Genomic DNA, 144,179 nt, shown 5'->3' with positions numbered 1-144,179 from the left:
AATGAGAAATAGAGGGAATTCTAAAGGGAGACAGCAGAGAGAAATGGGGGAGGAATAGAGAGACAGAGGAAGAAAAGAGAAAGCCGTCAAACATCTACAGCCCCCCCCCGCCCCAGTCTGTTTGTTCTGTTTGTCCTGTCTGTCCTGCTTAAACATGCCATTCACTAACACAGAGAAATAAATGTTTGTGTCCTGTTAGACATGCATGACCTGGCAGTACGCTACATGATGTCTGATTGCTGTAGCTGTGTTTGCCTCATGTCAGTGCCACAGGGAAGCTGGTCGGTGGTCAGTTGTCTGAAGCCCACCGAAGGTATGACTTCTGCGGAGGTGCTTAACATGCAGCAGATTCACCCAACCTGAAGGACATCTGTTGTTCTTGGGGGGGGGCAGTGCATTATGGGTAGGGGAATCTGATTGGTGATTCTGCTGGAGAGTGGCTCTGGGCTTTCTACGGGGCGGAGGGTGTGTAGGAGGCCTGTGGATTGAATGTGAAATGGTGCTGTCCAGTCCAGCTGTGCCTGTCTGCAGGCAGGAGAGAGCTCCCAGAATTCCTGGCTACGGTCTCCAAAAGTCCCTCTACGCTCACTTGCAATAGTCACGAAATGATTTTGCCAGGGACTCCTGTGAGTTAATCTTGTATGTGATCACGTTTGAACTGTCTCAAGGCCGCTGTGTTCTTCCCTGCGCGGTTAGGCATTCCTCGTTCATGAGGACGTACTTGCGGAATTAAAATGCAGTTCTCGTGCAGCACATTTGATTGTTCTCAGCTGTAAGTATGGGGCCCAGGTAACAGTGTCTGCATGTAGATCTGGCCAACTGCACATACAGTTCAAGAACAGTCTCGCCTGTAATTAAGACATGAAGTGTCATTACTGCGACTGCCCTTTAGGTAAAACTCCAGGAACACAATTTAGTGGTGTCAGAACAATGTGGTTTAGGTGTTAGTTTGGCTTTTTTACAAGGGCACTTATCCAGTGGTACATTTCTGAAGACCTTTTTTCTGTCAAATCTGGTCTTTTCTAATTTTTTTTCTAAAAAGTCCATAGAGGTTGATATTTGTATTAAATATGCATGTTTTTGTGAACAGCTGTACAACCTGTGAAATGGACCCCAGTAAAATACCAGATCAAGTCAAAACAAATTGATCTCAGCTTCTGCCACTGCTGCTCAGAGACATTATTATGACAGAAAATCTTTGACAGTGAAGCCATTTTCTTGAGTGACAGGGCTTAATGACGCTGGGAGTTCGTATCTCTTAATGATTTGCTGAGAGGCAGTCAGTGTGTGGAGCACAGACGTGAAACTCGGAACAGAACAGTGGTGTTACAGGTTGTCCTGCTCTGTCCTTCCACTTAACCCTGCCCAGCTCCTCCCCCTTTCCTCCCCAGCTAGCCCCGCCCTGTCTCTCTCCCACCGTCCAATCCTGTGGCCACTCTCTGGCCCGGAGAGTGATGCGATGAGTTGCCAGTTGGAGTGAAGACTCTCTTTGGCTTGTGGGGAGGGGTAAAGCCACAAAAAGTAGCTTCCGTCCCAAATTTTCCACACAAATTCAAGTTTGAATTTATTGTAATGTCATTGTAAGGGATGGGCAGAGTAGAGATCGTTGATAATGGGAGAGGGAGGTGGAGCTGCTATACCATTGTGATGTCAGTCAGTGACTTGTAACCCAGTACAACACTTTTTTGGCATCAGTAAAACTCCATTTGGTTTGGATTAGGTAGTCACTGGGAACACACAGTAGCTGCATGCATTTTAATGGGGTTCACCAAGCCTCACTCTTCTCTAACCAGTGGTAATGGCAGCTGTTTGTCTCTGACTGTTAGCATCCGAAGCAAACAGTCTTGTGTCTTTGCTGTCTAAGTAAGGCTGCTTGAAATGGGAACTTGCTCTGAGCTGCCTCATTCTGAGAAGCACCAGAGGGAAACCGCGAGTGCTGAAACACGTCACATCGCTGCGTAGACGTCTCTCATGCATAAGGTCTGTCAGGAAGGCACGCTCCATTTACACCCAGATATAAGGAGCACCCCACTATATTAAATCAAAAGGTTGAATACTAGTAGGGTATCCACCGTGAAGGTAGTCCTGTTGTACTGAGGAGCTTTGTTTACCTGTGGTGTGCAGCAGGTGGGCAGGGGCTTATGGGAAATGCAGAGTTTGCAGAAATCGTTTGCTCTGTGTGCTGAAAGCAAGAAGCCGAGAATGTGCACTCCTGGACAACTCGGGGTTGTTCTTTAATCCCTGGTCACCTGAACTGACGTCATCAACTGCTTGCTAATGAGTCAGGCCCGTTGGTCCCCAGATCTGTGCATAATCACTCTGACTTTGGCATTTTCATCACCAAAGGCATGAGGTTGCCCTTTCCCTCCGATAACATCCTGCGTCTCTTTTCCTGCCTGTTTTTGAAATGTCAATGTGATTCTGCCAGGCCTGTTTCTACCAGGTCTATGTGCATGTGTGTGTGTATGTGTGTGTTTGTGTGTGTATGCGTGTGGGTGGGTGGGGGAATGTATGAGTGTGCTTACCTGTTGAATTTTACAGACAGCCCTAGGTGTCTGTGTGTGTGTGTGTGTGTGTGTGTCTGTGTGTTGGGGTGTGGATCTTTCAGACAGCAGCTAAAACAGTGATACTTTGGGAAAAGGACATTCGACTCTTACTGCTACCCACATAGAACTAGGAATGCCTGTTCCCCTCCTTATAAAGAGAGGCCATTGGATGATTCTATAGACCCCAGCCCTCTGTGTGTACATTACCAGATTATAAAGCTGGATATGTAATGAGGCAGTTCAGACTGCCGATGGCTTGTCAGGGGTTCTCCACACGAAACAGCACACTTAAATACTGAGAGGAGAATGAATGACAAATGAAACTGAAGTCCCACGGAGAGGATGGCGCTCTAGTTTCTGTGGTTTCCTGTCTGTCTGCGTGTGTCTGTCTGATACTCACTCGCTTCCTCATTCTCGCACCTGTCTTTGGAGCCGTTGCCGTGACGGCAGAAGTAACAGGACCTCCAGCATCAGAAAGCAGCCTCACACTCACCCACCTTAACCAGTGAATCTCTATGGAGACCCAGTATTCAGACCTCATAGTCCCGAAGGTTATTATAGCTTTTTTATAGCTTTATATATATATATATATATAAAACGCTTGATCTCAGCTGCATTATGTTGATAAGAAATGGGTAAAATTCTTTCGGAGTCTGGATTTAAGGGTATAACAGCAGTGTCTCACCAGAGGAATTTCAGTCTGCTGCTTTCTGGCTACAGTCCCAGTTCCCTGAGCGCTATACCATACTGCTGCCCACTCACGAACCTCATGAACTTGTCTGGACAAAAGACTGCTCTCCACAGCAAAACCGTGCGATTGGTTCAGATCGGTGCACCACTCATGATAAATAACTCCTCCCGTTCTTGGGTTTCATGTAGCCTAACTCTCCTGTCACTAACCTCCATGTGTCCGTCCCCTGACGGTGAAGTGACCTCCGCAGAGGGGAATGGAGACCCGGCTGACCTCATGCCCTGGATACCCGAGTGACTTCTTACTCTCCACCTCTAATCCCCCCCTCTTTTTCTCTCAGTCAGAGCTCAATCTGGAGCCTGATAGCATCTTTCAGCTCGAGCACTGCTGAGGGGGAAAGGGGATTTGAAGGAGCATCTCTCTGATACTTGTCTTTTTCAGATCTTTTCCAGTCCTCTCTTCCCCCCTCCCGAACTGGATGGCTCTCTCTCTCTTTCTCTCTCGTCTGGGCCCCTGGAATCCTCTTGAAGTTGAGGCCGGCCCTCATGCAGCCAGACGCATGACTGTGACTGTTGGGACTGAGTGCTGAGGGGGGATTGTTTTGTACGTCGTACACGGATGCGTTTGCACAGACTGGGAAACAAAGGGCTTCTTTCTAAAGTGCCGCTCTGTGACCCTGGTTCACCCTGGCGTGACCTGTAACGACAGCACACCAGGTGTTGGCACCTGCATCCAGCATCAGCCTGCTGACCCGCGACCCGGGTTTGCTGCAGAGCCGTCCCTGATAAACGCAGGGAGCTGTGGTCCTGCAGAAATCACAGAGAGAGATCTGTCACTGTTAGGTCCATGCACCAGCAGCAGCAGTAGAAACAGCTGAGAGGATTTCAGGTAGGGATTTGTCATGGTTGGCGCTGCAGGAAAGTTAAAAAGCCCTCACTGGATTAGCCTGTGCAGCGTATCTGCTGGAGGAGCAGCCAGGGGATGAGCAGCGGGTGAAGTGAAGGACACAGGTGGGGTGTGTGGGGTCACTGGGGGGCAGTGTGCGCGTGTGTGTGTGTGTGTGTGTGTGTGTGTGTGTGTGTCGGGGGGGGGGGGGGGGGGGGGGGGGGGGGGGTTGTGGAGACGGAGTGCGTGGGTCATCGCTGGCTGCACAGACCCCACGGGTGGCTGTGACTCAGTGTGGGTATTTTATTAATTTCATAACTTTTGGGAAGGCATTTTTCCAGCGGTTTCTTGGAGCTTTTTAGGGAAGATTGGTGGGGGGGCTGCCGTGTGTTATTCTTACCTGCACAGGGATGGGGGGGAAGGGTTTGGCAATGAGAGTGAGGAGCATGATGGGGGAGGTGTGGGAGGGGAAGGAACACACACACTCACACTCATTCCCTTATTCACCAACACACACACACACGTACACCTCAAACTACACACACACAGATGTGCACTGCCATACACACACACATTCCCTTCCCACACAAACACTCACACACATATTCATATGCCAACACACCCTGAGCTACCTCATGGGTACCATTCTTTTCAGAGGAATCTATGGCAACAGAGACACAAGCAGAGAAATCCAGTCTCCCCTCTGGATAAAATATCAGATATTCAAAATCCAGAACAGGTCCAACGGTTAGGGTTCCAGCAGTGGAGTTCCAGAATGTTTCAGCAAACATTCTGCAAGCATGGGAATCACAAATAAATAAAAAAAACACTGTTCCCATAAAATGGAACAGTCTGTGGCCACATGGTCTGACTTCAGTACTCCTTTCCCACCGTACAGCTGTAACCAGGCTGGCTCATTATACCCCTCTCTCACCGTACAGCTGTAACCAGGCTGGCTCATTATACCCCTCTCTCACTGTAGAGCTGGAACCAGGCTGGCTCATTATACCCCTTTCCCTCTGTAGAGCTGTAACCAGGCTGGCTCATTATACCCCTCTTTCACTGTAGAGCTGGAACCAGGCTGGCTCATTATACCCTTTTCCCACTGTAGACCTAGAAGATGATTGTAGAACTCTCTCAGCTCATTTATCCTGAATCCAGAGCAGAGTGAGACAAGCAGGAGCATACCTTGGGTTAGTGCAACTGTCCATCCTGCTGTTGGACATTTAATAGGCAGATTCATGAAGCCAGTGCCATTAACCATAAGTAAAATTCCCTGCAGCTTTTGTCTGTAAACCATCATCAGACACAACATTTGAGACTGTGATCATTTGCTGTGATTTTATGTGAAACTAGTCAAAAAGATACCTGCATCATCACTGTCCTCCTTTGGTGTTCTTGTGCTTGTATGTTGTGGATGCTGGGTTCAGCCACTCCTTGCTCAGACATCCTCTGATTCCTGCTCCGTTGCTCTGAATCACAGATTCTGGCCTGTCTGGTTTCCCCCCTCCCCCTCCCCACTCCTGTTCTTATTTATTTACGGCCAATCCATCCTCAGGTGTTTCAGGGCAGCAGTGTAGCACAGTGGTAAGGAGTGGGTCTTGCAACCACAAGGTTGCTGGTGCGATTCCCTGCCGGGGCACTGTTGCTGTACCCTTTGGACAAGGTACTTAACCGACAGTTGCCTCAGAAAATATCCAGCTGTATTAATGGATAACATGTAAGAATTGCGACCCATGTAAGTCGCTCTCAATAAGAATGTCTGTTAAATGGCAAGAATATAGAATAGAAGTTTAATTGTGTTGGGGTTGACAGCGCCACCTCCTGTCAGTGAAGTGACAACTCCAGTGGTGGGGGCTGTGTGTTTGTCCACGTCCCATTACTCTGTGATTGGCTGCAGGGTGTTTTGCTCTCCAGTAGCTCTGGAGACCCTGTGCCAGACCAATATGGCTGTGATTTAGTGGCTGGAGTCCTGGACTCTGTACCTGAGTGTGTTGGCTGGAGCCTCCCGGTCACTCCCTTATGTATGGTAGTTTGTCACGATCTCTGCTGCGGAAACTCACCTGCATAACATCAAGACACAGAGCACTTGGTGTCCAGTTGTACACAAACTGCCTTGCTGAGGAGAAGGATGTCTGATAATTGTAATACACCAATATGCAGAGGCGGACACCCTGGCTTCAGAAAGTAAAAGTCCTGCCACGTATTTGTTGTAGCCGTTCACTAAACAAGGTGATTTCACTAATTAGCTCCTCTACCTGGCTGAAATGTTGTGCTAATTAAATTCAGCTGGTGTAATGAATGGTTAGAACAAATTTGTGTCAGGACTTTTACTTTCTGAAGCCGGGGTGTCCACCTCTGCCAATATGTTTGTATTCATATTAATATTATTAAATTAACATAATCCCTATTCCTCTGTTCTCACAGTGCACTATTAAAACTCCCAACCAGTAAAAGACTAAATGTATTTTTACGGAATTGGCTTTGCTTGGTTGTGTGTGTTGCACCAAAACTCTGAATATTCCCTTTAAGCCCTTCTATAAGTGTTAGTTACATTGTATTAAGGGTTTATTACACACTTATAAAGTGCTAGTGACCACAGAGACAGGCTGAACTGGGTGAAATACATGGAGAACTTGTAATGGATTCCTTTTCCCCGTGGAGGCGAGCACCACCAACCATCACAACCCACTCACTCATGCAGTATTTAAAGGAGTTCTTAATAACTCACTTTTAATTATCACTCTATGAATTATTAAGAGATGTTTTTTTTCCACTTTTTTAAGGCTGGTCTGTGTTTACCCAGCCATAACTGCTGGTTGGCATCGAGGAACAGGCCTGTGGGGTTTATTTTTTTGGCCGTGACAGTGGTTCTTACTTCATTAGAGCAGAGCTACCCCCTGCTGTGGCCAAAGGAGGCTCTCTTCAGTAGGTTTGAATTGGGTAAGCCAGGAATGGCGATGGCCACGCTGGGCCAGCAATCGCAAGCCTCTGTATTTCCGCCAGGTCTTCCAGGACATTCCTGTGAAATCTTGTTTCTCTGTGGAGTCCGCCAGGGTGATACGGCAAAGCTGGTGTCTCTCTCTGGTGTCCGCTGGGACAGAGCCGCTCCGTGGGCCTGGCCTCCTTCATTAGCAGAATTAGCATTAGCTCTGAGTGGCTGCATCTCTGGGGAATGCGCTCATCTTCAGCTGGCTTTAATGACGCCGCACATAATAAGCAGTGGACTGTGGAGTGAATAGTCCAGCAGGGTGAAATTAAAGTGCTCGAGGATTGCACTTAGATATTTAAATGTAATTGAAAAGTGGCAGATCGGGAATGAGTTTTGGAAGTGCATTTTCCTCACTGTTGTTCATTGAATGTCGAGGCTAGAGGCTGAATAGGTGATATTTTTTACTGAAAACTTGAGCCAGTTGCTTTGCAGTTATGAGTGAAACAGTGGACCACAGTCTCCTCCAGTACCTCCCAGTGACTCCAGCAGATAGGATACTGGGGAGGATGTTGTCCATCTTGCTGTGGGCGGGGCCATGACACATGACCTCTGACCTTGGTGTCCCAAGTAGCTGGTGAACCCTGGTCACACTCTGTACTTGGCTAGTTTTTTTTTTTTTTTCAAATCCACCTTGATTAGTTGAACAAGAAGTCAGCAAGCCTGCTGGAAAAGCTGAGGTGAGGTAGCCAATTGGCAGTATTGTTTGCCCTTATTTGACTGGTGTCAAAGAGAGAGGGCAAGACATAGGAAGACAGAGGGAAGGAGGGAGAGAAAGAGAGAGAGACAGAGAAAGGGATCATCACTTCAGCCAGCACTGACATGTAGCACACTGCATGGTGATGTTAGGCAGCTGTAGGCTCCGTAGTGCCTCCCGCTCTGACACTGAGGAGAAGGTGAGAGGCCGACCCAGCAACTCGGGCTGATAAGACAGACAGAGTGAGAGTTTGATTCCGACTCTGGCCTCTGCTCTTGGAGCACAATGCCACAAGGAAGCTGGGTCTTCATCCTGACAGACCTGCTTCCCTTGTGTGTGTGTGTGTGTGTGTGTGTGTGTGTGTGTGTGTGAGAGTGTGTGAGAGTGTGTGTGTGTTTGCTGCATATCCCACAGTCTGAGGTTGTTTGTCTTTTGTCAGGCTTTATTGAAGGTTGTATAATAACGACACTAAAAGAAAGAAAGAAATATATATTTTTCTAAATCTCTCTCTTTTCCCATGTTCTGCCATTAGCAAGGCCAGCAGTGGTAGGCAGCTCTTCTTTTAATGCAGATTAATGTTAATGCTGAACAGCAGGGGTCAATTTCTGCCTCCGTGAGCTGGATCTGTAATGACGCTCATATCTCTCTCTGTTTCTCTGCAGGCGTCTGCTGCTGTACAGAACAGCAGGAAGAGCACAGAGGTAAGATTCTCTTTCTCTTTCTCTTTCTCTGTACGAAGCTCTGAGAGTGTGTGTGTGTCTTTGTGCATGTGTGTGTGTGTCTTTGTGAATGTGTGTGTGTGTGTCTTTGTGCATGTGTGTGTGTGTGTCTTTGTGCATGTGTGTGTGTGTGTCTTTGTGCATGTGTGTGTGTGTGTCTTTGTGCATGTGTGTGTGTGTGTCTTTGTGAATGTGTGTGTGTGTGTCTTTGTGCGTGTGTGTGTGTGTCTTTGTGCATGTGTGTGTGTGTGTCTTTGTGCATGTGTGTGTGTGTGTCTTTGTGCATGTGTGTGTGTGTGTCTTTGTGCATGTACATTTGTGTGTGCAGTGTGCGCACATGTGCAGATGGTTGTGTGTAGATCTGTATGTGTGCTTATGTGTGTATGTTTGTGTATATATATATGGTTGTGTGAGGGCACGCGTGTGTGTGGGTGTGTGTGGTTGTGTGTGTGTGGTTGTGTGTGTGTGTGCGTCTGTGATTGTGTGTGTGTGTGTGTGTGCGTCTGTGTTTGTGTGTGTGTGTGTGTGTGTATGGTTGTGTGTGTGTGCGCGTCTGTGATTGTGTGTGTGTGTGCGCGTCTGTGATTGTGTGTGTGTGTGTGCGTGTGTGTGTGTGTGTGTGTGTGCGTGTGTGTGTGTGTGTGTGCGTCTGTGATTGTGTGTGTGTGTGCGCATCTGTGTTTGTGTGTGTGTATGTGTGTGTGCGTGTCTGTGTGTGTATGTGTGTGTGCGCGTCTGTGTTTGTGTGTGTGTATGTGTGTGTGCGCGTCTGTGTTTGTGTGTGTGTGTGTGCGCGTCTGTGTTTGTGTGTGTGTTTGTGTGCGCGTCTGTGTTTGTGTGTGTGTTTGTGTGCGTGTGTGCATGCATGTGTATGTGTGTGTGTGTGTGTGTGCGCGTCTGTGTTTGTGTGTGTGTGTGTGTGCGTCTGTGATTGTGTGTGTGTGTGTGCGTGTGTTTGTGGGGCAGGGTAGTGTTTCAGGAGGCAGCTTGCTCTGCACTTAACCTGAAAGGAATCCCTTACTTCCTGGTTTCAGTTGCTGCCCTAACAGCACACCTCTGTCCATTTCCGCCGCAAGGAGACAGAGAAGGACACATGGAAGCACTGCTTACTGAGAACTGAATAGTAAGAATGAATGAACACAGATAAGGAGTCCAACAAGATTAAAATGCAAAAAAAAAAATGTAGGTCCCAACAATCAGTCGGTTAGTAAATTGCTGTAAAATTGCTGTAAAATTGATTATATTTTCATCTCCTTTTTCACCCAGTTGTTTGCAAAAGTTAAAACAGTCGCTGAACAGCAGAAAACGGTAGATCACAGGTTTGATGTTTGGAGAAAATGGAGAAAATAAATCTGGGATGGTGATAGTCATATTTTGTCATATTTTGGTGAATCCAACTGTCCGCATGTCTGAGACAGCAATATAAATATAAAAGCTCTTTAATAGTGTGCTTTTGTTAGGCTTAGGTGCTGTGCATTGGCTCTGGTTAGCTGTAGCAGCGTGGTGCCGTGTCTGAAGTGCCTGTGTTCTCAGATGAGAATCGTTGAGTCGAATGATGGTGTATATTGTAAACGTGTCCTGTTGTGCAGTTGTGTGGTTAAAATAATAGTTTATTTGTAGACCTGAGTGGATATCTCCCTGTATTCACTGTCGCTCCTGCATCGACTCCCATCGACTCCCAGCACAGCCTGTGGGATGGGTGTGGCTTGATCTTCTCTGTCTTGTAGAGCAGACTGAGAGAGAGTGTAGAAGGCGGTGTGTAATGAGCAGGTTTCAGAAAGGGGCTGTGTGGCTTGATTGGGTTCCAGCTCTGGACCACCCACTGGCTGTGTGCGGGAAGCGGTAGGTCATCCCGAGGTCACGCCAGCGGAGCGGCAGCGTGTGGTTCACAGGTGCGTTCGGTGACCTCGGCCCGCTGTGTTGCAGCGTCGTCAACGCACCGTTGCCAAGGAGGCCAGCTCTCTGGTCTGCCTGCGGTCGGCCCTGGGTTTTGCACAGTGTATATTGAACATCTGTTTGCGCTGTTGTCTCGTTGGTCATCTTTCTTAGTCGGCTGTGCTGTTTCTGGGTGGTCTTCTGTCATAACCACCATCCCCATCGCAGTACTCTCACCATCCTCTAGAGGCCACCCTCCTGGTCCAGCAACCCGACTGGTGCAGCCTTTTGCCTGGGTCCTGTTACTGTGGCGATGCCTCCTCCTGCCCATTCAAGACTGTGCTAGCCTGCTGGTACGCCCTCTTGCCCACTGGGAATCCTGTTGCTTTGATACCACACCCTCTCACCCACTTGTCTTGGGCTCCATCCCTCTGTTTGTGACTCCCTCTCGCTACCCCTTGGGCCCTACTGCCCTGATGTCACACCCTTGCCCCTTCTCCGGGCGGGGTCACCCCACAGAGGAGCCTGGCCACCAGACGTTGGAACGTGACCCTGATTTACACAGTTACTGTCAGTCATCACCTCCAGTGCCGGCAGGCCCAGATCTGTGAGTGATGTGCACATTAAAAGGCAATAAAATAAAGGGAGGAAGGAAAACGCAATGGCAGTGGCAGTTAATTACATTTACAGCGAGAACCACTGCTATAGCCCTGCTGCAGAGTCCGGGATAAAATGCCCTTTTTAATTTCATCCATCTTAAGATTGGAAATGTACACAAATGTGCTGTTCATTTCCCTTCTCATCGTACGATTATTTATTTATTTACTTTTTTGTTCAGTTCCATTTCACCAAAAACAAGATTTATCTCTTTTAAGAGATGAAAATAATAAATGAGATTTGTCAGTGTTACAGAGATTGTAATAAGATTCACAAGATTCATCTCTCCTATGAAGATTACAGCACGAAGACAAACGCAGTGTATAGCAGGAGCCGTGAAAATGAGTCTTAATTCGGGAGGGTGCGGGGCGGCCTTCCAGCCCTCCCCCGCCTCTGACCCAGCGAGGAGGGGCGGAGGAGGGCTGGGATTCTGGACGATTGTGGAGAAGAGGATGGATTTTGGTAAGACGAGCTGGATATTATGACCCACGTGATGTGGGGCTGTGAAGGTGAATTCCTGTGGTTGGCTGTTACATCCTCTCCTGGGGCCTTTTACCTGAGCTGTGGTGGGGGGAAGAGAGAGAGAGGTCATCTTTCTTCTTTAATCTCCAGTCCCATCAAAAGAGAAAGCAGAGTAGATGTACCAAATGGCTAGATGTGTCAATCGGCTCTCTAAAGGCATCGCTGCACGTCCAAACAAGCACTTTCCCCAGGTTAATTTTCATGTATTCCCACACAGTTTTTTTGTTTTTTTTTGTGTTGTCAAGCTTCACTCAGATGCTGGTTCATGGGATGCCATTTGAGCTATTAACCCCAGCTGAACCCTGAAAATGCCTCACATGGTGTCCATATGCCCCAGTGTTATTCAAGGGGTCCTCAGCTTGGTTTTTCCCCTGACACATGTGCAGGTTTTTTGCATTTCCTTACAGGATTAGGCTGTCCCTGGATACTGCCTGATTAAAAAGCAGTCAAAGGCCCCCAACTGATGGAGTCATCATGGTCATTGATGTCATTGATCTTGGCCATCGTGGGAAGCGAGGGAAGGTGCAGCTGACACATGTGGGGGGGATATGGAGGATTGGAACTCCCTGTTGTAACAGGTGTGAGAGAAAGAAAAAGAGGGGGGAGAGATGGAGGGGGGTGAGTGAAAGAGAGAGACATGGGGGAGTGAGAGAGAGAAGATGGAGGGGAAGTGAGTGAAAGAGAGAGAGAGAGGCAGGGAGAGATGGAGGGGGAGCGAGTGAAAGGGAGGTACAGGCTCTTGTCATGCTTTGGGATGCTGTTCTCGGGACGTGCAAAAGTATGCCAGCACTTTTGAATCCGACGTGAGCTGAAAGAGCTTTGTGGTTAAACGCGCGAAGCCCGCACGGTGTCTCAGCTGTCCCGGCAGATCCAGGGAGATTTAAGAGCATATCCTGGTAACTCTCCAAATTCATTTCCGCCTCCAGTGTTTTTTTTTTTTTCCTCTCTTCCTTGTACAAAATGTTCCTCTGTGTCAGAAGTTTAAAAATATCCTTCCTGAGGATACGTTTGTTGAATTAATCTCCCCCATAGCAGCTTTGGATTTGATTAACAGGCTGCATTTAATGGCTGTTATGTACTGCACTGGATCTCCCGCACACTGTCCCAGTGCTCAGGACCAGGAGGCTCTGAAAATCCCACTAACACTGTCACAAAGCTGCGTGATTCCACCAGCGTGTCACCTGCACAGCACCAGCTGTGTGTGTGTGTGTGTGTGTGTGTGTGAGAGTGTGATTGTAGGTATGTGTGGGGGCGGAGTGGCCAGTCTCTCCTTGTCATTTTGTCTGGGTATGGACCGTGTAATTGTTTCCTGAGGGGTTTGGAGTGTGAGTGTGTGGGAGTGGAGTCCAGTCCTTTCCCCCTCCCCAGGGGCTGCCGTGCTGGTCTGGGAAGCGGGCGGGGGGTTTGGGAACAGAACACAGGGTGTAGTTTGGGTTGAGAGGAGGGGAGTAGAAGGAGACAGGAGCCATAGATGTTGAGGGAGGTGTCTATAGAGTTAACGGTGGGGGGGGGGGATCAGGGTGGAATGCTGGGATTGTATGCATGCCCCCGGGGGGGGCTATAATACTGCGATTGTGATGTCAAAATTCAGACCAGTATGGGAACAACAAAAAATTCCGCCCGGTTGCTGTGAGACAGTTACCCTGACGTTGGGCAGAGAGATTACTTTCCTCCGCTATTTTAATTTAAAGTCAACAGCATGACGCCTCTGCTGTGCTTCAACATGGTGAAAATGCCATCTCCAGGAAGACCTGTTAGAAGCTGTGACTGCCCGCCCACATCTCCCTTGCCTCATGGATGCGTCTGACATTCTCTCAGCTAGCTGCAATTCGCTCTGGGGGTTTGATTTTGGTCTTTTTTCCCTTTTTAAAGAAAGAAGATAGTGTTTACTTTCAAGATGTGTCACTTGGGATGTGTTGTTGTTTGACTGCGGGAGCTCCTTTTGCAGTGGTGGGTGGCCATGAGAGTCTCGGTGGGAAAGCATTTACAGAGAGGGGTCTTAGTTGATTTCCAGTAAAATGGTAAATATGTGGGGAACATGACAGCAAAAGGTAGATTCCAGATCAAAGGCTGTGAGTCTGTGAGATATGGGCAGCAGTACTGTACGCCAGTGGTTTGGTGTCCAGCAGTCAGCCTTGCCTGTTAAATAGGCATGGAGGTTGCAGTGATAGGTGGCATTCATGACACAATCGGCCATTCCAAACTGGGGAAGAAAGAACTGGGCATTCCAGATTTTAAGACCAGACTTCAAACCAAAGCAGAAGAAACCCCTGTAAGACTGAATGTGAAAAACTTAAAAAAAAAAAAAAAAATTCAATGAAGCAATGAGGCGAATGACATAACCCCAGGAAATATGAGAAAACAGGTGTTACATATAAAATACAGGAGTCAGATTAACCAGCAGCTTCCTCTCTGTTTGCAAGTTCACAAAGTTTGGATCAAAACATTGTTGGATCATTGTCCTCGCCGTCCTGGCTAAATTACCTCTGAGAGCCATGTGTAGGCTTCACACTTTTACCGGAGTGATTTTTTTGTTGTTTGTTTAGTTTTTTTTTTCTCCTACAGCAGCAGGCATTAGCAGTTGAAGTCTTTAAAATTCAACACCCACTCAAATGCAGTCATTAGCAATCTATCACCGTTCCGGAGTTTAGAAACCATAAATTATTGAAAAGGCCATCATCTCTGCTGTCCGCAGAGTGGTGTGTGGTTTTAAGTTATGGACGCACACGGACACTTTGAGTGGAATGTTCAGGGGGCGGGGGGTGGGGGTGTTTGGGGATCTGTCTGTTGATTGTACGGTGCTAAAGCCTATCAGAAACAGAGGATAGAATCCAACAGCCAGGGGGACATAGCCCGAGTCTACCAGCCAAATCAATTCCCTCTTAATTACTGTTAATTCAATGCCAAGTACCCTTTAGACTTTTAATTTAAGGCAGCTCCACACACACACACACCCACACCCACACACACACACACACACACACACACACGCACACACACACACACACACACACACACACACAGTTGTGGTGTCCACTCAGTGCCGCAGTACTGTACGCAGAGTGCGAGCGGCGTTATAGTATCTCTGTTACAGATTAATGATGCTGTAGAGTTATGGATTCTGTCCATCAGTGTGATAAATCTCTCTGCCAGGACAGGTATGCAGAGCTGTGTGTAAACCGGGTAATTAGCGAATGCCAGTGCTGCAGAAGTGGCACATTGTAATGGCTCCTGTATACAGGGCAGAAATGAAAGGAGCCCCTTTGAGATGACGAGCCTCGCTTTCTCCGCTCTGTGCCTGCAGTCTTGGCCCTCTCTCAGCCGTTTTTTCTTTTTACCTCCTGTCCCTTTAAAGTGCAGTTCTGACTTTCCTTGGCACGCGGTCCTGTATAAAAATGTCGCTTGTTTGTTGTTTTATGTTTCGTAAGCCCTGTAATTAAACGCTTTTTAAGTGTGCAGGAGCGCGACGTCACCGCATCTACCTCAGCCAGCGCGCCAAGTGACAGTTCCCCAAAGACGGGGCGAAAAGCAGCAGCCGGCTTTCAAATCTGTTTACCTCCTCCACAGCCAGGCGGGCTAAAATTAGCTTCACGATCCATTGATATTAACCAAAGCGCTTTCCAAATATTTGCAGAAGCAATCGCAGTGGAAAAGTTTCAGGAGTTTTTTTTTTTCCTTTCACAGAGCATGTGCGAGCCGTGCCTCGCCGTCATGTTGCTAACGGTGTGTTTGAAGCTTGAGAGAGTGAACTTGTGCAGGAGGAGTCGGGTACGAGGCTCGTCCGGTTCGAGGCTCTGCTCGTCCCTGTCCTCAGTCGAAGCTCATGGCTGCCTGGTGCCTTTCTGAAGCCTCCAGGTTTGATATGTACACAAAGCCTTGCACGCACATACACTCACATACACCAACACACACATACACGCACGTGCATACACATACACACACACAAACACACATAAAACACACCAGACAAACACACAAACGTAACACAGATACACACTACTAAAAATATCCTTTAACTTGAAGTAAAGGAGAGACATTCTGAGGCCTTGAATTGGGGAAAAAAATATATCTTCTTACCTTTCTTTTAATCTTTACGATTCGTGCTGGTTAAGGCGCATGGTCTGTAATCCAAAAGCTGCCGGTTTGGTTGATATAAATAGGCAGTGCGTAAAAGGGGTTAGCTGCTCTCGATAAGAGTGTGTTAAGTAATGCACTGTTGAGTGTACAGTTAGTCACAGTATTGAGCCAAAATGGAGGGACTCGTCCCAGCACTTTCACCTCAGCCATTAACACTGACCTCATTGCACCGTCTTTAACAGCAGTCTCTGTGTCTCTCATCTGTCTCTCTGTGCCACCCCCAGCTTTGATCATGCCTTTTTGAGTGTGTACACATATGTGTCTGGAATTTGCCAAGATAACTTTACCCTGTTCTAATTTTTGGAAATATTTGAACAGCAAAGGTGTAATACCAAATCAGACCTCCAGGATCCTTGGGTTTATCACCCAATCGGCTCTCGGGCTTTCTGGGATCATCGCTCGATAGTGGCACGTGACTGATGGGGTTCAGTGCCTCATTAAACCTCAGGGCCGGCAGGGTTAGTAACCTCTCAGGACATCTGAGTCACCCCCAGAACTGAGAACAGTGCTCAACATGTTCCCGCCACTACTCCACACTGTGTCTCTGAGTCGACGGCTTCCCAGGGTGACATCTGCCTCTCTGCTGGCTGCTGTATATTTCCGGTGTAGCTCCGAGATCACTTGTATATAGCAGTGTTCTGTGTGTTTGGGGTTGAATGATGGTAAGCAGTGCATTGTGGGAAAGCATGTTCTCTGGCCTTTTGGTAATGAAAGAATGTCAGCCAGCCAGTCAGCAGGCAGTGCTGCTTTTGTTTCCATTCCGGTAGCCAAGCGGTTTGACTTTAATCGCGTCTGCTGCTGTGGGTGTGAAACCAACAAGCAGAGAAAGGGAGAAGGCAGCCCGAGGGCCCCCTTTCAGCCTCCGCACTCCCCCCCCCCCGACACACACATGCACACACACATCCATACACACACGCACATAGCAGGGGGCAGCACGCCTTTGATCTGATCAAAAGGTACAGCGTGCGCGTTTGATGCCCCTCCAAAACCCTGTACCTGGATTTTGAATTTGGACTTTGGAGAGGTATCTATCTGTTCCGTGCTTCAGAGGAGACGCTTTGAAAAAAAAGAGAAACAACGATAAAACTGAGGAACAAAATTCTGGTGGAGAGTAAGGGTTTTTGTGAGCTGTCCATGTGTGTGCCATGGAGGCGGTGTTCTGACGCAGCTGGGGGTCGCAGCAGTCGGCATGCACTGTCGGCTGCAGAGACGCTGTCACTCCTCTGCTCTGCTCTGCACCCCAGGCAGCACCCCCCCAACCCCCCACCCATGGCTTTTTGAGGTTAGCATCTTTTAAGATTCATAAACGCAGCGGGTGGCATCAGGAACTTGGAGCACTCATCCCATCCAAGCAACCCCCCCATCCCCTCCTCTACCCTATGAATATTAAATTGCGTTTCCAGGCTGACAGAGTTGAGGGTTTTTGTCAAAACGAGTTAAAAGTGTGTTTGCGCTGCGCTTTATCTTCCTGTAACAGTCGCAGCCTGGCGCCCACCAGCAAAGTGCCCGCGGCAAACCGGCACGCGTCAGAACCTCAAAGAGCCGAATCAAAGCGGCCCGCATTTGAAACGCCACTTTCCTTTCTTTGTCTCCAATTTTCAGACAGGAGAATAACTCCAAAAAGGGTTTTTTTAGGACTGCTGTGATTGGTTTGCCAGTGTCACATGTCTTCCAGTAGGTGTGGTCATAGCTATAGCTGTGATCTGATGTCATTGTTCAGCTGCTTCAAACCGTTGTTTGCAGGATATGAATTTGTTTTTTTTCTAAGGATTCTCAATAAAGGTAACATCTCCTCACACATACACACGCACACACACACACACACACACACACACACACACACACACACACACACCCTTGAGAGGGTTAGTGCTGTCCCCATCCCAGTGCATTAAGCCACATTAGCACCTAGCCGCCTTTAAAGCTCCTATTCCGTTTACGTCATTGTGAAGCGTGAACAGAGGAAAAGGGTCCCTCCTGCTATATCCCACAGGGTCAGGTTCCAATCCCACCACAACTCTAAACCCATGATTACTTATGGGCTGCTGGGAGGTGTTATTGGTACCAGTAGGGGGTAGTCTTATTTAAAAAAAACAAAAACAATGCTATAGTGCACTGACGGGGAGTATGCTCCGAGAGGTGATTGAAACACTTGAATGAAACAGAAGTCCTTACTTGCTGTGATCATCACAGACATGGTAATTATGGCGAAGGGGACGGCTATTATCGCTGTGTGTCGCGGCCAAGTTCTCTGGCGGTCTGGCCATGTGATCGTTCCCTTACATTTGATTGGCCCATCCTGGCCCTCCCTGTTTCCCCAGGACATAATTGCAAAATATGCTCTCATTTGACCTGCCTTCATTTCTTAATGAAGAATTAATGAAGGCCGTGTGGGAGGAGAGGTCGACCCCACTCTGCCCTATTAAAGACTACAGTAACAACAGGAGGAGCCACTAAATGGTGTCAGAGGTGAGCAGAAGGCCTAATCTGAGCTGACGGGGACTGTCCCTGGAGACCCCCCTGCACCCCAAAGACAGTGAAGAGCCAGAGGGCCATCACTTGAAGTCTCCTGGATGCTCTCTTTGGCACATCTCAGGTCTGGTTTTTTTTGTTGTTTCTTTTTTTTTGGAGCCAGTTCAAATGTCTACATGAAAACAAAGAAGCAGAAGTTGTCAAACCTTATACAGCCGCTAACCTTATGTAACAGAGCGAGATATCAGCATGGGTTGTGCTGCAGAAGGGATCATTTCTCCAGTGCTTTTTTTAATGTTCAAGGTTCAGTTACCTACTGTGTGTGTAGAATTGAGCAATAGGTCTGTAGCTCTGCAGACGGCAATGACACCCCCCCCGCTCCCTCACCCCACCCCCTGTCCCGCACCCAGGACAACGGAGACGAGACAGACCATATTCACTTTTCTAGCTGTTCCTTGTAAGTCGTTCTGCATAAAAGGGTATGCCAGATTAATAAATAATACTGCTAAATAATAGAAAGGCAGCCCACCCAATCAATACGCAGCTCTCTGGCTGAGGGTTACAGTAAAATTGGCCTCTCGGGGCTGAGGGCTGTTATCCAATCAGAGAGCAGGGGTCGTCCTTGCTCGGCTGTAGCTGTTCTCTGCCTCTGTTTCCTAAGACTGCCCAAGGGGGTGGAGCCTCATCGACCGTGTCATCAGATCTGCATTACAGGCCTGTTTCAGCAGCACAGAAAAGTAATGACTAAAATAAAATAGACCATAGAAATTATTTAATTTAAGGCCATTCTGCATTTTAATTTTATGTATGTAATGATTTTAATGAATGTATTGTGTATGTATAATGAATGTGATGTAGAATGTTTTTAGAATATATTCTGCAGTATTTGGATGCTGTTCCATGTGAGGCAAGGATGAAGGTGCCAGGATTCATACATTGCAACATGTGCTTTATCTTTTGTCATTGACTGCATGTACTAAATATTTCATTAGAGTGTGTATGTGTGTGCATGCAGGTTCGTGTGTATGTGTGTGTGTGTGCACGTGTGTGTGTAGGTGTTTAAATCCATGCTCTGTTAATAAGGTGGTGTTGAATTAGCTGCCCGTCTCTGGGAGGGCCATCTCTGGAGGGCCCCTCTGAGGAGCAGACAGCATTTCCATTCATTTGCTAATGGAACCTCCCTGATGCTGTTGTGACAGTGAGTCAATTTTCGGAGACCCCCCCCCAGGTGGCCACGTAGTCAACAGCAGCCAGACGGCTCTTTTTATCGACGTCCTGAGCCTGAGAGCCCCCCCCCCAGCCCCCTCTGCCTTTATTGGATGCCTCTAATTGCATAGTGCTGAAAGATTGTTGGGCCGTAATGTAATTATCTCTGTCCCAGCAGCTCGGTGGGGAAGGGCGCTTATTAAACTGCTCTGTCCCCTTCCCCGGCACCCAGGGGTGCGCCGCGAGCTCCGTGCTCCGTGCTCCAATGGTACGTGAGCGGGAGAGACTCAGTGCACCTCCTTGGTGTGCCTCCTCAGTGCACCTCCTTTTCAGTGCCTCCAGGAGAGATCACTCACCCCACCTCACGTTAAGCCATTTCCACAACACTGAATGTGACATTCTGTCAGTGCGGGCTTGGAAAATGGAACAAGGCAGACACTGGCTTAGTCTAGTGTTTTGCCATCCTCTATTGATGTTAAGACCTGGTGGGCTGCTCGTCTATCACATCTAAGCCCTTGCGCATACCTCTGTGCCCTCTCCTAGTTGCCTCCGATGGAGGAGGGGGGGGGGTTAGGGTCATGTTCAAGGGAAGTGAACCTGCATCCTTTCAGTTTTGGGCCCTGAATGAATCCGTGTCTTTGTTCCCTGCGTTTCTGTGTGCTGCTGGCCACCTCATTCAGAACGTAATGGCACGTCTGTCATTGTAAACGGAAATTTCTTTCTTTTTTCCCTTTCTTTATCTCTCCATCTTTATCTCTCTCTCTTTCTATAGGTTGCCTTTCTCCGCTGTCTCCCTGCAGCTCCCTGTCACCTGTGTCCCTTTGTTTCTCTGTCTCTCTCTCTCTGTCTCTCTCTCTCTCTCTCTCTCTCTCTTTCCTGTGCCCCCCTCTCTCGTACTGTGCCTTTCTTTTTCCATCACCCTGCCTGTCTGCCTGTCCCTTCTCTTTCTCCCTCTCTCCCCTGTCCCTTCTCTTTCTTCCTCTCTCTTTACCCTTCCCTCCATATTAATCTCTTCCTCTTTCCTCCTCCTCCTCCTCCTCCTCCTCCCTCCTCCCTCCTCCCTCTGCCTCCCTCCGTCGCCTCATGCTGCGGGTGGTGTGTTCTGCTCATTACTGCCCCTTCACAGAACAGATGCAGTGGAAAGATGGACAGATGGACTGAGTGTGTGTGTGTAGCCGTGTGAGTGAGTGTGTGTTACTGTGTGCCTCAGTATGTGAGTTAGTGCACGGGCAGAACCAAAGGTTAGCTGTGGGCCACCGCAGTCGTCCTGCATGTTTTCACTGGAGGATGGTGGCCATGATCCTCATGGTACCCTGATAGCAGTCCAGGATCTACAGAACATGAAGCCATTAGCCTTTAGTGCTGTTCAGCCACCCAGTTACTGCAGCCGCTCTGTGTTTTTGATTATTTTGAATATTCAGCAGACCAGATGTAGTGTGAAGATTATTAGTGATGGTAGCTAATTACTGAGGTAATTACGCATACATTCCATTTTTGTTTTCAGGTCCTCTTCTCATTATGGCTGCACTTAAGTGATAAAATATGTCTTGTGTGGTTCACACTTCCATGGTAATGTGCAGACAGAAGTGATTACATTTTTTTTTCCTCTGGTAACAGCGGTGAAAGTTCCCAAACAATTAGCGGCCATTATGAAGCTTCGGCTGACAGGCTTATCCTGTTTTCTGTGCAGTCTTCAAAGCGCCACAAGTCCTTCTAATATTGGAAACAGCCGCTAAAAATAGGCCTTGTCTATGAATTTTTTACAAACTTCTCTTCGGTTCGCAGGGCGGGTATGGCAACAGCGTCACCCTGGATGTGAGCCATGTATGGACATCCGTTGTACTGAGCTGGAGTAAATAACCTCACAGTGCCGGAGGAAGTGATTTCACAATGCTAATGACATCACAGTGCATAGAAATGGAGTAAATGACATCATTGTGCACAGCCACTGATTGGTGATAGGTACATGTATTGGAATACTGAAAATTAGCTTAGATTTAGTGCTTCAACATTAAAAACACTGCTCAGTTCAGTTTTCCCACTGTTGTCGAAAATCCTTAAAAATGTTTCAAATCATTGAGAAATCCTGTAATGAGAGCAAATATCCCACTGTCGTTGAAAAAAAAATGTAGAAAATCTCTTAACTTGCTTAATGTCATTCGCTGTCAAATCTGCCAGTGGCAGTGTGCAGATAACGCTGAGAAATTGGCTAGCTACATGTAATGTGCTGCCTTCTACATTAAGAAGAGCCCCAAAAGTCACTGGTGATTAGCATTCCCGGCCTAGAGCAGCTGCGAGCGTGCATCCGAGCAGACTCAACATATTTAGAAAGAAATTTGCCTCAAACACTATTTACCCCCTGCATCTTCACCTCTTCAGAGTAGCCCTGAAAATCATCACCAAAAAGCCTTCGGAATGAACCTGGTGTCTAACCATTCAGAGGTTTCTGTGCGTGTTCCTCTGTCCTTCTGTCCAGAACACTTGGAATGTAGACAGCGCTTGACATAGACACTGAGTAATTGAGGACAAGTACTCCCACTGTGTAATTGAATCAGTGCGCTCCCCTGCTGTGTTCTGGAGTCAATGGAAGCTCCAAGACCATGCTTGTTGTGGTTGTTTTCTTTGCTATTTGCAGGCTTTGTCTGCAGGGTGGCAGTGTAACAAAGTGGTAAGAAGCAGGGCTCGTAACACTAAGGTTGCTGGTTTGATTTCCCGCTGGGGCACTGCTGTTGTACTCTTGGGCAAGGTACTTAACCCAGAATTGCCTCTGTAAATATCCATATGTATAAATGGACAACATGTAAAATCTAAAATATGCAAGTTGCTCTGAATAAGAGCATCTGCTAAATGACAATAAAGTAAAGTAATTTTTGTTGTTGTAGTTGTTATGGCTATTGCTGCTGTTGTTGTGGTGGTTAACGATGTTGTAGTTGTGTTGAAGGCTTATGTAGCTGTTCTGGGTGCTTTGGTTGTTGTAGTGATTATGGGTGCTGTTGTAGTTTTAGTGGTTTAGGCTGTTGCAGCTATTGCTTGTATTGTAGTCATTATTGATGTTGTTGTTGAAGTTGTAGTGGTTAAGACTTATCATAGTTGTGTCTGTAATTAGTGGTGGTGTAATTATTGCTGTTGTCGCTGGTGGTGGTGTTGGTGTTGCTGTTTCAGTTACAGTGTTTATAGTTGTTGTTGTAGTTGTTTTAGTAGTTAAGGTTTTTGTACTTGTTGTGGATATTGCTGCTGTTGTTGTGTTTATGGATGTGGTTGTAGTTGTGACTAACTGCTGGTGTTGTGGTTATTGCTGCTGTTGTAGTTTCTGATTGCTGTTGCTTGTGTGTGTGTGTGTCTGTCTGTCAGTCTGTCTATCTCTGTGTCTGTGATGTGCGTGTGTGTCTGTGTCTGTGTGTTGGTTATTGCTGTTTGTGGCAGCTTTGTTATTGTTACTGTTGCTGTTGGCCCTCGGTTCACTTAATCTGAAGCAGACAGGGGAACTCTCAGGAGACTCAGGTTTTCTCTCCCTCCTGCTGTTCATCCACTTTGAGGAGCGCTTCGGTCAGAATCTCAAATGAAGATCCTCCACATCTGATGTCAGACTCTGTCCCGAGTGAGGCAATTAATTCACTGTATCTTTAGAGGGCACAAAGTAAGTGACAGTAGCAAATCTAAAGGAATTACAGCGTCTCTCTTTCTCACCCTCTCTCAGCCATCTCATGACAGTATTGAAAGTGAAAGAGAGGAAGGTTAGATGGACTGACTGCTGTGTGAATTGATGCTTTGTTTGGCCCCCATGATCCATGGATAATGGTACATTCCAGTGGGGGGCGGGGTTTAAAGAGGGGGGGGTGTGGTCCATGGAGAGTTCATAAAAGAGGCGCGGGGTGAGCAGGTCAGGAGTGATAAATGTGTTTGGGGTTCAGGGTTCATGAGTGTCACCAGGGCTTTTTTTGTTCTGTCTTTTTGTGGTTGCTTTTTTTTCCTCCACCATTTGTTCTTCACTCCACTGGGCCTCATCCCCTCCCCTCCCCTCCCCTCCCCTCCTTTTCTGCTCAGAAGATTGCCCCCGTGGGCAGGAACAATAGCTGGGCTGTTTGCCCTTTATGTGCCATGCTGTATTAGGGGAGATTCACAGCTCTATCACAGCACAGGCTCGCCTGGGTGGCACAGGCATTCCCGTACATCGCCTCACTCTCATGGCACCTTGCTCAAGGGTGCGACAGTGGTACCTCATCTGGCTATTGAACTGGCGACCAATGGGCTACAAGCCCTGCACTGTACCTATGCACCGCACTGCTGCCATACCTCGGCCAAAGCCATGTCTATCCCCTGGCACAGCCTCACAAAGTCAGCTGGAATCGGGGAGGTGGCATAGTAGTAAAGAGCAGGGCTTGGAACCTAAAGGTTGCTGGTTCAATTCCCTGCTAGGACAACGCTGTTGTACCCTTGGGCAAGGGACTTAACCCGCAGTTGCCTGAATAAATATCAAGCTGTATAAATGGATACAGTTGTAACCTGTAAGTCACTTTTGATAAGAGTGTCTGCCATCTAAATGGCAATAATGTAATGTAATGGAGGATTGGGCCGTGCCCAGACAGCAGCAATGATTGGCCATCCAGACATAGGGGGACTGGTTTAAAGAAAGCTTCGGCACAGTATGAGGCTTTATGGATCTCACGGTGGCCTACACGTCTTTCCATCGGTCTGAGCAGAGCCCTTGATCTCTGTCTCCTCTCTGTGGGTGTGTCCTTGTGTTTTGGTCGGAGGGCTGTGGCCTAATTTAGGCTGGTCTGCCTTGCGCCTCTCTCCAGACCAGCCAGGGATTCTGATTGCTGTTCTCGGTTTGCTTTCGGTTCGTTGTTTTCTTCCTACTGCTGTTCAGTAACAACAGACAAGAGCTCCCACTTCTCATTAGAGTAGTAAAGACTGCCTTCTAGCCCGAAAACCAGAGGAGGGGGGAAAAAAAAAAACAAAACCCAATGCCTGAGTGAGACGGCGCGCAGCAGAGAGACCACAGACGAACAGAGCGGCAGCAGCGTAAGGGAAGCGTCTGCAGAGGGGTGTACGTTGCTTCGGAGGCGCTCGACGCGGCGTTCCTGCGCACAGCCTGGCACACATCCGTACTTCAGAGGGCCTGCGGAGGTGAGGTGCGGGAGAGGTGTGCAGCAGACGGCGCTGAGGTTTGCGCTGCCGGTCCCTGTGCAAGCTGTCACGCTCTCGCACGCGTCACACCAAAGTGCCGCCAACAAAGCGAAACGCTCTGTATTCCCGGAATTGGGTATTATCCGGCAGAATACAAACTTTTCTGCAAGATAGTTCTAGAACAAAACTTTCATAAGGTTCATAAGAGGCTACATTAAATAAGGCGGTTATTTTAGGAGCACAATAAATGGGTAAAAGCAAAAAAAAAAAAACTGTTAGATTATTAGAGTTAATATTTATATGATGTCATGAAATAAAAAATAAAGTAAATTTAAATCCCCTATGTAAATATTTTTAATTGGTGACATGTTTTTATTGCACATTCATAGAAAAAAACGTTCACAATACAGAGTATTGGACCTTATTGCAGCCAACATTAGTTTAATGGTTCACTGGTTTTGGCTGCTGTAAGATTATATTCCAAAATGTTGAATTAAGAGAAAAGATACCAGTAGGTGAATAACTCCAGATTACTGCCTTTTGTTAGTTTAGCATTCTATCCTGAACACAGGAAAACCTATGGCTTCATTTTTATGCTTACTTGTGGTTTCACCCCTGTGCTTGTGTCTGGAGTCATGTCTGTGCTTGTTTCTAATTGAAATTTAGTGGCATTGCTTTGTTGGTCTGGAACTGCGTGGTGTTGGATTAGTTCTCCTGTTGCTCAGTTCTGTTCAGCCCAGTAGCTCCACTGTGAACGTCCTGGGTGATTTATTATTATGGGGAATGGGAGGGGTGTGATTGAGCTGTGTATCTGATCACTGCTTATCTCTCCCGTTCACCATTGTTGTTTTTCCTGCGGTGTGTGTGAGGTACAGTGCCTCTAGAACCCCCCAAATTCCTTATCTACCTGAAAGGGTAGAGCGCTATGCAGTGCTGAGAGCTCCCATTAAACAGGGTCTGAAAATTCACAGGCAATTGGGACATGAATTATGAGGCAGATAAACTGAAGAAATTCATTTTGTGTGTGTGTGTGTGTGTGTGTGTGTGTCTGTGTGTCTGTGTGTCTGTGTGTGTGTCTGTGAGTATTAAGAGATAGGATAGTTTTCACATTACTGGGCAGTATGATTGTGGGGAGTTGCTCAGAATGAACTGGATGGTTCAGTTACTGTGCTGGTGTTATTCTTTTATGAAAATTGCATTGCGGAGTCTCCCAGGTTACACCTTGTAGTCATGGGAACAGGGGACCAAAAGGAGGGGTCTGTAAAACAGCACACCTTTTCACAGTGAAGAGTGACTTTACTATGCAGAGGAATTTGTTCACCCTTTGTCCCTCATGGGATACAGTTGCAGCTGCAGTACAATCTTAAAAACAAATGAGTGAATTTCCCATAAGGTGCAACTGAAACATTAAAACACATAGCAGCTAAAGAGTAAAGACAACGGTGAGTGGAAGTAGATGTGTGGTATGAAGTATTGGAATAATATGATGTGGTTAGATAATGTGGATGTGCTGCAGTGAGAGCAGGATATGTGTGTCACATGCTGTTCTGCTGCTATGCACAAACACAGGGACACACACAAGGTTCACCTAACTGTTTTTACCGGAGTCCTCAAAGTAAGTGATGCGTTATTTTGTACGATCGCACAATTTGCTTAGTGGGCACTCTTATCCAGAGTGTATCACGTATCCGATTCTGCACTCGTTTCTCAGATGGAATGCATCCCTCACTCCTGGGGGGCGAAAGGCTTCAGCTCAGACTTGACCCCGTGTACTTCTCTCTCAGTCACTACCCTCCAGCAAATAAGCCCACAGTAAGTCTGTCTGATAGGAGCTGGTGGTGGGTGTGAGAGAGATGGATTTGAGACTCTGGATTGGACAGGTTACTCTGGAAAGGTGTGTGGATTGGACAGGGGTAAGACAGGTATGGCTTTATTCCGTTAATCACGTTAAACCGCGGCGGCAGCCCTGACTGACTCTAGTGCGGCCTTATTAATGTGGACACATTCAAGTGCTCCCGCACCCCCTGTTAATGACAGGGGTTAGTATGAAAGGAGTCACCAGTCCGCAAAAGGTGTAGATTAGATATCTGAAGATAGAAAGAGATTTAAACTGGACAGGTGAAGTGGAGAGAGGGGTGGATGGGACAGAGCAGAGGTGTGTAACCTGTAGGTCAGCTGACATTGGAGTCCAGGTGTGGACACTGTGAGCAGGGGGGTCGCTGACCTGACCTGGCTGACACTGAAGGGATGCATAGCGCTGCAGGTGTGGGGGGGGGGCGTTCAGTACGATACGATATGGGGAGTGATCCCCAATCGTATCGCTCCATCAGTGAGGCCAGCTGTTTTATTTTTGTTTGTTTCAATTTTTTTTTTAAACCCCTACTCGCAGCCTCCCTGGTGCGCCCCCATGTCTTTCCCCCCACCCTCTCTTGTTCTATCTTATTGCCTATAACAGTGTGTTAAAATTCCCCCACCCCCCCCATCACGGTCCCCATGGGAACGGCTGAGACTTGGCCACTGCTGCTTTTCCCATCTGCCCACTGTCGGCTCCCCCCGGCCCCAGCCTCGGCCCCCCGTTGGCCCCCCGTCAGCCTCCCGTCAGCCCCAGCAGCAGCCCGCGCGGGGCCCGCGGCTCCCAGCCAGGAAAAACAAATATTGACTGTGATGTGATACTGCAGACAGCCACCTGTCCTTTGACCTTTCCCCCCTCTCTCCTTCTCTCTTTCCCCACGGTCCTCTCCTCATTCAGGAGCCCTGAGGCGGGAGGCCAACCGAGCCAGAGAACGTTTCCCACAGCAACCAGCAGCAAGGTTTGTCCTTATGGTTTGTTTTGTGGAGTGAAGGGAAAGGGGTGTGTGTGTGTGTGTGTGTGTGCGTTGATTCCTGGCCTCTCCTCCTTGGTTTGGACCGTTCTGTCCTGAGTGTACATCCTGTCCCTCTGGCCCAGGGAAAGCCCCACATCACCACAGTGCATTAATACTGTAAATCAGCTGAGGGAAAAGCCCAGCACTCCAGCGCAGTGCTTAGAGCACTAGACCTTGACGGTTGTGGATTTAAATCCCAGGTGTGGTGCTGACAGTAAGTACCTCTGGCCTCTGATGATAGTAGGGAAAGGTTTGCATGTGCTCCAAGCCTTGATTAGGAAGGAAAAGGTTTGTGTTCAGGTTTTCCTGGGTCAGTGGTGTCTGACCTGTGTGTCTCCTCTCGCAGCTCCTCAGGCTTTTTGTCCTCCAGAGGCCTCCGTCAGGGTGCCTCATCCTCGGTGTGAGTGTGCAGGCCAGAGGCTGTGGGGTTTGTGTGCGTGCTGTGTCAGGGAAGGTCAGCAACACCCATTGGAAAACCCAACAGAAATGTTAAATCGGGGTCCTTTGGCATCGCATGACTTCTGTCAGAAACACATGTCGGTATACCAGTACTGCTTGCACAGAGACGCTGATAGATTTTGACTCGTCCCTGAACTCAAGTGTAAATCAGACAGCAAGCGTGAAGGAAGCGGCTGTGTTTACGGTCATTTCCTGCTGACCTTCCTTAACAGGAAGTCAGCGGATTGCTGCTCAAGGTGGTGTCTCAGTTATCTCGGCCGAGTATTTCTGTCTGAGGGTGAACTGTCTCCTTTTGTAACTGGAGCACTCCTGTTTTTTTAAAGCAGCGATATGAATTATTACAAAGGTTATCATGAGATATGAAGAGGGAAGTTTGCCATTCCACAAAGGGGAAGCCATCCCGGTCACTGAGAAGTACTGAACGTCTCCTTCCTGCTTCCCTTTAAGACCCTCCCAGAAACTCTGTCTGAGTAAACGTGTCTTCCAATTTCTGCTTCGTCCCTTCTAAAGGACACAGAGGGTTTGATAGCCCATAGCCCCACACACTGACATCTGATATCATTGTAGATATTATTGTGCCATAGAAAACATCATTATTAATCTGATCTATTCATAATGGGAGAATAACATTCATGATGACCAGAGTGAATCAGATATATCATTGCAAACACGGGTCTGTTTGCTCCCAGTTGGCCTGTACTGCGTGTGGTCCCGATGCACCAGCATGTTGGGCTCCTCATGGGTACAGTGCACCACACTACCTTGCTTTACATCCCAGGTCACACCCACGTTCAACCTCAGTGGTTACATGACACTTTGTCCTCCTATCTCTATCTAGGGCAGCCGTGTAGCATAGTGGTAAGGAGCAGGGATTGTAACCGACGGGGTGCAGGTTCAGTTCCCTGCTAGGGCACTGCTCTTGTACCCTTGGGCAAGGTATTTAACCCAGAATTGCCTCAGTAAATATCCAGCTGAATAAATGGATAACATGTAAAAATTGTAAGTCGCATCTGCTAAATTACGATAATGTGACGTAATGATCGGGGAGTGAAGCTTCACGTACCCCAGAATGGGTGGAGCATTAAAATGTTCTAACGATGGCTTGCTGATTTTGGCCAATCATAGTGTTTTGCCATGGAGAGTCTTCTGATTGGTGCACATGTCAGTGGTTGACAGCACGCCCTAGCTTCACCCATTATAGGGTTGATGAAGCTTCTCTTTCATCACTGCAGTGGAGTGCATTGAGTGCTTTGGGGCATTCTCTCCTTTGATTGGACACCTCTCTGTACACTAGATGGGTGACACCTCCACTCCCACAGTGCCAGTCACCAATCAAAGGAGAGCATTCCGATCTGCTTCTGACTGGCTCGATGTTCTGTTCATACCATGACCACAGCACATTCTGCTATGTACCATACAGGCAGTAATTAGTGTTTTAAGGTATGTCTGTCAGGTCAGGCTTCTAAAGCCTGGTCAGTTGGTCTGTGGAGCCCTTCTAGCGGGGTCCTTCGGTAGTAGGCCAAGGTACTCCATTAGCATTGGCGAATGACGTGAGTTTGAACCGAGGCCAGGGTCGGTCGCCAGCTCTCCCTGGGATATCCAGGTGGTGGGCTGTGTGCCCAGTTACCTGTGACTGGAGTGGTCCTGTGTGGTCCCGGAGCTCAGCACACATATTCAGAATGAATGCTAAGGGGAGAGCTTTGCCCTTGTTAACCTGGACCTTTGTGCTCAGGGGTCCGTGCTAATTATGAACCCTTCCTGAGAGAAGAGTTCTAGAGTTCTAGAGATGGAACAGATATTCAGCTACTCTACCTGTGCTTCACACCGAAACCTCTGTCCCTTCCAGTGTTGAAGCTGTAAGTGATGGGATTGCTTAGTAATTAGAATTTTTGAAGGGGCATGGTCTAAAGCAGAATATCTGTAAGCAGTACATACAACACTGGAGCACGGCTGTTTCCAGTGGAAACCTCATAGGTCAGGAAGTAAGAAAGACTAAAGGAACGCAGGAGTTGAATACCCGGTCATAGTGTACTGTGTCTGTGGCATTGTTGTGGGCTGTGTAGCAGACAAACGGATGCTCTCTCCTGCCTACATCCTTCCTCAGATGCATTCTGCCAAGGCGGCGGTATCTAGGCAACTGTCTTGAAAGGAAGCGTATTTGGAATGCACTTAGAAGTCAGGTAAGTGTTATCAGTCAGTGCAGGTGCATCATTTTGCTCAGGACAGAGCTGAGCGGAGCTACCTTGCTCCTGAGTTCACTGCATATGCCACTAGCCAGTGTGCCTAGCTCTTGTCGGGTAGAAGTTGGGTTATCTAGCTACCTAACCTAATACAAAAACAGCCAGTCAATTTACTTGCATGTGTACCTAAATTCTATTATTAATCAGTCACCTTCTGTCATATTCAATGAGGAACTGCAAACTTTCTGCCTATCCTAAGAAGGTTGCTTTGGTACCCTTTGAATTCTATTGGATTGAGGGAGCATGGAAATAAGTATTCCACCTGACCTTCTTTGTGGGACTTAAAATGGAGGAAGCCTGAAACGCCGCCTCAGAAGAAGCCATCCTTTCTGTTTAGGACGGGGTCACAGGTGACTTTACAGCTCTGTGTAACGTGTGTGTGCGTGTGTGTGTGTTGCTGTCTGCCTCTGTTCATCTCTTTTAGAGGGGCGTTGTTATTTCTCTGATGGGTAGAGGAAGTCATGCTGAATGAACTGAGAGCCCCAGTGCCAGAAAGCATAAGGGGGGGGTCAATGACTAGTCAGAGCAAGATGGAGCCAAAGAAATTGAATGGGGTAGGGAAATAAAAGGAGTTTGTGTTGCCAGCTAATGCATCCAAGAATGAGACAATAGAGGAAGGAGAGCACAGAGGAGAAATGAATGGCAGGAGTTTTATGCAGAGAACGTTTGTGGGATTGGTTGGACAGCTGTGACAGGATGTGATGGTTGCAGCCGGTGATGAGCAGGAGTGTGTGGGGGGGGGGGGGGGGGGGGGGCAGAGAATTAGGACAATGTGGGCTGAGGTAACAGGGAAGCTGGAGTAAGAGGAAGATGGAGCCTCACTAAAATTGGGTGTGCCACCGTGGATCCTGGCCTGGTCAGGGAGAGACACACTGAAGGCCTGTCAACAGCTAGACTATAGTCTTCTCCTACCTAATGGCTGAAGCCTAGAATGGCCAGTGGACTCGGCAAATGAGGGACCTAGGGCCTGGCTCTCTGTGGTCGCTGAAGATCCCATGACACTTACTGCAGTTACTGAAATGCAGAGCCTTTTGCATGGTAGTTTTGTGCCCTGATTGTTCCAGAGTTCAGGTAGGAGGGGAGTAATGACCCTTGACAGGGATTAGCTCCACCCACAGCTCCTCTCCCCTCCTCCGCCAACACTGTGGTCACTTCTCCTGTAGTGCAGTGTCCTGCAAGCGTGCGTGTGATGGGTGTCCCACCCAGTCAGAACACAAGCAGCCCTCACATGTCTGCCCTCTGGCCACTGAAGTGCCACATCCCTTTATCTTTGGGAAGGCTGGATGGAGCACCATTAGCAGGCCAGAACAGGAGCACCACTCCGCTGTGATGCTGCGGTGTTCACTGGAATTTGGGTGTTAGGAATTCAGTCCTCCGGCGCATTGGTTTGGGCTTGGCTTTGAAGGAGAAACACAGCAAGGTTTCTTGTGTGCTGTACTGTATATGCATTGTTGTTATATGTGGTCTTAGTCTGTTTTCAGATTGCGCTATTACTTTGTAGGTAAAACACCTGAACAGTGTTTGGAAAAGCATTTTTTATTATACCCGCTTGTGAAAATGCAGCCTGCGTTTTGTGAAATCATTCGTCCGCTCGCTTGAGAGTGAGTGAATGAAAGTACTGACGGGTTCATTTTCTGTCTGTCTGTCAGAAATAATGGGTTTTCATTTTGAAGATTTCTGAGCCTGTCAGAAAGCCTCCGAAGAGAGGCTCATGTCCTGAGGCAGACCACATTCCTCTCCAGTGTTAAGCAGTAAAAAACAAGACATGCAGAAGCCTGCTTTGATTTCCTCATGTTCAGGCACCGGCTGTGCGGTGTGGGGCATGTCTGTGATCATTCCTTTTTCTGGCTGTGTTTCCTAATGTTATCGGGGTGTTCCTACAATCCCTTAATGCTGAGAGGAATCTCGGTAAGACCAGAGCAATTCTGAGCAAACTCCTGCAACAGAAGAGTCATATTACCTCCGCTGTAAGGTAACACTCCTCTTCCTGCTCCTGTAACAGCACCGTCCTGTTCCCTCCTCAGTCCTCCCAGGGTGTCGTGGTGCCACCAGGTATTTATGTGTGTGTGTGTGTGTGTTACTGGATGAGCATGAGTTGAAACCGTGACAGGCTGTGTGCATGTGTGTGCGTGTGTGTGCATGTTTGTGTGCTAGAAGGTGAGGAGGCTGGCAGTGAACTCTAAGCCCACAGTGCAGCCTGTGCTGTTTGCCTGTGTTGGAGGAAGCGCATGTTAATAACAGCCCTGTCTGCTCTGGGGCACAGCCCTGCCAGCCCCGCAGACACACGCATTACAGTGGGCAGGCCGCAGACTCCCCGCAGACCCCCCCTGCCCCCCGGGTACCGGAGGGGGTGTGGCCTCTGCAGAGGGGGCGGAGAGGAGGATGATGCTGGCTCTGTCTGTTGTGTCATCACCCCTCCTCCTCCTCAGATGGCCAAACATCTGTCTGCCGCTGTAAGAGCATTAACTGTGTGCGGTGTGTGTGCATGTGCGTGTGCGTGAGTTTGCGTGTGTATGCATGAGCCTGTGTGTGTGTGTGTGAGAGCATGCATATACACCATTTTAATCTGCCAGACTTCACAGCACCCCCCTGAGATCTGCCACTGCTGAAGGGAGGGGGGAGGGGGTTAGGGGTGGATGAAGCTCAAAGGAGCATTGCCTGTATCTCTTTCACACTGACACAGTTGGGATGTGCAAGGCTGCACAGGGTGGCATTGCTGGACTGATCCTCCCTGCTCTCTGGCATTGAGCAGACTTTCTCATGTAGAGTGACTTACGTAAAATACGTAAGAAAAACGTTTTTTGCATGTTATCCATTTATATAGCTGGATAGTTACTCAGGCAATTCTGGGTTAAGTACCTTGGCCCAACATACAGCAGCAGCTGCCCAGCAGTGAATTGAACTGGCAACCTTTTGGCTACAAGCCACCAGTTTGCGGTGGGTGTTACAGAGCTCTGTGTGCTCACTGTGCCGCTGGGAGGGAAGAGGACCACAGAGATGGTACAAACTCAGTCACTAAGGGTGAGATAATGTCAACTGCTCCCAGATTACAGTGAAGGATGTACCATGCACTTTCACACTGACTCTCATGCCCACTAGCACACGCACTCAGACACGCACACACACACACACACACACACACACACTTACAAAATCTATATAGAAAGGTTTGTCTAAGAGCACACACAGCTCCAAACCCAACACAATGTTGGCTACCCTTCTACGGCATTGCTCTGCTGAGGCTGGGGCTCCTCTTGCAGTAAAATTCACTGGAGCAAACAGGAGAGGTTCCCTTTGGTCTTAGTGACCAGGGCTGTCAGTGTCCTGCTCCATCAATCCAGAATACGCTGGGACCCTCTGCCTGCCCTCTCTCTGGCTCTGACTAAGCAATCCCAGAAGGCCAAGCAGCCAGGCTGTCCCAGACAGACTCATTTACCAGTCAAGGCCTGATGCCAAGCCTGGACCCTGGACTGAATGCCATGAACAGGTTGCCAGGATTCACCTGTATATACCCCTCACTGCACCAGGAGCCAGGCAGAGAGTTTCCTGCACTGCCATTTTGGCTCTGTCTCAGGGATGTCGCCTGGGCACTGATGGGTTTGAACTGAATTGCGTGCCACGTACTGTAATGAAAATTACATCTGATTTCTCTGCTCGGTTCACCCAAACTCCGACTCCCTTGCTTGCACTGAGACAGCTCGTAGTGACGACTGAAGGTTCTCCTGCCCCTGTTAGTCCAGCCAATCACGTCACTTCAAAACGCAGTGTCAGAGCGTACAGTTCTTGTTCCTGTGCACTGTCCTTCACAGCCTGGCCCTGTTTTGCGTGACGGAGCAGAGAGACTGTTAGCTGAATGTTTTCACCCGGCTGTCTGTAGGTGTCCTTCCTCTTCCCCTGTCCGTCCTGCTGCTGTAGGAGAAGTGTGCCAGATGTGTGTTGGACACCTCTGAGATGTATCGACGAAGGTAGTGCATGTGGCGTTGTGTAAATAATTTGGGCCCCCCCACCCCCACCCCTCACGAGGCAAGCGGTGCCAATCTCTGTGCCACCACCGTCTCCCTCAGTTTGGGGTGTTTTTTGGAGTGCCATGCTCCCCTTGCCAGCGCGGGCGCGAGACGGATCGCTTTTCTAATGAGGCGCCGTTTTTAATCCTCAAATATTTATCTTTGGATGATGATGGAGGACTATCTCTCCCTCAGCTCTTTCGCTCTGGTGAAGATAAAGTCCCCAGCAGTTAAAAAGAGGCTTTTTCCTCCCCACTTCAGAGACCCGCTCCCGGTCACGCTCGCTATCACCCAATTAATTTTACAAAGGCCTGAGAAACGTCGCCCGGCAAGGACTCTGTCCTGCAAGGCCGACCCTGTGACACCGACACTCTCCGAACATAACAGCAGTCACCATCGCCCTCACACTGCCATTTAATCTAAGGTTTTTGTGGGTTATCGAGTTTTTCCAGGATGGCTCCGAACTATGGCTTGTTTGAGTCGTGTTCAACTGGTTGTGTGAGGGCATGGCCTCAAAGTGAGGGGCTCTTTTGGTGAGAGGGTGGGGAGGGAGTGTGGTTGAGAGATCACAGCCGTCGGGCCGAGGAAGATGAGAGAGAGCCAGAGGAACGCTGGAGGAATCTGAAGAAGCCTTTGTTGTTTGTTTGCGTGTTTGATGTTGTTCTGTGCTGTTTTCTTTTGAAACGGGAAGTAGGGAAAATAAAGTAATGATAAAAGCAGAGAACTGCATATCAGCAAAGCTAATAATCATATTTTCGCGTGGAGAGAGGGAGGGATGGGGGCTGGTAACACAGGCTCTGTGTGAATGATAAGTTCATCCTCGCTAAATCCATTGAAGTCTCGCTATGACAGAAAAAGAAACTCTCTGAAGTTCGTTTAGTTTGAGGAAACCTGGTTTGAACCTCATTTTGGCTGCTGGCTTTTGCGGCCACGCCTCCCTCCCGCAGGTGGTGGAGAATGGCCTTTTTGGGGTGACAGAGACATTTAAATCAGGGCTGAGCTTTTCCTGTGCCGTGATGTACTTAAAAGGTTCAAACTCCATTTTATAATGTAGGTGAAGTTTGTTCAAATACAGAAACAACTTTTACTGCATATGCTAAAAGACCTGAATGTACTTTAGCTAGTACAAAGTCTAATTTTATTTAAATAGATGTTTATAGAAGGGCTGCAACACGTGTGATCTAAAATCCAGCTGCCACTTTGCAGCCTACCTCAGCTTATATCACAGTCCTGACCCAGAGTTCGAGACCCACTGGTTTATAGATTACAGACACAAGTGTACGGCAAAGTCAGGACCCCTTAAATTTGCTTGTGCTCCACTGGGCAGTAGGCAGAACCAGGACCAGAAAGTTGCTGGGTTGATTCCCAGGCGGGCCACTGCTGGTGCTCTTCCCTTGAACGAGGCTCGAAGCCTGAATACCTTGTGGAAATCCAGCTGCATAAATGAATGGGAATGTGCTGAATGAAACGTGTCCTGAGGTCCCCCTCACCAAGGTCAGCTGTTGAGCAGGTTAATAACGGTGATCATGGCCAAACCGATGAAGACGTCTTGATGGCCAGTATTCTTTGAGTGTGTCACGTGGTGGGGGTTGGGAGGGTGGAGTGGTGTGGTGTGGTTTGGTGGTCAGCATTTAGCTAATCAGGTTGGTGACCTCATGGTCAGCAGCGGTGTTGGACTCTTTTGTCTTTGCAGGAGCGCAGACCTTAATCTCCTGCAGCTGTCAGGTGCATGGAATGCTAAAAGCATTCATTGTTACCCATTTTCTCTTTAAATTTGGTGTGGGACGGGGGTTGTGAGGAGGTTTGTGTGGAGTGCAAACCTCCAACAAAGCCACAAATCAAGAGCGCAGTCCCCACATTCAGTTATTAAACCCTCCAGCCCATAATAAGCGAATGTTTTCCCCCGGCACAGGACCTTTCAGGGTGATAGCAAGGCACTTAATGTTGGCAATTCCTGTTGTGACTCAGGAACAGGTCCACATCTCTCCTGTCTGTCTGGCTGTCTGAAGTCAGGAGCCACCTGGCCTAGACCAGTGTATATCTGACCATCTCACCCCACCTGCTGGCGAGCATGTGGTACTGCACAGAGTTCATCCCATTCTACGAGCCCAGAATTTGAGTCAAACAGCAAAGAGAAAACACACAATCCCCTTTTACAGAACATCTTTTAGCTGGATGTATATGGATTTCAAATATGTAAAAACCCATTGTAAACATAAATAGTTGTAGATGTAGCATTCAGCTTGTTTGCATTTTTCTATAAGAATAGCATTGAAAATTCATGGTCATGCCCTTGATATTGAGAGTGAACATTTTCTTAACATATCATCTTTACTCTTTCTTTTACAGGCTCGTTTGAGATCAGAAGTCAAGGTAAGACATTTGTGTCTGTGGCTCTGTAATGTATGATCTGAAGGACCTATTGTGTTATCAACTTGGTATGAGCCATTAGTATTTCCATTTGAAATTTCAAATTGTACAGTGACGTGTGTTGGTAGTAGAGAGTGGTAATTAAGGACACACACACACACACGCAGGCAAACCCATACAAGTAAGTATCACAGCTCAAGATAAATGTGAATATTTCTCTACTACAGTAAGCCACAGCATGTTAAATACAAGAAACTGACAGCTGCCAGGACTGTGGTTGTACCAGATTTCTCTCTAGTTTAGTCTTGGAAAGAAATCAGATTGTTGGTTAAAGTCAACTGAAAATGAATCCATGTATGCTGTGTGGGTTTCCTCTGGGAACACTGCATTGCAGAGTTCAGCGAATGTAATGGAAATTGGGGTGTGAGACCTACAAGTTGAAGTTGGAGCTGACAGACTTTAGCCACTCACAAATAAGATTCTTAACTGGCAAAATGTATACATTAGATATAAGATAAGCTTACAGCCTTTGTTTTCATCAAGTTAAAAAATGTTCTGCTCAGTTTCTTTTAAAAACAAATACATGTAAGTCTCGTAGGAGATCCGGGAATGCTGAAAGAATCCCCCAGTCAGAACTCCTATGTTGAAGAGAACTGTTCCTGCAGTTCCCAGTTGTGCAGAACACATCGATGTCGTCTGGGCTCACCTTCCCTTGACTCTGTCAGACGGGAGGTGGTCCAGACCGACGGCTGTCTATTAATAACCCGCGTCTTACTCGAGGTCAGAGGATCAGCTGTTCTGGAGCGGTGACGCACCGTTCAGTCCGCGGCGCGGTGTTCAGTGTTCCTGTGCAGCTCACGTTACAGCGCGGAGGTGTTTTTGGGGCGGTCATCAGCTGCCCTGCGTGGGGTGCAGGAACGGGGGCGCAGGATTTTGTGATGAAGCAGCTCGTCTGTGTGCTGAAGTCCTCAGGCTGTCAGGAGTCTGCATCTCCGTTGATATTAAATTGCAATAATCTTTGGCTCCCAGTGTAAATTATCTGAGTAAATGAATGCTGCCTCTTTCCTCCTCAAGCGCTGTATGAACCTGGAGCTCTTTCTGGGTAAAGGATGACTCACCCGAAAAGCGACCTGCTTTCTCTCACACACACAGGGGACTTACTGGCACTCACACACTTTCAGGGAAGACAATGATGCTAGTGGCCTGTTATTCTGAGCAGAATTGCAAGGTTCTGTTTGTGTGTGTGCGTGTGTGAGTGTGTGTTTGTGTGTGCGTGTGCATGCGCGTGCACGTGTCTGTATGTGTGTGTGTGTGTGTGTGTGTGTGTGTGTGCGCGCATGTGCGTCCGTCAGCTCACCCACCTGTAGAGAGGTATTACCTTCAGTGCCAGGCGTAGGAGGTGCAGGCTTCTCCCACTGCGGGTGTTTATAACCTGGCTGTGTGGAGGAAAGCCTGTTAGCTCCTGTGCCTGTGCTCCTCCTAAAGAGCGCCATACTGGGGTCAATAGGGGTCAGAGACTTCCCCAACAGAAACAAGCAGCTGTGTGTGTGTGGGTGTGGTGTGTGTGTCTGTGAGTGTGCATGTCCCTTTTTAAGTTGGTGAGAGGAAGGAATCACTCCTACACCCAAATTTCAGAATCTCTCACCGGATTCATAGGTTTAACTTGTAAACCAAAGTGAAGCTCGTGTATTTTTAAACAGTTACTATGTTTGGAAAAGATGTGAAATATTGAATTGTTAATCACATCACACACCAAAAAAAAACCTCACATATATCCACTTTTTCCAGTAGTCACACCTGTAAGATTATCCCTCTGGAGGTCTGGGAGGGTGGTGGAGGCTATTTTGGGAGCTCTGGGGGAAAAAGTAGGAAGACACACAGATAGGAGGTGTGGCCATTGCTTGATTGCTGCATTGATGGCCAGCGGAGAGGGAGGGAGGGGGAGAGACAGAGGTGTTGATCCTCGCAGAGCCAGGTTTGTGTCTCAGTGATTTTCTCATCGCAGTGTTTGTGCAGGTGGTGAGACTGAAAGTCAGGCCATTCATGGGTCAGGTGACTGACAGGGTGGTCTGCAGTACCTTAACCTAACCCCCCCCCCCCCCCCCCCATTTTCCCCCTCTCTCCCCTCCGCTCCCCAGGTGGGTGACCTTCTCCCTCCCCAAGTAATGACCAGGCCGAGAGGCGCTTGGCGGACAGTATTCAGAGAGTACTGGTGCTGAAGACACTGTGACCCTCCCAGTGCCATTGAACAGGGAGGAAGAGCCAGAGCGTGGGAGTGAGAGAGAGACAGGAAGGACGGGTGCTCAGCGGAGACAGAGGGAGAGCAGCAAGCCCCGCCTTTGAGGGAGGGACCGCAAGGGAGGAGGGAAGGGGGCAGAGCACCAGACGTTTCCCGGGCGATGGGGGCCATGGTCACCTAATTCTAATGGCTGTCCGGAAGCACAGCTCAGTGCTAGTGTCTGCCATTCAACCTGCCTCTTCCTCCTCCTCCTCCTCCTCCTCCTCCTCTTCCTCCTCTTTCTCCTCCTCCTCCTCCTCCCCCGTCTCCGCTCGCCACCTCACCCTCGGCCCCGCCCCCGCCCCGCCCTCCCTCGCTCCGCCATGGCGGGCGTGAGGAAGCTGGGGTGGAGCGTGCGGCACCTGGAGCTCCACCGGCTGGTCCTTGCGCTCATCGCCTTCTGCCTGCTCTCCATGGCCCTGCTGGCCTACTACGTCAGCGGTGGCCCCAAAATCAAGGAGGCGCCCCCGCTGCCCTACGGCGAGTGCGGGGCGCCATCCGCTGCGGGGCCTCAGAGGGCCCTCCTCTTCCCGGCCGTGGGGCCCGGCCGCCGCGTCACCAAGCCCGTGGACAACTTGCGCACGGACCCCGTGGTGCTGGTGTTTGTGGAGAGCCTCTACTCCCAGCTGGGCCAGGAGATCGTGGCCATCCTGGAGTCCAGCCGCTTCAGATACCGCACCGAGATCGCCCCCGGCAGGGGCGACATGCCCACCCTGGCCGGGCGGGACCGCGGCCGCTACGCCCTCGTCATCTATGAGAACATCCTCAAGTATGTCAATCTGGACGCCTGGAACCGTGACCTGCTGGACAAGTACTGCCTGGAGTACGGCGTGGGCGTGGTGGGCTTCTTCAAGGCCAACGAGAACTCGCTGCTGAGCGCTCAGCTCAAGGGCTTCCCCCTCTTGCTGCACTCAAACCTGGCGCTGCGGGATTACCGGATCAACCCGGCGGCGCCGCTCCTGTACATCACCCGCCCGAACCTCCCGGACCCGGGCCCCCTGCCTGGCGACGACTGGACCGTCTTCCAGTCCAACCACAGCACCTACGAGCCCGTGCTGCTGGCCAGCACCCAGTCCTCCGAGTCGCCGTCCCACGCCGGCCAGCAGGGGGCGGTGCATGCCACCGTGGTGCAGGACCTGGGCTTGCTGGACGGCATCCAGAGGGTGCTCTTCGGCAACAACCTCTCCTTCTGGCTGCACAAGCTCGTCTTTGTGGACTCCATCGCCTACCTGACGGCCAAGAAGCTCTGCCTGCCACTGGAGCGCCACCTGCTGGTGGACGTGGATGACATCTTTGTGGGCAAGGAGGGTACCCGCATGAAGGTGTCTGACGTGGAGGTGAGTACTCCCCACCCCTGGAGCAAAGGGCCCCCAACAGGTAGGGTAGTGCTTCTCCCTCCCTCTTACACTAGGTCAAAGGAGAGAGCAGAGTCTTAAAGTCTGACACTAATGTCTGGTCGTTTCCTCAGTCAGGCTAAAGAATTTCTAAAGAAAGATAGATTTACAGCTGAAATGATTGAACATAATGTAGTATTTTTGTGTTCTATTCTATTTATTTTTTTAAGGATCGGTTTATCAAGTGAATTGTTGTCAATGCAGGAATCCATATAACTAGATGGTAGCTTTCACAGCTGACGTCTTAAATATTGTACAGCTCCTGGTATACTGCAGTGGATATTCATGACCAATCTCTTGCTCTCATTTGCTGCTTTACTGCTCATCGGTTGGTTACACTTGTATCTCCTTTTTCCTCACAGCGGGCTGAAACCGTTTGTTGAAATCACGTTAACGAGTTTTGAAAAGCAACATTTCAGCGTCTGTGAACCGAAAAGCCCTACTGTAGAGGACTGTCTCTGTATTCGTCTAATCTGCTGTTATTTCTGTAGAATTCGTGTGCCTTCGTTGAGGGAAAGTGAGGCAGCTTTGTAAGGAATCGGTTTAGTTTGGAAGATCAGTGGCTGCCAGAAGGAAGGTCTGCTCTTTAGTGCACACAGTAAACCCTCTCCTTCTGTCCTCCTAGCATTTCAAGTGGAGGTCTATTTGCATCATTATCAGTGATATCAGATTGGGCACAAACCCCCCAAAATGTATGAGTCCACTTAACCAGTTTGGAAGATCTAAAAGATGAAAAGATAACAAAATATGGAGATCAATAATTCAAGTGGAATTTGCTTTTTTTTTTTTTTTAATGGAAAATGTCACAAAGTGCTGAATTTAATGCAAAGTGCATATTCCAGAGAGAATAGAAAAAGAAAACCCAGGGTCAGTTGGGGAAAAATTGGAAAGTTATTCCCCTTTCTATCCTTTTGCTCACTAATGCAGGGATTCTTAGCTCACAAAAGGGGAATTGGTCCATCTGGCAACCTTGAGGGCTGCATATATGCGTAGGGTGTTGGATCATGACAAGTTTGGGTGAAAAAAAAAAACCCCTTGGTCAAAAAAATTTGAGCCATCATCTCTAGGTTACAGCTTGTGTGAGAAAAGAAGGTATGGTCAAACGGGTCATTAACGACCCTCAACCCAACATGATTTCCCATGATGCCTTTCTCAGAGGTGCCTCAAGCTGTCTTGTTAGCTGAGCATGTTTTGGCTGTAATGGCTTCATCTTCGGCTGCAGATGTTAATTAGTATATTAAAACTGGCTCACGGTTTCTTAATTAAATCAAAGTTTGAAATGACTACATTAGTCACTTCACCTTCCTGAAAGTGCAACAGCTTCACGCTCCGCTGGGCAGAAACTCTAACCAGCGATCGCTGATGCAGTCAAAGCACATCCCTGCTGATCATCTCCTGCCAGATGCATTTAGGAGAAGTAGGAACATTTAACATAAATAATTGGAGAATTAATAGGCTTTTTGTGTTATAAGGGCACCTTTTGAAAGGAGGTCAGCTCACAGTGCACTGAGGTTAACATGATTCCCCGAGGGATGGTCCTGGTTGAGTCACTCTCTCTTGGGGGGGGAGATGGGGTTTACTTGAGTCAGTCAGGAGTGAGTTTGACCAGTTTTGTTTTATTTAATTTAGTGCTTCTGGTGCCAGCTATATGAGATTCATGTAAGACGTCCTCCATGGATGTCAATTTTACTATTATTGTTGTTGTTGCTGTGTACTTGATTCAAGACTGAAGATCGATACAGACATGAAGGGATAATACAGGTCATGTTTTTTGTCCCTGTTCCCTTTTCCCATATCTCTTAGAGAGGAAATTTGTACATAAATTTGTACATCTGCTCTGAAATATAATTGCTGTCATTGTGTGTGAAACCTCTGAACAAGACAGTGAACAAGACGGTGAAATAATGTTGTTGTAGAACCACTGGGTGTGCACTGGCGGTAGTGTGATGTAGTGGTGTGAGAGCAGAACTGTGGGGTTGCAGGGTTGATTCCCTGTTGGCGCACAGCCATTGAGACATTAACAAGTGCAACCTACCTGAGTGTATGCTACATATCCATCTCTATGAACGGATGAACAGTAGAATTAAGTTATGTAAGTCCCACAGGATAACGGCATCAGGTAAGCAGATACGTTTGATCATAATAAGAACAATAATAACAATTATAGTAATGATTTTGTGGTGTTCTGGAGTACAGGACCGCTTTGTTGTTGTGCATTACATTATTATCATTTAGCAGACCCTCTAATCCAGAGCAACTTACGCAGGTTACAGCTTTACATGTTATCCATTTATACATGTATTTATATTTACTGAGGCAAATCTGGGTTAAGTACCTTGCCCAAAGGTACAGCAGCAGTGCCTGAACAGGGAATTGAACCAACCACCTTCTGATTATGACCTCTGCTCCTTACCATTATGCCACACTGCTGCCCCAAAAATGTACCATCAAAAACACGGACGGGGTGCAGAATCTGCGTGTTTCTGCAGCTGTGTGCTAAAACTGTCCCGGCACAGGCCCAGCACGATCAGAGCTGGCGTTAGTGTTTCTTTCCTACTTCTGGCCACTTTCATTCCTCACATCTGCACATCAGCAGTTATTTGCAGTTTAGCAGTGTTGCAGGCATATATCAAACCCCAGAATATTGAGTTTCTTCCTCAAGGCTGAAGTAAGGAGTACTTTTGAAAGAGAAAACCTATGGAATCTGAGACCTTGAAAGACTGTGCTAGTCATTACCCACAGGCACCAGGCAGACCATAAATACTGAATGCTACAAGTTCCTGTGTACATCTTCAGCAGTTACACTGGTCTGGGGTCAGCTGTGATGTTTCATGTTGAAATGTATCACTGAGGTTGTAATTCCTATGTGGCTCAGCAGTTTACTAGCTCTGTAGTGCCACCTAGAGGCCACGTTCACCGCATTTGGAATGCGCATGGACTGCATTTTAAACTGGGTGATGGATATTGGGGAGTAGTTTTGTGTAAAATTATATATTTAAGCACATTTTACTGGTTTAGTTTTCATCTTGAAGATATTTGATATTGAAGATATAAGAAGCCCTTGCACCAAGTCAAGGAGAAAATTTCAAGAAAATTAATTAAAACAATAGCTTGTTATCTCCCCCAGAAAATTAAGTTAATTGAAAAAAGTGCCTCTTATTAATTTCTTCAATTTTTCTGATGACAACAGATGTCCTGCTCAATTGCTGTTATTGAGATGCATTTAAATGAAAAGGATTAAGTCTTTAATTCTGGAGTGGTTTCCGGTGGTTTATGCAGTGGCAGGAAGGGACTGAGAGTGAGGGGGGAGAGGAAAAGAGAGGGGCTTTGACTGAATTAAACTGACCTCTTAGGCAAAGCCATTCCTTCCAGTCTTTGGACAGGTGCTTTCAGCAGGATTGTAGATGGAATGTGATTGGCATGTTGGGTTTTGTTTGATGAATTCACAAGTTTACTGTGTTGAATTTTTTTTTCCAGGCCTTGCTCAACACGCAGAACAAACTGCGAGCTCTGGTTCCCAATTTCACCTTTAACTTGGGTTTCTCTGGAAAGTTCTACTACACAGGTAAGATGTTAGCGACTGTGTTCCAGACTGAAAAGTTCCTTCGGTCATGGTTTTGGTTGGCATGTTGTTGAAGCCAAACTGGGAAACATTCGACCCAAGTCAATTTTATTGTTTTGCAAAATTCCCCCAATAGTGGATATGTCAGATAACATCTCCTTTAGGAAGCTGCTGAATGTAAAATGAATGCATTTATTGTAGTGTGCAGTAGGTTTCAGTGACAGGTGGGTGCTGTGGTGCTGTGTTTAATTGGGATGTGTGGGGTATTGTGCTGTGAAAGGTGTTTGATGTGGGGTATTTTGTTGTGAGAAGTGTTTGGTGGGATACTATGTTGTAATGGGTGTTTGGTGGGGGATGTTGTGTTGAGATGAGTGTTTGGTTTGGGCTGTTGTGTTGAGATGAGTGTTTGGTATGGGCTGTTGTGTTGAGATGAGTGTTTGGTGTGGGATGTTGTGTTGAGATGAGTGTTTGGTGTGGGATGTTGTGTTGAGATGAGTATTTGGTGTGGGATGTTGTGTTGAGATGAGTGTTTGGTGTGGGCTGTTGTGTTGAGATGAGTGTTTGGTGTGGGATGTTGTGTTGAGATGAGTGTTTGGTGTGGGATGTTGTGTTGAGATGAGTGTTTGTTGTGGGCTGTTGTGTTCAGATGAGTGTTTGGTGTGGGCTGTTGTGTTGAGATGGGAATGCAGGGTATGGCGTTGTGATGGGTATGACGCTGTGACGGGTATGACGCTGTGACGGGTATGACGCTGTGACGGGTATGACGCTGTGACAGGTATGACGTTGTGACGGGTATGACGCTGTGATGGGTATGGCAGTGTGACGGGTATGGCAGTGTGACGGGTATCCCGTTGTGACGGGTATGAGGTTGTGACACTCTCAGGGACAGACGAGGAGGACCGGGGTGACGACATGCTGCTGCGGCACAGGAAGGAGTTCTGGTGGTTCCCCCACATGTGGAGCCACATGCAGCCGCACCTCTTCCACAACGTCACCGTGCTGGCAGAGCAGATGCGGCTCAACATGCTCTTCGCTCAGGTGAGGGGGTCACACAGGTACAGGTGAGGGGGGTCACACAGGTACAGGTGAGGGGGTCACACAGGTACAGGTGAGAGAGTCACACAGGTAGAGGTGAGGGGGTCACACAGGTACAGGTGAGAGAGTCACACAGGTAGAGGTGAGGGGGGGATCCAGTCTCATCCCCCTTCCCACCTGTCATCCATTGGTCTGTGCTGTGCCTGTCGTCTTTGGCTTATGATCCAACCAATCGCTTCCCTGGCTAGCAACCTAAAGATGAATTAATTTTTAATTTGATAATAGCAGTAAAGTATGAGTCAGTTTACAACATGGAAGTGAAATTACTGTAGCACCTTAATGGTGTCAGGAGTGGGATGGCTGGCCATGAGGCCATCAGAGGCGTGCCCAGTGTGTGATCCGTACAAGGGACCCCCAGGTTCGGTTGACCCCGGTGTGTGAGGGGCCCCATAGATGGGTGAAGCACGGTGTGAGGGACCCAGAGATGGGTGAAGCACCAGTGAGTTGGGCACCCTGGGATGGGAGAAGTACGGTGGGGGATGGGCGAGGGCTGCCTTGGTGCGTGAAGCATGTGGGCGCACTTCCCGAAGGGGAGGGCAGTGTGACGGAGTGCCGTCAGTATGGTTGAGTATGCGCTCTGACTGCCATACCAACGAGCCTGGCTCTTTGGCGTCGTGGTCAAAGTTGCAAGTTTGGAACCCCATAGACTCGGTTTTGAGGCCGGGTGGGGTGACTGCTCTCACCCTTCGCTACAAAAGGCTGATTAAAGGACTTGAATTTCTGTAAAATGATCCTGAAGTGGAGCAAGATTTGAGAAGACAGCAGACAGACTGACTGAGAGACTGCTGGCACAGAGCTGTGGGTGGCACTGCCAGGGGTGGGTGGGATACCTTAGATTGGGGGCTCTGTTATTTTAGTATTTAGCCATGATCAGCAAGGGTTTGTGCTCGCTCTCACTCCCCCTTCCTCCTCTTCCCCCTTTTCCTCCTGCTCTTTGCAGGAGCACGGCATCCCCACTGATATGGGGTACGCGGTGGCGCCCCACCACTCGGGGGTGTACCCTGTGCACAGCCAGCTGTACGAGGCCTGGAAGTCGGTGTGGGGGATCAAGGTGACCAGCACGGAGGAGTACCCCCACCTGAGGCCTGCCCGGTACCGCCGTGGCTTCATCCACAACGGCATCCAGGTGAGACGCACCTGCTTGCAACGCCCACCCCGCCCCTGACCCCGAACACCTGTCCCCCTGCCAGAACCAAGCAGAACCAGAACCCTGAACCAGGCAGAACCCAAACCATGAACCAAGCAGAACCAGTACTGTGAAGCTAAAACAGAAACACAAGTCATGAAACAGAATGGTGACATTAGCCCGCTGAAGTTCAAGAGCTTTTTAGAGTCATAAAATATCCATTAGCTTGACAGCACTATCCGAGCTGTCCAGCCCCCTCTGCCAGTGTTTAAACTCTCCATTTGGTGAAGTGGTAGAACGAGGGGTTTTGCCATCCTGGCTCCACTGAACACTGAGAAAGAGGCATTGCCCATCACTGCATAGCTGTTACAAGCTGAATGTCTAAGGCTGAGTTTGGCTTCTCCTGTACAATGTATGAGTTTGATTTTTTTTCCCCCTCTGCCTCCCTGTGTGTGTGTGTGTGTGTGTGTGTGTGCGCGTGTGTGTGCATGCGTGTATGTGTGTATGTGTGTATGCATACATGTGTATGTGTGTGCCTGTGTCTCTGTCTCCTGCAGGTTTTGCCCAGGCAGACATGTGGTCTCTTCACTCACACCATCTTCTATAATGAGTACCCAGGGGGCTCCAGGGAGCTGGACAAGAGCATCCGTGGGGGGGAGCTGTTCCTGACTGTACTGCTTAACCCTGTGAGACTGCACCTCCCCATTAATACATCTCCCTTTTAACGCCTGACTAAACCTCTCTTTTAAAGTATACTACACCTGACCTCTGATACATTTCCCTTTAACACCTAACTGTACTTCCCCTTTAATACACCTCCCCTTTAAAGCAGAGTGCATCTTTCTTCTTTAATCCATCCACATGCAACTACAAGTCACCTTTAAATCACCTCCCTTATAACACACGTAGCTTTATCATGACCACACCTAACTTTAAGCACCTGCGTATATCTCACCATAAATACACCTTCCCTTTAATCCACAGCTCTGCTATTTTCACATGATCTGACCCGACTGTTAATTCCTTCCTCTGTTACACCTTGCTTTTAGAGTACACCTTACCTTTATTAAAGAGGTCATTCATTAACAAAACTATTAATGACAGCTGTGAGTTTCTGTACTGTGTGGCCAATAGTTTTCAGAATGAAGACAATGCTCTCTACTGTCAAATGTGCAAGAGGATCGCTGTCCCCACACTGGTGTTCATCAGGGAACAGGACACACCTCTACCTGTACCCAAACTCTCTCCTCGCCCCCTCTTACCTGCCCTGTACTCGGCTCCTACCTGCAGGTCAGCATCTTCATGACTCACCTGTCCAACTACGGGAACGACCGGCTGGGCCTGTACACCTTCGAGTCGCTAGTGAGGTTTGTGCAGTGCTGGACCAACCTGCGCCTGCACACCCTGCCCCCAGTGCAGCTGGCAGAGAAGTACTTCCAGATCTTCCCCGAGGAGAGGGACCCCTTGTGGCAGGTGGGTGGAACAACACCACCATTTAAGCTCTGCCATCCTGCCATGAATTTTTTAAGTTTGTAAACTTGCTCTCGAAGCATAGTTCAGATGAGATATTATTTGATGTGCTGACAGATCAGACTAGCTTATTCTAGTATAAAATGTATTTGGAAATTATATTTTCCAAATTCACCAGCCTCTGAGGGCTGTTCACCAGCCTCTGAGGTCTAAGTGTTTTCCCTCAGAGACAGGTGATTACCACTGCATAAATGTCTACATGATGTGCATCTACATAATTACCTTGTAGATAGTATTAACTGTAAAATAATAATAGTATTAAAATCCATACATAGTGTCAAGCAACGAGACTGAAGTTGTGTCCATGCTGTTGGGTCATGTTCTCAACACAATCACTAGTGGTCAGATGTAATGAAATGTTTGGCTCCGATTGGTAGGTCATGAGGTGAGTGGGCAGAGTGTCAGATGGCTTGCTCAGACTGTGTCTAAAACCCTCTCTGCTCCCCGATTTAGAACCCCTGTCATGACAAGAGACACAAAGACATCTGGTCCAAGGAGAAGACCTGTGATAGGCTGCCCAAGTTCCTTGTGATTGGTCCACAAAAGACAGGTGAGGCCACACCTCCAAAGATTCTCCCAGCACAGGGGAAATGATAGCCTGGCCAGATTCCTTTTGACTAAATGTCACATCACCATCACTTTTTTGGAGGATGCATACTATCAAGGAAGATAGACAGGGACAGATGCTCTGAATGGAATCCCAGGTTTCTTTCCATGTGAACTGTTGCATCAGTTAGTACCCTGCTAATTATTAGTACTCTGCTGCAATGCTGGTGAAAATGTCACAGATTGAGAAAATTCTATGGGATTTTTGAGCACCGCGGCCTCTGTCGCCCCGCTCAGGTACCACGGCCCTGCACGCCTTCCTGACCCTTCACCCCGCCATCACCAGCAGCTTCCCCAGCCCCGTCACCTTCGAGGAGGTGCAGTTCTTCAACGGTCCCAACTACCAACGCGGCATTGACTGGTAACCACCCCTCCTCACTGCACCCCATACCCCCCGCACCCCACCGTTGGCATTCAGGCCACACCCTTCATCACTGGAAGGAGCGGGAGGGGGCGTGGGTCAGGTTCAATTGCTCGTCGCCTGCCCTGGGGCTGTGTCAGTCGGAGATTGATGGCACTCCAGTGCGCAGACTGTTAAGTGTTTAATACAGAGCCGCAGCACAGTGACCCCAGCCTTGCCCTGAACGCGTAATGAATTTGTAATGCAGAATGTGGGAACTCTGGAGCCACAGCAAAGCGCTGTGCATGCGAGTGAAAGAGAGAGGTGTCACGCTCATCTATAATGCATGGGGTATGTAATCTGCGTTGGACTCAGTCAGTGACCGGATTCTCTGAAACAGGGGGCTACACTTCCCCATTCAGCGATACTTGTACATAGGGTGGCAGTGTAGCGTAGTGGTAAGGAGCAGCACTTGTAACCGAAAGGTTGCCGGTGCGATTTGCTGCTGGGGCGCTGCTGCTGTACAGTTGGCCAAGGTACTTAACCCAGAATTCCCTCAGTAAATATCCAGCTGTATAAATGGATAACATGTAAAAAAAACTGTAACCTATGTAAATTGCTCTGGATAAGAGCATCTGCTAAATGCCAATAATGTAATGTAATCTGAAGGCAGTGGATTAAGATCCTCTCCCCTCCCCCCCTTTCCTCCTTCTTGCTCGCCCCCAAAATCTTTTTTCCCTTCCCTTGTTCCTTTTGCCCTCTGTTGCCCCCCCCCCCCCCCCCCATTGTCACTGTGCAGGTATATGGATTTCTTCCCCTTCCCCTCCAACGCCAGCACAGACTTCATGTTTGAGAAAAGTGCCAACTACTTCGACACGGAGGTGACCCCCAAGAGAGCGGCCGCCCTGCTGCCCAGGGCCAAGATCCTGGCCGTGCTCATAAACCCTGCGGATCGGGCGTACTCTTGGTACCAGGTGTGTGCATGTGCGCACGCGTGAGTGTGTTGTGTGTGTGTGTGTGTGTGTTGCATCAAATCCATATCAGTGCCTCCTAAATGTACTATTCTGCCAATTAGAAGTGGGTTTAAAGTGTGTGAACTTTCACTTTAAGCAAGCTCACACATGGCTCCCCAGCTAAGATGTGCAGAAGCTTATAATTGTTGTGGATTTTCAGATGAGCTTTCAGAAGGGAAAGCATTTAATTCAATTCAGACAAGTCTGTCTTGATCAGTCTGTCTCACTGTTTTCTCTCTCACTCTTCTGTTCATCTCTCCCTCTCTCTCTCTCTCTATCTCTCTGCAGCACCAGCGGGCGCACCAGGACCCGGCGGCCCTAAACTACACCTTCCACCAGGTGGTGACAGCGGGAGCGTCCTCGCCCCCGGAGGTGCTGTACCTGCGCCGCCGCTGCCTGGGCCCCGGGGCCTACGCCGCTCACCTAGAGCGCTGGCTGCGCCACTACCAGCCCAGCCAGGTACCCTGCCCCCTCCCACAATCCCTCTCTCTGCCCCCTCTCTTCCTACCACAATCCTTCTGTCTGCCTACTTCTCCCACAACCCCCTTCTCTGACCTCTCTCTCCCTCCAACAATCCTCCTGTCTGCCCTTTCTCTCCCACAACGCACTTCTCTGACCTTTGTCCCCCACAATCCCACATTTCCACGACCCCTCAGCCTGTCCCCTTTACAACCTCCCCAGTGTCTGTGTGTCATATCTCCTAATAATGTGGGAAGTTAGGGCTCTCTCCCCTTCCAAATCTCTCTCATCTGATCTGCTGTAGGAGAGTTATGGATATCATTTAATTGCCTTATTTGCCTCATAAACCAGCATACTGTCAATTTATATAGCCTCACCGTTGAGTGAAGGACCTCTCAGGGACCTCTAGCAGGTGTGTCTTAGCTGTGAATTGAAACCAGCTCCTAAAGCAAACACACCAGTCAGCCCACTCTTTGAACCTCCTAAGACACTGTCTAAGCTGAGACCCGCATGTGAGTGTGAGTATGTGTGAGTACATGCTAGTGAGTCATGACCTTTGGCCCCATGTCTAGCTCCTGGTAGTAGACGGGGTCTTGCTGCGCTCCAACCCTGCAGTGGTGATGGAGGGAGTCCAGAAGTTTTTGGGGGTCACGCCCCTCTATAACTACACCCAAGCGCTGACGTGAGTACCACACCTTTCAGGCATTTAAATGATGAACTGTGTCTGTCTGTCTCTGTGTCCCTGTGCGTCTTCTCTCTGTGTGTCTGTGTCTCTGCATCTCTGTTCATCTCTCCGTCTGTCTGCCTGCATGCTTTTGCCTCTGTCTGTGTATCTGTATGTCTGCGTCTGTCTGCATGCATGTGCTTTTGTTATGTATGTGTGTTATCCCTCTGTGTCTGTGTATTTGTGTGCATGTGTCTGTGTGGATGTATGTGTGTGTTTCTGTGCAGTTACGTGTGTCTCTAAATCTGTGTGTGCGTGTGTGGAGCTGTACAGAGGGGAAGCTCACAGTTCCATGGCCGGCCACACGCTCTTGAACCCGGTGCTCTCTCTCCTGTGTTTCAGGTATGATGACAGCAAGGGCTTCTGGTGCCAGAAGGTGGATGGAGGTCGCTCCAAGTGCCTGGGAAAGAGCAAAGGGAGGAAGTACCCCGACATGACACCAGAGGTACTGTCTGTGACCTCTGACCCCTGCCTGACCACCGTTTGACCTCCCACAGGGTCATGCTGCAGAAAGTAGATGTCTCTTGCCATTTCTGTCTCTCTGAGTGGTGTAGGGTACTGAAGCAGATGGTATCAGGGGTGGGTCTGATGTCTGTGCTGAGGGAGCAAGTGCAGGGCAAGGGCAGGGTGTTTTCAAAGGCATTCTGTATGATACGGTACGCTGATCAGCGGCCGTAGGAATGTGACCCTCACAGTGAGCAGTTCAACAGGAGACACTGTGAGTTCCGCACGCTAAAACCCTTTCTGCTGTTTCCTCATATAACTGCGTGTGGAAAGTGTGGAACTCCAGGTGAGTTTTAATGACCCGTTGTGGGAGTAGCAGACAGTTGAGCTGCGTGTTGTGTAATCTGGGCTTTGGGAGGAGCAAGGCACATTGGTGCCCCCTGCTGACCTCTGCCGGTATGTGCTGGTACAGCAGTGTGCTGTGATGGTAAAGAGTAGGGCTCGTAACTGAAAGGTTGCTGGTTCAATTCCCCACTGGGGCACTGCTGCTGTACCCTTGGGTAAGGTACTTAATCCAGGATTGCCTCAGTAAATATCCATCTGAAAAATATAACATGTGTAAGCTTCTGCTAAATGACGCTAATGTAATGTACTGTATGTTTCAGACACGGTCCTTCCTGACAGAGCACTTCAGGGAGCACAACATGGACCTGCTGAGGCTCCTGAACCGGCTGGGCCAGACGCTGCCCGGCTGGCTGCGGGAGGAGCTACAGAGCAGCCGCTGGAGCTGAAAGCGGGCCGGAAACCAGGCGGAGCCACGCAGGGCGGGGCCAGGGCCAAGCGGGGCCGAGGACCTGGCCTGGCCCACAGCCCAGGGGAAAGGGGGCAGGTGGAGAGAGAAGGCGGAGTCAGGTCTCTCCCATGCGGCTCCAGGAAGTCACCGTGGAGGAGCAGGGAGGGGTGGGCGGGCGACCAGCTGGTCAGGCCAAAAGAAGGACCCCCCTCTTCAGCCCCGTGTGGAACTGGAGCAAGGGCTTCTGGGAAGGGGAAAGCAGCCGATCTACAAGGAGGGCTTGGATGGTGGAGTTCCCAGCGCAAGAAGAGCCTGCACATTTCTGTCCTGGGGGTGGAGCTGAAATGTTGTGTGATCATCAATGACTTACTGATTTCAACCAATCAAGGCGTTACATTCTGGAGAGTAGTGAATTCTGATTTGTCCAAATGAGTCAACCATTGACAGCATATGATGAGCTCCACCCATATACATTGCTTATGAGGCCCATCTTGCCCATCAGTAATGGTCCATCGTAATTGGATGGTCATCAACCTCTTAAAAAAGCCAGCCAATCAGAGACTGGGTGGACCACACATGCATGGATAGTGGTAACTGGGGACATCAGTACCTTTTCCTTATTTTCTGAGGGAGCGTAAAACAATGTACGTTTCTACAGTCCTGTTTATGCTGAGAGTGGGAGGGGCTGCAGTCGCTCGACAGTAATGCAGGAGAGGAAGAGGAAGGGCAGGAGAGGAAGAGGAAGGGCAGTTCTCCTGGGCTGGTGGGTTTCCCTCCTCAGATTTGTTCCATGAGTACTGGATGAGAGGAGGACAATCAGGGAGAAACTGGCAACACACACACACACACACACTCGCACGCACGTACATACTCATGCACCCACACACACTCGCATGCATGTACATACTCATGCACACACACACACACACACTCGCATGCAAGTACATACTCATGCACCGACACACACACACACACACACACAGCCAACCCAGTCGATACACAGTAACACAATAAGCAAATATCTACACACAAGCAACATACACATACACCAACACACACATAGACAAGCAGCACACACGCACAAACATATACACACACACCTGAGCTGTTGTAAGCTAACAAAGCTTTGGAGTATGGACACTTTAAGGTCTTAGGAGACAGATGAACTTGATGGATGTGAAATTTCACCCTGTCCTTAATTACATGTCTTTGTTTTTTCTAAAAATGGCCCTTAAAAAACCAACAAAAATGACCCCTACCAGCTCAGTATTGTCTCCAATAAAGGCGCAGTGATGTTGGAATAGCTGGGTGTCCTTTCCTTATTAGAATGCCGGAAATTGGATCACAAAAGGTTTGCTGCTGGAATTGCTGTAATTAGTCATATCAAGTGTTCAGTGTCAGTAGCTCTACAAAAAAGGTCTTCCATCGGACTCTCGATCTAAAAGCCCTGCTATTCAAGAAGGCAAATCCTCCTGTGTGTTCGAGTGACTGGCTGCTTTAGACTTCGCTGCAGCTGGGTATTAATCGGCACTTTGCTCACACCTGGGGTTCACTGGCAGACATAGGATATCCCATCATGCATTTCATCCAGGAAGCAACTGAAGACTGAAGGACCAGTCTTTGACATGACACTCCAGGTAGGTGGTGGCAACAGGACAACAGGAGGCGCCTTCAGCTGGGGGGAGGGAGGTGGGAGTGATTTTTAAAAAATTTTTATCATCCTTCATTTGGAACATTACTCAGTGTGTGAAGCAGTTTGAAAGTCACGTCTGTGTTCATTAATCACAAAAAGTGGTTCAGCGCACACCTTCACATCCATTACCTTTGGAGGAAAGGTGGCCTTTAAGAACACTGCTCTGCATTCGGACAGTGAAGCCCTGCCACTGATGGCCTTACACTAGAGAACCAAGCCTCACGAAATGGGCTGGAAAGCAGAAGATGAAGTGTGTAAATACCTGTTTCTGCCAGGTGTGATGGGTCACAGCCTGCATGAAATACATCAGTAGAAACACAGTATGTAAATAATGTGTAATGTGTGCCAATATGTACAACACCCACCCCCCCCCCCCCCCGCCCCCATTTTCCAGATTAGTACGGTTTCATGCAAAAATCCTTTAAAGTGTACAATTTACAATATCAAACACTTCCTAAATATAAATTTGATATGACAGAGAGAGCTGTCTCAGCTGTGAGTGTAACAATGGCTGTAGTTATTTGGCTTCTCACTGTGTGGGCGATGGAGACTAGTCTGGTGTATTGCCTCGTCAGTTTGATGTGGGATTATGACACACTTGAAAAGTAGGGGGTGCTGGTCTCACAGCTGCAAGTTGAGACATCTTTGAAAGGACTGTCGACAGACAACGTTGAATGGTCATTTTTATTAAATAGCTTCTGATCAAGTCTCAATAATAACAAAGCTATGATGAAGACCTACTCACATTCAAACACTTGATAGTTTTAAATTCCTGGTTTATTGTTATGATCATGCAAAGTCCAGCATCCAATTTAAAACTCAAGAGTATATTTATATGTAGCCCCATAATATACTGTTACAATGCAATAAATTTACTAGGAAGGATGGGAACATATCAAGCTAAGGCTTTTTTGTTTTTTTTTTCTTTAAATTTGATACATCACTTTATTAATAACCGAGATAGAGCAGTTTTCCGTTTTTTTACTTCAAAGATGCAGCTAACATAGATTCTCGGTTTTTATCAAGTAAACACAGACAGTGAAAAATATTTACCAGAAAGTAGACATGCATATTTCCTCCTTCTGTAAAACTGCATATATTGTCATATTCCTCTTAAATCATGTGGCTTTTAAGTATCAAGTTTCTTTTGTTAGTTTTATATGTTCATCAGGGGTTCCTGAAGTCCAATCTGGGGATGGAGAACCATTCTGAATGTTCAGTTCTTTTCGCAATTAGTGTGTTCCCCCCCACCCCCACCCCCACCCCCACCCCACCTCGTCCCCCCTCCCTTGTTGCTTGTATGTCTGATTGCTGAAGTAAACTGCTTTGTACTTTCTCTTCATTCACATAAAATATCACCTGGCTGCACACACACTATGAGTCAGCTCGGCCAGGCAAAGCAGCCAGTTTCCACAGCACAAGTCAAAAACTACTTCCAAAAGAATAATAAAATAAAATGAAAAGATCACAGGTAACACTACACGACTACGCTTCATGATGGAGGTGACACAGTGGTGTGGTGCTGATATGTTACACGATGCAACAAGTGCGTTATGCGGTACGGTGCGCGGTGTGTTAATGCAGAGTGCGAGGACAAGCAGGGCCCCGGTCAGACAGCCTCCACGTCATCTACATAAAAACAGATTTGAGCTTTTACTCTGGTGGCGTATCAGTCCCTCTGAGAACGAGATTCTCTGCATGCCCACTGTCCTTCACCTAGGTTATCACAGGGATATGTTTACAGAGAACTCTGTGTGTGTGTGTGTGTGTGTGTCTTCTTTTTCTGACCATGCTGTAGGGCCTCTCTCTGGTTGCCCCGGTAATGACCCTCGCAAGGTCAGAGCATGCAGGAACACTAAGCCAGGAGTAAAATGAGGGGGTGTGCTTCTCCTGTGTTTACAGTGTGTGTGTGTGTATGCGGTCTCCTACTCCTCAAAGACTACAGACCTGATCTCCATTTTTTCTGTGACTCCACAACTCCAGCAACATTTCAGATTAAAATGACTCCCACAACTCAGAGCCATAACACCACCACTAAGACAACAGTAACGTTAAAAAAAAAAAAATGAGGATGGTGCCAAACAAATGATTGTCCAGGACAACTGTCACTCTCCCTGCAGGACTCCCTCCCTGTCAGGTGGCAGGTGACCATTTTGGTCATGTGACAGATAGCCACACCCACCAGTACTCCCTCTTCTCCCTCCCTCCTGAGCAAGACCAGCATGCCTACACACTGGCCCTGGTCTGAAATCAAGAGAGGTGTAGCCAATGAACAGACCAGAAACAGGACCACAGTGCACCACGGGACCCAATTAACAAACAGATGAACTGATCACTCCCCCAACTCCAAATGCGCTGGGAGATTGGGGACCCTGGCAGACAGCACGGACAGCCTGAAGTTGCAGAAGGTCCACTTGGTGTGGCCATAACAGCATTGAGTCTCGAGTTTGTGCAACAAAAAAAAAATTCCCCCAGTTCAAGTCTGTTATTTTTAAATGAGATGATTGTTTTTGCTGTTCTTGTGATTTAACAATAGAGAGAAAAAACCAAAGGGGGGCATAGCATGGGGGGCAAGGGCATTTTGAGTGTCCGCCTCCTGGGTTCATGGGGACAGGGGTGGGGGGGGAGTTGGGTTAGTAGGGGGTTGAGGGAGGGGCTGTCAGTAGTGTGTTAGGTGGCCTTGTTGGAGGCTGTGCCAGGAGCTGAGAGCCGTTTAACCCCCCCCCAGCAAAGACAGAGACCGATTCTCAATCATGGAACACTGAATGCATGCCTTCTGCAACCTCAGGTTCCTGCAGCGGCCGGACTTTCAGAGCAGGAGGGTAGCAGGTGGAGTCTGCAGGATATGAGAGAGGCCCTGGCATGGTGAGTTTGTGCCATTTTTATATACATATTCATAAACATATACATATATAACAAGCTTTCCAAAACGTAGCGGAGCAAGCAACCCATAGGACAGGAGACGGGTGAAACGCTGACACCTCCCCCCGTCCCCCGCCGCGCCAGAAAGCCAAGTCATCCTCACCTCTAGACTATATATTTATTATACACATATATATAGCTCAAATAAAAAAAAAATCCCTCTTTTTTAAAAAGATCCATTCGCTTGGAACACAAAATACCTTCTCATTCAAATACATAATCATTCAGTGGTAAAAATCAGGAGCTCCACAGTAACACCACAGAGTACTAAAAAAAACTGCCCCCCCCCCCACCTCCCCCCTTCCAGAAAAAAAAAAAAAACTAAAAATAAAATAATCGAATCAATGCACAGAATAGTCTTAAATAGCTAACATCTACACTTTGGTGCTTTTAATTCTGATATTAAGTTAATGTTTTTAGTTTGTAAGACTGTTTATCTCTCCTCGTTCCGTCAACTTCCGGCAAAATCTACACACTTTTTTTTTTTTTGCAACACCTGCCATTAAACATTAGCAGTGCAGGCAACTGCACCCCCCCCCCCCCCACTAACCACCCCCCACCCCTGCCCTCCCAATTCGCACATAACTCCCCTTACTTTGCTTACATACGTGTTTTTACTTTGCAGTTTCTCTTAGATTCTGTTTTTTTTCTGTAATTATATATATATATTTATATGTACTTGAAACACCTTCTGGACATCTTTAACGGGCAGAAAGATGGATCCATAGAATAAGGACGAGAACAGCGCCCCCTTTGTGGGCGTCAGATGCATGCACCGTCCCAAGGGCGGGGCCGCTGACAGAGCCGGCTCCCGGTGTCTATCTAGGTTTGGACTGGATTGGTGGTGTTCTGTTGGTTCCTGTTGGTGTTTTAATGTTGGTTTTGCCTTTCGTTAGTGGTACGCTTCAATCCTCCACAGCTCTCATCCAGCCTGGCCCCCGGAGCCAAACCCAACACGGAGAAGAAACGCTCCAATCAGCTTACAGACCCAAGCTGGGAGACAGGGAGGGAAGGAGAGAGAGAGAAAAAGGGGGGAGAAAGGGAGGGAGGAAGAGAGAGAGCAAAGGGGGAGAGAGGGAGGAAGGGAGAGACAACACGAGTCTTACATTGATGTAATGACAGACAAGCAGAATCTCCATTTGTATGTAACTGTACCTGACGCTTTCTACATTGCATGTGAGTGAATCAGTGTGCGTGTGAGTATCAGTGTGTATGTGAGTATGTATATCAGTACCTGTGAAGCTGGTGTGTGTGTGTGTGTGTATGTGTGTGTGTGTGTGTGTGTGTATTAGTACCTGCGTAGCTCTGTGTGTGTGTGTGTGTGTCTATCAGTACCTGCGTAGCTGCTTCACTGCAGGGGTGCGGCAGGGGCCCCTGAGCAGTGGAAGTGGACGTTGAGCCACTTGGAGTCACGGCGGTGCCAGACGCGCGTCTCCTCTGATTGGCTGCTGCGCGGCCGGCCCTGGTTGTCGATGTACTGTGTCAGGCGGATGTAGGCGATGCAGGCCGCGTCCTCCCCAATCAGGTGCACGTGCGGGTTCAGGATGGTGGTGTGCACCGGCTTGCTGTTTTTACTCAGAACTGCAGGGGGCGCACAAGCATTTACATTTACATAGTATTGCAGTCGATTAACCCAGAACACAGACATTACAGTGCATTTTCTTATCCATGAAACGATCCCTGATATAAAAATAACTTATAATCAAAATATTTTGAATAAGCTAAAAAACGTTAGAGCTACTTAAACATAACTTCAACTAAACAAAAATTAAATGTTGCCCACCAAGAGGAAACAGACATGTTTCCTGGTAATAACTATTTATAACTATTATTATTATAATTGTATTATCTAAGATGTTCATCTTAAAAGAACCAATCCACCAATCCATGCTGGACCCACAGGCTTCTTATGCAGCAGGGCAGAGCTGTTTGGGAGTAAAGGGACACTCACGGTTCTCGAAGTAGAACTTGTGGAAGTCCATGCCTTCCACCAGGTTTCCCAGCGCCTCGGGTTCAAAAGACGTCAGCCCAGGGTCACAGATTCTCCTGTGAGAGGAAGGTGGAACGTCAGGGCACCTGGGACCTACTGATAATGCATTAAATACCACAACTGGCATGTTAAGTTACACACCAGTGTGTGGAATGATAATTATTTGCATGATACCACAAATGTGATATCTGATAAACACTCAGTTGTTTGCTACCCAGCTGCATGTATATTGACTATGGACAACTATTTAAACTGACCACAATTTTTTCCGTTTTGACTTCTGCCGTAAGACCTGCCCCTTATATTTTGCAATGAATTCTGGGACAGGCATTGTGAATCATTTCCTGGATAGTGTGAAGCTGATGCATCTGTTTTTGCCAACTACAGTATGATATCTGGGTAGTTTCAACCATACTGCACTATCCATTAGGGCTGGGTATTGGTACAGATGCCCCGATTCGATTCTGATTCCCAAGGTAACGATTCGATTCAATCTATTTGATTCCGATTCGATATTGAATCGATAGGAATGAGATATGAAATACTATAGCAGCTTTCCATATTTGGAGAGATGTTTAAAAAGCTCTAAAGAGAACACAAATTTACACAGTCACTGGAAACAAATTGTGAAAATCACTATAGAAAAGGCCAAAGGCTTGTACAGTCATGCGCCGCTTAACGTCCATTCGGACAACGTCCGTTCGCATTTACGTCCGTAGTCCCATAAGGTTATAGTAAAGTTTAAAAATCCCGATCGCAGAACGGGACGTAACCGGGCGTAGTGAAGGCAACGCTTCCCGCAGGCAACACGTGTATCTCAAGTCTCATGGAAATAAAGCGATTGCGCTGCCAGGCGTATAATGGTACAGTACATAGTATACCATATAATACATACGTCTTGATAATTATAATAAACGCCTATGCTAATGCCTTATGTATGTACCGTAGGCTAGCCTACTGTACTTTCTATTGTTGTTTTAATGTGAACTTTGCATGCTTACAATTAAAAAGTTTACCGTATAACAGTGTATGCTTCGACTCGTAAGCAGCAGCATCCAATCTCATGCATATTCCATATAGGTTTGCTAAACATATAGTATGGTGTTGGCACAACGTCCAAATCACATAACGTCCTATTTCACAGAACGTATCGTGGACGTTAAGCGACGCATGGCTGTATACCAAAATCTTTTTATTTGAGGAACACATAGGTATAGTTCCTTAAAAACAAAAACAACGTGTATCATTGGCTACTTATTAATGATACGAAGCAACAATGTGTTTGCGTTAGTTAGCTCAGGGAAAGCTGGTTTGTAAGGTAGCTATAATGACTGACAAAACGTAGCTGACCGCCAGTAGCAACTCTGCAATTGTGAACGTTTTCTTGCTAGCCTAATATGAACAACTAGCTAGCTAACTACCTAGCACACGAACATGAACAACTACGTTCCTCTTGAGATGCGCTAAATTGCATTGCAATCGTGAGCAAGTGCTGCCGTTCAGTTTAGCTAGCTTGGTAGGTAGCTAGGTAGTGGTTGTGCACTGTATTAAAGTTAAAGCTAAAAAGCTGTGACTGCAGTGCAAATATATATGAATATGTATACCAGGCATCTCCACGATTTCGGACAACCTTCTCCACGCATATTAAATTTATATCTCTGTACGTATCAAGAGACAAATTGTAGAGTATGGGGAAACCCGACACTGCCACGATAAGCCTCTCCCTCCATGTTTGACTGGAACCAAAATGTTGGATCCTTCGTTTCAGCAACGTGTATCACGCTGCCTTCGCCGTGCCGCATCGCTGAGTATTTGCATAAAACAGACCTCGAGTCTAGTCTATTTTAGCCCCACCTAGTTGGCTTTGCAATGGCCACTTGTGTCCTGTCGCTGTAAATCACGAACTCTCACTGAAAATGAATGGCAGCCGGTCGCTTTGTCTCTCTCCTGGGTCGTCCGTGTGACCGTAGGGTTAGCCATGGTGAACACTGAGAGGTCCCGTCACAGTTAAAAAAAAAAGTTGATGTTACAGGTTTTCCTCTGTGCGTTCGCAGGTCATTAAACGTTAAAAGTTAAACGAGAGAGCGACATCTAATGAGGGGGGACTAGTAATTGCCTTTAATACGACAGTTAGGGTATGTCAGAGCCCGTCTATTTAATTCTTTGGCTATGTTTAACCATTTCGGAAATGAACCAAGAAAACCGGAAAAAATGCATATTAGCCTAAAAGATCGATCCATAAATTTTACAGATCGATATCGAATCGGACGAATTTTTAAAAATGATTAATCGAAAAAACGACATTTCTGCACACCCCTACTATCCATACTATCAGGTGTAAATGTACTAGATGGCCAAGCATAACTGACTACACAGTATTCAGTGTTCGTACTACACAGTATGCTGCTGCTTAATTTGGGACACAGCCATGATCTGGGGAGACTCAGTGCGGGCCAAGTGCATGCTGGGAGTACGGCCGCTGTGTGGTACTCACGTATACGCCTCAAAGTCCCCGTTGTTAATGGCTTCGATCAGCTGCTCTGTGATCTTGATGATCTCCTGCTTGCGAGCTGTAAAGGACAGAGAGGAACGAAGGAAGGAGAGAAAGAGAGAGAATGAGAGAACAAAATGGGGGAGAAAATGGGAACATCCAACCTAATAAACAGGCATGTCTCCCCCATCATGCTGTGAGTCCCCACGCTCTCAGCCGGCGCTGTCGCTGAACGGGGCCCCTGTACAGGAAGTGTTTTTTGCGCCCAGATTCACGCTACTGCTGAGCTCCTGAGAGTACTGATGATAAACTGACACAGACTTTCTGTGGAGGGGACAGGGTTAACAGAGCTTTGCCGCCAGCTTTGTCAAAAGCGCCTATCACAGAGGCAGATCAGGGCCAACCTGGCCCTCCCCTCCTGCCACAAAGCAGGGACAACGAATAGACATCACTACTAAGGACACGCACACACACACACACACACAAATGGGTTTTACAATATCTCCAGAACCGTAAGTCAAAAGTAAAGTCCTCAGACATCTGATACTGTGGCACTGTTAATGACTGGGTTTGAGACTGCTAGATCAATCAAATGAAAAAGGCATCAAATTACACGAAGACTGATGAAGTCGCAGTCTCTGAGTGTTCATCAGCATCTGCCCCTACCCACATCTGAAACATGCATACCCCGGACGCCATGAAAATCAACAGTAAACAATATTTACATTTGCTGAATTAATAAAAACAACAGTGTGATTTTGGTAGATAATGAAACACACTGATGCCAACCGCTAGCACATGAATTGGCATTTCTACACACCACACACTCCAGTGTGTTTCACCAAAACCGCTGATGGGTGTATACAGTACAGAGATTCATTTGGACAAACCTATCCAATCAATATGTTTAAAGGAACGTACCACATCCAATCAGCATGTATACACGAGTGGACCTTATTAAATCAGCATGTTTGTTGCAGCAAACCTTATGCAATCAACAGGGTGGTCCTTATCCTATCAGCCGGTTTATAGGTGTGGGCCTTATCTAATCAGCTGGTTTATAGGTGTGGGCCTTATCCAATTAGAAGGCCAGTAGGAAGATGTGCCTGTGGGGTGCCTGTGTGTGCAGAGGCAGGGTGTTTGTGGTGGATTTCACTGCATGGCGTGTCTAACTAGCGCTAGCAAAGCACTAGACAGCCCTGCACTTACACAGCATGGAGGTGCTGCCCCTAGTGGTGCAGCAGGGGGTACAGAGACAGCTGGCTCAAAATCAGGGCAGGAGTGGCCTGTACTGTTCCAAGCCATGCGCTTTTTATCATGCAGCGGGGCAGCTGAAAGACACAGAGTGAAGACAATGGCAGCGAGTGAAGGTGCGCACACACACACACACACACACACACACACACACACACACAGACGCACACACACACAGACGCACACACACACACAGACGCACACACACACAGACGCACACACACACGCGCACACACACGCACGCACGCGCGCACACACACACACACACAGACGCACACACACACGCGCACGCAGACGCACACACACACGCACGCGCGCACACAATGACGCTAATGCTAACGTGCACTCACACTAACTCATTCACTCACACAAGGACACAGCAACACACACTCATACAGAGACACAGAAACACACCCACTTACACACCCTCATATACATTCTCTCACACATACATGCACATACATAACTATACTGTGTGAGCGAAGACAATGGCAGCGAGTGAGCACACACACTGATGCTAACAATCACACACACACACACACACACACACACACACACACACACACACACACACACACACAGATGAATGCAAGGAACAGTTATGGGGAAGAGCCAGGTAAGAGGACAGAGATGGAAACAGGGTGTCAGGCAGATGATTAATGTGTGAGATGCAGAAAGGTTTTCAGTGCCCTTGGACAGACAGTGAGTGAGAAACAGACCCAATCCAGCCTGACTGCCATCCTGTCACAGGCTGTTCCAGCAGCACACAGAACGGGTCAGAACCAGGGGATTAATGGACCCTCGTTAAAAAGCGAGTTTGGTGAACCCCGCCTCCCATGTTGACATTGGATCACTGTACCAATGAAACATTCTCAGGATAGCAAAGCAGTCAGCTCATCACATGCATGTCTACACGGACCATATGACAGATTGCGGTGTACACTGTTACCCCTGACAGGCATGAATAAAGTACTGTAGCTACATGTAAATACATGCTGCTGCTTTGACTTTCTGTGCCAAACCTAACCAAGCAGCCCCACTTCAGTGTCAGACTCACGCTGGTGAGAGACAGAGGCAGACTAGCAGAGTTAGCAGAGTTAGATGAGCTAGCGGAGTTAGCAGAGCTAGCAGCTTACGGCAAGGTCCACAGCTGCCTGTCTAGTACCGGAGCCAGAGAGTCACAGGGTGTGTGTGTGTGTGTATCTGTCTGTCAAAGAATGTGTGTGTGTGTGTGTATGTATGTCTGTCAGAACGTGTGTGCGTGTATGTGTCTGTGTGCTAGTGAGCAGGGCAGCTAAATGTGGCCGTTTTCAGTACAGCTTACTCATCAGAATGGGGGGGGGGCGCTAATAGCAAGATCTCCTGCTGCTGAGCTACAGCAGTCTTCCCCAGCCAGAGACTCATTACGCCTGAGCGGAACTAATCCTGTTTGGGAAGAGAGCGCGGGACCCATGGTGGCCTGCTCCCCCTGTAAGCGCATCTACTGCATGTACCCAGGCCTTTCAGCTGTCGTCCTGGAGACGGGACACCTGAATCTGGGACTGGAGGGCTGTGTTCTCCTCACTGTGTGAGGTCTGAATCAATGCCCAGTGCCTACCTGTTCAGGTGTTTTTTTTTTAAACATCCTGACTGGATGTAACCAGACCCTGACTGGCTGAAACAGTAGAGCTAGTCATGTAGACAGTAACCTATATATTTTGTAAAACATTACACATATGGTTCAAAATATATTTACAAATCCTTATACTTCATATAATTTGTGAAGTATATTAACAAAATATATTCCAGACACTGTACCCTTTTCCTGATTTTTTCCTTGTAAGAAAACAAGTTTGTTACGCTTTTATACAAAACTTAAAGCATTATTTTTAGTTTATCTAATTAACAGTTCTAACAAGCTCTTATGCACTGTACTACATAGAAATGCCTAAGATTACTGCTACACTGGATACAGAAATGAATTAAATGGAACAGTGAGTTTGGGGAACAGAATCTCAGTCTCTTTGGGTGTGGGGGATTCCCTGTGCCCGGTGTAGGAGCCAATCATAGGAAAGAACACCATGTTCCACAGTCCATGCAGCTCCACCTCTTGAGAAACAGAGGTATAGGGACCAAATGGGAGTCATGGAGAAGCAGCCCACGTCACCCTGACATTTCCGCAGACACACATAGCAATGTATGAAGTGAGGGCCCGGGGCCTTAACCCCATCAGACAGAACGTCTCACTTGGCACAGGCTCACTCATGGCGGGAAACACGGGCTGACCAGAGAGTCAAAGGTCAGAGGTCAACACAGACGCTGTGGAAACCAGCTGGAGCAAGGCTGCGGGATGTGGCAGCGCTGAGGACTCCACAGGCATAGGGCTGGGAGGGTGCTGCCGAATTGTGGCAGGAACACAGTGCACCCAGGGTAATTCTTTAGGTACGGTGATGTCAGGAACGCTTTCTCAGGACCACAGATAGGGGTGTGTGTGTGTGTGTATGTCAGTAGGGGAAAGACAGGTCCCAGAGATGGGGAGAGCAGACAGAGCGTGGTAAGGCACAGGTAAGGCATGGGAGACAGTCAGAGAGCAGGGTGAGGGTGGGGCTAAAGCTCAACCAAGAGAGAATCCCAAAGGATGACATCACAGAAACATGTTCCCTCAGAAATCCGGGCAAGAGTATACTCTATGACATCACAGGAATATACACACTCCCTCAGAACTCTGGGTGAGAGCATAGTCTATGACATCACAGAAACAAACACGCTCCCTCAGAACACTAGGTAACACTAGGTAACACATAGGTACTCTATGACATCACAGAGGAAGGTTACAAGTGGTAGCTGCAGTCAGTCAGGACCCACTTGGAATCACTCAGGCAAGGGAAAGATGTTCAGACCAGAGGAGACAGGGATCTCAGTCTAACAGTCTAACAGACCTGGGTATGTACATCCCCTTGCAGAGCAAGGACAGAGCAAAAGGCAGTGGGGAGGTGGGGCCCACTGCAAAGGGAAGGGCCCACACTGAGGTGAAGGGGACAGGCGGGTGGAGGGTTGGGGGCGGGGTCTGCTGCCGCTGACACTTACAGGTGGGCGGGCCCTGTGGCGATCCCTCCGTCCCGCTGCACTGGCTCAGCACCGCGCTGTCGCTGCTGGCCGCACGGCCGGACACTGCCGTCCCCCGCACCCCCGCGCCAGGGAGAGACAGAGCGGGAGTCAGACACGGCACACACCCCCCCCCCACTCCCCCCCCCCCCCCCCCCCGAGGGAGGCCCTACCCACCACCGCGAAGCACAGACCACACACACACACGCACACATCGCCCCATACCCACAATCCCCCTCTTCCGCTTCAGCAAGGGGGTCACGCCTACTTTGAACAAGAGACCTACAGGCGAACGGGTGTGTGTACAGTTGAATGTACAGCTTGCTTCTCGCACGGTCTAGACACCAGATGGCGCTGCCTACAGGGGAGCACAGCAGCGATGCGGTGCCGCCTAATACTCTGTCGGCTCGGCAGCAAGCCGGGCCTGCTCCGGGTGCCGACGATGACAGTTTACAGCTGCAAACCTGGACCCAAAATTCACCACCTCACCTACTTACATCAGCACAACTGCGTAACCTGCGTTAACCACAGACACACAACCGACAGAGGGACAGACAGACAGAGCCCCGTGCGACTGACACAGAAGGACAATAAAGCTCTTTATTCAGATATCTACTGCCTCAGTTTAACCAACTTATACCCACATCCCAGCCATGAGACTCTGACTTGTCACAGAGAACCATTTATTCAGATTGTGGATTATAACTTACGACAGTTTGGTTACAATACTTCAATCTTGCCAAATCTTGATGAACTGATGCCTCTATGTGTTATGCCAATGTTATCTTTTCTATTATTATTTTCCATGAGTCTCTCAACTGCCTTTTCCTGGGGTTAGGGGACAATTGTCCAGTTCTTCCCAATATTTCCTGGGTTTTCTGGTTTTTGGATTCCCTCTGCAAAACACACTACGCTATATATATATATAACGGCTTGTAACAAACTCAACTGTAAAAACGCACTATAACAAATAAAATTTGATTAACTGACTGATTGCCTGTTGTTCAGCATTACAGTAGGGTATCAGTATGCTTTGACACACGTTTCTGACATGTTGTATTGCTGTAGCACGTGTCCTGCATTACAGTACAGTGTGTCAGGCTGACACATCTTCAGGTGTGCTCTGTTCTTTTCTGTGTGTGCTGCTGTTCATGTGGCTGCCAACATAGGTAACACCATTTTAAAGGCCCAGATGGCACCTGAGGTCCCAGCTTACATACGTATCTTGTTCTTTATCCTCACTAACTCCAAGTGTCTGCATGTGGGTTCATGTGCGTGTGAGCATGTGTGCGTGAGTGTGCACGTTCCTCTGTGTGTATGGCACGCGTGCGCGTGAGAGTTTGTGCATCTGATTTGAACACTGCTAGCCTGTCTCAGGCTGAGAGCACCAGGCTGAGAACTGACAGGCATAAGGGTGCTCAGGTCAGCTGCTGGGACGCAGTCTCCGCTAAACAGCACTGCCCCATGACTGAGGCAAGGTAGCTGCAGATGGGTTTCCCCTGTCTGCCCTGTCCTCACCCAGTACGGAGGCCTCGCTGGGACACACTGTATTTCTGTGCGCTGCAGCACACTGCTCTCTGCTGTGGGAGAGAGAGAGAGTGTGACGCGCACTCCCGTTTCTAAGCAACAGGGTCCTCTGCCGCATCCTCTTGGCCGGGCTCTCCCTCGGGCTGATGAGAGGGCCCTGCGTCGCCACACCGGGCGATGTCAGGGAGGCTCATCGAACGGCGCCGTCCCCCTCCCCAATTCCCCACCCCCTCTCACTGTCACAGGTACGAAAAAACGATCGCCTCGGAGGTGGGACTCTAAAACATGGATCACCTTTAAGACCCGGCAGCGGGGCCTCCACTGAGGGAGGGGAGCTACCCTGGGGTATTAAATGCATGCAGAGAACAGCAGAGGGCGCTAAGTACCTTTCCTACCTTTCACATCCTCTTCCTCTGTGGTGTTGCAGCTTTCTGAGGAGCCCTGCAGAGGGAGAGACAGACAGAGAGAGGGACAGAGAGGCAGAGAAACAGAAGGCATAAACAGAACATACAGCAATCCAGACAGTGAGTGAGACCAAGGATGCAGAGAGAGGAGAAGGACACAGAGAGAAACACAGAGACAAAGTTCATCAGTCTCCTTCACAACAGCAAGAGTTCCCTTACACTCAGGCATCAACCAGCAGTCCGCCTCCCGTTGGCTAATACCTAACCACCGGAGCGTCTGGACCAATCACCAGCATTTAACATTTCATTGATTAAAAAGATACTCTGGCTAACACACTCCACTGTGTTCCCTGCAGTGCGGAGAGTGTGCTATCTGGGCTGGATCCTGCCCCATTTCCCCTGTTCCCGCCGGCTAGGCAGATGCGCCGAGCTTTTGAATAACGAGTCCTTAACGAGGCAGCTGAGATCTGACGGGCTGGCGTGAGCGTGAGTCTGGCCTGAGAGTCACGGACGTATCCCGGCTGGGAGATCACACACTGCCCCGTTTCAGAAGAGCAGAGTCATGCGCAAGGCACGTCTCTGTTTGAATTTGACTCCCTATAGCGGAGTTTGACTGCTTTGGCAATGTGATATGGCCTCACTCCCGCTCAGAACTGCCACAGAGATGTTTGAATGTTTGCACTGCACAGGCAGATCTGATTCAGATCTGACTGTAGTCACATCAATCCAGCGTTCTCAGCTCACTTTAGTGAGCAAAAAATATGACAGAAGTTGAATAGATGAATAAATGTAAATTTATTCATTGAATAGATGAATAAATGTAAATTTCAAGACTTAAATGGCCAGGACAAATCCTGATGTCTATAGTCACTGGTTAGCATAATCTGTTTTAACCAGAATGGTTTCTTGTAATGAGTTGGGGTTTACTGCACTACTACACTTCCTGCCTTACAGGAACTCTGGGCTAGTTCATATGCTACCACTACTCCCTTTTGACTTTTGACCCACAGACTGTGAACAGCTCTTGTATGAGAAGGTTTCTTTGCGAGAGGACGGGATCTTTAAAAGAAATATGAGGTATTCGTGATTTTATTTTGATTCAGTAAGTAAACTGCTCAGAGGGAGGGGCTTTCTGAGGAGCCACACCCCCCCCTGTCCTCTCTCAGACTGAGGGGGTGAAGATGGGGGGGGGGGGGGGGGGCTCTTTTCTTACCTTGATGCCATCAGCAGGGTTGTGCACCACAGTGGTTTGCGGTTCCTGGAGAAAAAACGAGAGAGATTAACATGGGAGAAAGAGAAGAGGGGATGGGGGGCTGAGGTGTTGGAGGTGCTGAGGAGCTGTGGCAGGAGGAGAGGAGGATACTGCGTTTGGGGAACTGTCAACTCCCAAAGACCAGGGGTTGATGGAAGATACTGGCTATAATGAAGGGGTTGTACTGTGTAAGGAATCACACGGACTGACTGAGAGGGCAGACTGGACTGAGAGGTACGGAGGGAGGCCCAGATGGCTTATGGTGGTTTGGGATAAGGGAGGGGAGGGCGGTACGTGTGTTTTGAGATTCCTGAGCTCAGTGTGTCCCCCTCCGCTCCCCGAAACCATCAACACGGGGACACCGAAAGTGCTGCGTCACCTCTTATAGTGCTGAGGTCACAGCCATGCACCCAAAATGCATCACTTCACACGGATGACAAAACTGCACAGACAAGAAGCTTCTCCACAGCACAGTCGCATGACACGGTGACAAAGATGCAGCCCCCAAAATTTGGCACCCTGTAGCACTTCCAATTCAGAGTGTGAAAAACTGGAAACTAAAGTGAGATTCACTGATTGGCCGATTGATTGAGAGATCGATTGTGATGCCAGGGCAGAATGCAGAGCTGGGATCCATCTGTAACTGTCCGGCTTCCTCTTGTGGTGTCCCCCTCAGTTTCGAGCTCAGAGCCCAAAACATTGAGCGAGGAATGACCCCCCCATAATGCAGAGCTTACAAAGGGCAGTTAGGGGCACACGATTCAACACTTTTAGTGGCAAGACCATGCCCGCTATTTTGTGACCAGGAAAAAATTGAGGCTCTTTTTTGTACAAGAGGCCAACTGTTTTCCTGTAGACTTTCCAAAACAGGAAGCCGAAGTTACTTTCCTTTTGAAGAGTCTGTTAGGGTTGAATGTCCCCATCTATGAGCCCATAGCGGGAGGTCAGTCCCCCGAATGGAGGACATGCCTGAGAAGCACTCTGGCCTCTTCCATCACAGGCTTCTCATTTTATCTGATGTCTCTCATTCGCTCCCTCCTGCATTTAGCTGCCTCTGAAACTGCGTGTCGGGGATGTTCCCAGTAGAGGGAGAGAGGCAGAGGTCAGCACACACAGCAATAAAGAGCCATTTGATGGCTTGTAACTTCAATCCCAAGATTCCACCTTTTTCTGCCTCTGTGACATCACTGACACACACTGCCCATTAAAAGTGTTCAGTTCCATCCACAGTTAGACTCATTGGGTTTTTTTTTTTTTTTGGTCCCACAAGATCTTGAAATTGCGTTATCATGAGTTATAGTGCCATTTATCAACCCTCTGGGGGGAGAAAGGGGGCTGCATCTTCACTGCACTGGCCATTCTGTTTAGCAACAATCCTGACCCCAATATCACGCCGTGACCTTTGCAATAAAATGCTTCTGACAGACATTATTTCCTACTGATTTTGTATCTATACATTTTTTGTAGTGACGGGGGGGGAGCAAACATTCCAGCCAAGTGGACTGAAGCTTAACCCCACAACACACACGCACGCACGCACGCACACACGCACGCCTGCACGCACGCACGCACGCGCACGCGCACACACACACACACACACACCCGCACACACACACACACACACACACACACACACACACACACACACACACACACACACACACACACACACACACACACACACACACACACACACACACACACACACCCGAGCAGACGTCAGCGCGTGGGTCGATTTACACCCTGCGTGAAAAGCAGGTCAGCTCGCTTCTCGGTTCCGCGCTGGCGACCGAGCAGGGCTCGAACTGGTCTGACCCAGTTTTGAGCCGACAGTATGAACACAGACAGCGTTTTCAATGTGACTCAATCAGGTCAAACGGTTCCTGTGTTGTGCAGTTGGCTGACCAGAAAGTCTAGGAATCAGACGAGAGGCTGCTCATTCAAACTGCGAAATGCCTTTTAAGGGAACGTGTAGGTGGTTCTCCACAGAACACTGGATCCAGCTATCATCACTGAACATGTACATTGTGTCATATATCATAAATCATAATTCATAAATCCAGTCTCACAGGGAATCAAAAGCCAACACTGTTAGTAAACAGGAGCACTTCAGTTTTCCTTATCAAAATCTCCCAATCAAAATAGAAAAAACAAGGCTTTTGTTTTTAACTCTTCTGACAAATTTCTTTTCACATATTCAATTTAAATATAACCAAACTTTTGGGCATCCATGCTTATCGAACTTTAGGATGAAGTTTACTTTAAATTCTCTGGAGACTCCCATTTAGTATCTGAGCAAGGGGAGGTGTCCGGCCGGGGATGCACCAAGCACACACCAAACACACACCCCCATACGGGTGACTGGTATGTGCCTAGTGAGTCCAACCAAACAAACTGGGTTTGTTCTTTCAAGAGAACGATCCTCTGTGCCCTTATTAAGACATCAAATTAAATGATGAGAGCAGTTGTCCATAATGCCTGTCTGAGAGCACCTCAGTGATATTAGGAGCCAGGAGTGGAGAAACGCTGTCAATACCACACACATCCACAAGGGGGCGAAAGGGAAGGAAGGTGAGGAGAAGCACTAGGCAAGCAGGGGGGCTTGCAATTAAAACCAAACTAATGCTGAAGCAACAACTAAAAACTAGGGAGATGTAACCATGTCAATCAGATGAAAACAATGAAAAGAAACAAAGTTTGCATGAGAATACCATTGGTGCAGAGGAGGAACTGTCTTTGCTGCTGCTTACTACATTGTTTTTATTGTTGTTTGTCTGCGGCTTGAGATAGAAAGAAAAAAAAAAACAAAGCAGAAAATGATTCCTCTTTAAGAGTCACAGCAAATCAGAAGGTCAGATCAAACATCCACACACCGTCCTGAGAGTGACCAGCTCAGGCACTGGCCACACCTCACAACCAATTGACTGGACATAACGGCAGAGACAGCCAGGACAGTTACTGACTCCATGTCACAGAATCCTTTGCTTTCAGGGGGACCAAAGGGATCTTTCTCCATGGCCCATCCCCCAAACAGGAGACTACAATCACAGGGCAGATTTGACAGGAGGAGTTACCATCCAATACCACTCCTCTCACAATATTGCTGTGACATTCAAACGTTAATGAAATGTTGTAGAAACCTTTTGAGAATGCTACTGCTCTTCACAGAAACGGTGCAGGAGAAGGCTGTTCTGTGTCAGTTTCTGTCAGCTGTATTTTCGCAATCGAAGTACACTTGCTTGTGATTGGCCCAAAAATGTCACATGGGGCAGCTAAACCAATCAAAAGTGAGTAATATTTTCACAAAGGCAAAGGCAACATGCATCAAAGATGTGTATGTTTGTTGTGGTAGCTATAGATGTGTGTGTTTATAAGTCTATGCATGTGCTGGTGTGAGATAGAGACAAAATTCAGCAGATTTGCTTCACTGGCAAATTAAGATGTTATGACAGACTAGACTTCTGTTTGGTGTTATGTAAATACCATACAATGAGGAGTATTTATTATAAATGGGAGCACAGATGTAAGCTTGCCTTCCACTGCCAAGCATATTAATAAACAGTTCTGCAATGTGATGCCAGGTAACGCCAATTTTTTCCTCATGTGGGTGAACTTTTCTAAGTGGAAGTGCGAAATTATGGAATTGTGCGTAACACTGAGAATGATTAGCAGCAACGGCAAAGTTCAAGACAGCACACAGCTGGGAAAGACTGCTGACATTTGTAAATTCATGGTAAAACACGTGCATGGTAAAAAAAACACTAAAGATTACAAGTGGTTAACATGCCCCCAGCTCAGGGTTCATAGATTAGACTGAAGGCAAGAGACCTTGAGGGAAAGCAGGTATCCACACTCAGCACTACCTACAGTAATCTGTGTAGCCCAGTGGTAAGGAGCAGGACTCATAACTAAAAGCTTTCCGGTTTGATTCCCCGCTGGGGCACTGCTGTTGCCTCAGTAAATATCTGCTAACTGTATACCTGATGGCTGTATGAATGGATAACATGTAAAAAAAAAAAAAAAAAAACTGTAACCGATGCAAGTCGCTCTGGATAAGAGCATCTGCTAAATGCCAATAATGTAATGTAATTTAACCTTTACACTTTTGTCCAGTTATCTTCCATTGGCAGAGAATGCTAAGGAGGAAGGTCTATATAGATGATGGGCCTCATACCCAATCAACCGCCAATGCATGCAGCGCAAAATGACCTCAGCTCTCCATGTACATACTTCATTTTATGTCACTTATTCCATAGAAACGTCATGGACTCATTTAGAGCTAAGCGGAATTCTGTCTGTCACCTGCAGCATATTTTACATTTGACAAGACTTATTTTCCATGACATCACTGCTAATCTGTCACTGAGACAAAGTTTGCTCTAACTCACTGCCATCATAATGTTACTGTTCATGTTCTCAAACCCACGCAGCTGCCAAAGACAATGAGCTGGAATACAAAGGGAAACAAACATCACTTTATTGCTTCTGAGCGACTCCTTTGGACCCCACTCCCCCGTGCTCTGTGCAGCTCAGAGAGCGAGAGAGTGAGAGACAGTGAGATCGTTAGAGAGGAAGGGAGGGAAGGAAGGGACACATCCATATCTTCTCTTTGTGGAAGCTAAATCAGCAGGGGTCAGAGGTCAGCTGGAACAGGCTACAGAGCTTGCCTAAACACTCATCCACTTCACCAGCATCACTTCAGAGCAGGCGGTGCGCAGTTCAGCTGGTTTTTCTATGGTCAGAAGGGGTTGATAGTGGCCAGTTACAGTTACATCACTGCATTTATATGGTTACAATTCTAATATATTGATACAAAGATCATAATGGTAATATAGAGATGCTAACAAATATTAAAATGCTAGCAGCATAATATTTATGTTAGTGTCTATATATTTGCATACAGATGCTAACAAAGATTATAATGGTAATACACAGAAGCTAACACAAAGATTATATTTTGTATTTATTTATTAGCACTATAATCTTTATGTTTGCATGTATATATTAGCATTAAGATCTTTATGTTAGCAGATCATAATATTAATACATAAATGCTAACATAAAGATCATAATACACATGCTAACATAAAGGTTAGCAGACCTGCACAGCACCTGCTCTAGTGCTTGCTGTTACTCTGCATTCTCACAAAGCCCTTGAATCTAGAATCATGGAAATCTGCAATCATGGTGCCCATACAATGCAGGAGTGCTGGACCAAGGGTACTGAACATTCTGCACAGTGAGCAGCACACCCCCAAAAAACAGCAGGTGAAATATTACATATCTTCTCTACAACATTAATAACGCAGATGTACATTGAGAATCTCAAGATTGCGGTGTTTGACAGCCTTCCATGTGCATGCTGTTTTTATTAGGTACAGGCAGCAGTGTTGTACAGCAGTCAAAGAACTGGGGGGGGGGGGGGGGGGGGGGGTTACGGGTTCAAATCTTGGATAGGAGACTACAGGTGCACTCTTGAGCAAGATGTGAATTTGAAAGTGCAAACAGTTATAAATATAATAGAATGGAATAGAACAGGACACTGAGGTGACCCAGAGCACTGCAGTCCGTGTGGCTCCCTCGGTCAGAGGAGACTGTCCCAGACACCTTTCATTATGAGAGACCAAGCGCAGTAAAGCCCTACCACAGCATACCATTTCCAAACAAAGCAGAGCAACTTTATTAAAAAGACAGCTGGCCCACAGGGAGTGGGGGGGGGGGGGGTGGATTAGGCCGGTCTGGACTTCTCAATCATGAGCTTGTCTCTAATGTGGCTTTGGCTAGAGGGAGTATTTAGGGGGTTGGGGGTCATTATACCCCTCTCCCTCTGTACAGCTGGAACCAGACTGAATCATTATACCCCCTTTCCACTGCAGAACTGGAACGAGGGTGGCTCATTATACCCGTTTTCCGGCACAATAGCTTGAAGCAGGCTGGTTCATCATATCCCTTTTCCACTGCAGAGTTGCAACCAGGCTGATTCGTTGTACTCTTTTTCCATTGTAGCGCTGGAACCAAATTGGCTCATTATACTCCTTTTCCACTGTAGAGCTAGAACCAGGCTGTTTCATTATACTCCTTTTCCACAGCTGGGCTGAAGTCAGACTGTGCCTTCGGTTGTGTAAAATGTCTGCCACACATCTATAATCTGCCTCAATTGCAGCTTTTTTCTCCCCACAACCTGTGTCAGTCACTGCTAATGAGTCTAGGCTGGAGAGTAAAACAATAAAACTCTCAGCTGTTACTAAGTTCAAAAATATAAGAAAAAGGAAAAAAAAAGAAAAATCAACGTTCCAGATAGTTAAATACATTTAAAAAGAAGCCACGTTGCACTATTGTAATTTAGCAGATGTTCTCATCCAGAGTGACTTACACAGGTTACAGTTTTACCGATTCATACAGCTGGATATTTCCTGAGGCAGTTGTGGGTTAGGTACCTTGCCCAAGGTTACAGCAGCAGTGCGGCAGTGGGGAGTCATACCAGCAACCTATGCCACACTGCCACCACATGATGCCAACACTCTGCCTGTGATGCCACTTAGCCGTGCTCTTTTGGAAGAGCAGTGCTAAGTTCATTCCAGTGCTCTCTGTGGACAGAGGGGGGGGGGGGGGGGGGTGCTATGCTTCCAGGGTCTGGTTGAGGAGGTAAAGGGTTTGGGGTGCTGGCAGAAGGACAGCAGGGCTTGGGGGTTGGCCTAGCTGTAGCTCAAACTCTAATGGAGATGTTTGTGGGGGGGGGGGGGGGTACGATGATACGAAAACTGATGGAATTCCAACAACAAGACCAACCACTTTGCCTTCTTCATCTCACACAGAGAAAGACAGAGTCAGATGCAGAGCCAGAAAGAGAAAGCTGAACAGATCGCCAATAAATTCACAAGTGAGCTAGATTTCTCTAAACAGTACCAAATATACAGGGGGAGAGAACAATGAAATCACAGAGAGGGTGGTGTAACAGGTAACGGCACAGACACACAGTCATGGTCACAGCCAGCATCACAACTACGACATCACGTTCATGATTGCAGAAGAGTAACTCTGAACACACAAGGCACACACAAGGGGAGTAGTGCTATTTAAACCATTCTTTTAAAACAGAACAGAAAAGCTGTATCCCAAAAAAAGAAAAATCCCCCAAAAAAGAAAAAAAGAGCTGTGGTTCTCTCTGTGCTTTTAATTCAAAACATATCCTTAATTCTGTTGCATTTGGAGACGACCATTTACCCTCATATGATTTTGGATTAAAAAAAAAACACAACTGAATCTAATCAAAGGAACTTCAAACAACCATATGAAAGTAATTAAGTGGTTGTTGGTAACAAAAGTGAAACTCCAATTCCGCTCTGTCAACTGAAAGCCTGTGTTTTTGAGACATCGTAACACATTAAAAGAGCGTATCACTGAATGTGGCTGCCCTATTCTCACGTCACTAAATTTAGGATAGGCTGGACTGGGCAACTGCACCAGTCAAAACATGAGCCATGGCTTTTTGAATCAAAATGTTCCATAGTCCATTTCTGTGCTCATTCTTGGAATCAGACTACCAGCATTCACTAAAGTCTGCAGTAATAACCAATGAAGAAAAAAAAACACTTCTCTTGGAGAGGGAGAAATTGCATTCCAAATTGGTACCTACAGGATAAAAAAAACCTGCGTGATAGCCCAGTCTCCTTCCACTCTCAGTTCTGACTTACTGACCGGTGTAATCTACAGAGCTCTCATCCTGAGCCGCTCCACCGCAATAAAGGATGATATACGATCCGTTACATCTAAGGGGATGTATCTGCTCTCAAGAAATGCGCTACGGCAGCAGCTACTGGAGCGATCCATCAAAGGGCAAGGCAGAGACCTCTTCCACAGGCCTCAGCCAGGGTGCGAGTCACGGAGACCGCAGCAAGGCATCATTGCAGAACCACACCCCGTCCAGCAGGAACACACTCAGCAGACCCATCTCTCACTCACTCACTCGCTCCAGCCTCTTCTCTCTCTCTCTCCTTCTCTCTCCCCCTCTCTCAGGGTCAGGCCTAGGAGTACCAACAGGCCCTGCAGTAATGTTCACATCTTGTTTCTGTGACACTGCGCCGACTCTCTTTGACGTTCGGAGGACACCACACAATAGCGGATAACACGCTCCTTCCTTGCAGGAACCGACAACAGCACAGCTCGCATTCACAAATGTCAGCAGTCAACTTTTATTCATTTAGTTATCACTCAGTTCAGATGTGTGTGACAGCATTTCACCTATCACAGTGCACACAGGCTTCACTGAGGCACCCAAAGCAAGCAAGGCCCCCCCCACCACGTCTTTATGGAGAATCCGTCTCTGCCTCCTGGAAAGGCAGAGAGACCAAAAACAGAGACCTCAACAAAGGCCAAAAATACCTGAGAGTGAGAGAAAAGGGCAGAGAGAGAGAGAGAAAGAGGAAGAAATGAGAGGGAAAGGAATGAGAGCGAGAGAGAAGCAGCCAGGGAGGTAGAGAGAGAAAGAGGGAGACAGAGAAGAAGAGGAAGGAAGAGAGACAGAGAGAGAGAGAGAGCAGCTAAGAAGATTCAGAGAGCTCTTACCTTCACTCCATCCGTTTTTTTGTTTAATAAGCTTTTGCAGGCTGCAAGACAAAAGAAGAGAGGCCAGCGTCAGGACAGCTCTTTGCTGTGAGAAAAAAACTCACCCGTTCTTTCTATTAACATTTCTCATTTCATGGTATTAGAAAAAAAAAAGTCATCTTTCATTTCCTGAAAACACCAGTTAATGAAATGCACTCAAACACTGACCTGAGTTTGCCTCTCATTTTCAATACAAAAACCCCCCACAATTCGTGACTTATCCAATTGATAAACAACACAACTGCGTTTACCCACAGGTTCCAAACCAGTTTGGGGGATAAGTAAATTGAGGTAAATCTGCCCCCCCCCCCCCCCATTCACCAGCTCAGTGCTCAGAGTGAATAAAACACAGAGGTCCAGCCATGCAGGGTGAGCAGGCCTTTCCCTAAGCTCGAGTCCTCCTCACTTCCTCCCAAACTTCCGCCAAAACTCCAGTCCCTCTCACCTCCTTTCACCAAGCTTTAGAGCATTAGCAGGACACGGTACATGGTCTATGCTGTTACAGCATGAAAACATATTTGGCTGGTGAAAATGAATCATTTTCCTTGAAAACATGCTCAAATTCCTACACATGCACACAGAAACACTAGCACATGTGCACACACACACAGGAGCACACAGAGATGCACCACAAGCATCCGAAATGCTAAATCGTGCCTTGCTTCCAGTTCCCAGGCTTCTGCTAAGTTCCTTACCTTCCAAAGAGAAGGAAGGATGACCAGAGAAAAAAAGGCAAGATAAAAAAGATCAGTAACTGTCAAAAAGCAAGTAAAAGCCAACTCTTAAGGATGCAGGCATACGTGGTGCTCATGCAGCAAAGAATGAGGTGAGAGGTGGAGTTATATCAAATGCTTCTCATGCAATATCCGCTCCAGAAACTACATTTCCCAGAATGCACATCCTTCACTGAATGCACCTGACCACGGAGGAACATAAACTGCTTAGCAGGGCTTTACTCACAGTTCCCTGACTCAGAATTGGGTTGGGTGAGACTTACTGTACAGTGACTGATTCCCTTTACTGCGTTACTGTAAGAATGGATTATACAGTGCTCCAGCACTCTCCAAGAACTACCCTGGCAGCCATGATAACAAGCGCTCATGCAACAAAACAAATGCAACAATATAGGAATATTTTAAACCACAATGTTAGCACAACCAAAGTTGTGTAGAGTTTCCCTCTTAGTGCGCAATGTGCAAAGCTTAAAGGAGAATGCCGCTGAGGAAAAAAGTCTAGCATCCTGCTGTGTCTTCAAAGGCCCACATCCAGGGCTACTTCGGCTGCCTGTCCACTGCCACGGCAACACTGCATCACCGGGCTGCAGGCTGCAAAGAGAAACTGAGGCGGTGAGGTCGCCGGATTTTGGCACTTACTGGAGAGGGACGCATCCCATTTCAGTGCTGGCCCTCAGTAAAGGGGCACCAACACAGTCTGCTAACACACACACAGACCCACACAGACCCACACACAGACCCACACACAGACCCACACACAGACCCACACACAGACCCACACACAGACCCACACAAACAAACACAGACCCACACAGACCCACACAGACAAACACAGACAAACACAGACAAACACACAGTGGTGTGCCTGTGGAACCGCTGAAGCAGGACTGGCACACACCACGGCCGGCTCGCGCACAGAGACACTTGGTCAAAAGTTGGTAACTTGGTAAAAATAAATAAATAAATAAACCATCTTGGCTGCAGACATGCAGTGATAAAAGAATGAGTTGAAAATCAGCAGTGAAAGGAGGTTTGCTCTGTGTAAATTCCATATGAGCCCTCCTCGTTAAAAAAGCTAACAAGCTACCACTGCCCTTTTTGGGTAAGAGCCCTGGGATGAAACCAAACTCTGAAACACGTCTCCTGGAAACAGAGGGCTCCTGCCGAGAGCCAAGCTCCCAGGCCATGGGGTCATGCAGCTCTGTCACTGGTCCTGGAGAGCGGGCTCTGAATGTCCCAGTGTGGGGACTGTGTCTCTCTCTCTACTGGATGGAGGGGGCTGCCAGGAACAGTATCGTTTGTCTGCCCACAAGATGGCCCCTCGGTCTGACAGGGGGCAGCAAGCCAACCCCGCTCCTGCCGACGTCCTGAGGCCCAACCCAGCCCTGCATGAGACCTTCAGCAAGCCCCCCTCGACCCCCATCCCCTGCTTTTTGGGGCGTCTCCTGTTCGCGGTGGCTGGCAAAGACCCTCCCCTTCACAAGCTGACCGCAGCCCAAGTGGCCGGGCTAAAAGGGGCAACCCTTTCCAGCCAACCGCGGGCAAGCTTTAAGGTGACATCACAGATGGCTTTTTACTCCTGGCGCTGGAAGAAAGCTTACAGCAAGCAAAGGGAAAAAGCAGGACCCAAAGAGAGTCTGTAGGTATCTGACCCCACCCCCGTGCACACTGATTGGACTGCATGTGTCTGACTCCACCCCACATGCACGGTGATTGGACTACAGGCATCTGACCCTGCCCCCATGCGCACTGATAGCACATGCAGACTCCCTGCCATGGTTGATGATGTAATCGTTAAAATGAGTGCTGCGAGATGGTATTGATCAAGCCTCTTTCACCTGTGGGGACTGCATTTACATCTGTGTGTGAGAAAAAGAGTGTGCGTGTGTATGTATGTATGTGTGTATATATGTGTGTATCCGCCTAAGCTGAAAGATGCAAATTTAACTAAAAAAAGGGGGCTTACTGACGCAGAGATTTTCTGGGCAGCATCATCATTGAAGAAAATTCTGCAATAAAGCTGAATTGCAGAGCAGTGCAGTTTAAATGTATCTGTCCAGATCTCTCTGCAAGTACATGTGTCCGTGTGTGTATATACACTTCTATATACATCAGTGTGTCTCTGTATGAATACTTGGGTATGTGTGCATGTGTCCATGTGAGTGTGTGTATATCTGCATGTACCTGTGTCAATGTATCTGCATGTGTCTCTAGGTGTGTCTGAGTGTGTGTCTGTCTGTCTCTATGCGAGTGTTGTTATGTGAATGTGTGTGTGTGTACATACGCGTGCTGGTGGCAGACAGCAGCAGGGCAGATTCTGAGGTGCATGCTGGCAGGGTGCCGGTTTGGAGGGGGGGGGGGGGGGTTGGGGGCTGGGACGTACCTTCCTGTGCCAGCGCGGCAGTGCTGGTGGTGGCAGCAGCAGGGCTGGTATGCTGCCGGCCCACTATTGGACAGAGAGGCGTTAAGTTGGGAGGAGCTACGCTAACAGAGCCAGCCCCCTCTCCTAAAAAAATGACCTGTCGCTGTGAAGAGAGGCCCCGCCCTCACCAGGACTCTCACTCTCAGGAAATGCGCTCACTTCTCACTGATACTGACGCAAACTGGAGTGCACTTACCACACCGCTCCGTACACACTAACCAGTGTGCAGGCACGCAGTGTGAACAGTGTGAACACCCCTTACTGCACCAGTCTGAACACACTTAGTGTATTCCCAGTGAAAATACAAATTTTTCATATCTGGGGGGGAAGGGTTGGTTGAGAGTTATCCCCACAGACACAAAGACTATAACTCATGATTTAAAAGGGGGACAAAAAACATTTTCTCAAAATCCACAGAAAGTTTTAAACAAGCGTGACCCTGGCACCACACTGCAACCTGTTCACAGAGCCAGCACACTTTACCTGCTCGTATTTTTCTAGATCGTTCTGTTGCGATTGTTGAGGCTTTGAGAGAACAGGTCCTGCGATGTGACTGAAAACATGAGTCAACACAGGCAAATGCAGCCGCCTTGGACCTGGGCCACAGGATCCCTCTCGCAGGGAAAGGAGGAGTCCTGGCCGCCATTTTGAATTGTTGATTGTGACGAATTCCAGCGACGGAACCTCAGGGCTTTCAGAGCGGAGGCACACAGCAGTCAAACTCAAACCCTACATGGCTGCTCTATCATTCACTTTTTACCCCATTCCCTGCTCCTGATTTCTGAATCGTTTACTCAGTTATTTTCTTGAAGCAGGCTTATAGCTGCATTACACTTCCTTGGCAGACGCTCTTATCCGGAGCGATTTACATTGCTTACCCTTTTCTGCACAGCTGTTTATTTACTGTGGAAATGGGGGTTAGGTACTGGCAACCTTTGGGTTTAGTGCCCTGCTGTTTACTACTACGCCACTCTGTGTGCTGAAGAGGGCATATGTGCCCTGTGCTTAAAGGTCTCACCGCAGTGCATTTTGGGAACTGCACTAGAGTAAATATATTCAGCTAATTAACTCACAGAACCAGTTAAGCCAGGTTAATCTGCTGGAACAATATCCAGCGTACACCAGCAAGGGACAGAGCCTGACACCAGCCCAAAGGCTCGGCTACTCCTGATACAGGTGTTGCTCCCCTGCTGGGACCTGCTGGGTTACAATAATGCAGGGGGGGTGTTTGGCTACACCTGACAGAAAGATGTGTATGTGGAGGGTCAGGAGAGGGGGTAGTCACACCGTGCAGTCTGGATGGGTTTGGGGGCGGGGCTCCACAGGGAGGCCCTCCAATCAGTCAGCAGCTCTCCGCCTCCTCCTCCTTGCTATGGTTACTCCCACTCAAATCAGCACCTAAAACCTATCCCAAGGTTTCCGGTTCTTCGAGACCGGAGGGAAGGGAGCTGCAGGATCGGGAGCTAGCTCTAGTCCAGGTTTTCTGCTCCCCCTCTCCCCTGCCTGTGCCCCTAGGACAGGCCTCTCCACCTGCTCCAGTCTGGTCCAGCCCACTCACCTGAGAAGTTCCTGGATACCAGCATGGTGGTGAGAATGGCCCCCTGGAGAAACACAGGAAACACGGAGTTAATACCACAGTGCCAGGTGACCAAGGCCAGAGCCCACGGGGGCAGCAAGAGGGATAATGCCTGTGGCGCCCCCCAGAGGACAGTCACATTTATGCATCCATTACAGCACAGAATAAATCTGTTTGGAATAGAATAGTTTTTCCCTTTATTTTATTTCGGTTTGAATAGAGCGTTCCTTGACACCTTGACAGCTTAACCTTCCATGCTCTGTTAAACAGGCCTATACCATATTTTTTCTCCCCACCCAATGGCTATGGAGTGCTCTGCGCATAGTTGTGTAGCACACTGCAGAATGAATCCTTCAGTCTAGTGCTGAATTCTACAATCACAATGCAGTTCTGTATGACAAAGTGGCCAGACACAGGTGATGGCTAGACACAGGTGAGGGCTTTGCAGAATACCACACTTGTCAGCCTCACCGTAGTGGAACGCTGGCACATGACTGGAATGAGCCATTCACAGATGAGCTCACATACTCAACGGACAGCAATATTACAGACAGGGGTTTGGCATGTGTGTGTCTGCGTGTGTGTGGCACCATTCTTGTGGAGGAGCGGTTAACTTTCTCACTTTTTTACGAGGCGGTTTGGGTGAGGGGGGGGGGCAGGTCGTACCTTGAGTTTTCTCCGGGCGTTGAATTTGCGGAGGCATTCCACAGTCTCCTGCCTATGCATCATAGAGGCCACTGTGGAGCGTTGCTGTTGAGAGAGGGAGAAAAATCACAATTTCAGTATGAATTGGAATATGAATTTTCAGATGCTGGGGAAGGGCCCTTGTTCATCTGTAAGGGAGGGGGGAGTCTGGATGAATGTGCCAAGCATGTGGACCCTGGCCTCGTTTGTAAGGGTGCTTGGTTAGCACATCACACGGCCAGCTATACTCCCTCCCTGAGGTTCTTTCTCCAGCACTTTCCCACTGAAGCCCACATTCAGGCTCTAATTGGATGTGGACCGTTAGAAGGTAGCCGATGTACTTTTCCTCCTTCTTCAGTAAATAGGCCTCAGTGCAATTTAAGGCTGCTAGGGAGTAGAACTGGAAAACAAGATATTTACTGTGACAGCTTATTTTTGCATTTTCCTCTTAGGACACTTTTTTATTGCAACAACGGTTCGTGGTTTTGGTCTGTTAGATCACAAGGCATTTTTCATAAAAATAGATGTCCTGTGTATAGCAGCATATCGGGACTCTTTAGTCTGAGGGAAAACATAGCTCACCAGCCAGCATGCACATGACCTTAACTGCACTTCCCTAGTATATCAGCCAACACCAGCATGGAGCACAAGAGCCATGAAAGACATATTTTGCAACATTATAATTATGCAAATTTTCCATCACTGTTAATAAAAAGAAAAAATGAATCATTTGCCAATGTTCTATATTGTACAGTAGTTATTTTATAATCATAACAGAAAAGAAAAGTGTGAGGGACACACATCGTCGGGACTTTAATGAGGGGGCATGGAAGGGGCGTGGCTGTGCTCAGCGAATACAGAGGAGGGGGATGCCGCGAGGCCCAATTGGGTGTACTTACGCAGACCCAGGGGTGTTTGAGGGCCTGCTCGGCGGTGATCCTCTTGGCCGGGTTGATGGTCAGCATCTGATTGATGAGGTTCTTGGCCTCGGGGGTGACCGTGTCCCACTCTGGAGAGGGGAACTGGGGGCACACAAAGACAATGGGGGCGGGTTAGAGACGAAACGCTTCCCGCCTCCTGATCTCCAACGATTCCCTTGACACATCGTCCTTTCAGTTTTTTACAGTACTTTCAGTTCTGAGAACCCATTCTGTGTGCCTCTGAAAGCGGAGGCAATTATAGCCGTCTGGGACACGCAGAGCAGTTAAAACGAGCGCGGTTAAAGAAAGTATCTTGCTGCTTGATGGAAAGGAAACTTTGGCCTCTTAGACTGTCTGCATTGGAACTGCGCTCTGCAGTAAAGCAGGTGGAAAGTGGAGCACTGAACAGGCATTTCAGTGACCCTGCATGGAGTAGACATAGTACTGAGCATGCTCAGTGTGAGCTCACCCTACACAGATGCACATGGAAACACAGAAACATGCGCACGCACACACACACACACACAGATGGACACACAGAGAGACGCAAAGGGACACATGCAGAGACCAGGAAAGCATCGACCATAGGGACAGACAGATATTGTAGACAGACGGACACTGGGGATGGACAGACCCCATCACTCACACTCAGCAAAACTGCAGGGCACTTCCTGCTCAGCTCAGCGAAGGACAGTAACCAAATTAGGGGTGTCACAGACACAGGACGGGCTTCTGCTGCACCGATTGGCCACGCTCGAGCAGCGGCAGGTTCAGTAATAACATTACAAGCAGACAAGGGTCCTTTGTCACACTCCCTCCAGTCTGACAGCGGAATTCTCAAACCCATTATCTGGTCATCTTCAGGAGGGCTTAATTGAATAGGATGGTGGTTCCAAGCCACAAATGAATCCAAATCAAAATAAACCTAATCTAATCTTTCCATCTAATCTATTCAAACACAGATTTATAAATATCTTGCTTACACTGTACTACTTGGAGATTCAGCTCAAGTCTGCAACCAGCTGAACCCTAGAAGTTATTTAACTGTGTTGCCACTGTTAATAATACATATATATAAAATAACTGCAATAGTATAGCATAGTGTTAAGGAGCAGGGCTCATAACCAAAAGGTTACTGGTTAGATTCCCGACTGGGACACTGCTGCTATACCCTTGGGGAAGGCACTTACCCCAGAATTGCCTCAGTAAACATCCAGCTGCATAAATGGATAACATATAAAAACTGTGACCTATGTAAGTGGCTCTGGATTAGAGCGTCTGCTGAATGACAGTAATGTAATATAGTAGCCTAGTACAGTACTAATAATTAATTACCTTTATTATCATTATTATTATTTTTGTACATTTCTATATTTGCACATTTTAACACATTAATGTGCATTTTTCCGCTGACCCATCTCAGTGACTGAAACCAAATGATGCACTGCGCTGCCAAAGGATCATAACCTCTGAGGGGCTGTAGAGGAGGGTACAGCACAGGAGTGTGCCCTCAGCCCTGTGTGTGTGTGTGTGTGTGTGTGTGTGTGTGTGTGTGTGTGTGTGTGTGTGTGTGTGTGTGTGTGTGTGTGTGTGTGTGTGTGTGTGTATGTGTCGTGTGTCGTGTGTCGTGTGTCGTGTGTCGTGTGTCGTGTGTCGTGTGTGCGTACATCTGTGTGTTATGGTCCAGCCGCGCTGACGCCCAGTGCGGACGTCTCCCTCTGCAATGCGTCTAGGCAGCCTTGACGGGATCAATTCCACCCTCAATCACGGCCAATTAAAAATTAACAAGCACGTCGATCTCGCCCTTTTTCCTGGCCAGCGCCAGCTCTTCATTGGTTGGGAGTCGATGCTAGCCACTGAGAGCAGCTGCATGCATTGGCCAATCAGCAAAGTGCATGGGCACAGGAGCCTGTTGGAATAGGCATCTGTCTGCCATAGCCAGCTTCTTCTTCCTCCTCCAGCTCTAACCACACCTGCAGCCAATTACACGGCTTCGTATAACACTTCCCGTTCAACAGCCAATCAACAGAAGACTCAAACAGCTTCAGGAAGAGACCTAAACCACCCAACATACATACACTGACAGAGCAATCTGAAAGTGGCATTAGAGAGGGACACACAACGTCATGGAGGCAGTGAAGCACTCACATCATAGGCACCAGCCTTGATCTGCTGGTAGAGTTTGTGCTGGTCCTCGTCCCAGAACGGCGGGTAGCCCACCAGCAGAATGTAGAGGATCACACCTGAGAAGCAACAGAGAGGGAGGGGGAAATAGTTAACATCAGGCCAGGACCTGCATCTGCACCCCAAGGGCATGCTGGGACAGACGACAGGGGCTGGAGGACTCACCGCACGCCCAGATGTCCACTGGCTTGCCATAGGGGTCCTTCCTCAGCACCTCGGGGGAGAGGTAGCCAGGCGTGCCCGCAAAACCTGCGCAGAGGCAAACAAGCTCAGAACCATTTATTTTCATTCCATTATGACATCGCATCTGCACAGCTGACTGCGCAGCTGGTGTCCTTGTACAGAGCCACCAGCACAGCTTACATTTATATCAATTATGCATGTACGCAGCTGGATATTTACCACAGCATACCGGGCTAAGTACCTTTATCAAAGGGTACAACAGCAGTGCCCCTCCTAGGAATTACACCTGCAGCTAAGGGCTTATGAGTAACCACTGTGCCACACTGCTCTCCACTACTAGATGGATAGTCAAATAGATACAATACTTCATCAAGCTGGTCTTTTGAGAAGGAGAGCACCTGCTCTGTCAGGTGATGTGATGCCAGTATACTTTCTCTGAGACACTCTACCCCTCCCACTCCTGTGTGTGTGTGTGTGTGTGTGTGTGTGTGTGCGCGCGCGGATGTACATGTGTATTACGAGGAACACACTGTTAGAGTGGTGTCCCATCCATGCTGTTATTGGAAAGTGCATCCTACGGAGGAGACCGGGGCTGAATAAACTGCTCTCTACGCATTTTGCCCAAACACACTTGACTGGCTGGCTCTATGAAAAAAGCTTCAACAAAAAGTGGGCTAGTGGGCTGTGGCCAGCTGCTTACCGAACCATGCCTGCTGGTCGCCCTGCACCTCGATGGCCAAGCCAAAGTCTGCCAGCTTCACCGCCGCCCCCTTCATCTTGCTGGCCAGGAGCAAGTTTTCTGGCTGAGAGACACAGTTAGAAACAGACAGATTTGAATTTGATTTTTTAAATATCTGCCTGCAATATCTATTATTATTCTGGATATTTTGAGGAGGATTTGCACCCATTTTTGGTATTAAAATCAGGCCAGTCATACAGCCTGAACAATACCACCACCTGACAGAGACTTTTACAGTGCCCTTGCAATATTATCTGCAGAAGCCCCACAATTTCAAAAATTAAACAAATTATTAAAAAAATACATTATATAATTATAAAATTAATTATATCAATGTAATTTTAGTATTCTTCCTTAATTAATCCAATTATAAAATTACGAATTATATAATTAAAAAATTATGAATTAAAATTATATTAATAACATTTTCATATTTTTCCTTTACCAAGTAATCCAACAACTCTTTCATGTTCCCCTCCCTGGGCTTTTAAAGACTGTAACAAACACAAGGGGGCACTGAGAAAGGGCAAAAGCACGGGACCTGAAACACAGCCTTTTTGTATTAGTGTGGTATTTTTTAGTGAGGTGAGGTTAATAATGTTTTATGAGTATTGCCTGTCTTGGCACAAGCGACTTGCTCCAACTCATCCAAGCATCCTCTCAGATACACGTCAGAGCTCTCCGATTGGGTGAATTGATTTCTCCACCACCATAGCCAATGAGATGAGGTAACTTTGCAGGGCCCAGTTCACACCCTGTGTGCTGGGGTAAGAGGTCAAAGGTCAGAGGTCGGCTTTGTCCGAGCACTGCAGGCTGACCCTGGTCGCAGTGAGCCAGGGGGTGTTAGGCTGGGCAGAGGGCAGGTTACAGCTGGGCGCTGATGTCTGTCATCCCAGTACAGGCTGCCAACAAATTGAGGTGATCCCAAAAGGCGCCCCATCTGTGCTGTGTGATGGGCCCATCGTCTCCCCTTAGTTCTCTCACAGACAAGAACGGGACAAACCATCATGACTGATCAGGGGTGGCGTCTGGAATCCCCCCCCTCCCTTTCAGCCCACAGAGTGGTGCGTCCGTATGTGTGACATCACAAATGTAGTCATGGTAACCCCAGGACACAGTTCCCCATGCGTATGTGCTGGGGAGGTCAGAAATGGGAGGAGTGTATGGTGCCCATGGAGACAGCCCTCAGGTGTCCAATCAGACACAGCTGCGCAGGAGATTAAATATGCGCTGTCTGCTTTTTGATGGTTGGGGAAAGAGACAGGACATGGGCATGTTTTAACTCCCTGGCCAAGGAATAGCATCCCCCCCTCACTGTCCGCAAATCCACATGGGCCAGCAGGACGCCCTGTGACCCGTGACCCAGTGCTCCACGGGGTCCACGTCAGACAGCAGGAGACAGAGGGCTGTGCCTTAAAGGAAACCACGTGACCTTTCTCTGCTGTCCAAACATATTAAATATGTCGATATTTCGCAGGGCACGAAGAACTGCAACACACACAGCGTGTAATTCTGGCTGGGAAGAATAGGCAATTCAACTCCCCGCCTGCACGCCTCCTCCCTAAACACCAGAGCCCTCAGCAGCCCTGCAGTAACCAGCGGCTGGCCCCCTTCTCCCCGGTGCTAAAAAGCCGAGCATTTAGCACCTGAGCAGGAGCGAGCCGGGACCCCGCGCTTCACCCCTTATCACAGAGCAATCAGTGTGCCTGATGATGTGCCAGGAGGAGGAGGAGGAGGAGGAGGAGGAGGCAGGGGAAAAAAAATATGACGCAGCGCGTCGCCATGGAGACAGATGATGCAGCCTTAATCCGTGAGGTTGTCGTGGCGACGGGTACTCACTTTGAGGTCCCTGTGCACGATGTCATGCTGGTGGATATAATTGACGCTTTCCAGGATCTGACTGATGCACTGGCTGTGGACAGAGGGTGAGAGAGAGAGAGATAGAGAGAGAGAGAGAGAGTGGGAGAGAGAGAACCCATATTAGCCCTCATTATATAAACGATTACGGATTTTAAAAAAATCAGAACTTCGACTCATTCAGCCATGTCACAAAAAATAGAAAGTCAGAGTTTGGGGTAGGAATGTAAATTTTCTATGCCACCTCTTTTCCAACATAAATTTACTACCGCACTACAAGTCTGCTACACTGGCATTGTTTAGGTTTTTTTTGTAAATCATGGTCAGTACTTCAGTCCCTTTTGTTATATTCCACAGTCTATTTTTGATTTCAAAATGCTTGCCATTTTCTTACTTTATTTTTAAGGCAAGCCACTGGTAACAACCACTCTGTACTTTTCCAGGGAAATTTTTCAGCCAATCACAGCAGCCTGCGTGAAGTAGGTGGAGCCAGCCAGCTGATTACATCACAGGGCAGGAGGAGGGCAGAGCTTGGCAGAGAGAGAGAGCACAGAACAGCCCTGCGGGACAGAGGCGAAGGGGGGATACCAAGCCCTCTGTGCCACTCCGCACAGGCACAAGGAGCCCGCTGAGGCTGATGGGATAGCGCTGGAAGGGGGGGGTCAGGGTTGTATGTCTGGTTCTGCGCGAGAGGCTTGAGTTTATTCCCTTTAAACCGCTCATAAAACATCTCCTCCTTCTGTAACAGCTAATCCAATAACGCAGCGGCCCCGTTCAATCTGGTCAACCCAGGACAGAGAGAGGGAGACGGAGAGAGACAGAGAGAGAGAGAGAGCGAGAGAGAGAGAGGGAAGGAGAGGGTGACAGGAGCAGGAGAGAACGCTAAAGAGAGGGAGAGAAAAACAAAAAGGGAGATAGAGAGAGGGACAGGGGGGAGAGAAAGGAAAGGGAGACAGAAGGGTGATGACAGATTTATAACTAGGAGGATTACAGAGAGAGCAGGGAGAACGAGGGAGAGACTGAGGCTGAAATAATCTCGGATGTTTTCCCTTAAAGAAATCAGGAGGGGGAGAATAAAAACGCTTCTGGTGCCCAAATTTGGCCAGTCCTGCACCCTGCATTCCATTCCCCTTCACAGGCCACCGAGCTTCCCCCCTGTTCGCTCTCTTCCTCATCCTTCTGTCTCCCTCCTTCCTTCTCTCACTCTCTTTCCCCTCTCGCGGAGAGTCGGACAGCCGGAGGCTACAACACTCTTTTCACCGTCCCATTTCTCTTTATTAAAAGAGCTGTTGTGGCAGTTCCACTCAGCTCGACCCTGCCTGTTCTCCTGGTTTTTTGGTTGTTAAGCTCTCTTGGGGAGAGGCAGCAGCCGATGGGTGTGTGGCTGCCAAGGCTGGGGGCTGCCAGGGCGCTCTCTCGAGGCTGAGGGCTTTCCCTCTCTCTGAGCTGCTGGCTGTCAGGGAGAGATTCAGCAGCACAGCCTGGGCCCGAGGCCTCTCTGTGGGGCACCCTCTGGGAGGTGACCCTCTGCTCTCCCACAACGGTCACTTTAAATGCAGTAGTAGGGTGGCAGCGTAGCAAAGTGATAAGGGACAGGGCTCGTAACCGAAAGGTTGCTGGTTCAATTCCCAGCTGGGGCACTGCTGCTGTACCTTCACTTAACCCACAATTGCTTCAGTAAATGCGCAGCTGTATAAATGGATAACATGTAGACATCATGACCTATGTAAGTCGCTCTGGATAATAGCATCTGCTGAATGACAATAATGTAATGTAATGTAGTGATGGTAGTGACTGGTAGAGCAGTCCTGTGGTGTCAATCACATACTGCAAAGAACCAATGAAAAGACTCACAGCAAAACATCAAGCCTGGTTCAAATCAGTGATTCCCTGGTAATGCATTACTGCAAGCAGGGGGGAGGGGCAGAGGGAGGTCAGAGAAGACAGTGAGGGTGGGCAGGTGACCGAGGCGTGGTTAACGGAGGGAAAAGGGGAGGAGAATGAGGAAAGGGGAGGGCCTAGGGGAAGGAGGAGGAGAAAAAGAAATGAATAGAGATGGCTGTAGAGGTTCTCCCTCCATCTGTGTATGTGTGTGTGCGTGTGTGTGGGCTCTGAAAAGATGGAGCTGGGCCAAAACATCCCTAATTCCTGGTCAGGAGAAGTACTAAATGCAGATTCAGCCACTTAAAATTTTTTAATGCACTACAGGGAAAAAACAAAGCAAAATCTTTCATTAAAATAATATGACTTTTTTTTAGCCATGTAAGTAATTACACACTTACACGTGAACCTCTGTGCCAAGCAGAACAAACTGGAGATATATTAGTGGCCTGTGATATTTGGGTTTATTCAGACACAACGTGATGAGTGGATTACAAGGGGAATTTGAATGTTTGGATGGGTCTGGAGGGGTTGGAACGTGTGTTTGGAATGTTTAGGGAGAGATATAAACCACGTTCTTCTGCATAATAACTCTCCAAGCTGAGTGCTGTTCAGTGTGAACCAGCCCAGACAAACGCCTATGAAATGCGTCTTTTGCATTCTGCGTGTGGAGACAGCATGCCAGCAGGATGTAGCTACTGCAGCAGCTCCAGAGAAAATAACCCTCTGAGATCACCAAACATCTGACTTCAATCTCCTCTCTCCTGCGGGGTAAATCTGTCTGCTCCACACCACAACGCAGCCTCCTCTGCCAACAACAACGCAGCTCTGAAGCATTCAGGTCCGGTTTCCAGACTGCCCACTTGTGTGCGTGTGTGCGTGCGCGTGTGTGTGCGTGCGCATGTAACCTGATGTCTTTTTACACATGTATGCATTCCTAGATACTATATTTGAGTGTGTTTGGGTGAGAGAGATAGTGTGTGTGTGTGTGTGTTTGTTGGTGTCTGTGTGCCCAAGCGTGTGGGGATGAGCGTGTGTGTCTCTCTATAATCACACCAATCCGCCACAGCTCGATGCTGGCTGCCCAACGGTAACCACGGCAACAGTAACTTCTGGCGCCCACCTTGCGTCGGCCTCGCTGTAATACTCTCTGGCGACGATGTCTTCAAACAGCTCTCCACCGGTGACGCTGCGGAGAGAAAAAAAACAGCCTGATGAGGCAGCAGTGAGAGACTGAGAGAGAGTGAGGGCCCCTGAAACGACACAGTGGGGAATAAATGTGCCCAGCTTCCAGACAGAGCGTTATGGTTTCCACACCTATATCTGCAGGCTAGAACAGAAGTCTTCCAATTTTGAGAAGCAAAGATTTAGCCAGAGGGGCTTCCGTTCGTACTGAGGTTTCATGTGCAGAGCGTCTGAATTCAGCTTTCAGCTTCCATGTCACCAGCAGACCGCTGGGGAGTTACTGTGCTTTGGAGCACTGCGCGCCTCGCTGTTCAGTCCCACAGAGGGGCGAGGCAGGAGGAACGGTTCAGGGAGCGAGAGGGGGGGGAAGACGCAGGGGAAGAGTACTCACAGGTCAAAGACGAGGTAATGAAAGCCCTCTTCAGCGATGCTGTCGTGAAGCCGGACTGTGGGGGAGAGACAGAGACAGAGAGAGAGAATGAGCTGAGGAGGTGATAAGGACAACACACACAAGCAAGACTCAAGTTTCTCATTCCAACAATGGACCACCTTACCTCGCCACGGCCATCAAATCTGATAATGCCTGTCAAACATGGCCAAACCTGCTGAACCTGCCAATGCCCATCAAACATGACCACACCCACCACATATGGCGACGCGACACCCATCAAATATAACTACGTATCATGTGAAAAATGTGTCCATCAAATGTGCCCACGCCAGTTGAATGTGATCGCACCCCACACCACAACACAGCGCCATCTCTCCACCCTGCCCCGCCCACAGCAGTCTGTCCAGCTTTACCACTGGGCAACCTCGGGCTCCTCGAACCTCATGGCAGCACTGACTGACTTATCTAAGGCACACCTCAGACAATACAGCCAGGCTTTCGGAAAAGATTCAGGGTGACAGCTCCTCCAGCTAGAGAACCCATTCTCAGTGGCTTAAAACTGCACAAGTCAGTGGCAACAACCAATCACACAACGCCCTGTCACTGCTATGAGATATCAACCAATCACACAACGCCCTGTCACTGCTATGAGATATCAACCAATCATGCAATGCCCTGTCACTGCTATGGCATATAGGCCAATGGCATACTGTCTTCTTTAGGAATATCTGTTATAGTAAACAACCAAATTGGCTGATCAACATAAGTCTCACTACCAGTCAGGCTATAAGGGGTTATCTAGTGAAACCAAAACTCAGAACAGATGCAGTGTGCAGATCTGTAATGTATAGGGCCATCACAATGTGGAACAAGTTACCAATTATGATTATTGAAGCACCCAGCAAGGCAAGTTTTAAAAAACTACAAAAAAAAAGAACACATTAACAATAACCCTAATATTAACTAACCGACCTGAACAACCACGATGGAATGCAATTTGATTTGTTTTTTGGTTTTTTAATTTTTAATTAATTTACTTGTTTTGAATATGTTTTTAGACTTGTTACATTTGTTATATGTCTTGTTATATGTGTTATATTTTTTGTTGTGTGTGGACCCCAGGAAGAGTAGCTGCTACCTTAGTGGCAGCTAATGGGGATCTGAACAAAGAATAAAGAATACTGTCCTCATGCTGACAAAACACCTACAGTTGTTCAGTCATGTAAAACCTTGTTGCTACTACAGCATATAGACCAATCAGTGATGGAGGCCTATTCTACCCAGTAAGAAAGGAGAGAGAGGAGAAGGAGAGGGAGGGGGATAAAAAGGAAGCATTTGGGGAAATAAAAATCCAATCTGTCATTGTGTGCTTTGGCCACCCACCTTGTTCTGCCAATGAGCGGTTTGAATTTGAGTTTGAAATTTGAGAGACTGCGTGTGAGTGTGTGTGTGTGTGTGAGAAAGAGACAGACAGGGGAGAGAATGAGAGAGAGTAGGAGAAAAAAGAAGAGTTTGTTGAAATTGATATATAAATAATAATTACTGAACAATTGGTCGATTAATAGTTTACTCTTGGATGTACTATGTAGGGCTGATTACTGTTTATTATTTATCAATGCAACCTGTATGTATATGTGTTTTCTTTTCACTCACATAGTTATAATTATTATATTGGATAATTATATTGGATCAATTTCTGTATTGTTCACCTTGTTGCTTTGGAAACACAGTGATGGTCTGTCCTTCAAATAATGCACCTTTAAATTGAAATTGTGTGTGTGTGTGTGTGTGTGTGTGTGTGTGTGTGTGTGTGTGTGTGAGTGAGAGAGAGAGAGAGAGAGAGAGAGAGAGAGAGAGAGAGAGAAATATGTGTGTGTGTGTGTGCGCGTGTGTGTGAGAGAGAGAGAGAGAGAGAGAGACCAGCATTCAGACTGTCACAGCATTCTCGGTGCGCAGTGCACCAGTGCTGAACATAAGAGAGTGCAGTGCGCTTCAGCTAACACGCCCACAGGAACCAGAGCCCAAATCAGAACCCCCCGGGCAGACACAGCGGAGAGACGGGGGGGGGGGAGAGAAAGCAGAGAGATGGAGGAGAGAGAGCAGAGAGATGGAGGAGACAGGAGTGAGAGAGGAGAAAGAGAGGAGGAGAAGGAAGAGAGCTAGAGAAGGTGGAGAGAGAGCAGAGGACCAGAGATGGAGGAGAGGGAGGAGAGAGCAGAGAGAGGAGAGAGAAAGCAGGGAGAGAGGGAGGAGAGAGTAGAGGACCAGAGAAGGAGAGAGAACAGACGACCACAAAGAATTCCACAGGGAACTGTCCTCTTTACTTATAATTATGGCACTGCAATTACACCAGTATGGAACTGACTTTATTTGTTGTATCATACGTTTCCCACATGCTTTGGCACTAAAGAGAATAGCCTGAACCTCGAACTGTCAAACTGTGAGCTGCTCTTAGTGACGTCCCCTCACCTTCTCTCTACCTCAAACTCTCTCTGCGTCTGACTCCCTTTATTCAAAGCTTATCAGCGGCATAAACAGAAAACAGGAGAGACAGAGAGAGGGGCGAGATGATGCTGCTGGAGGCAGGAGAGAGGAATGAGGGACTGCATGAGGAGCACAAGTTGGGACAGAGAAAGCAAAAGATGACAAACACTTCCCAACACTCGGCGGCCATCTTTATGACGTGGTCACCGGTGTGATGGTTAATACCAACCCCCCAGATGAGGTGTGCGGAGTGGAGGTTGTGGCTACTCTCTCCCAGTTTCCTCAGTGCCCATCTCTCTGCTGCTGCCTCTCTCCATTCATGTCTCCCTCTCTCTGGCTCTCGCTCTCCTTCTCCATCTCCCCCTCCATATCTCCATCTCAGCCTCTGTTTCTTTCCCCTCCACTCTCTCCTTCATTACTTTGTGTCTCTATTGTCTTCACTGAAACTGGCACAAACTTTACACACATGAGCGCGCACACACACACACACACACACACAGCTCAAACCAGCGCAAAACGAGCCAGCCAGCTGAATTTGCCCCCCCCTCCACCTGACCCTTCTGAAAGTCCAGCACTTCACTGCCTCAGAGCCACAACAACCAATGGGAGCAGACCCTCCCCCTCACAGGGGACACGTCCCACAGACCCCTACCTAAGGGGACACGCCTGACCACCATACTCTACTGATACATCTGACTGTTCCTGACACAAAAATCAAAACATTTTCAGGATAAACACTGTGTGATAATGCTTTACACAAGCTATTCATATTCATGTTTATATATTACACACTTATTGCATTATGATCTAAAGTTACTTGACTTACTAAAGTTACTATAGAGTAGGACTGACAGAACTTCTGAACACCGTCAGAGAGAAAAACCTGCAAAAGACATTCTCAGAGCATGCGACAGCCCCCAGCTTTTGACCTGCAGGTCCACAGCTCAAGTGATGTGGCTGTAGCGTGGGAGCAGTGCATCCTGGGTAGCCATACTCACCGATGTTGGGGTGTTTGAGCAGGCGACAGATCCGGGCCTCCCGTTCCAGCTTCTGATGATCTGATGAGAGAGAGAGAAAAAAAGCATGCTGTGAAACACTGACCCGACCCTGTGTGTGTGTGTCACATCTTTGACCACCTCTGGATCAGAGAGGCTCCCCATGACCACAGGCCGCACCTGCCAGAGAGTCCCTATCACCTTTAACCGTACATGGTTGCAAGAGGAATTCTCCATTACCTTTGACCACACATGGTTGCCACAGAGATTCTTAACCGCACTCAACCGCGCACAGTTTCCATAATGCCTCAAGCTGAGAATAGAGAACGGCTTCAATCTGCAAACAGCGACCAAAGACTCCGTCATACACGCAGTCAATAAAAACCTAAGAGATGACCGCACGACCAGGTCACAGCTGGTGAAAAAGGCACTGCCCGCTAGAGACGCACTCGGGCAGCCGAAAGAGAGAGAAACCACCACCACCATGTTGCCTTATTTTCAGAGTTTGATGAGAATGGAAGGAGGCAGAGAATGAGTGTGCACCAGCAAGGTGCCGGAGACGGCCCCGACACGCACCGGGAGAGCACGAGATCAAACGCTGACTGGGGCACGGCCCCACCTCTCTCAGACACTCAGGAACAATTAACACGAGTCAAATTACTACCTTGCGCTCCGGGGAGTTTGGTTAGAGAGACGGATTGTGCAGTGGCGTTGTACCCTGTACAGTGAAGGAAACTCATGCAGTGGCACTCCAAAATGTTTTTCATGTTTTATTTTAATCTAATTGTATAAACATGTGCAGTAACATACATTTTGTTGCATGTTTGAATGTCTTCTCGGTTGAATAAGAGGAAAAGTGCTTAAAACTGTCCATCCTGTCCATTAATTGGTCATTTCATGAATCAGCTGCTGGACCAAGATACAGCTGAATTGCATCCGTCCAGCTTTTATCCGGACAATGCAGGTCAAGTTCGCTGCTTCAGGGTAGCATAACCATAATCCCCCTTGGAATTCAAATCCAAAAGTTCCTGATGAGAGGTCAGCTTCCCATTTCATTGTGCCACACCACCTCAAACAGCGCAGAACCCAGGGATAAGCGTGGTGCTGACCAGCTGTATACGGCACGCAGGGCTGACACTAGCATGCAGACGCAGAGCGCTAATCATGAGCCGCTCCAGACACCATGCACGTCCCTGCGCTGGGTCACAGGTGGGAGGAACGGCTGGAGCAGACTGCAGTCTCTCCCTCCCTCTCTCTCTCTCTTTCCTTCTGAGCGCAGTGCAGCAGTGGGCTGCCGAGTATCCAGGAAGGTATGGATCGCACCCAACTCCACAACTTTCCCCAGATAAAGCAATTTCAGCATATGAATGCGGTAGGGATGTGGCTCCAGCAGCAGGCCGATTCCAGGAGGAAAGTGGAGGCTGAGCTAATGACTGCACTCCACTGGGGGGGGGGGGGGGGGGGGGGGGGGCACTGGTGTCTCCTCTGACACAGCTCGGAGGAGGGAAGGGAGAGAGGGAGAGACAGGAAGGGGGGACGGAGAAAAGGGAGAAGAAAGAGAATGGAGAAGGAAAGTGAAGGAGAGAGAGCCTCAGAGCCTGCAAGATGAACATCAATCGAATCTCATAAAGCCAACATTGTCTTTGACACCATTTCAGACACTCCCCATCCTTAACACCACCCCGAACCAACAATTGCTGTTCTTAACACAACTGCAAATCACTCATTCACACCTCTCCAAACTAACACTCCGTCCTCAACACCACCACTAATGAGAGCTCACTGTACAAAACAGCAACCTAAAAACAAACTTTCCATCCTCACCACCACACACAATCACCACTCGTTGTCCTATTGGTGGTGGCTGCCCTGGAAAGGACATTCAGTGAGAACAGGGGAACATACAGAAAGTATCTCACCAAAGAGCTACCCCCCCCCAGCCCTATGCTGCCAGGGTCACTGGGTGAAGGGGGGCAGAGCTATGGCAAAGCCACTCCCTTATCCTTCCATTGTCAGGGTCACTGGGTTCAGGGGGTGGAGCTACAGCTGAGCCACTTCCTTATCCTTGCACTGTCAAGGCAACTGGGTGCAGGGAGCGGGGTTACAGCAGAGCCCCTCCCTCACACGCTGCTGGGTGTGAGACAGCACTGAGCAGGCCCTGCAGTCAGTCACGCAGGTCTGGCAGTGAGTCCCAGCACGGCTCAGGGGATCCTGCCGCTTTACAGGACGAGCTTCCCCCGCCGCCTGGCAACCCCCTGCCCCCCGATGCCACGGATTAGGCCCCTGCTAACAGGATTACAACAGTGCTCAGCATGACCTCTGACCCCCCCAGACACCCCCTCCCTGGCCCATCGTTTTAAACTACCTGTTTTCCAGCGGCTGTGGATCTGAGTAGATTACTGCATAGAGCAAGCTGACATGAGCGGAGCTGACAGGAAGGAGTGAGTGAGCGAGTGAATGGTGAAAAGAGGGAGGAGAGAGAGAGAGAGGGAGAGGGGGAGAGAGAGGGAGAGAGAGGGAGAGAGAGGGGGAGAGAGGGGGAGAGAGGGGGAGAGAGAGGGAGAGAGAGGGAGAGAGAGGGAGAGGGAGAGAGAGAGGGAGAGAGAGAGAGGGAGAGAGGGAGAGAGAGGGAGAGAGAGGGAGAGAGAGGGAGAGAGAGGGAGAGAGAGGGAGAGAGGGAGAGAGAGAGGGAGAGAGAGAGACAGAGGGAGAGGGAGAGAGAGGGAGAGAGAGGGAGAGAGAGGGAGAGAGAGAGAAGGACAGAAAGGGAGAGGAAGAGAGAGATGGAGGGCTGAGCAACGCTGGTTTGTGTGAGTGAGTGTGCTAAAGAGGGGCAAAGAGAAAGATGGACAGACAGAGAGAGAGAGGTGACTGTACTCCCCCCACCCCCCACACTTCAGACGTCCAATTTTCAGCAGCTAATGCATCACACAGCCCCGCTTCCCAGAAAGGATGCGGCGCAGATATTGAGCGCATTAAAAATTAATCTTAAATCCATCTATCGACCATCAATTAGAGGAGTGGCGTCCGCCCCTCTGCCAGTTCCACAACTCCGCCAATCACCGTCGTCCCCCCTCGCGCCTCTCGGCCAATCGGATGCGCTCGTCCCGTGGTACTCCCAATGTGACCCCCGTCTCGCAGAACGCGGTGCAGCAGCTCGGAGCACAGCCTAAGGCTCCTGCACCGGCTGAGCTGTATGTGTGAATTCTGCTAACAAAGGCAGCTTTAAAATGAACCACTTTCACAGCGACTTCCCACAGGTGCTAAGAGCTTTATGCATCCGTCAATAAGAAAGTAATAAAAATGAATTTAAAATGATTAAAAAAAAAAAAAGGTGCGCTACGACCCACTCGCGCCAGCTGTGTCAGGACGGCCATATGAGGAGCAGGTGCCGCAGGAGAGAGAGGCACCAGGGCACAGCCTCCAGGTGCTGTCATTACATCACAGGCTGCTGCTGCGTAGCTGCAGTGTGTACCTGCCACAGGAGCTGCCGCAGAACCTAACCCCAACCCTCCACGCTTACACCTCAGGAACTGAGACTGGGGTCGTCTGAGAAGTAGCTCTCATATTTCAGACAGCAGTAGTCATGGACGTGGAAACACACACATGCATACACACACGCACGCATACACACAGACACACACACACACACACAGACACAGACAGACACACATGCAGAGTCACACACACACACACACACACACAGACACCGGATAGCTGCAGGACAGCAGCACAGGAGTCACCTGACCAGAGTCAGGTGACTCCTGTGCCTCCCGACATCACCCTCCACCCGAAGCCTCATCAGTGACGCAGCCGCCGACACCTGGATCACAGAGCATCCGGCGCCCATCTGGAGCCGGGATCACGACCCAGACGGTGCAGCCCCGGGGAAGGCACCACCGCGCCCCTCCCGCTAAGCAGTGAGCGCACAGGGCAGAAGGCCTTCCTCCCTAATTAAGCGCGGCCCCCGCTGAACTTCCTGCTGTCTTAATTGGGCATCTGCACTGCCCCCTCCAGCCCCACCCCCAGCCCATCCGGGTTTAGGACGTTCCAGGACAGGCTTTCCATTTATTTTTCCTTTCCAAAACAAGAACGCATAAAACCACACACCTTTATTTTTCAGTGATGTAGCAGCTGGGGAACATAATTCCAAAACCAGAATGTTGCCAGTTTGAATCCGAGGTGGGGAGCTTCAGTTGTTCCCTTTAGTGAGGTGCTTAAAACTGCCTGGCCTCAGGATGTGGCAGAGTTGGGGGGTTACCCGTTAACGACGCAGGAGGAGCGGCACAGACTGACGGAAGGGGTGTTCGGAAGCTGTAAGGCTGTGCAAAACAACGAATATGCGATCAACGCAATCCATCCCACAGAGGGGCTTCCGCTGGAGCAGGAGGAGGGCAGAGCTCTCTGCCAGCACGCAAACAACTTATGAAACTAAGCGCACACTAAGCCCCGCGCTGCAACGATCTGATTTCGTCGCAAATCGAGACAAAGAACCTGCTCCCCTCCCAGCATCCCAGCTGGGACCTCACACACTTCCATACTCCACATCCCTCATAATGCACCATGCGTAAATCACCCTTCCTTCACTACCTGTAGCCCTTCAGCCTTTGCCCTGCGCCCTGAGCCAAAATTCAAATTCATCAGATTGGAGGTCCACTCCAAAGCACCCTCAGCGGTGCTCTCTGTTCACATCCCGATGCAAACCCTCCACTGTCAAAGTTTCAGAGGAACCAAGCCAGGCTTCTGTTGAACTAGAGGTGAAAGGGCCCTTAATGGCACTGCCCATGACGCATATGAAAGGCCTCACAGGCAAATCTTGGCCTGGTCCCTGCCATCACGAGGTTTCACAGACAGACACGCAGCATGGCGGCTCACTTAAAAACAGCCTGGCACAGTCCCCAAGTGAGATAGCGCTCTGATTTCAGGATTAAGAAACAGGTTTAGTTCTGACGAAAGAAACCGCCTCGCGACAAGCAAGATTAATCTGGCCACAACCGTGGTAATCAGCCCCCAGTGACCTGCTTCTGTTTTTTTCCAGGTAAAGCACAAACACAGCATGTTTGCACCTTGCTCCTTTTTAATCAGGCCGGTGTAAATAACACACAGAACCAGAGGTCCTGGGGAAAGGAGCCGGGCTCAGGCTGACCCTGCCGGACCTGATAATTACAGAGCAGAAATGAGGAACAGAACCAGAGGATTGAAAAGAAGACGACTCCTCAAAGCCATCAGATTACTGATCCAGCGCTCTGATTGGTCAAATTCAAGAATTCAGATTCTAGAACGTAAAAACAATAGAAGAATGGAATGCCTCAGAAAATAACAGTTCAAATTCCAGCTCAATTTGCAAAAAGAAAAAGAGGACAGGAGTTACACTCTTTCTCGCCAAATGAAAGGAGGCCTCATAGCCCCTGAATGACATAAGCATTGATTGCTGATATATGTCATTTTGTGGCAGATTAGGCCTAACACAAGAGAAAGCAAAACTCTTTGCTGTGAGCCATTTACACAGAAAAGACGTGGATTTTTACACAGCCCGCAGGGGGAGGGTACAGAGTCAGAGTCCTGTTATTCCTTCACAAGACCCATAGAATATTCAAAATATCAAATCAATACACAGAAAAACACAGTTCCCTCCTCCCAGCACTGCAGAGGGCCCGGGAAGAGGGCTACCCATTGCTGAATACAGGCCCTTCCCTTAGAGGGACCCTGGCTGGATTAGAGCAGAAACTATAGGGGACTCTGTGGCGTCAAATCTTTACTCTATGTTAGCCTCCCTTCCATATTTTACCAAACCATATCCTATCAGTAGAGTAGAGTGCTCAGAACGAGATACCCAGCTCACCCCTGTTCAGAAGCCTGAGAGCCAGGCCATGAAAAACAGGCACTGTGCTACCGGCGACCACCTCAGCAATTTAAATCACAGGGGCCCGGAGATAAGCCCTACCCGCCCTCCATGAATGTTATATCGGTGAATATGTAGAAGAGACTGGACGCCCAGCTTGGTATGGTGTTGGTGTCCTCCCACAGGCCCTTTCCCATAGAGCATCTGTAAGCAAGGCACTGCATTGTGGGACACCTGGGAAAGCAGGTCCTAAAGATGGAGGTCCCTGCGATGGCAAAAGCAGAGCCTTTCACATGCACAGCCACACCTGTGCAGTCACACACGCCTGCAGTCTCTCTGGTTCGACGCGTCTTGCACAGACCATTAGGAGGAGACCAGCTTCCACTCTTTCAGCGGGAAGCTGCAGTAATCCACTGAGCTGCTCGCTGAGCGGAGCGCGCGGCTAACGGCTGACAGACAGGAGAGGCTCGCTGAGGATGTAAAGGTGGAGAGGTGGACGCGTGACAGGAAGGCCTCGGTCAGAGACGTGAGGGGTCACCTGCAGGGAAAAGGGGGTGCAGGAAGGATGGGGAGGGGGGAGACACTAGCTAAAAGGCGTGAGGCGAGCGATGAACAGGAGGGCAGGGAGATTACCCCCATTAGCCCAGACTCTCCGAGACTTAGTGCCAGGATCGGGGGAGAGGTCACGGAGGCAACCAAGGGATAAGAACAGTCTGCCACCAGGGATCAGCTGCAGCTGCGGCTCCACTCAGCGACCGGGCCGGAAACCCACAACCCCCTGGAAGCACCAGCACCGTAATGTGACTCGTGACAGCAGCTAGCTAGTAGCTAGAGCACTGGACACTAGACCTGGGGATTTTGTACCCCAAAACCACCCTCTACAGTAACCCAAACACAGTGGGGTGTACCTGAGAAACAAGCCCCCCAGGGAGCCATTGTTACCCCTGCCATACTTCACTCAACACGGCCTGCCCTCCACATCCAAGGCAGAGTCCCCACTCCCTGTCTGCAATGCTACTTCCCATGTGGATTACACAGCCACTGTTAGGACGCGATCTACTCCTGACTGGGAAATTATAGTAGGCACTGCTAGGCAAATGAATCGAGACTCTGTTACATTTTAAAATGATTCTCTGTGATAACATTTTCTGGGGATGAATATGTAACTTCTACAGGGGCAGAGCAGCCTGGCATCCCTCTGTGTATGTGTGTGTGAGAATTAGTGTATGTGCCTGTATCTGTGTGAGTGTGTGGGTGAGTGTGTGTGTATGCATGTGAGTGTTTGTGAGTGTGTGTGTGAGGCAGAGCTGCAGTCTCGGGTGTGAGTGAGTGAGTGTGTATGCATGAGTGAGTATGTGTCTGCGTGTGACTGAGTGTGTGTGTGTGGCTGGCGGAGCTGCATTCTCGTGGGCGGGGTTCATGTCCCTGCCTTACATAAGGAGCCTCTCTCCTCCGCTCCGCTCCGTCTCTAACTCCCTTTGACTCCGTTCTCCGACAGGGGCCTGCTCACGCCCCCACCCACCCCCACCACGGGCACACACGCTGCAGAGGCCCACGCCTCTCTCTGCTCACAGACACACCAATGACCAGAGAGAGAGAGGGAGAAAGGGAGACGGAGAGGGAGGGAGAGAGGGAGAAAGAGGGACAGAGTGAGAGAGAGGGAGAGAGAGGGGGGAGAGAGATGGGGAGAGAGAGGAAGAGAGGGGGAGGGGAGAGAGAGGGAGAGGGAACAGGAAAGAGATGGAGCGAGGGAGAAGAGATAGGAACTGAAAGGGACAAAAGAAAGGAGAGTACAAAACAGAGGGAAAGAGAAGGGGAAGAGAAGACAAGTGGAAAGAGAAGGAAGAGAGGAAAGAAAAAGAGCAGAAGAGAGGAGGGAGAGAAAGAGTAGGAGATGAAAGACAAGTTACAGAGAGAGACTGAAACAGCAAAGAATACATTCGTGAGAAAGGGAGAAGAAAGAGAGAGAGAGTGGAAAAAGGGGAAAGGGGGGAAATGGAGAGAAGTGAGAGAGATAGTAAGGGGGGGGGGGGGGCATGCCACGCAGCTGACTCCACCTCTCACCACGGTGTGAAATTCTGTCCGTTTTCTCTGTCACTGTTCTCCTCATAGTGGCAAAGTCAGCATGATGGAGGGGAGGCTCTCAGTAATTAGCTACAGACTGAGATAAGAAGGTCCTCTCTCTCTCTCTACCTCCCCCCTCCCTTTACCCCCACTCCACAACAGTCTCCACCGGCCTCCAGTGGGGGTTATCAAACGTGTTGCCCCTCACAGCTCTCGACTCAAACCTGAAGGATACAGGTTTGAGTCCCAGCCGGGAAATGTCTGCTGGACCCTTCAGCAACGCACTCACTGTCTCAGCCATTCCAGTAAACATCGGTATAACAGCTACATGGAGCCCGCAGACGGTGTAACTCGCACACACTTCATAGTTATGCAGGTCAAATTAGACCAAGAAGGCCAGCAAAGCGTGTAAACAACATAGCGATCATAGCACTGCAATCACATGGCAGTTCCTCATCGCGTCTTCTGACCGTCACTGCCAAAAGCCGGCGTGGGTCATCTGACGCGCAATGAGCGGAATCACAAGGGTTTGAAGACACAGGGCCGTGTTCATAAGCACAAAGCTAGGCCAGGGGTTAACGACTTTCCTCAGTAACGATTCTGAAATGACTGCGCTGGCCTTCACATAAAGCCTCTACACACCGACCTGCTGCCCCGACGGGCCGGTTCTGGCCTTTCTGGGAATCCAATAACCGCTCTATTACAGCGCAATTACCATTCTGTTATGGTGCAGCTACTGGTCCTATTGCAGTGCAAGTGCCAACACCAACAGGGGGCCTCCCTTCCTGCACGGGGAGAGTAAAATAAACACACTTATGTGCCCTTATCTTCACGACCCCTGGAAAACAAACAGGTTTTAGGTCAAACCGCCTTCTCGCTGTCTACAAATAAACAGATCAGAGCGGCAAGAGAAGGAAGGGCACAGCGGTGCCTGATGCCCACCGACATTGAGCTATTACAGAAGACCCAATGACGCCATGGCATGAAAGCCCATGATCACGTGCCCCTGTCGGGACACATCTCAGGGACCTGCAGGGGAGATTACGAGAGCTCGTGGTGGCGCCCCCCTCTCGTTCAGTCAGTGAACGCTCAGAGAGCAGTCAGTACCTAACACAGTCAACAAGCCACGCCCTCCTGCTCTCCGATTGGCTCGGCGGTTACAGGTCGCTTGAACATGCAGAGAAACCCACACTCACAGCAAACATGGCCGACGCCTTCTCTTCCCCACAGACAGCTCAGTCAGTTACCAGGCCTGCATTGTGATGTCAGAAGATGAAAATGTGACATCATACCCACCCACCACTCACTGCTGTGGGCAGACTGTACCCTCTCCTGCTGGCTGAACCAATCAAAGCGTTTTCCAATGGAGTGCAAAGTGTTTTTCTCTGACCTTATCAGCGTATGAAAAGGCACGGCAGCTCTTCCGGTTTTGGGCAACCAAGTCCCACTCTTCAAAGAGGAGGGGGAGTGAGGCATCATTTGGATCACGAACATCGGCCCCTGAACCCCCCAGTGCCCCTTACCCTCCTTGCCCCATCCCCAAGTCGAGGCACACACGCTTGACACAGAGCTAAAAATGCACCTTTAAACTACCAATCGTGCTGGACGACTTCCTGACTGTTCTGCGTGATTAAGAGCTGCATTCGTTTAAACAACAATCACCCATCTGCAACAGATCTGCTTTTTACCTGATTGCATCGGAGGCGTTAGAATGACCTTTGAGTACCTCACACAACAGGCCTCTAACTGCACCACAGAGATTGGATTACATTACACTGTTTCGACGAGAGTACAAGAGAGATGGGAGATGGGGAGTTCATTTCATACCTTTTTTATCTCAATTATATTTTCAGGTGAAGAGCGCGAGGGGTCACAGAGAAAATGCCAATGCATTGAACGTAATCAAGGAGAAAGGGAGGGTTTCAGCAGCGGGTGAGCAATGTTCGTCAGAAGGATCGTTTTGTACCCATTTTTTGAATCATTTTACCAGTCTGAAGGTACGTCTTTGGTCCGCCGTTTCGAGCTCAAGATCCTCCAGCACTTTCCCCACCACACCACGCCTGAACGCATCTGACACGCATTTGACACACAAAGCATGTCAAGATTTCACGCCAGTGTTCAAATACACAATCTTTCTATCTGTGGGCGCTCTCTCTCTCTCTCTCTCTCTCAGTTTCCCATGTTTGAGTAATAAAACGAGCCAGCCGTTACACATTAGCAACGCATCTCGTTTGCCTGTGTGTGTGTGTGTGTGTGTGTGTGTGTGTGTGTGTGTGTGTGTGTGTGTGTGTGTGTGTTGGTCCTCCCTGGTTTTGGGAAAAAGGGAATAGAAAGAAAGAAAAAAAGCGAGGGAGAAGTGCAGTATGTTTATTTGCGGCTTTCCTACAAAGGGCAGTTAAAAGTCAGCGCTGTCCTCTGAGGCCCGGGCCCGGCTGTCTGCCTGACAGCCATTTATCTTCAGATACTGGGGCATTTCGCCGCCCCCCCGTCCCCCCCGTCCCCCCCGTCCCCCCTCTCCCTGTACGGACACGCTCCGGGCGACCAGACGCCTGCATCCCTCGGCACCGTCCGTGGGGGTCACCCCGTCTGGCTCCTTATGTCGCCGCTCACCGCACTGGCCTCGTTTCCGTGTTCGCTCGGTTTTGCTCAGGACTGCGGCTGCTCGGACCCCCAAGGGGGGCCCTGCTGGAGCACAAGCCACCCTGCGTGTCCAATCCCTCTCAGAGCTTCCTGACGACGCAGACATATGTTTACAACACTCTTATGCTGCGCCTGTGACAGTTCCCAAAGCTACTGTGTTTGCCACTTTCTAAGATTTTCCTTGCGATTATTTTAAACACAGTACACAGGTTTGGTGCTTCATTACTGGCGGATTATTTGCCAGTCCATATCTACACCCTTGCACCAGTGGCGTCGTTAGGTCCGATCATTCGGGGCTATACCCCTGAATATTTTAAGCCTAGTCCCGAACATTTTCGCTCTGAAAAAGGTGTTTATAGCAAAACAACAGACTGTGTAACAGAGTAGAACTTGACTTGCAGTGTCCGAAGGTGTGATAATATTTAATTATAAAGGTAGATATAACCTCCCCAATCTACCAATGCCGATCTCCCTTCAAAAAGAAAAAAAAAAGGCAAACTTGACTTAACCCTGGATCTTTTCAATAGCTAGAAACGCCCTGGCCTTGCACACTTATACTTAAAAGGCTGAGACAGACAGATCAGGCAACTTACTCTAGATAAGACCATCTAACAAATGACGAAATAACAACAATAATAATAACAACAACAACACAGCAGAATTTTCCTATCAGATTCAGGAAACAGCCCTGTGAATGCAGGCCTCACTCTATCTGAGCTTGATTAACCAGCCTGATTGCACTTTTAATTGGATATTGATTTAACCTTGACAATAAGTCTGCTGACATTTATCTGCCATAAGCTCTCTCTGGAGGGAACGAAGAGGGCGCTAATAAACAGATCAAACTGAAAGCTTTTTCTTAAACTCTCTCTTATGTTCGTTAACATCTGCACTGAAGCCAATTATGGGGTAGTTCTTCTAGGCTCTATAATAATTGAATCAAACAGCTCAAATATCATCACACTGAAAAATAATCCCTGCTATTGTATCAAAAGACAAAATGAGCAAAGAGAGAGGAACTCCTGTTTTAAAGTTTGTTTCACAAACACACATACAGGGACACATTGCTTCCATAAAGCACCAGGTACCTGTCGGGCAAAGTTAAAGTCAGATTTCTTTAAAAGCACAACCAAACCTCCATGGAGAGGGATACTTTACAGCCAGGACAGAGAAAAACACTGCACTACAACTGCACTAAATATCTAAAGTAGAGTGACAGCAGAGAAAACTAAAGTATGTTTGTGTCAGTAAAGTGAACACTGGATGCGTGACAATGTGGGCAGATGGGTCAAATCCCAAAGGAGCCTCCCCCCCTTCCCACCTCCACCAGAATAGCATGTACTTATGCAAATGAGGGAACAGACAGACTGATGATGGACAGCAACCTTGGCCAGTAAGTAGGAGGGCAGCGCAGTGGGCCCGCAAGTAGGCGTGTTCACAGGGCATAAAACAGACGGTCAAGCCAGCAACCTGTTTCTCACTCTCTTCCACACAGGTCACCTGTGGGAAATGAGAGAGAGAGAGAGAGAGAAGCTGGAAATCTACTGTCAAAATAGAGTGTTGTGTGCTTGCATGCCGGAAGCAAGCAGAGTGCGTGCTCTCTCTCTCTCACACACACACACACACACACACACACACACACACACACACACACAGCAGGGAAGCTCAGTTTCTTCAACACACCCAGACATCTCACCAAATACTGATCTTTGCCTAGTTTATCCTTACATTAGCCCAAATCCAGGCCAATCAAAAAAGTGGTGCAGAGTTAGGATTTCACAAACAACCCTGCAAATAAGTGCGCTGATTGATGTAAAGTCCTTGCAAAACGATGGGGTGGCAGTGTAGCACAGTGGTAAGGACCAGAGCTCGTAACCAAAAGGTTGCTGGTTTGATTCCTTGCTGGGCACTTAACCCACAACTGCCTCAGTAAATATCCACCTGTATAAATGGATAACGTAAAAAAAAAAAAACTATGTCACAGTTTGTTTTTTTTTTTTTGCGTGTTGCATCCTCAGCTGAAGCAGGGCATTTTAAAATCATAAATAGCTCAGTAAAGTTTCAACCCAAAAACTTCACAGCGTGATTTGCGGCCTCTCGCTGCCATGTCCATCACGGTGTCAGACGCGGCCCCCTCTGGAGTCGCCTGGCGCCGTTCACCCAGCACGCGGTGACTGATGGCCATGGGGCACATTTCCCAAAATGCATTCCTGTCCCTCTACCCAAGCCATAGCAAGCCACAAGTAAAGCGTGCCTTTAGGTTTACCCCTCATACCATTTAATGCCAAATCAAGTGCACAAAAGAAATGCCTCACGGGCAGAAAACTCAAGTTTTATTTTCTGTTTTTTTACTCACTCTGAGGCAATCAGGCAAACAGGCACTCGATCAGATTTTATTTTTTTCTAAACAATCTCAGCAGGAGCCCTCAGAGCATGTTCAGGTCACTTTCCTGAGCCACTGAAGGTATTTTTTTATTAATAATAATAATAATAATTCCTCAGAGGAATTGAAAAGCCATACCTTCGCTGCCGCCCCCCCCCACCCCCCACTGCACTGCGTTTCAACACTAGTAGCTGAGCTGCTAGCCCTTCAGCCAGGCCAGTTGTGTGGCAGGTGCAAGCGGGTTGTACCCTGTACCCCCCCCCCCCCCCTCGGGTTATCAGCATGCACAGCGAGTTCAGTCCGGAAACAGCAAAATACATTCTGGGGTTTGTATGAGACTTCAACTGCTGAGTGGTTGGTTATGGAGCAACCAAAGAATTGATTAGACTGTTTTACTGCTTGATTATTTAGAAAAAAAACCACACGGGCTTTTTCATGTGGCTTCCCACTTCAGTAAAAGTTAGGGACAACAAAAACATTTGCAGAACTGAGGTTGATATATACTTTAATATTGAAGGTGGCTGAGTTTATTGGGCAGACATTCAGCAAACAATATCCATTACCATGTGATCATGGGCAGTTGCTTTTAGACAGCTTTAGGGTAGAGTCTGTTACAAGAAAGCAGCAGAAGAGAATCAGTCTTACCGCTTTTCAGGTCCCTATGTCTGACTTGCAAACTTAAGCAAATGTTAGGGTCTATATTACAAACATTATGAATTTTACCATTTGCAGCCTCCCGCAAATGGACAAATAGTGAAAGATGCAATGTTCAGTGAAGAGGCCAAACCATAAAGCAGAATGAAGAAATGAATGAATGAATGAACAGATATGCTCAAGTCCAAACAAATAAGCAAAGAAAAGAACAATCAAACAAGGGTAGCACTGTTCGGAGACAGTTGCATGTTGGGTAATGTATTCCCAAAGTGCATAGACCTCAAAACTCAGAATAGCAGCACCAAACAATATCATCTGCCTCCAGCTCCAGGGCTCAATGGATGCCATATTAGCTGACATTATATCTAGATGAAAGGGACTGCTTGTTAGATGCCCATTTCTGCACGCACAGTAAATGAGTAATTTTCAGAAGTGATAGGCTGTTCTTTCACCTTGAGCACCATATCCCATCATTAATATTTTTCCCTGCTGAACACAGTCTTTAAGAATGACATTTATATCAAATGCGCTCTTCTACAAACATTACCATCACAGCACTGCATCATTTTAAGCACACACTGCATTCTAAAGTCCCGTATTTAATATTGTCAAATATATCCCAAGATGTATGCATGGTAGTGCAGAGTTTAAATTGTCAAGTGATATATATTTAATACTTGTGTAGAGTACTTAATTTAGTTTATTTTGACTCTGTGTTTCAGCACAGGCAGCTGTAGAAGCTGCACTGCGTTTCAGCACAGGCAGCTGTAGAGGCTGCACTGTGTTTCAGCACAGGCAGCTGTAGAGGCTGCACTGCGTTTCAGCACAGGCAGCTGGCTGTAGAGGCTGCACTGTGTTTCAACACAGGCAGCTGAGCTGGTGAAGCCCTTCAGCACAGGCCAGTTGTGTGGCAGGTGCAAGCGGGTTGTACCCGGTACCCTCTCCCCTCTCCCCTCTCCCCACCTGGTACCCTGTACCCACAAGTCAGTGATGACAGCCTTCTCAAACTGCCATTTTAGTGTCTCTTTAGTGCAGCGCAGAGAAGAAAGAGCACTGCTAAAATGAGACCCCTGCAGGGGAAGCTCGGGTGTTGAGAGTCCATGGCTACAGATGTCTGGGAGGTAAAACGTTCCTCCTGGAAACTGCAGCTTGACTTACAAAGAGTTCCGCCCACGGAATGCCTTTCTATATGGTGCAAAACACACACACACACACACACACACACGTACACCCACACACACACACCCACACCCACACGCACACACACAGACACCCACCCACCCACACACACACACACACACACACACACACGTACACCCACACACAGACGTACACCCACCAACAGACGTACACCCACACACAGACGTACACCCACACACACACGCACGCACACACACACGCACGCACACACACACGCACGCACACACACACACGCACACACACACAGACACACACACAGACACACACACAGACACACACAGAAGCAGAGATACGCACACACAGACACAGAACAGGAGGGAAACCACAATGCGGACTGCTTGTGTTTCCTTCCTCAGGGACAGGGGCCAGAGTCAGGAGAGGAGCACTGTGGGATGTGTTTCCAGCTCCAGGCCTGGACAAAGAACACAAACCTGGACCAGGCTGGGCAATGGGTTGAGCGTCAACATCAAATCTGCAGTATGAAACCAAGGCCCCCCCAGCTGGTTACCCTCCTCAGAGCCTGGAATGTCCCATTATAAACCTCCTCTGAATTATTAATACTCAGCTTTCCAGCAGGAACCCCTGCATCAGAACAATCAACAGACGCACAGGGACAGAGAGAGAGAGAGACAGACAGGGACAGACACTGTGCTATTTGCCAGCGAGAATGTATTCAGCTCATGCCAGCAAAGCAATTCAGAACTGCTTTCACACTGAATATGTGCTAAACACACTGCAATGTGGAAGTGTGTGTGTGTGTGTGTGTGTGTGTTTACACACCATTGCCAGAGAACATTTTCTGAGAGAGGCAGAGAATCATCTTCCATCTAACTGACCTCTCTGCTCTTGTGCTGCTTATTCTGTTGATTAAGCCCAGGCAATATGTAAAGCACAAACAAAACGACACAGAGCGACAGAGGAACTGCGAGAGACAGAGAGAGAGGGACAGAGAGGCAGAGAAGAAGAGAGAGGAAGAGAGAGAAAGAGAGTGATTGAGAGGGGGGGAGGGCGAGAGAGACAGAGACAGTGGTCAGTAGGTGGCTTTGGCCCTGAGGAGTCTGTCGGAAGTTTCCGGATGTTCCTGGTGCAGACTGAACCGATGATAGAGCCAAGCGGAGGCTCTGAGCCAGGCCTTCTGAGACCCGCTGCAGGAACACCTCACCTCTGTGCCCCTGTCTGGCCCGGTTCCACTAGTCTCAGTGCACCAGCGCCAGCTCTCTCACCAAACCCCAAATCCTGTAGCCTTCAACCTTCTGTCCTTTCCTTCCTCCCTCCATCTCTGTTCGCTCTCTCGTTCCTTTCTCTCCTCCCTCAATCCTCCTCCTCCGCCTCCTCTCTGAGCTACAGCCGCTCCACACCGCAGCATCTGCCAGACTCCTCCATCTCAGCTCAGCTTTCCTTTCCTTAAAAACCGCCACGCAGCCACCTGGCCATAACAGGCATCACAAGTCATCACCATCAGTTATCATCACCATCTTCATCACTGCCCCCATCATCATCATCATCCGTTACCACCACCACCATCAGCATTACCACCATCACCGTCTCATCACGGTCTCCATTATGACCATGTCCATTACCACCATCATCGTTACCAACATCATCACTGTCACCCCCCCCCCCAACAAGCACCTGGGTCTTTCTGCCTTTCACCCTTATTCAATACCAGCTGAAAGGCTTACAACAGTGCACTGCACCACAGCCCAGCTCAACAGCTGCGTTCCTGACTACTGCAGCATGGCCACTGTAACACCTTCAGCCCTGGATCCACACTCAGAGGGACAGCACAATTAACGCCCTGCTGCCCTTGGCACACCTGCCTTCCTCTCAGGACCAAATATCTGCTCCTGGATTCAAACCGCCAGCAGCTGGAGAAGATTACAGAAAGTGGAGGAGTGAAGAGTGAACTAAGTAGAGCTGAAACCAGGATCCTGAGTTAGGATCAGAGACCGGCGTCCTGAGTTAGGATCAGAGACCTGGATCCTGAGTTAGGATCAGAGACCGGCGTCCTGAGTTAGGATCAGAGACCGGCGTCCTGAGTTAGGATCAGAGACCGGGATCCTGAGTTAGGATCAGAGACCGGCGTCCTGAGTTAGGATCAGAGACCGGGATCCTGAGTTAGGATCAGAGACCGGCGTCCTGAGTTAGGATCAGAGACCGGCGTCCTGAGTTAGGATCAGAGACCGGGATCCTGAGTTAGGATCAGAGACCGGCGTCCTGAGTTAGGATCAGAGACCGGCGTCCTGAGTTAGGATCAGAGACCGGCGTCCTGAGTTAGGATCAGAGACCGGCGTCCTGAGTTAGGATCAGAGACCGGCGTCCTGAGTTAGGATCAGAGACCGGCGTCCTGAGTTAGGATCAGAGACCGGCGTCCTGAGTTAGGATCAGAGACCGGCGTCCTGAGTTAGGATCAGAGACCGGGATCCTGAGTTAGGATCAGAGACAGACCACTGGACCCTCTTCCTTTGCAGAGAACTGATTCCCAACCCTGCACCAGCTCTGTGACAGACACACGTTCTTTACAAATTCAATTTCTCATTCAAAAAGCTGGCACAAGGTGCACTGGCAGTTACAGCCTAATCAATTTACATAGATTGCATCAAGGAAAGGAATTAGTGACACAATATATTAAAGATAACTAAAAAGAATTATGGTCACGGGAATTAGAATAAAACAGGCCCCCTGAATCACAGCTCACCTTCAACTCAATCATTTGAAGTTTAAACCCTGCGTCCGGTAGCATGCGAAATCTCGGGGCGAGCCCAGAGGGCAGCCTATGACGCCTCTGATGGATATTTCCCCCCAAAACTGTGCCCTTCAACTCCACACCAATTTGCCCTACAAAGAGGAAGACCACTGCAAGAGCCATGCGCTACAGCGCCCCCTATAGACTCCATAACCACCTCACTCATGCTGTTCCCAAGGGCAACACCCCACGGCCTCCCTCACATATGGAATGTAACTACACCTCATTCGCCCTGCCATTGGGGGGCCATGCTCAACAGGGCCCCCCCCCACAGACACACCCTGCCTCCACAGCTCAGCCGGATAGATCCGGAACAGCCGCAGGGAACACTCTGTAACACCTGACCTAAAAATGCAGTGAGAGACCAGAGCAGAACAAAAATAAACAGGAGTGGGCCCTGAATATGTTCCCTTCAACACAAAAGGCTCAAGCAGAGAAAGGGAGAGAAGGACAGACAGACACAAAAGCAAGCTGAAAATGATAGGATATGACAGACAGACAAATGAAAAAAAATGATACACATACATACACTAAAAACATCAACATCCTGCACTTTCTCTTACCAAGCACTTGCAATCCAATCTGACTGGTCTGACAGAATGACTGAATGTTGAGGACTTCACAGAGACTGCGCACTTTGCCGGATGACACAGCTAGCTGTGTAGGGGCCAGTCAAATACTGATGCCCTCGTGGGCGAAGAACTGATACACACTGTGAATCCACATGCAACACTTTAGTATGCAGAGTAACAAGGACTCACATTACTCAGGAGAAACTACAGCTACCCGGCATACTCAAACTTTACAGTAACAAGCAGCTCAGGGACGCTTTCTGAACATTTCCCAGCATGCTTTCAGAGTCTGAGGCATGGCTATGCTGTGGTTGTGATTCTTGTTCACATGTTTCCCCCCTGCCCCTCCCCTGTGAGGGGCACAGAACTCCTCCTAAATCTTCTTCCCACCACGGTGCTTCACTGGTCAATTCCTTCTTCTTTCCTTATCTCACTCACTTCTCAATCTGCCTCTCTCTCTCCTTCTCTCTGCAATCTATTTCTCTCCACATGCTCTCTTGTTTCTCTCTTTCTGTCTCTTCCTCTCCTCCTTCCCTGTCTTTTTCTGAATCTCCATCTCCCTCTTTCTCTCCCTGATCTCAGCTCACACACAATCCACTGCCAGCAGCTCCCAGAATTCTCACTCTCACACATGCGCGCACACACAGCTGCGCACACACACATGTGCTTTCATACACACACACCCATAATACTGCACGCATGCGCATACACATACACACGCGCCTGTAATACCTGCAGACAGGCACGCAGATGGCCGCAGTGACGACAGGCATTATCCCCATCAGCGGCTCTAACCGGCTCAAATCCTCTCTGCACATGTGCACCTCGGAGCGCTCACACCCCACAGCAAGGGGGCGGAGCCTGCGGGGAGAGGGTGTGAGGACAGAGTGGCGCTGCCGGGCCCGGCGGGGAGGTGAGTGACTGACAGCAGAGACAGAGAGAGAGAGAGGGAGAGAGAGAGAGAGAGAGAGAGAGAGAGAGAGAGGGAGAGAGGGAGAGAGGGAGAGAGAGAGAGATCTGTGCGTCCTGATCTGGGATTACTGAGGAACCCAGAGACGCTCAGAGACTCTGCCGACACGGCCGGGCCACCAGCCAAAAACACACACACACAAACGCGCACACACCCCCCTAAGGTTTCTCACCTCGGGGGGGGGGCTCTCTAGTCTTCCCTGCGCTTCCCCAGGGATTACAACAGGAGATTACGCACTAACACTTTTCACTGAGTTTAAAAAAAGGTTTCCTGCCTCCCTGCATCTGAAACCAGCAGGGTTTGATTTCTGGGAATCCCATCAGTGCTGCAGAGAGGATGCAGAGCCATGATTCACCTGCATCCCACCATTCTGGCACAGACACACCGGCGCAAAACTTGTGGTTAGTGCTAAGCAAGGTGTAGCGAGGCGGAGGGGATTTTTTGCTTCAGAAGCCCTGCCAGGCTGCCTGCTGCAGTGGAATCGATGGAGTGGCATTTCCACATGGTGCCCAGAGTTGCCCCCTTACACAGCTCATAGGGAGATGGGCTCTCCCTCTCTCTGCTTCCCCCTCTCTCTCCCTCTCCTTCTCCCTAACATCTCTCTCTCTCTGTCTCTCTCTCCTTCACCACTCTCTCGCTCTCTCGCCCTCTCTCTCCTTCTCCTTCTCCCTAACATCTCTCCGTCTGCCTCCCTCACCTCTCTCTCTCTCCCTCTCTCTAACACACCTCGACGCTCAGGGGCATAGCTCGGCGCTCCCGTTACGGCTCGTTAAAGCGCTGGGAGAGCTGCTGTTTTCTGCCTGCTCACTCATCAGCACAGGGGCCCAAATGAGCCCTCTGCTCCCAGCCCAATTACACACCTCTCACCCTCCACAGCACTGAGGCAGCACCACATGCCCACGCCTGTGTGAGCGTGCATTTAGAGACCGGACGCACGTCAATCAACCAGACAACCAATCAATCAATCAATCACTCAACCAATCAAACAACCAATCAACCAAACAACAATCATTCAACCAACCAACCAACCAATCAAGTAATCAATAGCTAACTGTTCTTACAAATTTTCTGTACAGCTGTAACACTTAAGTTCTTTTACCCACAGGGATCCCACAATTCAGTTAACCCACAGCTAAGACGTATGGGGAAAATTTAAGCATGTTGTGCAGTGTGTTTGTGTTCACACAACACGACCTCAGTTTGTGCTATTCCAAAAAAAATGCATTATAGTTTTAGAGGGTCACCTCTTAATACCAGTGATTTATTTCAATTTCTAAGTATGCTTTACATTTTACTCACTGATAGTGAGCAGTTATTTACTTGGGGTGGTACCATTTTGGCAGATAAAGGTCACCTCCTTCAGGTGGACACACAGCAGCTTAAATTCCCCCCATTTGACACAGTCAGCTCTTTGACACCAATCCATATTGTTCACCCTAATCATCCTTCTGCAAACAGTAACTCGTTTCACTCAAAGTAATTATGGAGCGCAATGCTTAAACACTAAAAACACAGAAGTATACAGTACTGATGAGCACATTACCAAATTTGTTTTAGAGATCTCCAGCCGGCTCCATCATTTAAGCTTTTGGCAATCAATCTGTCGAGCATCGTGACCCGGGACGTTCCTCGCTGGGAGAGTAATTTGGCAGGGCCCTCCTCTCCACGCCGAGACTGATCACTTTTTGAAAGCTAATGAATCTTAAGGTGGAGGGAGAGTCCTCCGTAGCCACCATTAGCGTTTGCCCACAGCGAAAGAGAGAGAAATCCTCGTTATGAATTGTTAACGAGGAGAGAAGTGCAGTCCATGCTGGCGTTAAATGTTTAAAGGGAGAGAGAGGACCACGATTGTTTGTCGGGACAGAGGGTGAGAGGGGAGGTGGGGGGCAGACATTTCCCCGTGGGGTTTGGGATGTGGGTTTTTTTGCTCATTTTTGTTTGTTTTGCAAGCCAAGCCTCACACCTCACACCGTTCATCCGAGTGGCGGGGGGGGGATTGGGCTTCTCAGGGTCACCCAATGAGGGATTTTTATTTTTTAAAAAGTGTGGAAAACGCATCATTTCGTGACCTACACGGACCGAGACGCAGTGCTGCCATCCTGGGCTGACGCCAATGTACAGCGTAGCGCATCAGCAGAGCTTACAGCACCGGTCACCGGCTGCATTTGCACATTTCTGGTTCGGCGGCACCACCAGGCTACTGGCTGATTACCTGCAGCTGGTGCCAGCAGCCCCTGGACTCAGGGGGTCATGGGTTTGAATCCCGGCTAAGGTGAAGCCCTGCCCTGCCCTTGCAGAGAGAGCCCTCAGTTTAAATCAGCACAGCTGTAGGGCACAGTATGGAGATTACACAGAGTCCTGTAAGATCTTAATCACTTCAAGATGCAGAAATAAACCAGCCAGTGCAGAGAGCCGTGATGGTAATGAATAACCTCGACCGTGGCCGCGCCAAGAACCGTTTTTTCCCTGAAAGGAGGGGGCAAAGAAAAAGAAAGAGGACATCTGAAAAGAACACAGAAATCTCCCTCCTGATGGTTAGCAGCCCATCTCTTGGTGTATCGTTCTACCAGACGTGGTCGCATTTTGCAGGGCCTATCCTATTTACCCCTCTGCCAGCGCCCACATCCGCGGAGCTGCGTCGAAGGTCGAAGATCAAAGGTCAAGGAGCATTCTCCAGTAGGCCAGAATGGCCTTGGCATGGCAACAGAGGCAAGCCAAATTATAAAAACAGGCACACACAAACTCCCTCTCTCTCTCACTCACACACACACTCACACACACGTACACATGCACACGCACACCAACAGACGTGATATAAACCCAAGCCAAAATGATTTACCACAGAAAAGTTCCCAGCATGCACCTGTGCAGCCAGTATGGTCCCCTCGTTCCTGATATCAGAGAAGGGCTAAGTGCTTCCCCACACGCGTAGCCGTATACCTGTCTCTTGCCAAGTCCTGGGTTTATAGTAAAAACGCAGCAAAGCAATTCCCCACAGGCATCTTCCCATCATGCACTGCAACAGCCAAGCCAGACCTGCACATTTGAAACCAACTGGGCCACACTATTTTCATCCACCATATGCTGGTTTAATATACAGCGGACTAACAAACTTCCCGCAAATATATAGGTTACAATGATACGGCATTCCTCATTTCCTCTGATGGGATACGGAGAAGCTGCATTACAAGAAAAAGATTCTATGTAGGAATAACTGCCTACCTAACCTTTAAAAATTCTGTCCTGACCACCAAACTCCTTCACTACTCAAAAACATAAAAGTGAACTGTTTATCCAACACACAGACTCTGCCGCAGGACAGAAACAAGCTTTCAACATGGCCACCGCAGACAGCAACATCTCTCATCACTCTGTGTATTAACATCAGAGCAGCAGAGGAGAGCTGCTCATACTCTCAGACCATGTAATTCTTTACCTGTTTGAACACAGTGCAACAGGTCATCCTCTTTCACTCAGTACTTCCGTCTGGCTTTGTCTTTTTCTCAAACACACACACACACACACACACACACACACACACACACACACACAGCCTCAGAAAAAGCATATGCAGTGATGACACATTAGCCACACAAAGAGGTGGAATTGTGTGCCCAAGCTCAGCCCTGCAAACGAGTCACCCAGAGCCACGTGTCCTTAGCCTCTAATGTAAACACCGGCTGCCGGTGTCCTCGGAAGTGTGTGTGTGTGTGTGTGTGTGTATATGTGTGTGTGTGTGTGTGTGTGTGTGTGTGTGTGTGTGTGTTTACCTCAGCCCTTACACCGTGTGTGTCTGTGTGTTTATCCCAGCCCTTGAGACTGTGTGTGTGTGTGAGAGAGAGAGAAAGCAAAGTCACTTTGATAAAGGGACTCAGAGCCTGGTTCTGTAACTCCAAAGGCCAGCCCTCTGCGGTTCCACTGCCTTTCCCCACAGCACGCGTCCACTCTCAGCAAACACAAACCCCTCACAGCCTCATTATGGCCAGCGCTCACTGGGAGGGAGAGAGGGGTCATTGTCCCCGGTCGCTGGGGGACGCCGTTGCTCCAAAAACTCTCCCTCTCGGCCCCAGACACGGCTGCCCTCGGCGGCGCTGCTTTGGGAAGGCTGGGGGAGTGTTTACCAAGCGTTACCAGGATCCCGTGGCGATTTACAGACGCTGAGTGGATGCCTGTGTTTATCTTTGGTGAGCGCGAGGGGTGACATTAGCAGCCTAACACCCTCGAAGGAAAACAGCTCCACTGCAGGTGTCAGCGAGGCCCAAACAACAAATAGATAAATAACTGAAAGGTTAATTCAATATTTATTCTGATCAGTGAAGTGTGTGTGCCTGTCTGCGTGTATATACAGTATGTGTGTGTGTGTGTGTGTGTGTGTGTGTGTGTGTGTGTGTGTATCCACGTATGTATATGTGTATGTGTGTGCTTATCTATGTATGCGCATGTGTATGCGTGTAAATATATGTATGTGTGTCCGTGTGTGTGACTGCGTGTGTGTCTGTATATGTATGTGTGCATATATGTGGATGTATATGCATATGAATGAGTGTGCATGGGTGTGTGTGTGTATGCATTTGTATGCATGTATATGTATGTGTGGGCGTGTGTGTGCATGTACGCTATGAACTGTCCTCACATGTTCACACTGCCCCCGCCCCTCCTCATGGGCGCGACCCGTTGGCTGATAGGAGCACTCCTGGCTCTTAATTTAACCTCCCTGCAGCTCCCCGGAGAGCAAAGTGTCCCGGAGGAGCTTGTGCGCGTGCGGATGTTGTTCCAGCCACCTGCCTTAATTGCTTAATTAGCCCAATCATTTACTCAATTTTACACCATTTTTCCATACATCCTTTTTAAACAGCACTATGCCATACAGCGGGCATTATTGTTTATGGACGATTACCTTAATTGGATCAGTTAAAGGGTAAATGTTTGGAACAGAAAGCCGTCCATACATAGCTGTCCAGGAATTGGAGGAATTGAGGTTTAAACCTTTGGCTTGGAGGGAATGCAGAGAAGGCACAGTAATTACTCTGCCGCTGTGGAGCTGGAATAAGGCTGGCACACAGTCAGCGCTGGCCGATCCCGCATAAGGGCTTTTCTGCTTCGTTACCGGCAACCAGAGCTGCGGCATACAACATTGGCGGCAGGGTGGCGTAATGGTAAGAAGCAGGGCTCATATCCCGAAGGATGATGGTTCGATTCCCCGCTGGTCCACTGCTGTTGTACCCTTGGGCAAGGCACTTAACTGACGGTTGCGTCAGTAAATATCCAGCTGTATGAATGGATAACATGTTAAGAACTGTACTGTGTGCAAATCACTAAGCATCTAATTGTCATATCATGTAGAATGCTGGCATCTGCCCAGACTGAGGTGACTTGCACAGGTTGAGAGGTCACCCCCTCTAAAAATCAGACCTTCACATTACACCCCTCTGCCTAGGACCATTTGCCATGATCAGTAAAGGCGGCACACTCTTTCTTTTCCACAGTTTATCACCTCTGTTATTCATGGAGTGGGGAAGGGGAATAATTAGCCAGCCTGGTTCCAGCTCTACACCGAATCCTGAGTGTGAGCTGCCAACATTCAGTCCAAACGGATTCAGAGCCGAGCATCTCCGCTGACGGATTCCATCTGGCCGAAGCCAACTGCCCAACGCCAACAGCAGCAGCGGCACTGCGACACTGCCATCAACACGGCTGTTGGAGATTATGTTTATACCAGCCGCTGTGTGTATGCGAAAATATGATGACGGATAGGCGACAGAAAAAAACAACTTGACAGAAACAATTTTGCTTTTGCATGCTGCCCGTCGGGGGCCCTGCTTTGGAACTGCCAGCCAGTAAGAACAGCGGTAATTTATGTAGACATCAGCGGTTCCATAAATCTCAGCCTCGGCGTCGTCGCACCCTCACTCCGCGCCTCTTTCTGATGAATGGCACCTCCACGTTGTTCCGTAAACACCACAGGACTACCCCGCTCCGTGTCCAAAACTTCCTCACATAGAGGCTGGCGCAGTAGAGGAGACCCCCACTGCCCTCCAGTACAGGCCCAGCAGCGGAGTGCCTATTTAAGACCTTAGGCTTATTGGAGGCGGGCTCAATACAGCTGAGCCAATCAGAGCAAGGCTAATTAGCGCTGGCCCAATCTGGGAACAACAAACAGTGAAAGCACCGAGGCAATGGCCTGGCCATGGCCATTCACAAACTTACAATTTATTAATCTGGCAAATGGTCTTGCCCAGAATGACTTGCCAGGCCATTAGGGCCAGCCATATTCAATGGGTATCATATGCGGCCATGCTCTGGCAGGCTGGGAGGACCAGCCGTGATGCAACACGAGGCCTTCTGACTACCGGTCACACGGAATCTGAGAGAGATTTAACAGAGTAGCGGAGCAGCACCACGTGCGCGGTGTCAGATTACCTCCCTCGAGCGGTCACGCGTGTCAGCACGCACGCACACACACACACACACACCTGAACGACACAGTGAAGGCCGTAAGATCACACAGCTTCAAAGACAACCTGGGGGGGGTTGGCGCTGCTGAAAAAGAGAGTCATGCCGTTGAGCAAAGAGAGACAGAGAGACACACACACACACACGCACGCGCACGCACACACAGGAGAGAAAGAGGACGGAAAGAAGAATGAAGAGCTGAGCCACAGGAGCAGGGAGACAAAAAGGAGATAGATGGATGAGGAAAAATAGGGCAAAAACGGATGGATGGATAGCACAAAGGCCACTGGGAGTAAAGGTGAGGAGAAAGAAGAGATGAATGGATGAAAAGGGGCAGACAGAGAGAGGGAGGGAGAGAGAGAGAGAGAGAGGGCAGAGAGATAGATGGAGAAGAGAAAGGACAGGGAGAGATGGATAGAACGAGAGCAAGGACAGACAGAGGGCGTGTAAACTCCCGGGCCTCCCGCGTCTAACCTTCCTCTGAGCTTTTATCTGCGCTGTAAAGCTCCTATTCACTTGTGTCACTTCCTGCCTTCCTGTTTCTGGAGAGAGCAGGCACAGCCGTGTCCTGGCCTGTCAGAGAAAGCTCTCCGACCACATCGGAGGAGGAAAAGAGAGGGTTCAAACTGACCCCAGAACAGCTTTCAGGTACCACGGTACCTTTTAACAAAAAAAGTAGCCTGACAGACAGACAGTACTTTATTAATCCAAAAAGGGAGTGCTTAAGCATGTCACCTGACCCAACGATAAGAAATAAATATAGTGCATGTAAGGTGTGTGTATTATATATATATATTGTGTATTTTTATATATATAAGTGTGGCATAGCAGGAAGGAGCATGGCTCGTAACTGAAAGGTTGTTGGTTTAATTCCCATGTGGGGCACTGCTGTTGTACACTTGGGCAATGTACTTAACCTAGAACTGCCTCAGTAAAAATATAGCTGTATAAATGAATAACAGCTGAATAACATGTAAAAACTGTAACCGATGTAAGTTGCTCTGGATAAGAGCATCTGTTAAATGAATGTTCTGTAATATTCCTTCCTCGTGTCCACATCAGAGCCAAGAACACTGCATACCTGAGTTGTAGACTGCGGTCAGTATTTGGACAGAAGGCCATTTACCTAGCCATAAACATCCTCCTGGTGCTCCAGCCCTTGTTGTTACCATGTTACCTATTCCTGACCAAGCAAGGCCTATTTCTGATTAATGAAAACTTGCCAATTCCTGAGCAAGTAACAGTCAAGTCCTGATCAAACAACCACCTATTCCTAATTAAATAGCCCCCTGTTCCTGAGCAAGTAGCAAGTAACGGTCCAGTCATGATCATTCAACCACCTATTCCTAACAAAATACGTTCCCAAGAAAGCAATGGCCAATGTCTGATTTAACAAAAACACTGTGCACTAATGATAAAGCAATTGCCCTGCTTTAGCTCCAAATTCTGTGACTACTGTCAGGAACATTAGTTTTCCCACATAAGTGCTGTGGCTGATGAATTTGCAGTGAGCGTTCCCTTGCGTGACTGAGCAGAGCGGCGTTTTTAATGATTAGCACACCCTCAACAAATGAAAGATGATTGCCAAATCCTTTACCCAAAAACGAACACAACTTCCCCGAAGTTAAGCATGGTTGGGGGGGGGGTACACACGCGTTGCTGCAGTAACAATCAATTACCTTTCCTCTCCAACAGAAGCACATGCAGGAGAGCATGCAGCCGTCATGTAATCGCATCCCGGGCCCACTGCACAGCTCCCTCCGTCAGACGTGCTTACACAACAATATCTAGCAGCACCACATCCCTGCATAAGAGCATTATTACTCAGAGTGGCTGCCTTATTACCCTGGTCTTTACTACGCTCCTGTAGGCTCAGATCTTGTGCATTTCTGTTTCTCTTGTTTTTTTTTTCCCTCCAGCTGGTGGGTGGCTCAAAGCAAATCCTATTATTTTTATTAATTGTAACAACCAATCTGATTCCAGCCTGAAATAACATGCTGGGCCAAAAACGCAAATGAGCAAATGCAAAAGGAACAGATCGATCAAGCTAACAAAAGGATGAAAAAATAACCCAAACAGGACAGAGTGCAGGCTACAGTCTAATCCGAGAGGTGAGATAGGGGGGAGGTGCAGGCAAAATGGGTTTGATCTGGCGCATTGGAGAGGGTACATCCTGGCCACACACACGCACACACGCGCACACATACACACACGCACACGCACGCACACGCACACGCACGCACACGCACGCACACACACACACCGCACAAAACGATTTGTGGAAAACTACAGCAAGGACATGTTTCAATCACGAGTCCATCCGTCAAGAGCCGGACGCAAAGACCACTCAGGGTGGTACGGGCACCGACGGAGGATACGGGCGATTTACCCGATTATCGTTTCACCGCAACAACTGCAGTAACTGGATTTGCCGTCCCCCAGTGAGCCACGCCCACCTGGCTCGTTTCACGATTTGAACGCATTTTCATTTCAACAGGGCGCCCTACTCCGAGCTCGCTTCGAGCTCGCGTCAAGGGGAAGCTCAAGAGGCCTATTAAAGGCTATGTGGAGGAACGATCAATACCAAGGAGGAAGTGGAACAGGAGCTGATTAATTAACCCCTCTATCCAAATGCAGCTCTTCCCTGCGTGGCTCACACCGCGAAACAAAGGCCCTTTTCAAAGACGACAACGTCACAAACCAGAACGCCTACAGTAGAGCACCCGTGAACCCCGAGTGAGAGGGAAGTTATTAGTTTTGTAGTTATTGCCTCCTTTCGCCCTAAAATCACAGGTGTAGGAGTTATTGGATAAACTGGTGCTCGTAAATCAAAAAATAAAAAAGGGACAAGCACAGAAGAGCTGTGTCAGAATCCATCATAGACTGAAAAAAGTGACCCATTTCTTTTAATAGCCCCCAGTAACCTGTGATGGTAAGAATATAGCACAACAGTGACAAGACACATTTCCCTCATCGATCAGAGGGGAAACGGCCAAGTCCCACCCACAGCCAACAGGACGTCCACTACAGCAACGCCCAAAATGCGAGACAACCTGACTACATAAGACACACAAACAAGGGCTAAGAGAGGCCTCCATTCACGGAACCACAGCCAAGGACATATGGTCATCGCAGCCAAACGTAACCTCAGAAAGACAGAGAGACCACATTCAGCTGATGGCCGCCTGTTCAGAGAAACAACCTGTTCCACAGAAAATGAACTGCTATCCTCACTGTCAGTCTGACTGGCAACTCTTGCATTGTGCCCATATCATAATCAGGCACACCTGCATTAGCCTGCACTCAGTATTAGTACAGGAAGGCCATTCACCTAGCCAGAGGAAGTACCAGTCAAGGCCTGATCAATCAACAACCTATTCCTAATGAAATAACTCCCCATTCCTCATCAAGCAACGAGCAATTTCTGATTTAACAAAACACTGTACTAACGATAAAGCAATTGCCCCACTTTAGCACCACATTCTGTGACCGCTGTTGTCAGGAACGTTATTTTTCAGTGTAAGTGCTGCAGCTGATGAATCTGCATTGAGCGTTCCCTTGTGTGTCTGAGCAGAGTAGCTACCCTCACTGCCAGCCTGACCAGGTCTCTGACCCCTCCGGAACAGTGACAGATCTGGGCCCTGGAAAGGCAGCTGAGCCACCTGCAACTGCACCAGAGGATCCCGCAGTGCATCGTGGGTATTTTGTACATGGGGTATTACACGGGCCCTCATTAGCTGTAATCCTGGACAAAGATTGGTGGCTCGCATGCAGGGACGGACCCGATGGGTTATTAATGAGTGGGATGGATGGGGATCTGGGATATTAGGCCTTCCAATGAATAGAGAAACGTGCTTTAAAAGGAGCGAAGCAGCCCTGAGCTCCCCCGGGAGCCGAGTCCATGACAACATACATTCAGATAAGTGGATTACAGCAGAAGCCCAGAAATCCTCCTGGACCTGCTCCAGGAGAAAGAGAGAGAAAGCGAGCAGCGAACCGACACAGAAGGCACCCAGAGTGAGGAGGAGAGAGGAGAGAGGAGCAGAGAAAATAAAAGAAGGGAAAAAGAGAAAACAAAGACAAAGAAAGGGAAAAGAAGAAAGAAATGAAACAGAAAAAGAGTCTAAACAAGAACAAAAGAGGCAAGAGAAGACAGAAAAAAACAAGTAACAAGAGAGAACATAGATTAAAAAGACAGAAACACATAGAAAGAGCTGTAGTCAGCGCTGTAGTCGGCTCTGTAAATGTAAACCCAGTCACTGTGGCCTGTGATGTTGTGAGGACTGAAGGGAGAGCGGCTCCCTTCCGTCCAGATGGGTGACACACGGTGGGCCTGCCCATCCCCTGCCGGCCCCACAGGCCCAGACCAGCGGGACACCGCAGAAACCGGGCGCCCTTGCCCCCAGTTAGTAACTGCCATGTTCCCCCCCCATGCTCTTCCGTCATGACCCACCTCTTCTCAAAGCTGAAAAAACCTCTCAATCAAAGCCAGCCCGATCACGCGGCACGTGGCCCACAGCTGGAGAACTACACAGCTACTGTTATGACAGCCTGTCAGGCTCTGATATCTACATTTCCAGCAGCCCGATTCCTCTCCGCCTGTGGGAGAGCTGCAAGTTCTACACACACACCGCTACAAAATGTGTGAACACATTCTGCAAAGCAGAGATTAAGCCTCTGTATTACGCAGAGTGTGTGTCTCTAACATGCTGGTATACCTAAGGCCTGTAGGTAACCGTAAGGAATCAGGGCTTAGGGAAGATTGAGAGAACAAGACAGTTTTCTTTCCATTTCATGGACAGAAATGCTTTTATTCAGCAGGAGCCTACATGAAAACATTTGAACAAACAGTTGCCTGGTTACAATGGAGAAGCTCCATCAAAGCCCGCAGACAACATGGCTAGCAAATAACCTGTGATGGTTCAACTGCAGTATTTGTCTACCCCTGTAAATAGGGACCGTCACAAGACAAAACAGAAAAAAAACACAAAGCACTTTCCCTGATTCGTGGTAGAGTGGTTTGGGAATAGAACACTCAGACAGAGTGGTCTGATCAGAGCACTCGTACCTCACATGCGGCTAACTGCATCATAACAACGCATCTGACGGACGCATCCCATAATGCAATTCACCTGTGAAATGTGACCATTCAAAAGACGTATGGGCAGGAAGTTGCATCCAAGGGCACCATAAGTTCTGGGGATAAATTCCTCCTGCATCATCCAATTAGCCGAGACCAGGGACCATCCATTTTACGGTGACTCACATACATGCTGAACTGAAGCATGTTGTGCGTCCAAACACACCGCACCCTCCTCTGTGTTGGTTTTCTCTGTCCGCTTCAAATCAATTCTGATCTCTGCCGATGGCTGGGAAGCATATGCAGTATTTCTGCAGTCCCCAGAGGGGTGGAGTATGGTTTGCCGCAATCGCAGTATAGCACACGATTGCAGTGGAACGCACAGAACAAGACAACACAGTTTTACAACGTAAAACACACGCGCTCCCTGCAATAAAATGAGCATATGCATAATCAACTGATGATACTCATCTGACACAGGAGCAGCAAGCTTGCATAAAGCTTGTGAGTACAGTTCACCCCTATTCATCATGCCACTTTAGTACCTGGTGGTGCCTGTATGGTGAATGATAAAGGGGTATGATACTTGTATGGTGAACAGTAATACCATATAGTACTGGTATGGTGAACAGTAATATCTGATGGTACTGGTATAGAGTTCACCAAGTACAGTTTTGTTTACCACATCAGTGACATCAGATAATACTGTTTACCATGCCAGCATCATCTGATATTACTATGCACCATACAGCATACAAGTTCCACACCCCTCTAAAACCATAACAGGCACCATGCAATATTACTATTCACCATACCAGTAGCATCCGACATTACCATTCACCATACAAGTGCAATGCATTATTGTCATTCAGCATACCAGTCTTCACTCTTCATCAATGAAATCTGTGCTTTTGAACTGCTACATTTATCTGAGGTGGTTTAAAGATGGGTTAGTGAACAATGGATGACTGATTTCTTCAGGGAGGCCTAGCCGGTTGTGAAACTAACTTACCAAATGGTATCATGAATTGAAAAAGCAGTGTTGGTTTCTGGGCTTATAGAACACAGTTTGGAATGCTCAGCTGTGCATGCAAGAACTTCATTCACATCACTGAATGTAGACTTTTGTTCTCTCAGACGCCTAAACCCTGTTACTTTTATTTTTCAAAATGCAACAATGGCTGCCAGAAAGCAAGGGTTTGAGGGCAGTGCCAGAGATGCGTTAGGTTGTCAGGAGGTTTCAGCACACATTGGTGTTGCTCAGCCAGAGATGCTCCTCATCAGATGCCAAGGAAGGGGCAGGCTCACTTGGGCACTGAGTGGTTCAGGTTTCCCAGGAAACTGCCAATACACGCACGTTCAGGGGTCAAAACACCGTCAGGACGGGCAACTTCAGACACGCCTCTCATTTTGATGCAGGCATGGACACTGGTGGCAGCAGCCTGCAGTCAGCCCGGCCAGAGCCTGGGGCAGGGAGCCGTCACCGCAGGGCACCACATAACCAAAAACAATCTAACAAATGCATACAACTGATGACACAGACTGGCAGAGCAGGTAAATGCCAGGTGATCTTTGGTGAGAGTGTGTGTGTGTGTGTGTGTGTGTGTGTGTGTGTGTGTGTGTGTGGTAGAGGGGTTATACACCACAGCTCTATTTAAAATACAGGATTGGCCAGCATTGGTCAGGACTGGTCAGAATCCCTATTTAGATTACAGAATCTATGGCCAGTATCCCCATCTAAAATACAGGCGTCACTGGACAGTATCTCTACAGGGGATACAGTGACACAGCAGGATGGGTCAGCGGAGGTTTGCTGTGCCAGAAAACAAGACAAGACAATCGCCCCGAGGACTCGCCTCTCCCAGCACTTTTACAGAATTTCGTCTGGCCCCCACAGCCCTTCACAGACCTCTGGCAAAGTCACACAATGCTTAATTCAAAGCAGTTGAGCCTCTGCTGGTTTGTCAAATGTACCCAGCCCATCCACTCAGCTCTCAGCGATCTTACAGTGTTTCAATTCCACCTTCAATGGAAGTCAAATGGCCAAAACAAACCCATGGCCACTGCTTGCCTATTTAATTGCTGGTTTTCCAGGGCTTACAGAGAAATGGTAGCGAGACGCTGTAGGCCTCTGCCACTCAGCTGTGCAGGGCATTCACACTGAGCCAACAGACTCTGGCTTTTAGGAGGCCCAAGAATACCGCCAGGGTCAGGCTAGAAATGATAAAAAAAACGTTGTGGAGGGAAAAGTAAGCATTTCTCATGAATACCACATACTGCTGCCAGCCATTAAGACATTCAGACATGCTGTTTGTTTGGGGGGAAAGCAAAGCATATTTTCCACGTAAAGACAGAAGCGTAAATCGACCAGATATAGGAACAATTTTGCCGCCCTCAGATACACTGCACATGTAAGTAGAAACATGGCATGATAATCGTCGTCCTCTAAACGAGGAAAAAAAGGTTCGCAGACCACACCGAACAGTCTCTGTCACCAGTCGTCACCGGTCATCACCGGAGAGCGCACCGTTCCCATGCGAACTGTCACACGGACATCTTCATTAGGACACAAAAAACGGGTGCGTGTCGCACATAAGATTGCTTTAGAGAATTGTTACAGCTGTATTAAATTTAGCAGCATGACACAGCACATACACGAGAGGAGAGTGCCACCGGCATCCAACCCTTTAACGTTTTAACGTTCGCTTTAAAAGACACGAAGTAGTGGACGGTCCCTAGAAGAAGTGCTAACTGCAGCGGTTTGGAAATGCCTGTGGCTTGGAATACGCACGACCACATCCTCTTAGCATTTTAGGACAAGCTCGCGTAACACTAACCTACAATGATTGCCAAGGCCGTTCATTATATCGTGTAGGTATTGTACCAAATGCACTAGACACGCCACATGCAACCCAGATAAACTGGCATTTACAGCAGAGCACACAAATATCCATGCACTATAACAGTTATCCATCGCCAGTCCAGTTTGTGTACAAAAATCCGTATATTCTTCGTTTAAAACATCCTAAACGACCAAAAAGGACACGATTCTGTAGATGTGGCTATAACATAATCCACAATCCAAACGCATTCCATCAGTCTTACCTCTTGCCGAAAGTTTCTTTGTGTTAATAATTTTAGCAGCATATTCCTGGCCGGTTGATTTTTTAACACATCTCCGGACCACAGAGAAGGCACCCCTGTATAACGGGAAAAGAAAAGGCAGAAATTAAACAATGAAACTCTCCCCAATCAAAGAGATATATGCAATTCCCCCTCTCTCTCCATCTGACACACACACTGAATGCGGATCGTTGCCGACGTAGACGCACAGAAAAATATTACAGCAATAACGCAGATCTGTGAATTCCTTCACACTTCTTAATCCTGACTTTGTGGCAAAATGTTAAAAAAGACATTTCAATTTACAGACAGTCGACGATAAATACAACACATTTTTTTCCTTTTCTCTGTTGCAATCGGTGGTTGAGTTGGCTTTGACAGCAACGGTAAGGGGCTTTATGGTGCCGGATCAAGAAGAGAGGATGACAGGGACGGAATATTGGCGACTAGCTAAGTAAGACAGTAGAACTGACAGAAGAGGGTGTTTTTTATTATCATTATTTTGCTGGCAAACTAGCCAACTACCCAAATTATTTTTCCAAAAGTGAGATCAGTCGTTAAGAAATTCGTCACCACGCCATGACCATCAAGATTTCCATGTACCGAACTTAGTGATACCTAGCTAACGTTAATCCTTCTAATACCCTACGACAGATAGCTGAATAGCAAACTAGCTAGAAAACGTACAGGTATCTAGAAACAACATTTGAGTGTAAAACGGTGTAATATTTCCGCAATCTGTGACAGATCTTTTAAAGATTTGACATAAAACATGTACGCGATCTGCCTAGCTACATTTCCCGTTGAATGTGCGTTATGTAGCACACTTTGATAGGAGCACCTAACGTTATTGTTACACATATCTGCAGGCACTGTGCGTGGCGCTTTGCAAATAGGTAGCTGGCCAACTTAGCTAGCTAAAAGCTAAAACACAGTAGAGGGTTAGGGTGAGAATGAAAGGCAAATATCAACTGAATGATAAATATGTCGTATCTGTGAAAAGGCTTCCTGAGCATTTTGGTACCTACCTAAGTACAGCTAACGTTAGCCAGCAGGCTAAGATAAACTGTGCATAATCTCCAGCGAGATAAACAAATAAAACAAACGTGTAGTTATACGCAAGCCCCAACGAAAGCATAATACGAATTGCAAAAATATATATATTGCAAGCAAGTAACTTGGTTGCTACTTGGGCTAATATATGATGCACAACTGGATCCAATCAATCTCTCGTCTAGCTTGCCTCTGTTTTTTTGACTTGCAAAAAACCCTCTATGTCCTGTTCACATACAGATAGGCAACAGAGATACCGAAAGCAACTAAGTTAAAAAGGCAGAAACGGCGCGTTTATTCTCGCTTACTTTCCGAGCTCTTCGTAGAGCTGATATTCGTCTGTGAACCTGGTGGAGGTTGCGATCGTAGCCATGTTCCAAGGGGGGGAGGTATCGCCTCTCGCTCCGGTGACTCTTCTGCGCTCGGGTTTCGGGAAGAGAGCACCCTCCGAGACTCATGCGCTCAGACAGAAACAGAGAAATAGAGAGACGGAAAGGGAGGGGAGCAGGGGGTGGAGAATTAAGCGGCCCAGCAACGCGAGATTTTCTGCACGGAAGAATCGGATTTGATGCGGCTCCTTGCGTAGAGACAGCTGTCAGTGCTCGAAGTGGAATTACGGAGAGGGCGTCCAGTGACCATAACCAAATGATTTTCAGTTTAATTTTCAGATTGTGTTTTATTTGTATTTGTATTGTTCCTATCCATGCGATATGCACTGCCTTCGTTTTCGGCATATTTGGTGAACTCTCGAACATAAGTTTATCAGTAGACTAAGCTAACGCGTCCAGTTCAGTAATAACTGATGGTTTATAGCGCTGTCGTCTAGCAGTGTAGTAGCTGACTTGTGCAAATGATTAGTCTTGAGACAAGGAGGCCTTAAAGACGGTTTTAACAGTTTATCCCTGGAAATTAAGCATCTGTAACTCGTTTTATTAAGTTTTAAGATATTTTATAGTGTTATATAATTATTCTTTTAGTGTTTGTTGTTGAATATAGGAACAGCTGAAGGATCAGATCGGGTCTCCTTTAAAAATCGGTCACGGTCAGAGTTAGGATAAGGGTCTGGGCAAAGCTTCAGACTGGCCACCTTTAAGGACAGTTGAAAGACACCATAACTTGCGCGTGAACATCACCATGCAATGAAAAATGAATGGAAGCAGATCCAAACAGGTTGCTAAAGCCAAATTTAATGCAACATCTGTATTTGAACCACACTTCCCACCCATGGACATTATTGCATCAATTTAGGCCTTTCAACGTCCATCTCCCGTCATTCCACACATACACGCACACACTCACACTAGGACTGGAATATGCAAACCGCTCTGTCTCAATAACTGTCAGTAATATGGTGAAATGTTTGTCCTGCTGCATGGGCCATTAGAAATCCTGTCTCCTCCTATGGGTGTCAGCTGCAGTGTACAGAACATATAGATAGATACCCTCTGCCTGGTGTAGGTAAGTCAGCCAGTCAGCCCAGCCATAATGTTTATTTTAGTTTAATCATTTATTTGTTTTTATTTGATTTTCTCCCATGTTCAGGCTGTTTATCGAGAAACCTTTTACGTGCATGTTGGACTCAGTTGTGCTATTGCATTGTTATATTTTACTTTGGACAGTCACTCTCTATACATACTGCCAAATATACTGTATCACTGTATGGCGTGTAGACCCCATCCACAGATTTTAGGGGAAAAAAGATCAGCTTTAATGCAAAATTTTTTAGTGGCCATTATTTAAAACAAGCTATAAAATTACATTGTCATGAACAGCCTTTCCTTTCACGGACTCATATAGGCCATGTGCCGAATATACACTGGTTTATGGCTGTTGTTTTAGTTATTTGTCTTTACAGTACCCAAGGAGCTGGTGCATGCATTTTTCTTTCTTGGTTTAATATATTGATAAAGATCTCAAGACAGCAACTTGCCCTACGAGCGCCTTATCAGATGATGGCCTGAAAGGCAAGAACTCCTAACCTGGAATGTACAAAGAAAAACATTGGTGTCCTGGTTGGCTGGTATTGATAGGGTTAACTCTCAGTCACGGCTCAGGAATCCCCATGATCTGGCATTTTGATCAGCCACACCTTCAGAAAGAGAAGTAGGTGTGCCTTCTCTCTGCGCCCACCTCACAGTGTGGTGGTGGGCGGTTAATTAATGCCTTTTCGAGGGGCTGTTTGGTCTGGATATGGCGATTCCAAATCCATTACAAAAAGCACTAGTTGCACAGTGCTGATGGTGTGATGAAACGGCTAAGCCCGCTCGGCATTCCTGGCACAAAGAGCTCCGTCTTCCAGCTGCCAGAGACCTACGAACGCTCGGAAACGTATCATTCATCCCAATCGATGCAGGGCGGAACAGGGCATTTCAAACTACCGGAACAGTTTAACCGAGTCGGGGGGATGGGGATGGAAGGCTTCCAGTGTGATGTGTCTCGTGGTTTCATGTGTAATGTGATTCTCATAACTCAGTTAAGATGGCCTTCTCGTCAAGCCTTTCCTGTAGTTACGGAGAATGCAGAGAAATCTGCCACAAGCGATCTTGCATTCTTGTGTGTGCCCCCGTCTGTACTTACCACATTTTTACCACACAAACCGGAATGGCCATGCACCGGAATGGGTCGGGATCTGCTGGTTGCAGTTTTGAGCTCCAGCGGGACACTGCTGCTGTTGTTCCCTTCAGGAAGGTCTTTGGCCTGGCAGTAATCTGGTAAAAATTAATGGGTGGCCTGAATTTTACTACTGTTGAGCTAATAATGATTGCTGTGGGAGTATCACCTCGCCTTTGAAGACAGCCCACTATCTACAGAGACAGGTGCTAATCTGCAAATCAAATTGTGTGCACTAAGGAGAGGAGGGTAAACCAATACAGCTGGGGGACCACTAAACGGCAGGTGATTATCGCGCTGCGTACACCACTGTACTCCCCATCATCAGCGAGAGGAAAAGTACACGCAGATAAAGACACAGCCCCGAAAGTAAAGATTACAGTGATTGCTAGATAGCCGGGCCATTGATTTGCAGGGATTTTGGGCAGACGTAGCCGGCTTGCTGGAGCTCTTTTCAGTGAGTTAAATGAAGAGAGATGAAGCTCAGTTGTACGTATGATTTGTGACCCCGGGGCCCTCTTTCCTCTCTTTCCTCCATCGCCGGCCTCTTCCCTTTTTATCAGCTCCCTTAAGCCTGTCATGCAGCTCACCGATTCCTCACAGGTGCGAGCGTTCGTTCCTTTGTCTGCTCACTCTCACAGACACTGGCCTCCCTCCCTCTCTCCTTCCAGTGGTTCATTCCTTTTACAGATGCTTGCCCCCTGTTTGGGTGCCGTCCTCAGAGGGTTCCCAAACAAGACAGTAGTTGCAGGAGTTTGAAATAAGCATACAAGGTAAGGAGTCCCCAACACCCCCTCTCAAATGATGTGACACACACAGTTGACGTGACTGAGGTTTGATTTGAAGTCCCAAGCCACATTTACAGTGAGACCCCCCCCCCCTTTGATTGTATGTATTTTTTTTAATGTGGTACAATATGGCACTTCAGCTGATTGTGTCTGCTGTACTGCGTAAGAGTGGCCGACCCCAGGTCATATTTATCATCCAGCTTCTTTGGTCTGACCTGCGCGTGTAGCTTTTGTTTGTCGGTAAATGAGCAAGGTTGCTCCCCGTGTTCGTAATTTCACTCGCACACCACTGATTGTGGACGGAACACAAACCCTTATGCTTCTGTCTGTACTGTTATGGAAAGGCCACCATAGAATGACCACAGACAATGATGATGGTCACATGTGGATCTGGTGCACAGCAAGGGAGGTAATTGTTTACTATTTAGTGTGACCTATCTATATGGGAAGGAGACCATGCATAGCCAGGAGCAAGCATTGTTTAGGGCATTGTTAAGGACTTCCTGGCTTTGGTGTTTTTCAAGATAAACATGCACTTACTCACCTGGATTTGGGGCCAGACTACTGCCACATGTGGTGTATGCCACTATGCTGTTGGCTGGGGTCACCTGATCGTGGAAACTCCTCCAGCTCATCTCAGGTATAGTTTACCTATGGTTAAGGCAGGTCAGCCGAAATGCCTCAGGTATGTCTGACCTTCAAGTAAGACAGGTATCTGAAAATTCCTCTGGGTTTCCATAGGTGTAGCTGACCTTCAGCTAAGGTGGATCAGTGACTTTGATACTCGCAGCCAGCATATCCCTCCCGGCTCTGTCTCTGTGCTCCCTCTGGTCTCTGTGAAATGCCTCCTCTCTTTAATTAATCACTGCAGATTCTTTGTGGATTAGGAGCTGTTCCCTCAGAGTGCAGCATTGCCTCAGTACGAGCCTAATCCCGGAGGAGGGGGGTGTGGAGTTTGAATGAAATGAACTAATTAAAGGTTGAAATGCAGAGACTTTAGTACGCGACGTGCCTCTCTCCCCTCAATAAAAAAAAAAAAAGGCGATTTGAAAAGTTTGAGGGTGAGCTGCGGAAAATTCTGGAATTATGAGGGGCGCATGCAGTGATCAGCAGGTACATGTGGGGAACGCAGACCCTCATGGGGAATTTGATGTTCTTTCATGTGTTCTGACCATTCTGCTGCTGCAGGGCTTTAAAGACCTGGCTATGGAGGGCAGCCATTCTGTCGAGCCAGTCATTCAACCACCTGGTCCACCTAACCATTATCTTAATTGGAGCCAATTTACCTTCCCTCCCCGGGTCTGACAGCATTAGCGCTTTAAAGAGAACAGGAAGGCGTGAGTGTTGACATCATTACCAGGGAGAAGATCTGGAACTTGCCTAATTTACTTGGTTAAGCTTTTCAGGATGCACCAGTAGTCATGATGTGAATGGCACAAGCACACCAGCGAGGCTTTTCATACTAGCAACATGTGTTAGCAGCATGTGGTAGCAGCTGCTCTACAGCAGTCTAGCTCTGTAGTACTGGTGCATGGGTTTTAGTTTATGATGTGACATGTCATTTACTGAAAGCAGAGGTTGGAGCACAGGCCAGCATGAACACGGTTCTCCAGGAAGTTTGACGCTCATGAGGTGAACTATTCAGGGTACCAGCTGCGTTAAAGCTCAGTATCATTCTGTCTGACCCCCCCCCCCCCCCCCCCCCATTACAGGAAGGGTACAGGTGACGGGAGAGTGGCCCTTCCTCTCTATGAGCTGCAGTAACACGACAAGTCGCTTCCCTGCACCTACAGCAGCTCCATTGGATTAGACAGTTTGGTTTAAGATTGGATGAGAACATGAAGAAAATTTGTGTCAACACACCGGATCAAACCTGCACATCAGCCCTCTCTCTGTATAACACGTAAGCCCTTTCACTCAGCACTTTCCAAAAGGAGGTGTTCATGAGCTGTGGAAGCTGGCTAAATGTACTAACAAAAGCACTGAGTCAGCAGCTCTGATCTGGGAGCAGTGAAGATCCCTTAGACATATATAGCATATTCGTGCCTGGTCAGACCAGAAACCCCTCCCCTTCTGTTCCCCATGGCATTATGGGTAAAGTGCCCACACTGGCGATTTAACTCCAGCTGAATTTCATAGTGGAATAATTTAGGCAGAGGACAGTGCTCCAGGTTACACAAGAGCCGTCCCACAGGGGCACTCTCACAGTGACAGTAATTTATTACAAGGGTGACGTTGTCAATACAGTGGGTTATCGCCAGCGTGGATCAATCGGTTTGTTTTCAGATAGGCAGAGATGAAAGACAGTGGGGCAAATTCCACTTCTCTGAATTGATTTTTTGTCAGAGAGCTCAGTTAAAGTGCAAGGATGTCAAACAAGTTTTTGCCAGGTGTGTTGCATTCCATGCAGAGAATGCATTATACATACACTGTATGTGTGGAAAGGTATTTCCATTGTCTTTTTATGTGCTTTCTAAGCATCAAAGTACTCCAGTGGTGTAGGTATGCGGAGCAGGGAACAATGGAATCAAAGCTACAGTGTTGCTGCATTTCTCCTGGGAATGAATGAAGTTAAAAACATGCTGCACAAGACACTTTTTTTCCAACAGAGAAAAGAACGTAACCTGATACTGAAGGTTTTCAGATCAAAACACACAGAGGCCCCTGCTGCAGAAAAAAAGAGAGGGACCTGTGGATTACTTGATGGAGAGTTATAAAATGTTCTTTTCCTGGGCTCTGTGTGTGCACTTCCTCCTCCCCCTCTGCCTCTCTCCTTCACCTCCATCTCCCACTCTCCCCCTTTTTACCTCTCTCTCTCTCCAGCCTTCTGTCTCCCGACCCACTTTGCTTTCCTGCTCTTCCCTCCCTCCCTCCTTCTTCTTTCTCCGACTCTCCCTCCCTCCCTCCATCTCTGTCCTCCTGTAGGCGTCTTGGTGCAGTAAGTGGTGATCCATGTAGGTGCTTGTACTGAAACAGCAGATTCCACCTCTGAACTGGGAATGACGTGGGCTGCTGTACTGTGGACCTGGATTATACACACTGATGTGAGAACCACACAGGCTGTTGTGAGGACCACGCACACACACACACACAGACGCGCGCACACACACACTCTTTCTGCCCCTCAGCAGAGCACAGAGGCAGTGATTACCAGAGAAGAAAAGAAAACATGACAAATTGGAGATTATAAAGAGAAAGAACAGCGTGTTCCACTGAGGGCTGGGTGCTCCCATCTCGTCAGGGACAGAGGACAGAGCTGCACGTATGCCCCCTGCGTACTGGGACACGCAGACACGCCGTATGAGGAGGTCTGTTTGTCTGGAGTGCGCCCAAATAACTCTGAATGCAAAGGCAACATTCCTGCAGTGCTGATTTTGCCAAAGTGTCACGCAGCCACAGTGTGTGAGAGAATGCTGTTTCAGTGCAGTGGTACAGACAAGCTGGACAGCAGGGCTCTCTGTGAGAAAGAGCTCACACACACGTATACACACACACGCACTCTCACACACACACAGATGCATGCATGCACACATGCATACACACACGCACACACATACATACACAAGCGTGTATACACACACACAGCATTAATGCATACACACAAACACATACAAGTAAACATACATAGTCTATATGTTCACAAAGTTGTGTGAGCCCCTTTCTCCAGATGAGTCTGCAGTAGAACAGAAGTGAGTGTCAGACATGCGGTTAACCATCTGTCTTCAGTCTATACAGTGCGTGTGTTTTCAGATAGGTCTGTCATCAGGAGATAGCAGGTAATACAGGTATTGCCTCTCACCTGCAGAAGCATTCAGAGAAAACAACAATGGCAGGGCAATGCCGCAGCTTTGCGATAGGCCTAGCTAAATGGACCCACTTAAAGACAGCATCGCCGTGAACCGCCGCAAACACTCGCTGTTAATGCCGAACCGTGTGAATACCCTGACAGCGCACTTTAGGGCACATTACAGAGATCGCGCAGACATAATGAGTGACGTTTTAGAGCTGCGCTGTTTGCGCATCCCACACGCTCGCTCTCGCCGATCCCTTTGTGTCAGCATGTTTGCGGTCACGCGTCTCCTCTGCCCATTGTTCAGTCGCTTTGCAGGGGGCCCTTACGGGACGGTGTGCTATGCTATGGAGACACCGTAACACTCTCTTTGAGCAAGTTACTTAAGCTTATTGCTGCAGTAAATATCCATGTGTATACACACGTCTGTCTGTATAATTCATGTACATTACCTTAGATAAGAGTGTCTGCTACAGCAAATATATGTTATATATGTGTGTGTGTATATAGTTACATATATAGTTATATAGTGTATATGTAGTTACATCCAACAAAAAAGTATGTGTGTATGATGTGTTGTGTAATGAGACCCAGTCATAACTATACATACAGTATATATCCAGCAATATATAGACAGAATTACAACAGCTTAGTTTTTTTAAGCACATATTTATAAGGGGAGACAACTCATTGCTCCCTCACTTATGACGTCAGACACGGAGAGCTGTATGATGCACATGTTTGTTGACTTTTTTTTCGTGTTTGCACAATGTCACTGAATCACAAATGGGGTGGTTGTGTGTTAGAGTGTGTGTGTTTATGTGTGTGTGTGTGTGTGTGTGGGGGGGGGGGGGGGGGGGGGGGTCCCTCGTTTTGCATGACATCTATGCTTCCTTTCGAATAGTATAGTGAGCAGCTTCAACCTCTCAGACGTCTGAGTATAAATAATACATACTTGCTAATGTTGTGTCTTTTTCTTAATACGCGTCCTTACATCTCTCTTACATCTCTAATGAGATCCATTGACATTGCTTATCCTGCTCCAAATGCAATTATCACACTAATGAATAACGTTATCTCCTTGTGTTGTTCTTGCCCACCGTTTGAATTATTCTTTGATGTGATTACTTTATCTTGTTTATAGTCTTTTAATTTCTGTTTCTCTTCTGTTTATTGTTTCTTGATAATTAATGATAATGTTTGCCAAAAAAGAAACATATTGCTACAGCTACGTTACGTACAGTTTAATGGCAGGATACATTGGATGTACATTCACCAGTTTTAACAATACAAATGTCATTCAGTCAAACTAATATCGAGATGAAAAAGTCATGCTCCCTCGTTACATTTTGAATGGGCAAAGTAGTTGCGCTTATTTTCAGTATATTTATTTCTCTGTGTTTTTCTATACAATCAGTGGCATTGCATCATTCTGTTAGTTAGACAAATTATAGCAGCGATAGCAGCTTTCGTCAGTTCTGTTTGTATTTGAAAGCAAGAAATTAATAACTGGCTGACTAATTGACTAGTCTCTCTACCAATCAAGTAATCCGAACATTGTTTCTGATTCAGACAAAGCATGATTATATTGCGACAGAACACAGACGATGTCACACTCGAAAAAAGCGTGATTACATTGCAACAGAACACATGCGCTGTCACACAATTATCGAAGTGACGTCAACGCAATCTGCGAGAGGGTGTTTACAGATCTTTCGCACGAAAACCCTATACACTGTGGAAAACACGAGAAGACTCGCAGCCTTAAACTGTAAAACAGCATCCAAACATTTCAGTTCCAGTGCGAAGGACGTTCTTTGCTAACACTCCCACAACTTAAGAAGAATCAACACTAATGCGCTCCGAACCGTCATTGCGCCCCATAAAATTGCGTTTCAGGGAGCAACTTCTTCTGATGCGCCCTTAAAATGATAGCTAACGTTCTGCGAACGTTGTTGGAATCAACATAAATAAGTAAGCAAGTGAGTAAATAAATAAATAAAGACAGAAAGAGCAGCGGTTAGCTAAGAGGGGGAGACGAGTGCGGCAGGACAGCGCAGCCTCCTCGTCTCCAGGGAGACAAGCCCCTCCTCCCACTCTGTTTATGTAATGGTATACATCACATTTCAGCTCTCATTAGCGTCTCACCCTCGCACTCCTCACCGCCTCCTCTCAACTGACCCCCTTTCCACAGAGAAAAAAGAGCAAGAAGAAAAGAGCAGGAGTTTTCTCTTTTTTTTTCCTCCTCCCTTCCTATCATTTCAGCTGAGCTCAGCGGTGCAGGAGCAAAGTAGGAGTGAGAGCGAGGGAATGAGAGAGAGAGGTCCAGATACAGAGGGGCGGGGGGGACAGAGAGAGGTTAAAATACAGAGAGAGAGTGGGAGAGAGGAAGAGACACAGAGAGAGGGGGAGGAAAGGAAGAGAGAGAGGGAGAGATGCAGAGAGAATGGGAAAGAGACAGAGGGGGAGAGATACATAGAGAGATGGAGAAGGAGAGAAACAGAGACAGAGGGAGAGAAAAAAAAAACAGAGAGAGAGAGAGAGCGGTGGGGTGTGCTGGTGATGATGCAGGAGGAGAATGTTGCAAAACTGGGGACACAGCATAAAAACATCTCCCCGGGGAAAGGAGAGCTCTACTTCAGTCCCTCTTCCTCTCTGACCTGCCTGCCCTCATATCCTCATGGTGGGCTGTGAACCGGCCCTGTGCTGGGAGGCCTTTTCCCCGGGCAGAGTGTAGCTCTGCAGGTACACTCTCCCTCACGCACCTGTGCTCGCTGCGTCCCACCTTCCTCTGGCTCCCACATATCACACAGCCTCACTGATAAACTGAGGCTTCATGAACCGTATGTGCGACTGTCAGTCACTGACTTGTATGAGCCAATCAAAAGCCTATTCTCTCTGTAGTCAAACGTTATGATTGGTGGGAGTCCCTGACAGCACGTGAGAGCTTTCACCCATGTCCGGCACAACCAAACGCCCACAAAACCGCACTTTCCCATATTCGAGCCGTGACACATTTGTGCCAATATCTCAGAGAGTGATGCACATTCAAATCTCCATCTGTCGCCTGTGACACTCGTGCCCCAACAGATGATAAGACAGCAAACTCCACCAAGGATAGATGTGTGAGAAACAGAGTGCACTGTAGGACTCAGATCTGAGGATATGCACAGAGACACTGATGGAGAGAGGCACAGAGAGACAGACAGGGAGAGTTAAAGGACTCAGACATGAAGAGAGTCACAGAGAGACAGACACAGTGAGTTAAAGGACTCAGACAGGGAGAGAGGCACAGAGAGACAGACGGAGTCAGTTAAAGGATTCAGACAGGGAGAGAGTCACAGAGAGACAGACGGAGTCAGTTAAAGGATTCAGACAGGGAGAGAGGCACAGAGAGACAGAGAGACTCACTTAAAGGTTTCAGATGTGGAGAGAGGCACAGTGACAGACTGTGCGTTCTGGATCAGCCCTGGAAGAAGGTCACTTGTGTCACTGAGTCACAGCAGGGGATAGAGCCTCCCTCTGGCCGTCTGCTGTCACTGCCCCTTCTTCCCCAGGCAGATACGAAAGGAGCACATGCAGAGCTACGTTTGGTACAGACGATAAGGTAGCAAACTCCACCAGCCTCAAACTACCCCCCCCCCCCCCCCCCGTTTTTACACCCTGCAACCTTCTGTGAAGTCTTACTGATAATTGGCAAATGTTCCTCTCTGCTGGTCATTTTAGTTTTTGAGATGCACCATTTTGAGCTGTATTTTCACAATCTGTACAGTTCATAATTATGAACTGTAATTACAATTATATAGGGTCATAAAATGACATATCATTTGTGTTTGCACTGCATGATGCTCCTTGTTAACTTTTAGCTGCAGATTTGACATTTCAATCATGTTCTGTGTGATATGCAGTTACAAGATGATACACAGTTAATTCATCCCCATATATGCTTTTTGCCAGATGGATAGAAGAATCCGCAAGCTTAACCATACAGTGAACATCCCCCTGATCACCACCAGCGCCCCCCTACCTTCCCCTCCATTCCCTTACTGGCCCAGTCAGGGTATCCACACCCTCTCTGGAGCAGCAGGGGAGACAGCTCCCTCAAGTTCAGCAGAGGCCCATGAGCTAGAAATAGAAGAGGCTAATAAGATACCCTGAAACAGCTAAGCACCTGCTTTGTAATTTTTTTGCCCAATATTCTTACAAATCTTTGTTTTAATATTTTAATGTAGTTAGTCTGGATCCAGTTAAAAAGTGCTGACACCCTGCAAGCAGACGGAAGGAGAGGCACAAGAGAATCATGATTACGACACCGAGCCTGTCGCCAGAACTTTGCAGATTTGAATCCTAAGTAGTAATCAATATCACATATACAAATATCACTTACCAGGTGCTGAGAAGAAAGAATCCTGCAATATAGAACTAAAAGGACAGTGTGTGCACACCGTTAACTGCACCTGAAAAAAGGTTTAATGAACAAGAACTATTCAAGCACAGGTGTAGTCTTCCCCTGGTCTCATCTACTTAAATTCCCAGGTAGGCCACTGAAGCAAATATCTAGCGGGTAATATATTTAAAAGTTAATGAGTTAATTGCCCTGGAAGAGGGTATTTGCTTTGGGGATGAGTTTTGCCAGGAGTGGAGGAAGGAGGGAGGGTTAGCCAGAGGCTTCTCTCCTTCAGCTGCCCTCCACATAGAGGGGAGCGTAGGGAAGATGAAAGATACAGACCTGAGAGGAAACACACACACATGCATGCATGCACACAAAGACACACATACACATACAGACACACACACACGCACACACACATATGTGTACACACGCACTCACAAATGCACACATGTATGCACACACACATGCAGACAGAGATTCACACAGACAAACTCCCTTTCACACACATACAATTTCACCCACACAGGGACAAACTCACCTCTCCAGCCTGTTACCTGGGACTAAACCACAATCCTTACTAAATGACATGACTTTTCTCCTGATTAGAGCCCATCACTTTGTGTGGAACACCACTGCTGAGGGTTCGAGTGGTTGAAGTTCAAGTATTGAACTTTTTTAAGCAATTTAATTTAGTTAAGTTACTCCACTTTCTTTCTTCCTTGTCCTCCTTTCTTTACGCTGTTCTTAAACTGTACAGATTGCACATCATGCAGATTCTACCTTAATTACATGCAAAGGTTGTGACTCGCCTTTATTTTCATACATCAGCTTCTGAAAAGAGCCCTGGACTACAACGTATGAGGGGCACTCGAGAAATCAAGTCTACTGTTATTACCGCTGTTGCTGTTATTATTATGATTATAATGCAGCAGTCTGAGAGGGACCTGGGCTGCGGGTCTCGCCGCAGTGAAAGGCACCGGCGGCAGTGTGCTCAGCCACGTCCGCACGCGCCCCACTGCTGCAGGTGGTGAGGGCGCGGCGCTATGTGGGTCAGCTCCTCTCTCCATGCGTGCCGCCTCCCGGATCACTCCCACGTGTGTACCGGTTTCTGCATGCCCCTCCCCCCTCGAGCCACGCCCCCCGCTTTGCAAACTTGGTGGTGAGCTACCCACTTGAGCCCTCAGTGAAGATGGACGAGCTCGGGGGCTGTGGAAGTGGCTGGCAGACCCCCCCCCCCCAGCTGTTCCTCACAGCTGCATCCCCACCACTCCCGCTGTCTGACGCTCGCTATATATAGCCCACCTTACTCTCGCGCCTCATTGGACGAGAGCCCACCTGCCCCTTTAAACGGAGGAAGAGGAGGAGGGGTCCATCTGCTCGACCTTCCAGGTGTTGCCTTTCCTTCTGTGGAGTGACTCACCTTCACGGGCTTGGCTGTTTGCAAGCTGGGCAGGGTACCACACACATTCAGGGTGAGGCCTGCCTGACTGGTAGTGTAGCACAGTGGAAAGGAGCAGAGCTCATAACCAAAAGGTTGCTGGTTTGATTCCCTGATGTGGCACTTAGGCAAGGAACTTAATCCACAATTGCCTGCTATATAAATGGATAACATGTAAAACAGTAACCTATGTAAGTCATTCTGGATGAGAGCACCTGCTAAAAGACAATAATGTAATGGACTGTCTACTTGCCTAATGTGACAGACTGATAATCAATTCTACCCACAGTCCACTAAACTTTATTTACTATTTATTTAACAGGTTGAAGTGCTTTTTTAGGATGGGTTGCCTTCTTGAGATTTGACCTGCGATCATGCAATTTAGATCCAGTCTGGTGCCCAAATAAAGCTTCACCAAAAGACCTCTGTTCCATATTACATTTCATAATGTAAGATCACCTGCTAGGTTTGGCCAAATCTGCTATATTGTCACCAGAAAAGCTTTTCCAAATTGTAACGTTGTTGAGTGTGTGTGGCCTTTACTTCGGTCGCGTAAGGTTTGGACCTCTTTGCTTGCCGTGCGGCATCAGTTTTGCTTGCGATTTTGAAATCAGCTCAGGTAAAACCGCAGCCGGAGTCTTGTGAATCTCTCGATACGGGACTCAGACAGGATCGAAACACTGCGGATCACCGAGCCGGTTTCCATGGCAGCGCAGCGCGGCTCTCCGTTTCGTTGAGAGCGCAGTGGCTCAGAGCGACCCTTGGCAACCGGCGACCGTCCTCCCGTGTCCGCCGCATCGAGCGGAGACAGCGGCGCTGCTTCTGATCGCGCCTCTCACTCGCATCGATCGGTGCCTCTCCGAGCAGACGCAGATGTGTTCACGGCGGAAGAGACCACACTGGCGGTGAGAGTAGAGAGTGAGAGTTTTTCAACCAAAAAGCGTAATGAGTGGTCCGCTGATCTCTAGCCTGAATTGGAAATTTAGAAAGATTTCTGAAATTTAGAAAGATTTATACATCATACATTTATACATCAGACCAAACGCAGAAAGGTTACATTACATTACATACAGAGATGCTCTGGTAAAAAAAAAATC

At 48.2% G+C, this 144,179-nt stretch overlaps 2 protein-coding genes and 1 long non-coding RNA gene across 11 annotated transcripts in view; 2 read left to right on the top strand and 1 right to left on the bottom strand.

Moving 5' to 3' along the window:
- The window catches only part of LOC118790079, a 58,557-nt gene extending 19,858 nt beyond the window's left edge, over positions 1 to 38,699 (top strand). Inside the window, exons 2-5 of the long non-coding RNA XR_005005486.1 lie at positions 8,471 to 8,509; positions 27,276 to 27,336; positions 36,443 to 36,466; positions 38,602 to 38,699. This is a non-coding gene — a long non-coding RNA (uncharacterized LOC118790079). The remainder of the gene's footprint in view (positions 1 to 8,470; positions 8,510 to 27,275; positions 27,337 to 36,442; positions 36,467 to 38,601) is intronic.
- A 365-nt stretch (positions 38,700 to 39,064) lies between these two features.
- On the top strand, positions 39,065 to 52,725 carry ndst2b (N-deacetylase/N-sulfotransferase (heparan glucosaminyl) 2b). Its single transcript, XM_036542357.1, has 13 exons — positions 39,065 to 40,078; positions 43,613 to 43,700; positions 44,581 to 44,735; positions 45,733 to 45,918; positions 46,476 to 46,604; positions 47,209 to 47,391; positions 47,902 to 47,998; positions 48,292 to 48,415; positions 49,194 to 49,368; positions 49,696 to 49,866; positions 50,439 to 50,548; positions 50,933 to 51,035; positions 51,700 to 52,725. Exons 1-13 carry the CDS (start codon positions 39,065 to 39,067, stop codon positions 51,823 to 51,825), a joined length of 2,661 nt encoding a protein of 886 aa, XP_036398250.1. The 3' UTR covers positions 51,826 to 52,725.
- Positions 52,726 to 57,035: 4,310 nt separating this feature from the next.
- On the bottom strand, positions 57,036 to 130,529 carry camk2g1 (calcium/calmodulin-dependent protein kinase (CaM kinase) II gamma 1). Of its 9 annotated transcripts, none has more exons than XM_036530676.1 (22): positions 130,372 to 130,529; positions 128,993 to 129,087; positions 95,287 to 95,346; positions 91,805 to 91,859; positions 91,352 to 91,417; positions 88,330 to 88,402; positions 86,452 to 86,554; positions 85,734 to 85,817; positions 85,533 to 85,627; positions 83,364 to 83,486; positions 82,447 to 82,530; positions 81,763 to 81,805; positions 80,166 to 80,228; positions 77,010 to 77,050; positions 71,156 to 71,224; positions 68,406 to 68,450; positions 67,175 to 67,229; positions 65,244 to 65,327; positions 60,927 to 61,002; positions 58,394 to 58,488; positions 57,778 to 58,023; positions 57,036 to 57,435 (listed from the first exon to the last, which is right to left on the bottom strand). In XM_036530676.1, the coding sequence occupies exons 1-21, from the start codon at positions 130,434 to 130,436 to the stop codon at positions 57,791 to 57,793; spliced, it is 1,707 nt and encodes a 568-aa protein (XP_036386569.1). In that variant the 5' UTR covers positions 130,437 to 130,529; the 3' UTR covers positions 57,036 to 57,435; positions 57,778 to 57,790. The 9 variants fall into 9 exon arrangements, with proteins under 9 accessions (XP_036386569.1, XP_036386575.1, XP_036386593.1 ...); XM_036530682.1 differs by having other exon boundaries at positions 67,184 to 67,229; XM_036530700.1 differs by lacking the exon at positions 65,244 to 65,327.
- Between the last annotated feature and the right edge of the window lie 13,650 nt (positions 130,530 to 144,179).

The sequence above is a fragment of the Megalops cyprinoides genome, chromosome 1 (genome assembly GCF_013368585.1).
Source record: "Megalops cyprinoides isolate fMegCyp1 chromosome 1, fMegCyp1.pri, whole genome shotgun sequence".
In the NCBI taxonomy this organism is placed as follows: Eukaryota; Metazoa; Chordata; class Actinopteri; order Elopiformes; family Megalopidae; genus Megalops; species Megalops cyprinoides.
This window is presented reverse-complemented; position numbering and strand designations above follow the sequence as displayed.

Coding starts and splice junctions, on each gene's coding strand:
- ndst2b (XM_036542357.1), top strand. CDS start 39,065: ATGGCGGGCGTGAGGAAGCTGGGGTGGAGCGTGCGGCACCTGGAGCTC. Junction 43,701..44,580: donor TGGAAAGTTCTACTACACAG/GTAAGATGTTAG, acceptor TGACACTCTCAG/GGACAGACGAGGAGGACCGG. Junction 46,605..47,208: donor TGACTGTACTGCTTAACCCT/GTGAGACTGCAC, acceptor TCCTACCTGCAG/GTCAGCATCTTCATGACTCA.
- camk2g1 (XM_036530676.1), bottom strand. CDS start 130,436: ATGGCTACGATCGCAACCTCCACCAGGTTCACAGACGAATATCAGCTC. Junction 129,088..130,371: donor CTCTACGAAGAGCTCGGAAA/GTAAGCGAGAAT, acceptor CCCGTTATACAG/GGGTGCCTTCTCTGTGGTCC. Junction 77,051..80,165: donor TGCCGCGCTGGCACAGGAAG/GTACGTCCCAGC, acceptor TTTGTCTTGCAG/CCTGCAAAAGCTTATTAAAC.